Source organism: Pipistrellus hanaki, assembly GCF_964339955.1.
Source record: "Pipistrellus hanaki genome assembly, chromosome: 2".
Taxonomy (NCBI): Eukaryota; Metazoa; Chordata; class Mammalia; order Chiroptera; family Vespertilionidae; genus Pipistrellus; species Pipistrellus hanaki.
The window spans coordinates 49,738,330-49,881,604 of record NC_140504.1 but is presented as its reverse complement, the minus strand read 5'-3'; the positions used below and the strand labels follow the sequence as shown (position 1 = coordinate 49,881,604).

General features: G+C 47.0%; 2 protein-coding genes and 1 pseudogene across 3 annotated transcripts; 1 reads left to right on the top strand and 2 right to left on the bottom strand.

The window, feature by feature from the left end:
• Positions 1-13,218: 13,218 nt before the first annotated feature.
• On the bottom strand, positions 13,219-22,101 carry LOC311616356 (uncharacterized protein). Its single transcript, XM_084871662.1, has 4 exons — positions 22,032-22,101; positions 21,933-21,983; positions 17,318-17,411; positions 13,219-17,091 (listed from the first exon to the last, which is right to left on the bottom strand). Exon 4 carries the CDS (start codon positions 17,066-17,068, stop codon positions 15,194-15,196), a length of 1,875 nt encoding a protein of 624 aa, XP_084727788.1. The 5' UTR covers positions 17,069-17,091; positions 17,318-17,411; positions 21,933-21,983; positions 22,032-22,101; the 3' UTR covers positions 13,219-15,193.
• A 16,616-nt stretch (positions 22,102-38,717) lies between these two features.
• MUC4 (mucin 4, cell surface associated) lies at positions 38,718-95,001 on the bottom strand (the record flags this gene model as incomplete). Its single annotated transcript, XM_084870248.1, has 23 exons — positions 38,718-39,300; positions 40,666-40,828; positions 44,162-44,391; positions 44,484-44,548; positions 45,668-45,741; positions 46,133-46,303; positions 47,152-47,311; positions 48,790-48,971; positions 49,539-49,679; positions 50,945-51,175; positions 51,547-51,648; positions 52,217-52,384; positions 52,818-52,881; positions 53,444-53,652; positions 54,027-54,146; positions 54,968-55,093; positions 55,280-55,456; positions 57,693-57,781; positions 59,378-59,508; positions 60,575-60,733; positions 61,525-61,689; positions 62,543-62,676; positions 94,920-95,001. 23 exons carry the CDS (start codon positions 94,999-95,001, stop codon positions 39,108-39,110), a joined length of 3,336 nt encoding a protein of 1,111 aa, XP_084726374.1. The 3' UTR covers positions 38,718-39,107.
• Positions 95,002-131,179: 36,178 nt separating this feature from the next.
• Positions 131,180-132,215, top strand: LOC311616421 (eukaryotic translation initiation factor 4E-like; annotated as a pseudogene). Its single transcript has 2 exons — positions 131,180-131,582; positions 131,827-132,215. The product of its transcript is annotated as a eukaryotic translation initiation factor 4E-like (transcript).
• The last annotated feature ends 11,060 nt before the right edge of the window (positions 132,216-143,275 follow it).

Sequence of the window (143,275 nt, the reverse complement as noted above, 5' to 3'; positions counted from 1 at the left end):
GTTTCTCTCTTCATTTTAGTGTGCGGCCTTCTCCAGAAATCGGACCCTGAGTGGGCCCTGAACCACGCGGGTCGTGTTAAGGGATCCCACATCCTGGGATCCTCCAAAGTGCCTCTCTTGCTAGTCTAGCCCTTGCCTTTTCTAGGCTCTGAACCCTCAATCCCTGTCCCAGGACACAAAGGCAGAGGCAGAGAAAACCGTTCATGAAATCTGCTCACCCCAGGGCCCTCCGTCTCAGGGGTATCACGTGCTCTGTGAGGGGTTTCTGAGCATCTGAAGAGATGAAATGCAAAAGTGCTTTGCAAACAGTAACGCATCTTGCAAACACCAGAGGGATGGAAGGGGGAAATCCGGGATGCTCAGGTGTGCGGCCAGCTGATGGGGCCCTGAGTCCTCTCCCTCTGGGAAAGGCAGCACAGGGCTGGGAGAGTCTGGAGCCTGCCCCATCTGAAATGGCCATAGGCAGTTAGATAGACATGAGCAGAGCAAGGGCGGGGGGCCAGGGACAGAAGGTCACCAGGGTGGGAAGTCCTAGATGCTTAGCAAAACTGGGAAAACAAGAACCTTGTCCTCCCCAGGGTTACCTTTCCTCCCTGAGCGTATCACTGGCCATGAAGTCTGAACCCCTGTCTTTTCATATCACTAGTTATGGGGTTTAGACCCCCCACCCCGACCTTTTCTTCCCTAAAGATAACTTCTAGGCCTCAGTTGTATTTCAGCTCCAGGCTCAGGAAAGCAGCAAAACCAGACAAGCAACACCACGGCTGACCTCAGGACCAGCTGCATTGACTAGTGAGCCCTGTCCTGGTGCCAGCCAACCTGGGGAGACCCTGACCCTGAAAGGACACACGGGAAAGCTGCTGACTATTCTACTGAGATCTCCCCCTGAGACCTCCCCTAAGAACTCCACCCATAAAACTCTTAGGATGGAGGACCCGACATGCTCTCCCTCCTGGGAGCATACTCACACATTTCCCATCCCCCTCTCTGCTGCCCCCTCTCCCCAGGTGTATCACCTTTACCTTCCTCACTTCTTCTTTTATTTATTTATTTATTTATTTATTTATTTATTTTAAAAATAAATCTTTATTGTTCATATTATTACCAATGTTCCTCATCCCCCCCCCCCATTCCTCCACCAGGTTCCCACCCACAACTCTGCTCTTTCCCCACCCCCCATTGTCCTCATCCATAGGTGCACAGTTTATGTTCAGTCTCTTCCCACATCCCCCTCTCCCCTTTTCCCCGAGAATCATCAGTCCACTCCCCTTCCATACCTCTGATTCTATTATATCCACTAGTTAATATTGTTCATCAGGTTTTTTAATTCCCTTGGCTTTTGGTTTCACTTGTTGATAGTTATGTATTTGTTGTTCATGATTTTTATCTTTATTTACTTTCTCTTCCGAAAGATCCCCCTTCAGCAATTCATATAATTCTGGTTTGGCGGTGATGAACTCCTTTAGCTTTTTTTTTTTTTTTTTTTTTTTTTAAATCATTGCCTAATTCTTTGTTTTTTTTTTGTTGTTGTTGTTGTTTGTTTGTTTTTTATATTTTATTGATTTTGTACAGAGAGGAAGGGGAGAGAGATAGAGAGCCAGAAACATTGATGAGAGAGAGTCATCGGTCAGTTGCCTCTTGCACACCCACTACTGGGGATATGCCCACAACCAAGGTACATGCCCTTGACCGGAATCGAACCCGGGACCCTTCAGTCCCCAAGCCGACGCTCTATCCATTGAGCCAAACTGGTCCCGGATAGCTTTTTTTTTTATTGGTGAAACTCTTTATCTGGCCTTCGATTCTGAGTGATAGCTTTGCTGGGTAGAGTATTTTTGGCTGTAGGTTCTTGCTATTCATCACCTTGAATATTTCTTGGCATTCCCATCTGGCCTGCATGGTTTCTGTTGAGAAATCAGCTGACAATCGTATGGGTGCCCTCAAGTTACCTGCTTTGCTCTTGTTGCTTTTAATATTCTCTCTTTGTCTTTTGCTCTTGGAATTTTAATTATGATTTGTCTTGGTGTGTTCCTCTTTGGATTCCTTTTGTTTGGTGTTCTGTGCACTTCCTGGACTGGTAAGTCTAATTCTTTCACCAGGTGGGGGAAGTTTTCTGTCACTATTTCTTTCACTATGTTTTCGGTATCCTGCTCTCTCTCTTCTTCTGGGACCCCCATAATTCTGATGTTGGTTCACTTGAAGTTGTCCCAGAGGTTTCTTACATTATCTTCAACTTTCTGGATTCTCTTGTCTTCTTGCTTCTGCGGAGGAGTGTCTTCAAGCTCTTTATGTTCCAAATCTTTGACTTGATTCTTGCGACCTTCCATTCTGTTTTTAGGACTCTGTATAATATTTTTTATTTCAGACAATGTATTCTTTATATTTCTTGTTGATCCCTTATTATTTCTTGTTGATCCCTTATTATTCGTTGTTGATCCTTATTATTTCTAGTTGATCCCTTTTCATATCCTCATAGGTCTCATTTATTTTATCGGCCTTTTCTAGGAAATTCTTGAAAAACCTTATAAATGTGGTTTTGAACTTTATATCCAGTCGCTTTTTGTCCTCCATTTCTTTCGTTTGTGATCTGTTTCCTTGTCTCGGCATTTTCGCAGCTTCCCTGAGTTGGTAGCATTAAAAGTCTCTATGTTCAGCTTGGATGGGGCGGAGTTTAAGGGTGGAGGCACCTCTGAGAGAAAGGCGCCCTCGAGTTTCGCCTACCACCAAACAGTCTAGGCTCTCCCCCAATGAGCCCGGAACTGGAGTTCAGTTCAGTTGGAAGTGGGGTTCAGTGCAGTCTGGAGCCCCTGTCTCCCTCCCGCCAGGGCAATCCAGCAGCACAGCCAACCGTCCATTCTCTGTGCGCAATGTGCGTGCCTCCAGGACCTCCTTTTGCCGCTCTCCCGGGTTTCTGCCTTACAGTGCAGGCTCCCTCTATATGAGCCTGGGTCCCCAGGGTCTGGCCTAGAACTGGGGCTCAGTGCAGTTGGGTCTGGGGTTCAGCACAGTCCAGAGCTTTTATCTCCTTCCTGCTAGGGAACGCCAGCCAGGCACTCAGCCTCCCTCTCCTCTCCAGCTCCATCCTCTCCGCACGCAGCATGTCTCTGTACCTTAGGCTTTTACAGCTCCTCTGATTTTCCTTCTGGTTTTCTCTTTCCTTCTTGTAGAATTTCCAATCAGTCGACTTTCCTGTAGTTCTGGGTAATGTCCATTTTGTATTTTAGTTGAATTTTATTGAAATTGTTGTGTGAGGCTGCAGTTAGGTGTTTACCTGTGCAGCCATCTTGGATCCTCCTCATCATTTTCCTTCTTCTTTAAAAAAAATATATATTTTATTGATTTTTTTTTTTACAGAGAGGAAGAGAGCGGGATAGAGAGTTAGAAACATCGATGAGAGAGAAACATCGATCAGCTGCCTCTTGCACACCCCTTAATGGGGATGTGCCTGCAACCAAGGTACATGCCCTTGATCGGAATCGAACCTTTCAGTCCTCAGAGCCAAACCGGTTTTGGCACCTTCTTCACTTCTGAACAACAAGGGCTCTTTCTTTGCCTCTATAACTTGTTTCCTGAGCCCATTTCTTCTATGAATTACTTCTTCTACCTCTTGGTTTTCTAAATAAATGTTCTCTTATAGTTTGAGTCTTAACTCTGAATTCTTTTCTAGCCAGAACTCAAGCACCAAGGTTTCTAAACCCAGGTCCACTCTGATCCCACCTAACACTTGGTGCTGTTCTTGCCACCTCCAACAGAGGCAAACCTAGGTTTGCAAGAACTGAACTAGCCATTCTTTCCTGGTGGCTTACAGCAGTCTGCTGCCCAGGCCATGTCAACTGGATAGTGACAACTCTGGTCTTGCCTCTGCTCCTTTAGTGTGTCTGCCTGGCCTCAGGCCTGAAGGGGGCTTTGAGGTGTGAGTTCTCCCCCTGCAGGGGGACCCCCTTGTGCTGAACTGGACCTCCCCACGATGGTGACTTGTGGACTCTGGGAAGCATTCTTTTGGGAAGTGGCCTGATTCCTCCCATCACCCCTGCTCCTACTCAGGGACTGAGAGGAATTTTTCCTGGACAAACTGTTCTCCTCTACCTAGGAGAGGGGAATAGTGTCCTCATGGCCTAAGGTTAGCTGCCAAGAGGTCAAGAGGAAAGGCTCAGGCAGGCGCTGGTGTCCAGGCTGGGAGGAAGATGCTCATGTCCAGAGCACCCTTAGGAGGGTGATGGGAGCAGTGTGATAGGTGACGGCTCAGGGAGGAGGATGGATCATCAGGTACAATTCTTGGCCTAAAGACACGTCCTCTCCAGGGGATGGTGCTCTTCTAGGGCAGAATCCAGTCCTTCCCCACAAAGAGGTAACCTGAGAACCCACCTTTCTGACCCCTGGCAGCGTCTGTCTTCCTGAATCTGCCTTTGCTTGGCTTATTCCTGTCAGGATCGTCCTCATGTTGTAGCTGCTGTAGTCCCACAGCCACTGGTTGTCCCTTAGCACCAGCTTTTCTTCCCGTGCGTGTGGGGTTGGCGGGGCGGGGAAGTGGGGAGAGGTTTGGGGTAGGCCTGCACCCCATGGCTGTATGAGCCATGGATATCTCTAAGGAGGAGTGTTGGGCAGGTTAATGAAGTGACAGGGAGGTGTGGGACCTGAATTGGGGCATGGGGACACCATGCCATGATCTTGGCACAATGGAGTCTTGGCTGCTTCTGGATTTAAGGCCTCACTAGGAAGGTGAGAGCCAATCTTGGTAGAACTAGTGATTTCTCTGATGCCAATTATTATAGCTGGAAAGAGGAGTGTAATTAAAACTCTGCCTTCCCAGGACTTGATGTCTGTGCACAGCCTTTACTCTAGGCTTTAAATATACACTGAGTGGTCAGACTATTATCATCTCTGAACTAATCAGGCCACTCAAAAAAAATATATATATATATATATATATTATATATACATATATTTGAGGCCCGGTGCATGGATTCTGCAAGGGTAGGGTCCAGTCAGCCTGGCCAGGGGGAGGGGACATGGGCGGTTGGCCAGCCTGCCTGCTGGTCAAACTCCTGGTCGAGGGAACAATTTGCATATTAGCCTTTTATTATATAGGATATACAGTGAGTGGCCAGATTATTTTGTGTTCAAAGATCATAATGATCTGGTCACTCAGTGTATACACATATGTTGCATACAGTATATACATAATGAGTGTATATTTAAATATTTATATATTTACATACTTATATTGTGTACATACATGTGTGTATATTTATGTATCTATGTACCTATGCATTTAGCAAAACTATATATACACAAACACAATCACACACATCTATCATTATCTTATTCCTTTTCCTATTATCTCCCTATTTATCTATCTTAAAAACCAAGAAGTCATGTGATACCTTCAGGTCCAATCAAATACCTAAGGTTCATTTCAGCCTCCCCCTTTTTTTTTTAAAATATATTTTTATTGATTTCAGAGAGGAAGGGAGAGTGAGAGAGAGATAGAAACATTAATGATGAGACTCACTGATTAATTGCCTCGGCATGCCCCCAACTGAGGATTGAGCCCGCAACCCATGCAGTGCCCTTGATCAGAATTGAACCCGGGACCCTTCAGTCTGCAGGCCGACACTCTATCCACTGAGCCAAACCAGTTAGGGTTCAACCTCCTCCCTTTCAATATGTAATTTCCTTCTCCCAAAGTGAAAAATCAGCCTTCAATTATCTACAATATATCAATATTTACTTATTTGCTTAATTCTAGAATACATGAAGTATAGTTGCATAATTGCTAAGTCTGCTGTGGAAAACAAATCTACTACACAGAGTTTCATATTTGTTAGAACCTGAGAGTGTGGAGGCAAAATACTGGTTCAAAACTTACTCAACTCTTCACTATGTATGCCATTCATTTGAAATATATTCATGCTCATTTTATCCCATTTGTATTCTATGTTAGAGTTTATTCTTGATTTTATTCATTAAAAAGGTTGACTATGTGAAATGTTAACATGGTTCTAAAAGTTAGAACTGCACAAAACCATAAATTCTATCAAGTCTCACTCCCCCCACCTTTTCTACCCACCTTTTCTACTCTGTTTCCATCATCTCATTATTTTCATCCCATTTCCACACACTCTCTGGATATAACATATCTCATGGTTTCTGGGTCCTTTCCCAAGTACTTGGGTTTTTTTTGTTTTGTTTTGTTTTTCCCTACAAATGATATATTTCCTTATTCTTTGTTTCTTTCACAAAAGGTGGCATACTTTCTCAAATTTCTTTTTTTTTTTTTTTCCATTTAATAGTATATTTTGGAAGCCATTGCATATCAGTTTATAGTTCTCATTTTTGTAGCTTTATAGTATTCCCTTGGTAGATCTACTATTGTTCAGTCAGCCATTCTTCCATGTAAATTATTTAGGTTGTTTCTAGTATTTTGCAATTATAATGCTAAAGTGAATTACTTTGGCACACATATTCTTGTACAACTGGAGATGTCTGACCAGGGTAAACTGCAATTAAGTGGGAAAGCATGTGTCATTTTGTTAGATATTGCCCAATTCTCCCAAATTAGCATTATACTAATTTGTATTCTGACCATCTTTTTTTAAGAGCACCTATTTCCCCCCAGGATTACCAACAGAATGTGTTGGTGTAATTTTTAATTTTTGCTAATCTGATAGGGGAAAAATAATATCTCAGTGTTATTTTAATGTGCATTTTTCTTATTAAGTAGTTGAGTATTTTTTCATATACTTATGGAAACTTTTTTTTGGTTTGTTTTGTTAATCCTCACTGAAGGGTATTTTTCCATTGATTTTTAGAGAGAGTGGAAGAGAGAGGGAAAGACAGGCAGAAACAACAATGTGAGAGAAACACATCAACTGATTGCCTCCTGCACAAGCCCTGACCAGGGCCCAGGCCAGGGAGAAGCCTGCAACCTAAGTATGTGCCCTTGACTGGAATCAAACCTGGGACCCTTTGGTCCACAGGCCGATGTTCTATCCACTGAGCAAAACTGGCTAGGGCAAAGAACATTTTAAAAAATATATATATTTTATTGATTTTTTACAGAGAGGAAGGGAGAGGGATAGAGAGCTAGAAACATCCATCAGCTGCCTCTTGCACACCCCCCACTGGGGATGTGCCCACAACCAAGGTACATGCCCTTGACCGGAATCGAAACTGGGACCCTTCAGTCTGCAGGCCAACGCTCTATCCACTGAGCCAAACCAGTTATGGCGACAAAGAACATTTTTTCTTTCTTTCTTTTCTTTTTTTTTTTTTTTGTGTGTGTGTGTGTGTGTGTGTGTGAATTATCTGTTTATGTTTTTGACTTATCTATCACATTTTTGCAACTTTCATCCCTCAATTTTTAAAAGTTCTTGTGTTTTTTTGTTTTGTTTTTTTAAAATATATTTTATTGATTTTTTATAGGGAGGTGGAGACAGGGATAGAAAGCTAGAAACGCCGATGAGAGAGAAACATTGACCAGCTGCCTCTTGCACACCCCCTGCCGGGGATGTGCCCGCAACCAATGTACATGCCCTTGACCGGAATCGAACCCGGGACCTTTCAGTCCGCAGACCTACGCTCTACCACTGAGCCAAACCAGTTTCAGCAGTTCTTGTTTTAAAGATGTTATACATTTATGTATGTTACATGTTGCAAACAGTTTCTCTCATCATTTGTTTTAGACTTTTCCTGTTTTCTTACAATAATTTTATTTTCATATAAAGAAATTTATTTTTTATTGCTTCTGGATGAATTTGCTTTCATTAAACTCAGGAATGCTAAATTATAATAAACCTTTTTTGCTATAAATTGAGCTTAAAATAATGTAAGTTTTAATAACCTACTTTTTCCATTTTTAAATACTTTTCCACTTTTTGAATATGTCCTGGAAAAAGGTTACCATTCAACAAATACATAAAAACATGTACCTAAGGGCACAGGCTCCAATATGGCTCAGCACGGCCCTGACCAGAGGCCCATAATCCGTAACAGTAACAAGGCATGTCCGCTGCTCAAGAACTATTGCAGCAGCAGCAGCAAAGCTGGAGGAAACTTCAATGGACTTAGTTCTCAGGTCTCCTAAACTTCCTTGTGCTGTACAAACTTTTATAGACAGAAAATTCTCATTTTTCCCTAGCTGCCTAATGAAATTTGATTTCAGGTCACCTCCTGCTACCTTCCCCACACACACCAATATGAAAAGTATTTACTCCATAAATTGCATTGCTGCAATACTCTAAACTCAGCCACCCTCATTCCTTTATCTACCAAGGGAGAACACCAGGGTTGCTTTACCTGTTATAAAACTATCCATGCTCCTTATGAATTATTTATTTATTATTTCCCCATGAAGACAATTTTATTTTCTTCTTCACATATTTATTTTGGATATGTCTTACCTAGATTAAGAGAAAACAAGAATTTGAAAAGCAGAGTATACCTTTTATTATTCTAATTTCTTTTTACTTAACTTTTCTATTTTATTTTATTATTTTTTTTAATTTTTTTTAAAAAAAATATATTTTATTGATTTTGTACAGAGAGGAAGGGAGAGAGATAGAGAGTTAGAAACATCGATGAGAGTCATCGATCAGCTGCCTCTTGCACACCCCCTACTGGGGATATGCTCGCAACCAAGGTATATGCCCTTGACCGGAATCGAACCCGGTACCTTTCAGTCCCCAAGCCGATGCTCTATCCATTGAGCCAAACCGGTTTTGGCTCTTTTTACTTAACTTTTCAACCTATGTTCAGGTAACTACCTATCTCTCCCATAAAAAGGTCCTGCACGTTACAATAGGCAAAAAAGCTTTTAGGAAATAAAAATATTTTAAATTGATCCATTACAATTTTTCAATCTTCTTGAGTACATTGTAAAGTGTGTGTGTGTGTGTGTGTGTGTGTGTGTGTGTGTGTGTAGGGGGGAACGGACAGGAGAAAAGAATGGAATTGCAAACAACCAGACTGTAATAACCTTAGATTTAATACACTTAAAAAAAATAAATCTTTATTGTTTAGATTATTACGTTGTTCCTCTTTTTTCCCCTCGTAGCTCTCCTCCACCTGATTCCCCACCCCTCCCATACCTGCCTGACCAGAGCTGCAGTTTGTTAGGTTAAGCTGTGATAGGGCAGGCCATTTATATGCAAGAGCTGCTGCACAGAGCTTGGGTGGGTTTGTAAATTGTGCAGGGTGGGGTCTCAGGGAATCACTAGGCTAGGGCGTGGCAAACAGCGATGGCTGCCAGTCAGCTGTCTCTGCATCTTTGAGTTTCCATGTCCTGTGCCCCAGCACAGTAAATAATGATTCCTGTGCGCACCTCTGCAAGAAAGCCACCCTCATTTTCTGACCCGATGGCAGATAGTCCAGCTTCTCCCTGTAGGAGGCTGGGTCCCTAGAGTCTCGCTGGAAACTGGAGTTCAGAGTAATTGGAAGCTGTGTCTCCCTTCAGCTTGAAAAATACAGAGCACCCAGTCACCAGCTGCTAGCCCAATTCACGCGTCTGCGTACCTCAGCTTTTCCACGCTTGTGCATATCTTAATGCTCTTTTCTCTTTCCTTCTTGTTGTAGAACTTCTACTCATCCAGCTTTCCCGTGCTTCTGGGTGATAGACGTTTTGTCTTTTAGTTGTAGTTTTGGTGTGGTTGTGAGAGGTACCTCATACAGGTGTATACCTTATGCTGCCATCTTGGTTTCCCCCTTTAATACACTATATATTTTTTCTCCAAACAAGTACAAAGGAGGTTCAAGTGCTCTATATGGATGCCTTACCATACTTATCATATATATAATATATTTTTACTCCCAATAATCCTGGCCAGTGTTTATCTAAACTTTCTGAAGCATATTAGGTCTCAATGATGCAAAATAATCCTGGGCAATCAAACAAGGGGGAAGCACAGAAATAATGCTTATATCTCAACTACATTTTCAGAATCTAGAATTGCCAAGTCAAGATGGTGAATATGCAATGGAGGGAAAGGATAACAGAGTTTGACTAGAAGTAAGAAATGCAGAATTTCCAGATTGAAAAAGTTCCTTGGAAGGTCCTTGTGGAGTTTTTAGATACTCCTTTGGATATCCCTTATTTGTGGATGGTTCATACCTGAAAAGAAACGGTAAAAATTGCCAAGAAGTTATGCTACCACAGACTTGAATTTACCTTTAAGCTTTTCACAGAAAATTGAATCTGAACGGTGTGGGTCCACTTATACGTGGATAATTTTCAATAAGTACAGTCAGCCCTATGCCCCCATGTTTTACATTCATGGATTCAACCGAGGATCAAAAACACTATTTTCCACCTGAGGTTAAGGATCTGCAGATGTGGAGGGACGACTGTAGGCACTGTTCTATGCCATCTATACTAATAATATCCTAAGTGGCATTAAGCCCTCAGGTCATTATAAGATGGCTGTCAGAAGATGGCCACAAGCACAGTGAAGGCGGGGCACAGTGGCTGCTCCATGCACTGAGGCATAAGGGTTGTTTGTGATCTGTTTCCTTGTCTCTGCATTTTCATAGCTTCCCTGAGTTGGTAGGATGGCTTTGTGTGCTAAAGTGTCCTATATGGTTCAGTGGGTCAGCCTCCCAGTTACCTGAGGTTTGACAGTCTTGGTGTAGCCCTTTGTGGGTTGTGTGTGCAGTCTTGTTGTTAAGCTTTGCTTATTGTTGGTATCACTGGGAAGTGTTGATCTCCAAGCTAATTGGCTATGAGGACCAGAAGTGTCTCAGCCAGGATGGTTTCTGTATTCCGCTTGGATGGGGTGGAGTCTCGGGGTGGCACAGCCAAGTTTGGTGAATCCCTAAAATTGGTTGCAGGTGCATGCACCACTTTTGTATAGGCGCAGACAAACTTTAGATTCCTGTCTGCCCCTCCCTAGGAGAGTCCCATTCGCGGGAACGAGAAAGCTAGCCACTGGAAGGGCTTCTGTGCTCCGCTTGGATGGGGCGGAGTCCGGGTGGTGCAGACAAGCTTTATTCAGCCCTTCCCTACGAGGGTCTGGCTTCACACACCTCCTAGAGATCTCTGCCCACTGCTTGACAGTCTGGCCTCTCCCTCTCTGGGGCGTCTATCAGAGCAATAGGGTGGTTCTGTTTTCCTCCAGCACAAGAAAGCCAGCCTCACGTTAGCTGTCCGCCCTCTCAGTGCGCAGGGAGTAAGCCAGCAGCAACTCGGCCTGCCCTCTCCGAGCTCCGCAAGCAAGCCGGCAGCGAAGTCGGGCAACTGCCTTTTCGCGCGCACAGTTCTCCGTACCTTCACAGTTCCTGAGGTTCAGCGTGCCTTCTCTCTCCTTCCCAGATGGTAGAGCCTCCTCTCAGCCAGCCGTCCGGCGCTTCAGGGAGATGTTCCCCCCTGTTTTCCAGTTCCAAATTCAAATTTGTTGTGGTAGGCTGCATTCACGTGTCTACCCTATGCCGCCATCTTGGTTTCTCCTGGGCCTCTAGTTTTACATAAGGGTCTTGAACAACCATGGATTTTGGTATCCACTGAGGGTCCTGGAACCCATCCTCTGTGGATACTAAGGTATGATTGTAGTTAAGCTTTTGGGGAGTCAACAAATTTTTAGCTATGGAGAAATGGGGGGGAGGGGGACTGTTAGTGCCCTAACCCTTATGTTGCTCAAGGGTCAACTGTGCTGTTAATGTAAGCAAGCAGTCTATTACATGAATGTACTCAAACTAATTTATCCACTTTTGAAAACATTTTTGTATTTATGTGCTCCTCCCAATTTTTTTGGAGCACAAATTATGAACAATGCTATAATCATTTTTTTAATGTACACTTTACTATTTGTCTGGTTGAGAATAGTTGGATTTGATGGGTGAAATGGAAGCATAAGAGTTTAAGGTTTTTTTTCTGTGTGTTTGTTTTTAAAAAATTAAAAAACTAAACTGTCAGACAGTGTGGTTTTATTAGTTTATGATTCCAAGAACAACCATATGTCACCTGACTCACACCCACACCAACACGGAAAATTAGCATGCCTTTTCATCTTTGCTGGATCAGGAGTTGAGCCGAGTGAAAATGGTGTCAGTTTCTATCTTGTTAGAAATTCTGGGGTTATTGGTAACGGTGAACTTTCCTTTTGTATGTGCTGCTGGACTCATAATGCTGCTTTCTGGAGAGATGGTCTCTGCTGCAGGGGGTTCTGTCTGTGAGAAGATGGGCCTTACCATTGCCACCCTCTCCTGCTGCCCCACACCTCACACAGAGGTCCCCAGATGAGGAAGACAGAGGCTCCCTTTGTCCTTGCCATGTGGGGACAGTGCCAGGACAAATGGCTGCAGGAGAAGAGGAAAAGAGGAGCTTGGTCATCATACACAGCAAAGAATGGGATATTGTTCTAAAGGCAGAAAACTGTTAACAAAAGGTTGAGAAGGTATCCTATGAGAAATGGACAAGGACACAATTTTCACAGTACAGAGACAGGACAGGTTCAGAGACACAGAGTAGGATGGTGGCTGACAATGAGGCAGCAGAACTGAGAGGAGCAAAGCGTCTTTCACCCAGAACCTCGGAGCAGCACAGTCTATGGCTGTGTCACGTAATAGCTGTGATTTGGGACAGTTTAGCTCACCCTGCTTCGCCTCAGCTTCCTGTTCTAAAAAATGGGGATAACAGAACTAATACGTCATGGCAATGTGGAGGAAAATAAATGAGAAGTGTGTAAGCCATTCTTACTATATTTAAAGATTCAATAAACCTTACTTCTTAGAGTTTCTCATGGTGAAAGGAGCTCCTATTCTTTGACAGATCTAGATGGTACAAATTTCAACTCAGGGCTCTTTCCACATTGCAGTGCTTCCTCTCAACTGAATGGCAAGATCAGTTCCAAGCTGTTTCATTTTCCCCTTCCCCTTAGTGCCTCATCTTGATAACTTCTGCAGCTCCCTGAGATGTCCCAAAGAATGACCTGTTTCCAAATAGTCCTCTAGACCCATGCATGTACTGCCAATTCCTTTCTGACAAAGGAGCCAAAAACACATATTTGGGAAAGGACAGTTTCTCTTCGATAAACGGTGCTGGGCAAACTGGATATTCACATCCAAAGGAATGAAATAAGACCCTTATCTTGAATCAATTGTTGACTATTTGTTTTCCAATATGAAAACATTAATCTTATAAAACAAAAAAGACACAAAACGAGTGAAATTCTAACGTGCGTTTTTGTTGTTTCACTGATTGCCGGGCCCGCTGGCTTCAGTCGAACAGTACCTAAAAGGGGGGGGGGTGAGGATGGAGAAAAGGCGACATAGAGACAAACAAAAGATGGGATCGGGAGGGCAAACAGTTCAAGACTGCCGCCCCGAGTTTATTTCTCTCAGCATAGTGATGCAGTTATGATTACATAAGAATCAGGTGAGCAAAAGCAATTTTATTATTAGATCTGCACAGCTTTTTGTTTCTAGCTTTTACAGACTTATCAACTTCCCTCTGACCTGCCTCATGACTACAGCCAGCTTCCTTGTTTCCCCGCAATCCTACTTACTTCCCTTTACTCATACTCTGTCTCATAATACCTTGTTTTGTCTGCAAACTGGCAAGCCTCAGGGGGCCAAGGGAGCGGGTGCCAGACAGCCCACCTTGTGAAACACTTTGTCTCCTCCGGACTTTGTCAATCTGAGACTGCTCCCCACAACTGATCTTTTGCTAAAGAAAATTTCCAAAATTCATAGATTTGGCAGAACATATACTCAAACATTTTACCAAATACTTAGCAAATGCACATATGAAAAAAAGGCTCATCATAAACACTTACTTAGAAAAATGCTATCAAACAACAGTGAGATAGCATAAGTTATAAAAAAAAAAGCTTACATAAAGAATGACTGACCAAACCAAATCTTCTCTAGGCTGTGGAGGAACGGAATACTTCATACAATGCTGGGAGAATGCAAAAATGTACAATTGCTTTAAGTCACAACTTCCTAATTTCTTTAAGTTAATCATTCACCTATCCTGACTCAGACATTGCATTTTGAGTTATTGACATGGATAAAAGAAACATATCTCCATATAATTATGCATAATCACTATTAGGTGTGATTCTGTAGCAATTATGCTTTCTCTTAACTCCTATTGTCCTACCCCAAATGACCATCACATATGGAATTATAGACACTAGGACAGATAGCCCTTTGCAAGATCTTTGAAAGTGATTCCCTCCAAAAGTACTGGCATAACCTGTGAACAAAAGAAAAATCATGCTGCTCCCAGAAACACTTGAGGTTGTCATACCTGCCCCTCAAATATATTTTTATTGATTTCAGAGAGGTACCGATGATGAGAGAGAACCACTGATTGGCTGCCTCCTGCACAACCCCTACTGGGGATGGAGCCTGCAACCCTGGCATGTGCCCTGACTGGGAATCAAACCTTGACCAATGCTCAACCATGAACCACACAGATCTGGCTCACCTGCCCCCTCTTGAACCTGATTTCTGTCTCCTAAAACTCATAGCATCCAGGCTTCACATGAGTACCAGAGCCCTGCAGTCTTTCCTAGGAGGATGTGGAAAGCAATGCAAATTTGGCAAGAACTGGTGAGCTAATTTCAGCACTATACTGTCTCTTCAGAGGCAGAGAAAGTTTGAGACCCATAAAAGTTGTTCACCTCTTCATGCTTATAGAGCTCAAGCCTGCTTATAACCTACCCCACACAGTAAATAAAACATCCAAGGTTAAAGAGGACTTAAACAAAAGGGCCTACATTATTTTACAAACTAAAGGGACATGGACCTGGAAGTTCTTGCACTGCTGACTTTGACAATGGAAATATTCATCACAGGTATCTAGGGAAACATGGTCCCTGAAAAGGTAGTCCTTCTGCAAGCTGCCAGCTAACCTTAGATGATGTTCTCTGGGGTCAACACTGGGTCAGGCACATGCCCCAACTAATCAGAATGAAGGAAATACAGATCTCATTATGGGCTCAGGCTACTCCTAATTTCCTCCAACAAATCCGAGAACAAAGTTAAGTGACTGTTTCATTTCCCACATTCACTGCATTCATAAGGCCTTTCTCCAGTGTGAAATCTCTAATGATAATCGAGGCCACTGCTACAGATACAAGGTTTCCCACATTTGCTGCAATCATAAGGCCTTACTCATGTGAACTCTATGATGACAACACAAGTGATTGTTCGTGACAGAAGATTTCCCACATTCACTGCACTCATAAGGCCTTTATCCAGTGTGAACCCTCTGATGATAATGGAGGCCACTGATATAAGAAAAAGATTTCCCACATTCACTGCATTCATAAGGCCTTTCTCCAGTGTGAACCCTCTGATGACAACGCAAGTCACAGTTCGTGAAAAAAGATTTCCCACATTCACTGCACTTATAAGGCCTTTCTCCAGTGTGAAATCTCTGATGACGATAAAGGCCAGAGGTACTGGTAAAATATTTTCCACATTCACCACACTCATATGGCTTTTCTCCAGTATGAATTCTCTGGTGTTGAAAAAGATTTGAACTTTGGCTAAAGGATTTCCCACATTCGCCACACTTATATGGCTTTTCTCCAGTGTGACATCTCTGATGACGCCGGAGGCCAGAGTCATTGACAAAAGATTTCCCACACTCACTGCACCTATAAGGCCTTTCTCCAGTGTGAAATCTCTGCTGATGACAATGCAAGTGATAGTTCGTGAAAAAAGATTTCCCACATTCACTGCACTCATAAGGCCTTTCTCCAGTGTGAAGTCTCTGATGAAGATAAAGGCCAGAGGTACTGGTAAAATATTTTCCACATTCACCACACTCATATGGCTTTTCTCCAGTATGAATTCTCTGGTGTTGAACAAGATTTGCACTTTGGCTAAAGGATTTCCCACATTCGCCACACTTATATAGCTTTCCTCCAGTGTGACATCTCTGATGACAACGGAGGCCAGAGTCATTGATAAAAGATTTCCCACACTCACTGCACCTATAAGGCCTTTCTCCAGTGTGAAGTCTCTGATGACGATAAAGGCCAGAGATTCTGGTAAAATGTTTTCCACATTCACCACACTCATATGGCTTTTCTCCAGTATGAACTGTCTGGTGTTGAACGAGGCTTGCACTTTGGCTAAAGGATTTCCCACATTCGCCACACTCATATGGCTTTTCTCCAGTGTGAACTCTCTGGTGTTGAATGAGACTTGCATTTTGGCTAAAGGATTTTCCACATTCACCACACTCATATGGCTTTTCTCCACTGTGAACTCTCTGGTGTTGAATGAGACTTGCATTTTGGCTAAAGGATTTCCCACATTCGCCACACTCATATGGCTTTTCTCCAGTGTGAACTCTCTGGTGTTGAATGAGACTTGCATTTTGGCTAAAGGATTTCCCACATTCACCACACTCATGCGACTTTTTTGCAGAATGAACTCGACTGTGTACAATAAGGTTGGTGTGCTGTCGAAAACATTTTCCACATTCACTGCACTCATATGGCCTTTCTCCTGTATGAACTTTCTGGTGATTACGGAGATCAGAAATTTTTGTAAAATATTTTTTACATTCACAGCACGTAAAACACTGTACTCCAGTACAGGCACCACGGTCCTGAGCAATTGTTTGGTTGCAGCCAATGGCTTTCTTACGTTCTTTCCTGGCGTAATCACTTTTTCTCCTTTTCAAACTCACACCAAATGCTGACATTTCACTTGGCCAACCTGTGGTGTGAGTAGCCTGCTCTTGGATATGTCCTGAGCTGTTGAGAACGTCCTGTCCAACCTCCTCAGAGGTAAAAGGCTTTTGTGACACATTGAAACGGCAGCCCTTGGCATGTGGTGCCCTGTCCACACCTCTTATGAAATGCATCTCTCTCACGTGCTGCTCCTGGTGCTGGGGACACTTTGTGCTGAGATAAAACCGCTTTCCACATGCCCCACATCTCAATAGTTTCTGGCTGTGCTGTGTTTCCTGATTCTCAACCAAGTAGAAAATGTCTCTCAGGACTATTCCACAACTCTCACAGGGGTGGCTCTTCTGAGAGGACAAAGCTACATTGGGATTCTTTGCCTGTGACACTCTCATAGAAACATGCTGTTCAGTGGGTGCCTCCATATCTTCTGCTCCACAGCAGCAACCTAGAGAAGAGATGAGGTCATAGTTCTCCAGCATCACTTCAAGGTACAGGTGTCTCTGAGCCTCATCAAGGAGGCACCATTCCTTCTTGGAGAAGCAAATGGCGACATCCTCAAAGGTCACACCAACCTCAGCTGGGGGCCTTTGTGGGCGAACCAGAGTGCGAGTGGTGGGAGCAGAGGCAACCCTGGGCACAGAGGTCCCTGTCCTGGGCCTAGTGCGAGTCACCTGGGTGGTTGGTTGACGGGGACCAGGACTCTTGCGCCTTCTCATTCTGGCATCTCCAATAGTGCTCAGGATGCTCCAACCCATTTAGGTGATCCTGAGAGAAGAGGAAACATCCATCATCAGAAGAACACTGGAAGTCAACTGTTGAATTTAAAAGGCAAACTGCACTGCCAAGCTTTCTGTAATAGCCTCAAAGAATTCGTATGAACAAACGTAGCTTTAAAAAAGTTCAGGTTACCTATTTCCTAAAGCACACTTGTTGCCTGGATTTTGAAGTAATTTGGATGAAATAATCAAACTCACGTGTTTGGCATGTAAGAAAGAAATACAAGAAAGAATAGCTACTGATTTCAGATGAAAATGTTTCTGGAGAAGATGGACCTTCTCTCATAAGTAATTACAGAGAGACATAAAATAACTTTGATTGGTTGCAACATATTTTTTCTAGGATAAAATTTTTTTAAATGAAAAAAAGCATATGCTCCATACATTAATAAAACATTCTCAGTCAAAATGAAAATTAAGCACATCATGTTTAGCTAAAAGTGAAAAATCTCCTCCCAGTGATACCAACAACAATCAAGACTTAACTACAATAAGGCTGTACACACCCAGTCCACAAAGGGGTGCACCAAGAGTGTCCACCTCAGGTAACTGGGAGGCTGAACCATATAGGACACCTTAGCACACAAAGCCACCCTACCAACTCGGGGAAGCTGCGAAAATGCTGAAACAAGGAAACAGATCACAAACGAAAGAAATGGAGGACAAAAAGCGACTGGATAGAGTTCAAAACCAAGTTCATAAGGTTTTTCAAGAATTTCCTAGAAAAGGCCGATAAAATAAACAAGACCTATGAGGATATGAAAAGGGATCAACTAGAAATAAAAAGGGATCAACTAGAAATAAAGAATACACTGTCTGAAATAAAAAATATTATACAGAGTCCTAAAAACAGAATGGAAGGTCGCAAGAATCAAGTCAAAGATTTGGAACATAAAGAACCAGGAGACACTCCTCCACAGAAGCAAGAAGGCAAGAGAATCCAGAAAGTTGAAGACAATGTAAGAAACTTCTGGGACAACTTCAAGTGAAACAACATCAGAATTATGGGGGTCCCAGAAGAAGAGAGAGAGCAAGATACCGAAAACATATTGGAAGAAATAGTGACAGAAAACTTCCCCCACCTGGTGAAGGAATTAGACTTACCAGTCCAGGAAGCACACAGAACCCCAAACAAAAGGAATCCAAAGAGGAACACACCAAGACACATCATAATTAAAATTCCAAGAGCAAAAGACAAAGAGAGAATATTAAAAGCAACAAGAGCAAAGCAGGTAACTTGAGGGCACCCATACGATTGTCAGCACCCATATGATTGTCAGCTGATTTCTCAACAGAAACCATGCAGGCCAGACGGGAATGGCAAGAAATATTCAAGGTGATGAATAGCAAGAACCTACAGCCAAAAATACTCTACCCAGCAAAGCTATCACTCAGAATCGAAGGCCAGATAAAGAGCTTCACAAATAAAAAAAAGCTAAAGGAGTTCATCACCACCAAACCAGAATTATATGAATTGCTGAAGGGAGTTATTTCAGAAGAGAAAGAAAATAAAGATAAAAATTATGAACAATAAATACATAGCTATCAACAAGTGAATCTAAAAACCAAGGGAATTAAAAAACCTGATGAACAATATTAACTGGTGAATACAATAGAATCAGAGGTATAGAAGGGGAGTGGAATAACGATTCTCAGGGAAAAGAGGAGTGGGGGGTGCGGGAAGAGACTGAACATAAACTGTGCACCTATGGATGAGGACAATGGGGTGTGGGGAAAGGGCAGAGGGTGGGGTAGGAACCTGGTGGAGGGCGGAAAAAATGAGGAACTTTTGTAATAATATGAACAATAAACGTTTATTTAAAAAGAGAGAGAGAGAGAGAGAGAGAGAGAGAGAGAGAGAGAGAGAGAGAGAGAGAAATCCAAGGTGAGAAAATAAAAATAGAAGCAATTAAAAAAAAAATCTGCAGCTAAATAGCATGGGCCCCTCAGGTCCTCAGGACGCTCAGACGCCTGGGCTGAGTACATTAGAAGGAATGCATGAAGGGTGTTGTGGTGGTCTGGGCAGTGGCTGTGGGGTTACGCCATCTGCTCCGTAGGAGGGGCATTGGCAGCGGCTTTGCCCAGTCTTAAAAGATCCTATGTGTGCTCCTCACACAGTATTCTCAGTTCATCAACCCCATCTAGGAAGAACAAGAATTTCTCGACTGGGCCAGGATCTCTGGATGGAGGCCTGGCAGCCAGGCCAATCATGGCAATCCAATCAGCAAATCTTTATCAGCTGGCACAGTTCTCTGCAGCTCAGATAGAGGACTTCATGGAACCTATTATGATAGAGCATTCCTTCCACCCAGTCCAGTACCCCCTTCCTGGTCAGAGTGGTCTTCCCCATCCCAGAAGACCCCCGCAGCACAAGAGTCCAGGACTGGACTCCTGCCTCCTACCTAATTAGAATAAAATAAATAGGCATCTTTACATGAAGTCTCAGTCCTTTCCCCCCCCCCCGCCCCCCCTCGCTCTGCTAACAGACTCAGTACATTTTTGTAACAGCTAAAAAAAAAAAAAAAAAAAAAAAAAAAAAAAAAATACTATTTGCTAAAAAAATAAAAAAATAAATACGATCTAAACTATTTAACATAGAAAGGCCAAGAGTTTTGGGTTATTATTTTTTTTAAGTGTTACTTAAAAAAAAATATTTTATTGATTTTTTTAGAGAGAGGAAGAGAGAGGGACAGAGAGTTAGAAACTTGGATGAGAGAGAACCATAGATCAGCTGCCTCTTGCACACCCCCTACTGGGGTGTACTACAAGTCCTTGACCGAAATCGAACCTGGGACCTTTCAGTCGGCAGGCCGACGCTCTACCACTGAGCCAAACCGGTTCGGCCGGGTTAATTATTTTTTGAAATTCCAAGGGACTAAGGCATTCCTTTGAAAGCAGTGAAGGGGAGGACAGTAAGCATGCCTCGCCTCTATGACCTGTGTCTCCACAGCCAAATCTCAAACGTTTGAAGCTTCAGTATCCGTGGGACACGACATATCGGGTCTAGTAATAATTAATGTCGTTTTTAAACATTCGTTTAAAATCTTGCTTGGCGTTGACTTGTATTGACATAACCTTCAAACACGTGGTATCTACAGAACGTGTGAAGTGCAATTAACAAGTTTTGCTTGAAAAAGTTTGTGTTTGGTTTGGTTTTTGTTGCAAAACCAGGGCTAAGAAGATGGCGGATGAAGAGCATATTCGGCACTGCATGCTTTACGAGTTCCAGTGAGGAAGAAAAGCAAGTGAGGCTGCAAAAAACATCTGTAGTGCTCTTGGTCAAGATGCAGTTAGCGCCAGAAAATGCCAGCATTGGTTTGAGAAATTTCGCGAGGGAAATTTTTCGTTAGATGACAAGAGTGGTCGAGGCCGTGTGTCCAATTTTGATCAAGAAGCTCTTCAAGCTCTTTTGGTGCAAAATCCTCAAATTACCCAACAAGAGCTTGCGACAACTTTAAATTGTTCACAAAAAAACAATTTCCAATCAATTGCGTGCACTTGGCAAAGTCCAAAAGTTTGGGAAATGGGTTCCTCACGAGTTGACCGACTACAACCGTAATCAAAGAGTCACAATTTGCAGTTCGCTCCTCTCTCGTCAAAACCGTTTGCCGTTTTTAGAGCAAATTGTTACCGGAGATGAACCATGGGTGCTGTATGTTAATTTGAAAAGGCGGCCTCAATGGTTGGACAAAAATGAGGCTCCGCAGCCCACGCCAAAACCTGACTTGCATGAGAAAAAAGTGATGTTGTGTGTTGGTGGAATTTTAAAGGAATTCTTCATTATGAACTTTTACCATCTAACCAAACCATTACAAGTGCAGTGTATAGTGCCCAATTGGAAAGGTTAGCCCAAGCTTTAAGAGAAAAAGAACCCGCGCTGACTAATCGGAAGGGCGTAATTCTTCACCACGATAACGCACGACCGCATACTGCAAGAATCACTGCTGAAAAACTGCGCCAGTTGGAATGGGAAGTTCTCCCTCAACCTGCATATTCTCCTGATATTGCCCCTTCCGATTACCATTTGTTTCGTTCTTTGCAAAACTTTGTTCTTGGAAAAAAATTTAATAATGAAGAATGCCTCAAAAATGCATTGACCGAATTTTTTGCATCAAAATCACAAGAATTTTACAACAGAGGGATTAAAATGCTTCCTGAGCGTTGGGCACAAGTAGTAGAAAACAACGGCAACTATATTGTTGATTAAATTTTGTTGTATTGTTTAAATAAATTCGATTTAAAAAAAGTATTAGAAAACGACATTAATTATTACTAGACCTAATACCTACAAGCTGCTCTTGGCCAAATCCAATGCCCTCACTTGGCTCTTAGTGTCCCTCAAGGCATCTCAATGGCGTTTAACCCAGGGGAGCACTCGGCTCTGGCGGAGACTTGCTTCCCTCGTTCTTCAGAACCCTTCTTCCTCGGCCCTTCTCTTCATTCTTTCTCCTCCCCTTTCCCCTACCGTGCCCCTCCGGGGTGCTGCCTCCCTCAGCCCAGCCAGACTCACCTGCCACCCTTCACCTCGGCGTCTCCCTCTGCGTTCCGCGCGGAGCGGCCCGGCGCTCCCCGGCTCTCCCGGACCTGGCGCCAGGGGGACGGGCCGCCCCACGCCGAGCTTCCGAGGTGTCCGCGCCGCCTCACAGACGGACCAGGAGCACGCACTTCCTTCGCCCGGCGGGCTGGTTACCCGGAAACCGGAAGCTCCGTCCTGGTGGGCGGGGCTACCCCGTCCCGCTTAGATGCAGGCCCAGGCAGACCCAATAGTCTGCGCTGATTCAGGCGTTCAGCCGGAGCCTGGGTGGTGTTGAGACCGGAAGGGGCGGGCCGCCGTCGTGGGGTCACGCCCCCGCGGTCTGGGCGTGGCTGCCCCGTCCCACCTGGTCTGCGGTGGAGGTGAGCTGGGGGCTGCCTCCTCGGCTGGTGGCTCCACTCCTGCCCCCGGGGTTGCGCGGTGCGGGTCCCACTCCTGCGTCGCAGGAATCACAGGGTGAGGAAGGGAACCCCAGCCCCTGGCCACCCTTTAGGGAAACAGCCGGTATGCGTGTTTTAGAGGGGGACTGACTTAGGAGTTAGGTAAATAAATAGTTACTTCTGTCCCATACACTATAAAGGAGTTGTGAAATGGCAGTGCAGAGGGGAGGTTTTTGTTGTTGTTGTTGTTTTACCCATTAATATATATTTTTTAATATATTTTATTGATTTTTTTACAGAGAGGGAGAGAGAGAGAGAGAGAGAGAGAGAGAGAGAGAGAGACAGACATCAATCCTCTTGGGGGGATGTGCCTGCAACCAAGGTACATGCCCTTGACTGGAATCGAACCTGGGACTGTTATGGACCAGATTCCCAGGAAAAGCCACAGAGTCCAAATTGTTCCAAATATCAGCCTTTATTCACGAATTCCAATCCGGGCTCGAGCCTTAGCTGGCAGCAGCAGGCAAGAGCCCCGAACAAAGGTGTTAACCTGCTTTTTATTTTCTGTCTCTGGGGAGGATATTTGGTAAAAGATGATTTAGGGCATAAAAACCAACTTTATTCTTGGGGCTGCTGGCAGGATGTTGCTCGCGGGCTATTCTCCACTCTGACTGCTCATCTAGCTAAGAAGCAGGATGTGTGGTTTCTGTCGTTGAGCTAGCAAAATACTTGGCAGAAGTTGTAAGTAAGGTAGCAAGGTTTATACAGTTTTTTAAATTTTCCTCTATCTATATTATGTTATGATTATAGTTATTGTTCTTTCTGTCCTGAATTTCAAGTGCCCTAGCACAGGGACCAAGGCTGACGCTCTATCCACTCAGCCAAAAATTGAATTTATTGGAGTGACTTTTGTTAGAAAAACCATACAGGTTTCGAGTGTACAACTCCACAGAACATCTGCACACTGCATGTGCGCCTATCCCCAAAGCAAAGTCTCTTTCCATTCCCATTCCCACCCCACTTCGCCCACCTCCACCTACCCCCACTCCCCTTTCCTCTGGTTGTCGCCACACTGTTGTCTGTGTCTATGTGTTATGTCTTATGGATAATCCCTTAACCTTCTTTCAGCCAGTTCCTCCTCCTCCCCTCCCCTCTGACAGCTGTTGGTCTGTTCCATGTATCCATGCCTCTGTTTCTATTTTGTTCATCAATTTATTTTGTTCATTAGATTCCACATATGAGTGAGATCACGTGGTATTTGTCTTTCTCTGACTGGCTTATTGACCTTAATGTAATAATTTTCAGGTTCATCCATACTGTCGCAAAAGGTACATGCCCTTGACCAGAACTGAACCTTGGGCCCTTGAGTCCACAGACCGATGCCCTATCCATTGAGCCAAATCAGTAAGGGCAGTACTTCATTCTTTTGTTGTGGTTGTGTAGGATTCCATTGAATAAATATGCCACAATTTATTTATGCATTTTCCTTCAGATGGACAGTTGGATTGTTTCCAGTGTTTCACTATTCTAATTAAAGCTGCTATGAACATTCTGTACACATCTTGAGCATATATATCCAGGAGTAGAATTGTTGGGTCTGTGGGTGGACACGTGTTCTCCTTAATACACAGCATCAAACAGTTTTCCTAACTGATTGTGCCAGCTTATACCACACCAGCAAAGTAGGACAATTCCAGACGCTCCACACTCTAAACACTCACCTTCCAAAAATGCAGCTGCCATTATTCCCTCTCATGGAGATAGACAGCCAGCCAACAGAATCTCTCAAACTTCCCCGTGGAAGTCCCTTCCCCCACTCCCCTCCCCTTGTTGAATTTGGTAAATACACCTTTATTTAGTGAGTTACTCCTGAGCAACTTACTGGTGTACATGTAAATAAACTATCTTTGTTCCTGTTAATCTGTTCTCAGTTGCTTTGCAGGTCTCCAACCACTGGACCTATTTTTTTTTCCTTTTTCCATACTATTTGTCCCTGTATAATTCACTTAGTTATTGTGTTTACAGTTTGCCATTTCCTCATTAGGAAGGTAGTTCCGCATGGCAGGGATCTGTCTTACTAAGTGATAAATTCCAGAGAAGGCTAAAAGGCTAATTCCAATGTAACCCTGATATTTGGGGGGCTAGCAATCTGAATCTGTGCCAGCAATCTAATGTATATTCTTGATAAACTATAATTAAATTATTGCTCCTTTTTCCACAAACTGGGTCTTGCAAGACCTGTTACCTAAATGCTTACATTTTATAGAGGCTAGACCCTGGGTTTGCTAAATTTGTCTGGTCCATCTTCCTGTGTTTCTGGGGGAAATTCCAAGCCTGGGCAAATGACACTTAGCATCAAAACCATAATAATCAGACAGGTTCTGGACCCCCATTTCAGCCAAACTCAGCTCTTACCCAGAATCAACATAGGAGGCTATTTCATTGACTTAACAAACATATTTGGAGAACCTACTGTATGCCACACATTGTTCTAGACACTTGAAATGTTGCAGAAGACCAAAGAAACCCAAGAGACACTTAGGGAAAAGGAGTTACACAGATTTATTACACCAATGGTCTCAGTGGAGTCACCTCCAAAATGTGATGAAGCCAATATGGTGGAAGCTTTCCTCTATACCCCTTTTCTGTCTTTGTCCCCCAAATATGGATTATACTTCTAGATCTTTTTCGGGCTTTGCAAAAAGCCCCAGGTGTTCAGGGTCTTGAGACCATACCTAAGGGCCTGGCCTGGCGCCAGCACTAATAACCCCCCTCTGGGGGCTGTGTCATAACTGCAACTAGACACATATTCTTCCCTTCTCCCAGCTAGTGCCTTCTCCTCCCTGAGCCTCCAGGCCCGCAGCAGGGCATGGTCCTGGCTCTGGCTGGGATGTGGAGTCACAGGATGTAACAATGGAATGTTAGAATCAGAGTCCTGCCCGCCCACACGGGAGAGCTGTGTCCTCCAGACCTCAGGGCTGTCCCGTCTCTCTACTGCTTGAGGGTCAGGGCAGACATCAGGGCTCTTGCTCATTTATTGGGTACCCGAGAGACATGTTTTTGGTGAGCACCGAGTGTGTGGCAGCAGGCACTGTACAAGAGCTTACTCTCTTATGTAACCCTCACAAAGCAGTGCAGCGAGGTAGCAATTATGCCCATTTAACAGCCAGAAAGTTGAGCTTTAGAAAATTTCTCTAATTTTCCCTAGATTACTACTCTGTTTCTCCGAAAATAAGAGTGTCTTATATTAATTTTTTCTCCCAAAGTTGCGCTAGGTCTTATTTTCAGAGGATGTCTTATCTTTCCATGCGCTAGGTCTTATTTTCGGAGGATGTCTTATTTTCTGGGAAACACGGTAGTATACTAATGAAGTCTGGGGTTAGGAATGAGATCCAAGTCTAAGGAAAAACCCAAGCCCAAGGCATAAGGAGGGGAGAGGGGTGAAGGGTGGAGACAGAGGGAAAGTGTGTGAAGCACCATCTCCCATGATCTCCTGGGCTGCAGGACCCAAGGCTGAGTGTCACCGTGATAGAGATCCATGTTTTCAATGGAAACTCCAGAGAGGGGAGGTCTCTGGGCAAGGGGGCAGGAGAGTTATCTTGCGGCCAGTGCTCAGGCTGTGCATGGATGATCAGCTGGCCGAAGCCGGGAAACTACCAGGTGACACCTAGGCCGGTGGCCGGCCCCTCCTCTCTGGGTAGAGAAAGCAGGAACAGGTGGCTGTGAGAGGCAGTGGGGAGACCTGCTGAGCAGCGGTGGCTGGAGTCCCAGCTAGGATGGGCTCTCTGTGGGCCCTGGCTCTGCCCCTTCTCTGCTGCTGCTGGGAGGCTGGGGCCCCTGGGAGCTCTGCAGGTAAGAGGGCAGGAGGGTCCCGTGGCTTCTCTCCTGGCATCACCTTGGGGGTGTGTTTCTGTCCCAGCAGCCTTTGTGTGTGAGGGGAGCTCTCTTGGGCTCCTTAAAGTAAGCCATAAAGCTCAATGTGAGGTGTTACTTTTGTTATAGAAAGACTTGTCCATCCAGTGCTAGCCGAGCCAAACCCTAGAATGTCAGTGCAGACAGATATTATTGATGAATGGCGCCATCCAGGGGAACTGAAGCTATGCTCCAAGTCCGAACTCGCTGGTAGCAAGTAGGTTACAGAATATATGGGGCAAAATCTCAAGACACGGTGGGTTAGGGGTTTCCAGGCATGCTGTGAGCTGATTGGTCAAAGGTGAGGGTAATAAATTATTTCTTCAGGTCATGAAGACAGCTCTGCAGTCTTTTCTGGTGTCCCACTGTCTGGTCTCATGGGAAAACAGCCAGGGGGTGGTTCCTTCTTAGGGCTCATGAACTGAGACATAACTTAGATCAAGATGTTACCTTTAGGAGAAACCAAGATGGCAGCATAGGTAAACACCTGAACTTAACGCCTCACACAATGACTTCAAAACTACAACTAAAAGACAGAACTGACATCATCCAGAACCACAGGAAGGCTGGCTGAATGGAAATTCTACAACCAGAAGGAAGAGAAAAGCACAGAGGAGGTGCAGAAGTAAAGGCAGAGGTACAGGGTCACATGCTTGGAGAGAGCTGGCAACTGAGTGCATGGCTGGCTTTTTTAAGGCTCAAGCTCCCGACTGCTCTGAACTCCAGTTCCAGGCAAAACTCTGGGGACCCAGACTCATATGGGGAGAAACTGGACTGTCTGGCAGCGGGCAGAACTTGAGGGCAGCTTTCTCTCAGAGGTGCTTGCAGCAATTACTTCGGGACACTGAGACCAGGGGGCCTTTTAGGGCAGGGCTGAATGGAAGCCATTGCTGTTTGCACTACCCTGAGGCTCTGCCCCATCCAAGCTGTGCAGAGAGGCTTTTGAATATGAATGGCCCGGTCCTTTGATATCTAAACTTATCTATCAAACTACAGCTGAGTCAGAGAGATCCAGAACATCCAAAAGAAGGCCCAAGGCCCCACAGCAATTTGCATTGTTTCACAGCTGGGCTTCATCTGGGCACCTCCAAAACACAAACAAAGAAGAGGAATTTGCACATCTTTCTGTAGCTCCTGCTGGGTGGCCTTAGGCAGAGGCTAAATTAGCACCTCCTTGGAGATCCAAGAGCCAGTGTACCCAGGGTCAGAGTAGGACCATCCAGATTCCAACTTCTCAGATCCATAAGAGACACACTCAGGGGGCAGACTCAGCACCAAAGCCCCACTTGAAGCAAGTCTTGCCTCATAAATGTGTCTCCAGCACAGAAGTTCTCACATCGGTAGACACAGCTGATCCTCACATCCAATTGGCCTGGGGGTTAATTACTCCCAGTGATACCAACAACAATCAAGACTTAATGCTGAAACCGGTTTGGCTCAGTGGATAGAGTGTTGGCCTGCTGACTGAAAGGTCCCGGGTTCGATTCAGGTCAAGGGCATGTTTGATTCCGGTTAAGGGCACATCCCCAGTGGGGGTGTGTGCAAGAGGCAGCTAATCGATGATTCTCTCTCATTGATGTTTCTAACTCTCTATCCCTCTGCCTTCCTCTCTGTAGAAAAATCAATAAAATATATTTAAAAAAAAAAAACTTAACTACAACAAGACTGTCCACACAGCCCACAAAGAGGTGCACCAAGAATGTCCACCTCAGGTAACTGGGAAGGCTGAGCCACTGGGCCCGAAAGGACACCTAGTACACAAAGCCACTCTTATCAACTCAGGGAAGTAGCCAAAATGCAGAGACAAAGAAACAGGTCACAAATGAAAAATGGAGGAAAGCAAACAATTGGATATAGAGTTCAAAACTATGATTATAGAGACACCAAGATGGCGGCATATGGTAGACACCCGAATGCAGCCTACCACAACAAATTTGAAGTTAGAACTGAAAAACAGGGGAGGCATTGCCCTGAAGTGCCAGACGGCTAGCTGAGAGGAGGCTCTGCCATCTGGGAAGGAGAGAGAAGGCACGCTGAACCTCAGGAACTGTGAAGGTGTGGAGAACTGTGTGCGCGAAAAGGCGCTGGCTTACTACCGGCGCGCAGAGAGGGCGGGCCGGGCTGAGTTCGCTGCTGGCTTACTTCCAGTGCGCGGAGAGGGCGGACAGCTAACGTGCAACTGGCTTTCTTGTTCGAGAGGAAAACAGAATCAGCCTATTGCTCTGATAGATGGCCCCAGACAGGGAGAGGCCAGACTGTCGGGCAGTGGGCAGAGATCTCTCGGAGGTGTGTGAAGCCAGAAGCCATTACTGCGGGACTTGGGGAGGAGCCCTAGGGAAAATAGTTTGTCTGCACCAACCTGAGACTCCGCCCAATCTCTGGCTGAGCACAGAAGCTCTCCCAGAGGCTGGCTTTCTCTAAGGAGGGACTGGCAGGAACCCAAAGCTTGTCTGTGCCTTTACCAAAGTGGTGCGCGCGCCTGCAACCAATCTTCCGAAACTCTCCGAGAGCAGGTCTTTTCTAAGGCGAGACTGACAGGGAACCAAAGCTTGTCTGCGCCACCCCGAGACCCCGCCCCATCCAAGTGGAGTACAGAAACCCTCCTGAGACACTGCTGATCCTCACAGCCAATTGGCTTGGAGATCAAAGCTTCCCAGTGATACCAACAATAAGCAAGGCTTAACAACAAGACTGCACACACAGCCCACAAAGGGCTACACCAAGACTGTCCACCGCAGGTAACTGGGAAGGCTGTGCTACTGGGCTATACCAGAACACCTAGAACACAAAGCTATTCCATCAAATCAGGGAAACAACTAAAATGCAGACAAGAGGAAGGAGACAAAGGAAGATGGAGGAAAAGAAAAGATTGGACATTGAGTTCAAAACTACAGTTATAAGGTTATTCAACAATATCCTAAAAAAGGCCAATAAAATAAATAAGACCTATGAGGATATGAAAAGGGAGCAACTAGAAATAATAAGGGATCAACAAGAAATGAAGAAAACATTGTCTGAAATAAAAAATATTATACAAAGTCCTAAAAACAGACTGGAAGATCACAAGAATCAAGACAAGGATTTATTTATTTATTTTATTTTTTTTCATTTTTGCTTTTTTTTTTTTAATTTAAATTATTATCTGTGTACATATTTTAACATTGCCCCCCCCCCATACATACCCTCCCTCCCCAGAGTTTTGTGTCCATTGGTTGTACTTATATGCATGTATACAAGTCCTTTGGAACATGAAGAGCCAGAGGACACTCCTCTGCAGAAGGGAGAAGATAAGAGGATCCAGAAAGTTGAAGATAGTGTAAGAAACCTCTGGGACAATTTCAAGGGAAACAACATCAGAATTATGGGGATTCCAGAAGAAGAGAGAGAGCAAGATACAGAAAGAATACTGAAAGAAATAGTGACAGAAAACTTCCCCCACCTGGGGAAAGAAATAGACTTACAAGTCCAGGAAGCCCGCAGAACCCCAAACAAAAGGAATCCAAGGAGGAACACACCAAGACACATCATAATTAAAATTCCAAGAGCAAAAGACAAAGAGAGAATATTAAAAGCAGCAAGAGAAAAGCAGGTAGTTACCTATAAAGGAACACCCATACGATTGTCAGCTGATTTCTCAACAGAAACCATGCAGGCCAGATGGGAATGGCAAGAAATATTCAAGGTGATGAATAGCAAGAACCTACAGCCAAAAATAATCTACCCAGAAAAGCTATCACTCAGAATCAAAGGACAGTTAAAGAGCTTCGCAAATAAAAAAAAGCTAGAAGAGTTCATCACTGCCGAACCAGAATTATATGAATTGCTGAAGGGGGTTATTTAGGAAGGGGAAGAAGATAAAGATAAAAATTATGATCAACAAATACGTAACTATCAACAAGTGAATCTAAAAACCAAGGGAATTAAAAAAATCTGATGAAAAATATTAACTGGTGAATATAATAGAATCAGAGGTATGGAAGGGGAGTGGACTGACGATTCTTGGGGAAAAGGGGAGTGAGGGTGCGGGAAGAGACTGAACAAAAACTGTGCACCTATGGATGAGGACAATGGGGGATGGGGAAAGGGCAGAGGGTGGGGTGGGAACCTGGTGGAGGGGAGCAATTGAGGGGGGGAAGAGGATCACATTTGTAATAATCTGAACAATAAATATTTATTAAAAAAAACAAACTATGATTATAAGGTTTTTCAAGAATTTTCTAGAAAAGGCCGATAAACTTAGTGAGACCCTCAAGGATATGAAAAAAGACCAACTAGAAATTAAGCATACACTGACTGAAATAAAAAATAATGTACAGAGATCCAACAGCAGACTAGAGGATCTCAAGAATCAAGTCAAATATTTGAAATACAAAAGAAGCAAAAAATCAGAAAAGCAAAAAGCAAAAAGAATCCAAAAATATGAAGATAGTGTAAGGAGCCTCTGGGACAACTTCAAGCATACCAACATCTGAATTATGCGATGCCAGAAAAAGAGAGAGAGAGCAAGATACTGAAAACTTATTTGAAGAAATAATGACTGAAAACTTCTCCTTACCTGATGAAAGAAATAGACTTACAAGTCCAGGAAGTGCACAGAACCCTAAACAAAAGGAATCCAAAGAGGACCACACCAAGACACATCATAATTAAAATGCCAAGAGTAAAAGACAAAGAGAGCATAATAAAATCAGCAAGAGAAAAGACAGTTAGTCACCTACAAGGGAGTACCCATACAACTGTCAGCTGATTTCTCAACAGAAACTATGCAGGCCAGACTGGAGTGGCAAGAAATATTTAAAGTGATGAATAGCAAGAACCTACAACCAAGATTACTCTACCCAGCAAAACTATCATTCAGAATTGAAGATCAGATAAAGAGCTTCACAGATGAGAAAAAGCTAAAGGAGTTCATCACCACCAAACCAGCATTATATGAAATGCTGAAGGGTATTCTTTAAGAAGAGGAAGAAGAAAAAGGTAAAGATAAAAATTATGAACAACAAATATATATCTATCAACAACTGAATCTAAAAATCATGTGAATAAAAAATCTGATGAACAGAATAATCTGGTGAATATAACAGAATCAGGGGCATAGAAAGGGAATGGACTGACAATCATCGGGAGAGGGGAGGAAGGAGTGTGGGGGTGCAGGAAGAGACTGGACAAAATTAATACACCTATGGATGAGGATGGGGGGGTGTAAAGGCATGGGGTGGAGTGGGGTGGGAATGAGGTGGAGAAGATTTATGCAGGAAAAAAGAGGAACAGCTGTAATAATCTGAACAATAAAGACTATATATATATATATATATGTTATCTTTAGCCTGCCAGAGAGCTGATCTTGTAATTATTAATCAGGTCCAGGCAACTGGCTTCCTCTGCCTGGGGCTTGCTGCTTATGGATAAAGGCTAGGTCTTTGGGTTGTAGATAATAGTGAGAGATATGATTTCTAGAGCTAGGATTTAAAACAGAATTTGATCCAAGTCATTGGGACCCTGGGTTTCACTATCATTGATAAAGAGTATGCAGATGGCAGTGTGTCCCCTTAAGTTTGTATGACATTGCAGTGCATACAAATGAGCAATATCATTTGAGGTTCTCAGGAGTTTGTCTTCCTGTCCGTGGGAGTGTGAGCAAGTGCAGTGCAGGGAGGGCTGGTGATAAATATGACTGAAGCCTAAGAATGTGGCTGGACAAGATTCTAGTTCCTCCAAGTTTATCCTTAACCAAACACAGTTTTTGTGTGAAACATCTGGCTCTCACAGACTGCTTGGGGGGTTGGGGAGTGGGGAGAGGCATGGATTCTGAGAGAAATAGGACTTCTATGAAAGAAGAGAACTAATATTGATGCGTATCGGGAATTGTGCCAAGCTGGTCACATGCATTATACTAGAGGTCCAGTGCATGGAATTCATGCACGGGGGAAGGGAGGGCTCCTCAGTTCGACCTGCACCCTCTCCAATCTGGGACCCCGCAGGGAATGTCTGACTGCTGGTTTGTGCCCACACTTTTAACAGATGACAGCTCCATTGTTGTTTCTTTCTTTTCATGCCTAAACCTATTGGAATTAGTAGGAATTCAAAGTGTGTATACATTTTGGAGGGACACCCTGTATACCTCTAGTCAGCGGTGAAAGGAACCAATGGTGGATTTGGAACCCCCAGACAGGGAACCTCGCTCACATGTCTCCCCACTCCATTTCCCACCTTCGTGGGCAGCGGGAGAATCAATGTTTTCTCTCATTAACTCGGGAAAGCACATCCTACCACCCGCTGCCCTCGAAGCGAGCAAGGCTCTGTCAGGGCTCCCAAAGTGCACATTCCTCCTCTGCAGTCACCCTGATTATCCCACCGTTTTACTGAGAGGACGGAACTCCTCACTCCTCTGGGTTCCTGATCTTGAACGCTCATCGCTGGCACCAAGCAAGGAGGCCCCTGCGCCCACCAGGTGTGTCTGTCCCCAGCTGCTCCTGCCTCAGCACCTGCCTTGGCCCCACGGAGGTGATCTCGTTGCTGCACTGGCCTCCGTGGGAACAGGGTGTCACCACTCCGCCCTGTGGGGGACCTAGGCATGCTGGGGTTGATAGAAGTGCGGCAGAGGGGCGAAGGGGATGTCAGTCTGGCCCACCACGGTGGCTGTCCCTGCGATCACGCACTTCCTGGGCCAGGAGGTGGGACTTGCACAGCCACTCCCCGGCGCTGATGGCCTGCAGGTGCTACTTCAGCTTGGCCCCCAAGCCCCACTTGGCGTGCTCATGGCTGCTGCCGCTGCCACCACCATGTGGGGAGTACAGACCACCCTCTCCTGGCCCACTTCCCCCACCCAGAGGCTCTCCAAACACTGCCCACAGGCCTGGAGCATCTGTCTTGAGTTCTGGTAGGAAAAGGCTTGTGAGTCAACTACTGGGGTGCCTGCAAGATTTCCCTGGAAATCTATCCCCAGGGAGCCACTGAAACACAAATAGTGTTTCATCTCAAAAGTTCATCCTCCCCCCTTTCCATGTGCTGTCCACAGGCCCAGAGTGGCCGGGGAGGGGCAAGACACCTGCCTTTCTTGCCTTAGCCCACAGGCCCTCCTCAGGCTTTCTGCATGCTGCCCACAGGCCCGTGCAGGCAGGGTGGGGCAGAACGCCCCTGTTGTTGCCCTGGCGACATCCTGGCCCAGTTGTCGCCATCTTTGTCATGGAGTGATCTCAATTTGCACATTCCCTTCTTTTTTTTTTTTTTTAATAGATTTTATTGATTTTTTTACAGAGAGGAAGAGAGAGGGATAGAGAGTTAGAAACATCGATTAGAGAGAGTCATCGATCAGCTGCCTCTTGCACACCCCCTACTGGGTATATGCCCGCAACCAAGGTACATGCCCTTGACTGGAATCGAACCTGGGACCCTTCAGTCCCTAAGCCGACGATCTATCCATTGAACCAAACCGGTCTCAGCTGCATATTCCCTTTTTTTTCTTCTTTTTTTTTTTCTTCTTTTTTTTTCTTTCAAACCCTTGTGTCGAGGGCTATATTCCCTTCTTATTGGCCGTTGGTGTTGTCATCTTTGTTGTGGATTGACAGTTAATTTGCATATTCCCTGCGTTGGGCATATTCTGTTTTCCGCCTCCCGTATGGAAAACGACAGGTTCTTGAGTGGAGGAGCTGGGAAATAAGAAATTAGAGAAAGAAAGAAGAGACAAGAGGCAGAAATAGATTCATCAAGCTGGGCCCTAGGTAGGAGCTACCTCACTGATGGAGAGGCAGTCACCTCCACCACAGACAACACAGCACACTTATTGGTTTCCAAAGGGGAGTTTAAGGTCAAAAGGAGTTTCGGGTGTGCCCAGGTCCTATTCATCAAGATCTGGGTAAGCTCCTCATTTTTTTGGTACCAGATTTAGCATATCAAGATCTGGTAAGTTAAGGTCCTATTTGTTCCTCATTCCAAGCACATGGATAAAGATAAGAAATCAGTACTGATAACAGGATTCTGCCAGTGCCCTCGGGCTCAGCTGATAAGAATTAAAAGAATGTCCATGTGCCTTCTCAGGTGGCTCTCTACAATTCCCTCTTTATTACCTAGGATATTTTAAATGGGCTTTATTTTTTTGGAGCAGTTTTAGATTCACAGCAAAACTGAGCAGAAAGTACAGAGATTCCCCCATCCCCCATCCCCAAACACACACACAGTGTCTGCCATTAGCCACATCCTGCAACAGTGTGGTCCCTGTGTTATAATTAATAATTCTTCATTGACACATCCTTATCATGCATTATCTTTTTCTTTTCCAGCTTAAGTAATAAAAATAGAGCATCAGCCTGCAGGCTGAAGGGTCCCAGGTTCAATTCCAGTCAGGGGCACAATTCTGAGTTGCAGGCTCCATCCCCAGTAGGGGGCATTCAGGAGGCAGCCAATTAATGATTCTCTGTCATCACTGATGTTTGTAGCTCCCTCCCACATCCTTCCTCTCTGCAATCAATAAAAGCATATAAACATATTTTAAAAGAATAATTCTTTGTTTATCTGACATTTAAATTCAAATTTAACTGAGCATCTTGTATTTTTATTTGCCAACTCTGGCAACCCTCCCCAGGAGGCTCCTTGGTCCACCATCAGAGAGCCCCTCCCCTTTGGCAGACAGGAGAGGCCCCTTTGTCAACCTATGAAAGAGCCTGCTGAAGCCCCTCCTGGGCAATGAGCACCTGCTGGCCCTCCATTCCCACAACTTCAGAGGGCCGGTCAAGTGAACAGAGACATTGTGCCCTGTGTAGAAATGCTAGGAGCATCTCTATTCAAGCTGAAGTTTTGCCTCACCTGGCTCCATGTTGCCTGTAAAAATGCCTGGTACATCATTTCTGGAGTTCTGGGGTTCCATCCCCATCATCTCAGGTCCATGTTAAGAAGAGGTTTGAGCCGAAACCGGTTTGGCTCAGTGGATAGAGCTTTGGCCTGTGGACTCAAAGGTCCATGTTCGATTCTGGTCAAGGGCATGTGCTTCGGTTGCGGCCACATCCCCTGTAGGGGGGGTGCAGGAGGCAGCTGGTCGATGTTTCTCTCTCATCGATGTTTCTAACTCTCTATCCTTCTCCCTTCCTCTCTGTGAAAAATCAATAAAATACATTAAAAAAAGAAGAAGAAGCAGAAGAAGAAGAAGTAGAAGAAGAGGTTTGAGCAGGGATGGGAAGCTGGCCCCTTTTTCCTTGCTAGAGCCCCAAGGACTCTGCCTGCTCCCCTCCCCTTTGCAGTACCAATACCCACATTGTCTCTGGAGGTTCCTCTCTCTTAATCCCCCAACTACCTCTAAACACAAAGCCACAGGTGCTTCTTATGTTTGATGTGTTTTTACTTCCGTGGGGAAACATTTACTGAATGAGAAAAGTATTGATGGGAAAGTGACAAGGATTATTTTAGGAAGTTCTGAGAGTTGTGGTCCCTGCTCTGCAGTCCTTGGCTCGCATGGACTTCTGCCTTCTCGCTCCTCCTTGAGGCTGGATTCTGTCCCTACATGTTCCCTCTGAAGTCTTCAGACCAATAATCAACTAGCTTCTGGGGCTGGCTTGCCTCAAGTGGCCATCAGCAGACATCAGTCAGGGCCCTCCCAGTTTTGTGGCTGCCACAGGGGACTGGTCTTCCCATTACTATCTCCTTTCTTGTAGATGTAGATGGCAAATGGGGTAAAAGCACCTTCCCCTCTCGTCCTCCTCCCAGCAGTGCCCAGGGCATAAGCGTGAGAGCTCCTGCGAAGTCAGTCCACTTGGACTCATGGCTCACAAAGTTGTCTTACCCAACACAGGCGCCAGCACCCATGGACCAAACCCTTTACTAACAATGAATCACACTGAAGTGTGTGGGGGTGGGGATTGAACCTCCAACCCAGTTAGGTGCCCTTGACCGAATCAAACCCAGGACCCTTCGGTGCATGGGCCAATGCTCTAAGCACTTGGCATGCTGGCCAGGGCTATTATTTTAAAAATAAAATGAGATGATCATATCTGTGAAAAAATGGCAGTTTTATTTCTCCCTTCCCAATCTGCCAATCTGTATTTTTAACTTCCTTTCCCTTTTTCTTTTAGTATTTGAATTAGCTAGGGCTTCCAGTATGATGTTGGAAAGCAGTGGTGAGTGAGGACACCCTTACTTTGTTCCTGATCTTAGCTGAAAAGGTTTAAGTTTCTCACCATAGTTGTACATTTTTGTAGATTAAAACATTTAAAAAATGTTCAATTACAATTGATATACAATATATTAGCTTCAGGTGTATAGCATAATAATTAGACATTTGTATAATATGACTTACAAAGTGATCACCCCATCTAACACCATACAGATTTTTTTAATCAACCTGAGGAAGATCCTTTTGATTCCTAATTTGCTGAGAGTTTTGATCATAAATGGGTATTTGATTTTGTTAAATAATTTTTTGTTTGTTTGTTTTTCCTTTTGTTAATCCTCACATGAGGGTATTTTTCCGTTGATATTTAGGGAGAATGGAAGAGAGAGGGAAAGGCAGAGAGAGACAATGATGTGAGAGAGACACATCAACTGGTTGCCTCCTGGGTGAGCCTTGACCAGGGCCTGGGTCAGGGAGGAGCCTACAACCAAGGTACGTGCCCCTGACCAGATTCGAACCCAGAACCCTTTGGTCTACAGGCCGATGTTCTATCCACTCAGTCAAACCGGCTAGGGCTGTTAAATGTTTTTTTGTTTGTTTGTTTGTTTGTTTTTTTGCATCTACTAAAATGATCATATGAAAAGATTATATTTCTTCTTTAGACTGTTGATGTGATAGATTGCATTAGTTGATTTTGTATGTTGAACCAGGCTTGCATACATGAGATACATACTCCTTGGTTGTGATGTATAATTATTTCTATTCATTGTTGGATTTGATTTGCCAATATTTTGTTGAGGATTTTTTTGCACCTATCTTCATGAGAGCTATTGGTGAATAGTTTCCTTTTCTTATGATGTCTTGATATGGTTTAGTATGAGGATAATGTTGGCTTTATAAAATGAGTTAGGAAATATTCCCTGTGCTTCAATCTTCTAAAAGAGATTATAGAGAATTCTTAGAATTGATTCCTGAAATGTTTGATAGAAGTCACCAGGGAACCCATTTGAACTATGTGTTTAATTTTTTTCTTTTTTAATCCTCACCCGAGGATATTTTCCCATTGATTTTTAGAGAGAGCAAAAGAGAGAGGGAAAGATAGAGAGAAATATCAATCTGAAAGAAACATTGATTGGTTGCCTCTTGGACCAGGGCTTTGGCCAGGGAGGATCCTGCAATCAAGGTACATGCCCTTGACTGGAATCAAACCCGAGACCCTTGTGTCTGTAGGCCAATGCTCTACCCACTGAACAAAACTGGGTAGGGCTGTGCTTAATTCTTCTTCTTTTTTTTTAATGTTTTTAAAAATATATATATTTTATTGATTTTTTAGAGAGGAAGGGAGAGAGATAGAGAGCTAGAAACGTTGATGAGAGAGAAACATCGACCAGCTGCCTCTTGCACACCCCCTACCAGGGATGTGCCCGCAACCAACGTACATGCCCTTGACCAGAATCGAACCCGGGACCTTTCAGTCCCCAGACCGATGCTCTACCACTGAGCCAAACCGGTTTCGGCAATTCTTGATAAATGAAGACTGGAATGAAATGAATATGGCTTTATATGGACACATGATTACATTTTAGGGTATTTGGGGTATGTGAGTGTACATAGGAGAAGGTCTTCATCTGCTGCGAGATGTTTCTCTATGTAAAGCAGACAGTTCATCTGCTCAGATGAAAGTTCATGTTTCTATGGGAACTTCCTCTAATACCACTACTCATTCACTTACACGAATGAGCCTGAGCCCCTGGTTTGTATCATGTGAACTCCTTTCTCACCCTGTGGCCACACTTGATTGGACCAGAGATGAACAACTGGACCAATCATATTATCTTTTTAGGGACTTAGCGTTTAGGACCAAGAAGCCATTACCCAGTTTCTGCATAGAGCTGGGATCGAGGTTCCCAGGACACAGGAGCTGTGGACCAGTTGTGGGAGCTGTTACACAAGAGAGGCGCAAAGTCCTGTCTCCTAAGGGGGAAGGATGAGGTGGAAACTGATCTGGTTGCTGGGAACAAGGAGAGAGAGTGGGGCTGAAGGACGGTAGGCTGGAGAAGCTCAGAAGACGCTGCCTGGGGCCCAGGAAAGGACAGAGAAACTGTGGGAGGTATCTCTACCCTCTCCTAAGAGGGCCAGGCCTTGGCTTATGTTGGGGTGAGGGGAAGAAAGCGAAGTGGAGGCAGAAGCAAGGATCCAAGTCTGAGCTGGAGCAACTGAGCTTCCCAATGTGGAGTCCTGAGGGCTGAAACAGGACTGTGGCTAACGCACCTCTGCTCTTCCACCCTGTGCCCGGCCCTTTAGCCAACAGAGAAAAAATAGCAAATGGAACCCACGGCGTTGCACACACAAAAAGTCAGAGAAATTTTATCTAAATAGACTTTAATTAGAAGTAAACTGGAGAGTTTTAGGTACAAATGCATTTTTGGTTTTTAAGTTAGAATCATCACCCCATTATTAAATCTGTGTGTGTGTGTGTGTGTGTGTGTGTGTGTGTGTCCTCCTTGTGGGTGTGTCTGTGTGAGAACCCATCCTTTTATGTAGTAGATCTTTAGGGTCTCTTCCAGTACCTCTGTAAACGGATAAGTTGTGCTCTTTATCATTATTCATTTCTGTTAGTCATTCTCCCTGAAGAATCCCAAGTCACTGTCGGTCATCTTCCTTTTCCCAATCGTCCCAAAGGCACCTGGACGGAGGTGGGTGTGTCTGGGGTGGGTCTTGAGGTATCTTAGGCCACCGCTCCCACCTTGGGTGGAGGCTTCAGCTTTCTGAGTCCAGGGGGTAGGAGAACCGCGTCTTGGTGCACCAGAAGCGATGGGCCACAAACACCAGGGCCCCGAGCAGCAAGAGGGCGCCCAGGGCCCCAAAGAGAATCCCAAAGAAGGCGCCGAGTTTCATGCTCAGATGCTCACAGTGCTCGCCCCAGGGCGAGTAGATGGAGAAGGGCTTGCAGCTGGGGACAAAGAGAGGGAACACGTCAATAGAGAAGAGGCAAATGATAAGAATTCCTTCTTTTTTTATGGCAGCATAGTATTCCATTGTATAGATGTACCATAGTTTTTTGTTTTGTTTTTGATCCTAGATGGAATTGGAGAACATCATGCTGAGTGAAGTAAGCCAGTCAATGAAAGAGAAACACCATATGACCTCACTCATTTATGGATATTAAGGAACATTATAAACTGATGAACCAAAAGATAGATATAGAGACAGTAAAGCAACAAGCAGACTGTCAAATTACAGCGGGGAGGGGAGGAAGATCTGGGGGAGATAAGAGATCAACTGAAGGACTTGTATGCATACATGTAAGTACAACCAATGGACACAAAACTCTGGAGAGGGAGGGCATGTATGGGGGGGCATGATAAGATATGTACACAGATAATAATTTAATAAATAAAAAAAAGAAAAAAAAGGGGGGGAAAAATAGAGGGGAGGTGGGATGGAGAGGTGGGGTGAGGTGGTGGAGGCCGTGCTCAGCCTCTGCATTTTCATCCCCTCTTGTGGCAGGGCCAGAGGAGGTTTTCCAAGGCAGGTAGGGCTTCCCTTTAGGGAACGAGGTCGAGCCAGCCCTGCGGTGATTCTGGAGAGAGGCCATCCGGCAAACACAACCACGTGGTGTGTGAGGTCAGCTGCACCCGAGCAGCTGGGGGTGAGGGTGGAGGGAGGCGGGGTCTGGAACTGCACTGGGGAGGAGGGTAGTCAGAGGGCACTCAGGTGACAAGGGGGCCCAGAGGGCGTGGCCCTGCTCCTCCTTGGCAGGCAAGCAGCCTTAGTGTACTCCCCTCCAGGGGGCCCCTCGGACTGTTGATGAATCACGGGGACATAAGGTGCCAGTCTGAGAGGGCCTCCCCAGCCTGGTACTCTTAAGAAGGGCCAAGGCCCGGCCTAGACTCAAGACAAAGGGTCCCTTTTCCCCACAATGAGACAGCAGGGTGTCCACCCAAGAAGCAAAGGCATGTGTAAGAGTTTAACTTTGGAATCCATATACTACTTAACATGCTGGGTACCTTGGGCAGGGTCCTTATCATCTCTGAGCTGCAGTTTTCTCAAAAAACAAACAAACAAACAAACAAAAACCTACCTAGTAGCTAATTTGAGGTAATATAGCACCTTTATTCTCCACACGGAGTGGGCACTCCCTCGTTTTATTTTCCATCATCCATTTTTTTCTTTCTCTGATCCCAGTTCTCAATTACACAGGGAACTATCGCTTATCTGCAGACATCCATTCTGGACCCCCTTGCGGTATCTTTCCCCAGCTTGGATTTCCCAGCACCACCCTCCGCCCCCTGCCCCCTGTTCCCATCCCACTCACCTGCAGCGGGGCCCATCCGGCCAGTGCCGACACTGGCCTCCGTGCTCACAGTAGCCCTCACTGCATGGGGACACACACGTGAAGCCGCTCTGTGGGCTGTACACCAGTTTGTAGCCCTTGTAGCCATTGCATTTTAAGCAATTCTTCAGCGTATCCACTTCCGCTGTAAGGTGGGAGACAGGTGAACAGCAAGAACATTTAACACCAAATCTATTCCTTTTTGATCAAGAATTCAATTTTACACCATTCAGAACTGAAATATCATTGCTGACATGTACACATAAGGAACTGTTTGACATTGAAATTGGGTCTCAAAAGAACTGTTGGCCCAGAAAGAAACTCACTCCAGACTGATTCATATGCCTTTCAGCATAACCATTATTGCTTGTCTCACTTCCCAGTTCTCTGTCTCACTCCCCAAATAGGGTGTGCCATTCCTTTCCTTCTTATCGACCTATCTCATCCCTGTTCCAGGATAGTCTGGGGCTGTCAGAGCTGAAGGAGACCTCAGAAATCCCACCTCATTTTCTATTTGAGTCCTCTCTCTTTGCTTCTTGGTTAGCCTGGCTAGAGGTTCATCTATCTTGTTTATCCTTTCAAAGAACCAGCTCTTGGTTTTGTTGATCTTATGTATTATTTCTTTGGTCTCTATGTCATTTATCTCCGCTCTGATTTTTGTTATTTCCTTCCTTCTGCTTACACTGGGCTTTTCTTGTTGCTCCTTTTCTAACTCTTTGAGTTGTAGAGTTAGATAATTTGTTACCATTTTTTTCTTGTTTTTTGCAATAGGCTTGTAGGGATATGAACTTCCCTCTCAAAACTGCTTTTGCTGTGTCCCATAGATTTTGGATTGTTGTGCTTTCATTATCATTTGTTTCCAGGATGTTTTTAATTTCTTCCTTAATTTCTCTGGTAACCCAGTCCTTGTTTAATAACATGCTGTGTAGTCTCCATGTGTTTGATTTTTTGGGGTTATTTTTATTGTAGTTAATTTCCAGTTTTATGCCACTATGATCTGAGAAGATGCTTGATATGATTTCTATCTTCTTGAACTTGAAGAGACTTTGCCTATGTCCCAAAATGTGGTCTATCTTTGAGAATGTCCCATGTGCACTTGAGAAGAATGTGTATTCTGTGGCTTTGGGGTGAAATGTTCTGAAGATGTCGATTAATTCCATCTGGTCTAGTGAGTCATTTAGGATTGATATTTCTTTGCTGATTTTTTGTTTAGATGATTTGTCCAAGGGTGACAGTGGGGTATTAAAATCTCCTACTATGATTGTATTGCTATTAATCTCTCCCTTAATTTTCTCCAGCAGTTTTTTTTTTTAATGTATTTGGGTGCTCCCATATTGGGTGCATATATATTTACCAGGATTATTTCTTCTTGTTGGATTGCTCCCTTTAGTATTATGAAGTGGCCTTCATTATCTCTTGTTATGTCCTTCACTCTGAGATCTAATTTGTCAGATATAAGTGTTGCTACCCCAGCTTTTTTTCATTTCCATTCACCTGGAAAACCTTTTTCTATCCCTTCACCCTCAGTCTGTGTGCGTCTTTTTTCTGAAGTGGGTTTCTTGTAGACAACAGATATATGGGTCTTGTTTTCTTATCCAATCTGTTACCCTATGTCTTTTGATTGGAGCATTTAATCCATTTACATTTAAAGATATTATTGATAGGTACTCATTTGATGTCATTTTTATTCTATACCCCTGTGTTCCTTCTTCGCTTCCTATTTCTTTATTTTTACAGTAGACCCTTTAGCATTTCTTGCATTGCTGATTTGGTGGAGATAAATTCCTTTAGTCTTTTTTTTGTCTGTGAAGCTCCTGATTACACCTTCAATTTTGATTGATAGCCTTGCTGGGTACAGTATTCTTGGATTCAGACCCTTCCTTTGCATGACTTTGTATATTTCATCCCATTCTGGCCTGATGAGTTTATGTTGAGAAATCAGTTGCTAGTCTGATGGGGGTTTCTTTATATGTAACTTTCTGTCTCTCTCTGGCTGCTTTTAAGATTCTTACTTTGTAGTTGGTGTTTGCCAATTTAATTATAATGTGCCTTGGCGTAGGTCTTCTGGGATTAATTTTGCTTGGGACTCTGTGATCATCTTGGATTTGTGTGGGTTTTTTCTTCTCTATCTCAGGAAAGTTTTCTGTCATTATTTCTTGAAATACTTTTTCCATGTCTTCCTCAGTTTCCTTTCCTTCTGGAACCCCTATTATTCTAATATTGTTTTGTTTTGTATTGTCTCAAAGTTCCCTTGGGCTCTCCTTCAGCTTTTTAATTTTTTTTCCCCCCAGAAGCTGCTCTAATTGGGTATTTTTTTCCATCTTGTCTTCTAGCTCACTGATGTGGTCCTCTGCTTCTTCTAGTCTACTCTTGATGCTTTCTATTGAGTTCTTCATAGTAGCGATGTCATTTTTCATTTCTTCTTGGTTCATCTTCATTTTCTCTTGGTTATTCTTCAATTCCTCTTGATTCTTCTTCAATTCCTCTTGGTTCTTCTTCATTTCCTCTTGTTTCTTGATCATTTCATCAAATTTCTCTTCCATTCTTTTTAGCCATCCTATGATCATTACTCTGAATTCTTGCTCTGGTAGGTTGCTTGCCTCTAACTCATTTACTTCCTTTTTTGATGATGTCTGCTTTTCTTTCATGTGCGGGCTATTTCTTTGTCTCCACATGGTCTCTCTTTTCAGGATGTCTGGTTATGTGGTGCTCCTTCTCCTTTCCGTGGGTGATTGAAGAACTCCCTTGAATCCACGTGTTTGCGCCAATTGGGGCATCACAGCTGCTCGATGGTCTCCTCTGCTGTGGGTTTTCCAGGCCTCAGAGAAGATCCTCCTTTCCTGGTAAGATGGCGCAGCCTTCCCTCTGAGCCTGTAACTCCGGGAGAGGTCTCCGCCGCCGGAGTGCTGGCTGCTTGGTCAGGAAATCCTGTCCAGCGAACCCTTCCTTACCCTCCTTTAGAGTTCCACTGCCCCTTAGCTGCCAATCAATATTCCCTGAGCGACTCAGATGCTGCTTCTATCTGTTCAGTCGCCATCTTGTCCCCCCTCCTCCCATCTCGTTTTCTAGATGGAGGTGTTGGGGCCTGGGCTGGAAATGGCTTTTGCAAAGGATCACACCCTTTGGGGGAGAGGATATCTCTGCCCCCCGCACTGAATCTTCAGCCTTTCACATAAGGTCTCCAGCTGGAGGGCAAAAGCAAAGGATGTCTGTGTTTATGCATATCAAGCACAGTGGTATTTCAACAAAAATCAATAACAATTTTACGAAAAGAAAGTAAACTGTTAGCTGCAGTGGTTAAGGACGCAGAAGCTAGGATACTTGTCCTATGAACCTGAACAACGGACTTATCATGTTGGATCTGTTCTTGGATCCAGAAGGCTGGCTTTGTGTGGGCTACATTTCTGCAACAGGGGCTCCCCCCTGTGTACCTCCTCCCTCAGCTCTCCCCGGCACTGTCCCCAAGATGGTGACTCACAAGCTGTCCGATTGCGCACGTCTCTCCTGGAGACAGGGTAGAAGATCACGTCGTTCCTGGGCTCCTCACTTTTCCTCCCTCTCTCTGGCGGGGCCTGCAGTAAAAATGCCTCCACCACTGCGTCCAGCAGCTGGGTGTTCAGGAAGTGGATGACGGGACCCTGAGGGCGGTACTGGAACTCCGAGATGACGCTCCATTGTTGCAGGGAGTTCCTTCCTGCTGGACGGCTGCTGTGTGGGAGGGGAAGAGTGAGGGGGTGAGGGGTGAGTGGTGAGGGGTAAGAGGGAGGATTTGGGGACCAGGCAGGAACAATCCCACTTACATTTTTTGCACTCTGCTATTCCTGAGAAAGGCCCGCACATCCAGGTTCTCCAGCCTGTAGGCCACCTAGGGCAGAGGGTTGGGGGTAATAGGGGTGGGGGTGAGACCCAGTCCAGAGAGGAGATCTGCTTTAATGCACATATTCAACCCTGTATATCACCATCTTGAACCCCAAGGCCCCATCTCCTCCATTTCTGCATCCCCACACCCTAACCTAGCCCCACGACTGGCATGAGTCCCGGTTTAATAAGTGTGTTGGTGAGTGAAGGACTTAACATATCTCCCCCCACCCCAGCCTCCTATTACAAGGGGAGAACCTGAAATGAATGGCCCTCACTTCGCCTCTGATCCCTGACGCACCCACTCATTCTCTCCCCACATGTATACTCAATATGGATTATGTTTAGGCAGACCTAGGGGATGTCAAGGTGATTTAGGAACAGTCCATATTCAAAGGCCCATAGTCTGTGTAGTAGACAAATGCCCACAGATTTTACCAGAGCGAAGAGTGCTATGGTGGTGGTGGCAGTAGTTAAGTAATAGTAATTATTATTTTGATTTTGAGCACATGTTTCAGCTACCACGTTAAGTACTTTACCTACATTATTATTTAGACCTTGACACAACCCATTGCTATAGGTATGATTATTCTATTTTTATAGATGAGACATCAAATAATTTGTCTAATTATTATACCAGGTCCAATGGGTGGTAGAGCCTGGATTTGAACCCAGGTACGTCGGATTCTAGAGCTCCAATAACTCAACCACTGCGTTACTTTGCCTGTAATTGAGGAATGGACAGGGGATGGGAGCCAAAAAGAGGGAGCCCCCAGGTCCCTGTGGAAGTCAGAGAAGGCTGCCTGGAGGTGAGAGACCTTGTATTTCTTCCATATAATACCCAAGTGCAGGTTTCAAAGGATTCTCAGATGGAGAGGCAGGGGTGACTCAGTCACCCTAGACTGTTCATGTCAACTTGGCCATTTCAAACCCCCTCAGAGAACTCTGTCCTGCAGCTTCCTGCCTTCCTCACCCCAGGCCTTTTCTGAGGCAGAAGGCTTCCGTCTCCCCTGGCAACTGAATCTAGATGGATGAGGTAGATGCAGAACGCACAAGTAATGGCTAATACCCTGCCCTGAACCTGCCAGGATCCTCCTTCCCACTTGGAGCCACCTGCAGTACTAACCGAAGCGTTCACCTCTGCTTCAGTGGCGTTTTCTTCTTCCCTGAGAATGAGCTCGATTGTTCTTAAAGGGAACGCTGGAGATGGGAAAAACAGATTTATAGTCACTTCCTGGGTTTACCCAGACTTACCCACAGAGACCATTGGGCCAGTCTAGGGAGACTGCCCCATTCTACAGTGATAGAGCAGAGAAGTGGCTGAGTCTGCTGACCCTCACCTCAGAGCTCATTTGACTATGATCAGGGGTCCCCTGACTCTCTTCTAAGTGAGCCATAAGGCCACCTTTAGTCTTTTATCATAAGACCACTCAAGCCTGTTTTTCATGCTGCCCCACCAGCTCTCCTAGCCTACAACTTACCACCACCACCCCAAAAAAATGTGAAATTCTGTACTGTGAGTTTAAGAAACTTTCCCCTGGCCCCCAAGAGAGAGAATGGTGGTGAGGGTGGTGGGGGCATCTGGTGAGACCTCGATCGGTAGTTGGAGTGAAGTTGTTCCCAGCCAGGAAGCAACGGTCGTCTGTGAAGGCTGGGGGGCAGGTGCAGGTGGGCTGGCAGCCCAGAGTCTGGGAGATGTAGCAGTGGCCGCGGTTGTAGCAGTAATTCACGGGGCAAGACTTGTTCTGACACTGTTCCAGATCTGCAGAGAGAGCAGAGGTCAGCAACACCAGGGAGCCCCCAGCCCATGGAGAGCTGCTTCCAGGACAGCTTGGTTTCTTTCCCCCAAAGCCCACTCAATCAATGTTCTGCCTGTGGGCCACTCTGAACCCCAAACTATCCTTCTCCCTTCTCCAGGCACTTCTCTACTGAAAAGCCTTTTTCTCCCGCCAGGTAGATATTCGCCCACTTCTGCTGAGGGAAGAGGCGTGTGTCAGTCCCTCCACATCAGGAGAGGACCCAGAAGGCTTTCCACACATCTATCCCCTCTTCTGCCTTTATAAGGCTGCGGTTCTACCCACTCTGGCCTCTGCGCAGGTTTCATTTGAGCTTCGTGGAGGCCTCAGTGTGACTTCTTTCCCTCATCATGACTCCATTCGCTTAGAAGTCAAGGAACAGATAGCGGCAGCAGGACCCAAAGGGAAAACGAGGCACCCCTGCCACCAGATGCCCACGACAGCCCCTCCGAATGTCCCGATGGGGGATGTGAAGACTTACAGCTCTGAAACCCCACTTTGCCTTTGGCTCCCTGTCTCTGCCAGAAGGCCCCTCTCTTCTCCAGGCCACCTTCAGCCTTTTGCCCTGGGCTTTCCCAATCAGTGACTCAGGCCTGCTCTGCCCTGGCCTCTCCCCTGTGCCTCCATAATCTCTTCTCCTTCAGCCTCACGCCCCACCATGCAAACCTTACCCCCTTACTGCACCCACTATGTTGAACATTCTAAATACTCGCTAGAAAGGGGAGAGACATGGTTTGCTTCATGGCGATCCTAGACCGCCTCGGTATCACCTGTCCCCAAAACCTTTTCCTACCCGGGCCCGTTCCCAGCTCACCTGTGCAGTGACGCCCATCCCCAGTTAGGTGCGGGGGGCAGGGATCGCAGCCCTGCCCGGGAATACACTTCACACCCGGGAAGCACTGCTCGTCACAGGGGTCCTTGGAACGCTCGCAGTACTGGCCGAAGGTGGTGTTGTCGCACTGGCAGCTGGCCACCTGGAATGGGTTGCTGATCACTGGGTAGCCAGGAGGCTGAACCATTAAGGGCATCTGGGTGTTTCAGTACTGACCCCTTCAGTCTGCGCACCCATGGGACCTGAGACCTTGTCTTGTTTCTGCCCGTATTTATTTATTTGTTTGTTTGTTTGTTTGTTTATTTATTTATTTAAAGGTTCTACACAAGTCCCCACCATATATATATTATATATATATATATATAAAATTGATTTTTTACAGTGAAGAAGAGAGAGGGATAGAGAGTTAGAAACATTGATGGGAGAGAATCATCAATCAGCTGCCTCCTGCACACCCCCTACTGGAGATGTGCCCACAACCAAGGTACATGCCCTTGACCGGAATCGAACCTGGGACCTTTCAGTCCGCAGGCCAATGCTCTATCCACTGAGCCAAACCGGTTTTGGCATGCCAGTATTTATTGAGCACCTTCTTGACTAGGCCCTGGGCACTTGGTCTCTACCCCACTTACTTCCCTGCGTCTTTCTTTCCCTACTCCTCTGTCTGCCAGGCTTCTACCCCACATGCTCTGCCTCTTCCTTCTTACACCATGCCTCTTTGCCCGAAATCCTCTTTAGAGTAGGACAGAGCTAAATATTCTGCCATCCCTTGAAAATGGAACCCCCTGAAAGCTGCCGTTTCCTGCTCCTCATCCCCTTGCTGACTCCCAGACCAAGAAGACAGAGCCTCACGGTGCAGCGCTGGGAGAACACGGTAAGCAGAACAATGGCACAGGGAAGGGGTTGAGGTTCAGGAACCTCATCAAGCTCCCTGGTCTCTCTTTTCTGACCCATCTACTGAGGAGACTCTGGAAATCTTCCTGAAATTCGACTCCCCAACACCTTTACTTCTAAGACTGGGAATTCTGGGATCTCTAGAATAACATATTGACTTTAACCTCTGTTTTCCCACTCTATATTTTCCCCCTTTTCCATCCCCTGGACTCCCCACCTCTCTTCCCAGCACCATGGTGATGAGACCCCAGAGGGAAATGGCTGTGTGGGACCTAAGCCACCTTATTAAAGGCTGCCTGTGTGTGAGCCAGGCACAGAGCCCCAGAGCACTTCCTGTGTCTGAAGAGGGGAGAGTCTGGAGCTTGGGATCAGTGTAGACTCGGGGACCACACTCTCCCACCCCACCCCTCAGTGCCTAGTTTCAGAAACATGGAACCGGGGGCCAGGAGGGACGCTAGGAAAGCCCGAGCTGGAAGTTCCCTGCCAGCCTGACAGAATGGGAGCCGGGAGACAAAAATTCAATTGAGCTATAAGCAGCAAAGAAAATCCTATTTCTCACCCGACTCTGTTTGTGGCCTGAGATTGGTATCTGCTCTACTCACCTACCTCAGTTCTGCCCACCTCCCAACACACATTGCCACAGAGGGGCTTTGATATCCCTTCAAATTCCACTTCCTTCCCCCTCCAAAATGGAAACCTCCTTCTCACCCTCCTCCCAGCACTCACCTCCAGGGAGGAATTGCCCACCCGTCTGGTCTGGTTGTATAAACACTGTTCCTCTCCCTTGCAAGCACAGACCACGGTCTGTGGCTGGAGTACAGATGCTAAGTTGTCCTTGACGTTTCTTGCTAGAATCTCCAGAGTGAATGGTTCCAGCGAGTTTGGTGTCCAGAGCAGTGTCCCATTTTCTGCCCCAAGGAAGATGAGGTCATTGAGAGGTGGAAGCCTTGATTTCTCTGCCATCTAACACGTCTTGGCATCTAATACCCTAAGAGCTGAGGCTGGAATCCCCCACTTCCCTCAGACCACCCCTCAACCTCACCAGCCATTTCCTCAGGCAAGGCTGGTTTTCTGGGGTGGATATGCTCCAAGCTGGAGCCCAACTAACTGAGTGTAGGGTGGAACTCCAAAGAGGGGAAGGCAGTTGATCCTGAAGAAACCCTCAGAGCAACCTGCCTAGGCCTGCACCAGGACGGGGCATCCAGAGGGCATGGAGGGTGTAGGCCAGATCCTCCGGGCACATCCCCGCGCCACACTGCAGGTCATGCTGGCCTCACCTTCACAGCAGCCCCGCCCCTTACCCTGATGACTTGCCCACCCTCTCACTTCCCGGACCTTTGACCAGCCACCCCTTCAGACACCAGACTGCAATGAAACAGTGCTACATATTATAGGACTCCTCCGATCAAACCAGTCTTATGTTACTGAAGAAAACAGGAAAATCTCCTTAAGCATTCTTACCAAAGCATTCTTACCAAAAAGCTTGAAGTCCTTCCTGTAGTTGTTTTGCAGTGTGAATGTGACGTCCTCAGAGCTGCTGTTGTATTTAATCCGCTCGGTGTTCCCCCAGTAGGCACGCACCATTTGGGGACCCTCAATAGAAGGTGGGTACTGATCTGGAACACAAAGAGGAGGTTTGGAGCCCAAGGCAGGACACTCTCTTGCCCTGTGGGCCTCCTCTCTCTTTCTCCAGTCTCCTGGCTTGTGTGAGGACTGTGACCCACCTCTGGAAGTATCTGCTCTCAGACCTATGCAGAGCAGGCTGGGATTGTACTGCCCACCTGGCCAAATCTTTATTCTCTCTTTATCTTTTCCCCAAATGGGATTCATTTCAAGTTCTTTCCTACTAAGCTGAGCTTGGTACGAAGTGAATCCGAAAACAGATTGTTTAGACCACATGTGTCAAACACAAGGCCCGCAGGCCAAATCCAGCCCGCCAGGCCTTGCAATGTGGCCCGCACCGCGCTGTCATCACTGCACTCCGCTGTCAGTTTATGACATTGTCAGTTTATGACTGTTCAGTAAACCATTCGGCCCGCGATTTAGGCTGGATTTTAGATTTTGGCCCCTTCTCTGATTGAGTTCGACACCCCTAGTTTAGACCATCACAGAGTTTTACCTTGGGAAGAGGGCTGAGAACCGTGAGGGTATATCTAAGTGGGCATTGCATTTTTTTAGGAAATAGGGAGTTACATTTTTTCACTGGTATCTTTTTTTCTTTTCTTTTTCTTTTTTTTTTTTTTTTGAGCCTTGCTATTTCCATTTCATTTTTTTCTTCATTCATTTATTCATTCATTCAGTCACTTATGTATTTATTGAGCACCTACTGTACGGCTGGCACTATTCTAGGTAGTGAGGACACAATAGTGAACAAAAAGTACAAAAGATACCAATAAAAATTAGAAAATATGTTTGATGGTTATAAATGCTAAGGAGAAAACAATAAAGCAGGAAAGTGAGTAGGGAGCGTGGGTGAATGTGAGATTTTAGACAAGAAAGGTGGCATTTAATTAGAGACTTGAAGGAGGCGAGGGGCAAGCCTGTGGCTGTCTAGGGGAAGGGCACTCCCAGCAAAGAGAACAGCCTGTGTGGAGTCTCAGAGTTGAGAGTGAGCCTGGCGGACACAAAGAAGCCAGTGGCGCTGAAGTGAGGGAACCGAGAGGGAGTACCAGATTTCAAGAGGCAAATTAGATACGGCTTTGAAGGTCATCATAAGAACAGAGTGGGCTGGGGAATCATGGGAGGGTTTGAACAGTGGAATATATGAGTTGAAGAACCTGGTAAATGTATAAAAAATGTGTAGCTTAGGGGTGTTATGGAAGGGGGCTCATCATCTGCCCCCTAACTCTTAAAATGCCTCCTGGGGCCTCGTGCCACTTACTGAGGGTGTGGTTCATCTGCTGGTTTCTTCTAAAGAACGTAAGGGTGTCCCGTCCAGTCTTTGTGTTTCCTGTGGCCAGGGTGTCATAGATGCATTGTTTATCTCCATTACACTGAGAGGTTGAAATTCCCAAGGTGTTGTTTTTCGAAAGTTGGGAAAGGAAGACAGGGGTGAAGTTGGAAGGCAGAGGGTCCTCCCTCTTGCCAAGGAGGCTTGTTCCGTTGATTTCCCCTATAACACACGAGGTTCAATGGTGGTGGTATCAGGGGTGGGACTCCAGCTGTATTTCTTCAGTGTCCACCCCTTACTCCCACTTCATGTGGCTTGAGGTAGGTGGTGTATAAAAGGCTAGGTTTTCTTTTGAGTCTGAAAATCCCTGCTGTAGTGACTGAGAGCCACCTCCTTCCCTCATCCTCTCTTCCAAGTAGAGAGGCATGGGTAGGAGTGGGGTGGAGGGGACAAGTCTGGTGTGGCACCAGAATGCTCCTAAATTTTCCACTACCCCCTCCCCTCACAAAGGACAGAGGTCTGGTTCCCACAGGCCAGGGGGGAGACATCCCAGCCCTGTCCCATCTACCCCCAGCACTCTGAAGTCGACTCACAGGTCATTCCATAGTGAAAAAGCATCTCTTCATCGCTCTGTTGGGGTAAGGTGGTGCCATTGGGCATCTTGAAGTCATCTCCTGGATTATTGTTCCAGACCCCTGAGGGACAGAGTAGGAGGTTGGCCACCCTGAGACTGTGGTTCTCCCCACCCCCTGGGAAGCACCCAATGGGGCACACTCAAGATGTGAGGAGGAGCAGGGGCCCAGGAAGCCTCTCTCTGTTGATCTGTTCTTGGTTCAGGCCTCTAGGAGGAGGGTAAAGGATGGACCATCACCTCAGAGCCCACCTTTCTGCTTCAGGGAGAGAGGAGGGAGGAGAAAGAGGAGGGAATGAAGGTGATGGGGGGAGAGATGGGAAAGTGTGAGCTGTGGGAGGAGAAGGTGGCTGCTGACCCCACCCTCCTCAGAGTCCATGCTGGATGCTCCCTTGGCTGCCCTGGAAGTGGAGCTTTGGGAGGATGGGAAGTGAGACTCAAAGGCAGCTGAAGAGGTCCCTGTCCTTCCCTGCCCCTCTGTGGCCCCAGGGTTCTGTCCCACGGAGGCTGAGAAAGGGACATGCAGCCTGGGATGTCAAAGGCCAGTGGGCAGGGAACCACCTGGGGTGGGGGTAGGATCGGAGCTCCTGTGTGGCCACTTCCTCAGAGCCAGGATCCTGCCTGTGTCTTACCCAGGAGGCCCTCGGTGCGGTCTCGGTACTCCTCTGGGAGGCTGCAGGAAGCATGGAGGATGTTGGAGAGAGCTGTCACTGAGACGACCACTGTGTCATCTAAGCTGGCGGACACCAGGGAGCCATTGCGGGTCATTACGACTCCAGTGGTGTTGAGGGTTCCCTGGTCTAGAATGTTGGGAGACAAGGTGAGGAAGAAACCAGCATTAGTCCCCGCTGGCCCAAGCCTTGGCGGTAATGAACGTTCAAGAAGCAGAGGGACACTGGAAGCAGCTCTGGGATGTCCTGCAGGCGTCTTCTCCAGTGGCCCCCAAACCAAACTCACAGGATACCCCTCAAGGCCACAACACCCACTTCTACCAGGGGCCTGAAGACAGGGGCTGCCCCAGGAAGGCTGTCACAGCACTGGAGGAAGGAGGGAAGTGAGGAGGGGGCGTTCAATGCCCGGCTCCTGGGTGAAGGAGCTGCTGGGCAAAGACGCTGAAGGGACAGCAGGGGTGGCCACCACTCTCCTCTGCCCCAACGCCGCCACCACCATACCCCACCACACTGCTCCCAATCGCAGGGCACCCTCTGAACCCTCCCGGCTTCCCCAGCCTACCTTCTAATGTCTGGTTATTGAGCTTCACGTGGACTGTGTCATTGGGCCCAAGGAACCACTGAACCTGGAAGGAAATGGGAGAAGGACTCAGGCTGACCTGTAGGGAAGTCCGGGGACCGAGAAAGGAGGCTGTGAAGAGCTTAGAACCTGAGCCCTGGACAAAGATGAAGGTGATGGAGCGGGTGACAGTGAGGTTTTCCTACCTAACACCGGTGGAGTGCTTAGCATGAGCCAGGCTCAGAGCTAGGCACATTTCTTCGGTGACCTCATTAAAATATCACATTTCTTAGGTGGCCTCATTGAAATCTCACGTTAGGTAATATTACTAACGCCATTTTACTGTAAGGAAACGAAGGCACTGGAAGTTTGGTCATCTCTTCCAACATAACTGTTGAAGCCTGGATCCTAATCTTGTGTCTCTGGGGTTGACTCTCAGACCACACTGGCAGGAGGCATTCTCCCTCCTTCCTCCCCCTCCCCTTCCTTCTTCTCATTCTCCTCCTGGGGTGGCACCAGAATCCTCCTCAGAGTCCATGCTGGCCCCACCCTCCTCAGAGTCCATGCTGAAGGTCCCTGAGCGCTCTCTGTGACGGGGGCAGGGATGTCTAGCGCCCTGCTTCACTCACGAGGATGGGGTCCAGGCTGCTGGAGTTGTATTGAGCGGCAAACGCAATGAAGTTGGTGGCTTGGGCAGAGCCGGTCTGGGCCGTGCGGCCCTGCAGCAGGAAGGAGGAGTTTCCATCTGCGGCCCTGACCAGCAGGAAGTCCCCCAGCCCATTGAAGGTGTAGCTGGCATTATCTAAGGTGGTGATGTGGGGGTCCCCGAACATCCAGGCTGGAAAAGAGAGACGACACACATTGGCACAGCGGAGGAGGGAAAGGTCTGAGATTCCCCACGGCCCACACGTGGGCATTTATCCAGGTGGATGCAAGCCTGGGAGTCGTTCATGGCTTGTAGAATCCTCTGTGCCCCCACCACACCCATGCCTTCTCATTATCTCCCCCCCCCCCAAGTCCTACCCCTTCCCCAATGCCATGGACAAAGCTCCTCTGTTTGCCATCCACGGAACACCAGAACCATCTCCACCTTCCCTTAGGCCACATCCCGCCCACGAATCTAGTGCTGCCCTTGTCCAGGCCCCAAGAGGCTGCCCCCGTCCCAGACCCTTTGCTTTGGGTCTGCTCCAGGGCAGGCCCCAGCAGCCTCACCAGGCCTGGGGGGCCAGTATCCAGCACAGCTGATGGGGGGCCGCCTCTGTTGGTAGAGGGCGCAGAAGGAGGGCTGGTCATTCCAGCGGCAACACCAGTCCTGCGACTCCAGTTCTTGCTCTGTGGAGAAGAGCAGTGCTTGAGGCGGGGGTGTGGGGAGTGGGACATGGAAGACCTGCAGAACCAGCTGGAAGGTTTGTGGGGCAGGATGATACGTGTGGCAAGGGCATGTTTTGGGAATCGGGCATACCTCACTCAGTTCAGATCCCACCCTACCCAATGGACTCTTTGTTGTCTCCCTTGCAAGCTTATTGCAGCTGGGCTCCCAGATGGGTCAGTACAAGGTCAAATATAAAGAACCTCCTTTCTTGAAAGGTGGGATGCCGAGTCCCACTATTCTAAAAATAAAAATAAAAAATGCTGGGAGTGGGAGGGTGTGGCTGATGGTCTGGGACTATGGCAGCTGCTTGGATTACAGGGAAGAGGGAGAGAACACACGTTACCTGTTTTCCTCCCTCAAGCCCCCCACCACACCTGAGCTCTCTAGTTCCTTGGAAGAGTGATTGAGATGATGTCATGCCTCCCCCGAGACAGCTTGTTAATGTGGGTCCAGAGGAACAGGGTTAGACTAGGACTTCTCCCCTTCCCTAGAAAGATGTCTCGGTTCCGGGCTGGGGCTATGGAGCCAAGTGGAGGTGATCAAGAGGCCCTCAATCATACACCCCTGAGATGTCAGCTGGAAGTGATGTTGGGAGCTGCCTAAGGTTACAAGATGAGGAAATTGAGGGCCGGAGAGGGGAAGGAGCTGGAAGGGAATAGGGACAAAAAGCCTTCGATCTATGGGTCCCATTGCTTGGTACGGAGCCCAGGGCTGGTCTCTGATGGGGAAGAGCATAGAACCCCAGAGGAAGTGGGGTTGAGATCTCTGTGGACACACATACCAAACTGCCAAGGGCTCTGCACTCTCCAGCCTCGCAGAAGCTCTCCCCACATCCCGTAGCTGCAGCACACGCCCCCACGCCAGGAAGTGAAGCTGCACAGATGCCTGTTGCCGAGGCCCCACCAGCCTGCAAACAAGTCCAGGGACACTCAGGCCTGATGCCTGGGGCGGGGGCAGGATTGGGGTGCGGTGTTTTGGGGGGAGAGAGGGGCTGAGGATGCCTTGAAAGGGACAGGTTAGGGGTAACTGGAGAGATGGTGGGTGGGCTTGTGGGACAATGGAGATACCCCAAGAGACAGGAAGGAGGAGTCACCTATGTGGGTGGGCCGGAATCGTAAGTCCCATACTCCCTGCTGCCAGGAGCAAGGGCAGGAGATGTGGTTCCAGTCCCAGCTGGGCCACTGAGACTGTCTCAACCACTGCAGGCACCTGAGACGGTAGTTGGGTCTTTCTTCTTTATGCAGCCGATAGACCTGCAGCCCCCGGAGGCCTGGGGGAGCAAAGGAAGAAGGGGTTATCTGAGGGCCTGGGGCCACAGGTTCTGCTTTACTAGTAGCTTTAGGGAACATCAAGCCTCAGAAATGTACCCTCTGTATGCCACTTGTCCCCTCTGGGCAGCTCTTCTATGAATGAGACCCAACTCAGATTGGCAGCAATTCCATCCCACAAAGACCCCTTTGATGTGACCTCCAAAAGCCCTCAAAGTTTGGATCTTAGTGTGAAACCTTGGGACAAGGGCTAGGCAAGAAGGCCTCGCCTACACCCAACTCAGAGCCAAACCCTGACCCCGAGCTTCCGTTCACTCTACCCTTCTGTCTGTCACTCTAAGCTCCAGCACCTTCCAATCTCCTCAAACCCGAAATCAGTTCTTCTATATCCACCTTATATCTAAGTGCATGATGCTACCACCAACTAGCCATCTACTCAGACGCTTGCTTTCATCCTTCACCCCAGCTCTCCCACCAGACATGTCAGTGGCCCAAGCAGCCAGGTCAGAGGTCTATGCTCAGAAGCCAGCCGGGAAGCCACAGAGAAGTTGGCATGTGACGCTGGGCCCTGCTCCATTACCACAAGGCTGAAGAAGCATCCTCAGTGCCCAGACACCATCCGAGGAATGTTGAAGTGAGTGGAGTAGAGACCCTATTGGGGGGGGTTGAACTTTAAATAAACCTTCAATTAATTTTAAGTTACATATTGCCCATCCCAGCTGCCATGAGTGAGAAGGGGTGCACCAGAGTCCAATCCTATAGAATAAAAGGCTAATATGCAAATTAACTCAAAGGGGCAGTCGCTATGATGTGAGCTGATCACCAGGGGGCAGCTCCTGCTTTGAGAGTCTGCTCCCTGATGATCAGTGAGCTCCTATAGGGGGAGTGCCGCTCAGTCAGAAGCAGGGCTCACAGCTGGTGAGCACAGCAGTGATGGTGGTAGCCTCTTCTGCCTCTGTGGCAGTGCTAAGGAGATCTGACTGCCAGCTGAGACCCATTCCCTAGGGAGAGTGGGCCTAAGCTGGCATTCAGACATCCCCCGAGGACTCCCGGACTGCAAGAGGGCTCAGGTTTGGCTGAAGTACACCCCTCCATGCATGAATTTCATGCACCAGGCCTCTATTAAGATATAATAGGACATTTAATTTGACCCTGTTCCCCCATAAAAGAATTGTCAAGAAAACTACAATTTGTTAAGGTTTTGAGAAGGATAATCATTATTTATGATTATCTGTTTGTGTATCTTCTCCACAACGACCTGGTATCAAGGGAAACATATCAAATACTCTCCCTCCAAATTCTATCTATCTATCTATCTATCTATCTATCTATCTATCTATTTCTATTGTATTGCGCATACACACACACAGCCCCCCCCTTCCCCCCCCAGGTCCAAGTCGAAACATCTGGACAGAAGATCCTAATGACTGGGCAGAATTCTCCACAAGGTGGCACCCATGATTTGACTTAGCTTCTGTTTACCAAAAGTTCCTGCTACAGAGCAAATAGAACTGAATTCATGCTTCACAATTTACATGGGACTGATTTCAAATGCTGTAATGACCTTTGTTCGATCACATTTTGGAAAAGATCATTTCTTTGCCATTGGGGCTCCCCAACAGTACACTGACTCATGGAGGAGGCCCCATAGGCTTCTTCCTGACACTGAAGAACCCGCCTTCTTTCCAGAGTGACAGCTCTTTGAGAGCAAACTTAGTCAGGCTTTTCCCTTTTATTTCACATCCCTGCTTCTTAGCACAGTGTCCAGCATGTAGCAGGTGCTCAGTAAATAATGACCAAATGAATGTCAGACCTCTGGAACTCCCCTTGGTGGATTCCTTTAAGGGATCTTCTCTGGATTCACATTCCCTTTCTGGAACAGGACCCTTGGACTATTGCCCTAACTACCCATTCATATTCCTATACCTGGCCACACCCCTATTCTCAATTCCAGGATCTGGGCCCCCACTCAGAGAGCTCTTTGGTTTGGCTCATCCCAGGAGGAGACAGAGCCCCCAGGAAGACTGCCCTGTGTGAGAGCACAGAAGGTGCCGGCTGCTCCCTGGGCAGCATCAAGTCCCCATTGCATCTGTGGGAGGTCAGTTTGTGCTGGGACTTCCTTCAGGATGACGGAGATAGATGCTAGAGCACTGCCCCTCTACTACTGTCACGGCCCACAAAGTGGAGGACGAAAGAGGATTTAAGTCCAGCCCAAGTGTGATTGGGCAACGCTTTTACCTGAGTTGGAATTCAGGAATTGGTCCGGACGATACTTCTGCCACACTGGCTGAGATGTCAGCGGACTGTTTTCATGATACCCATCTCCACTGCGCGCAAAGGAAAGAATGGAAGGCCTCTGTCACACTCAGGGTCTTTCCTCTCAGCCAACAGGTTATTCATCCAGCCAGTCAGGCACTCACTCAATCCAGTTAGTCTTTACTTATCAGCCGGCCAGCCAGCCGGCCAGCCAGAATCAGTGACTCCCACCATTAAGCAGGAAAGGGGGAGAGGTGGGTGGGGAGACTAATCTATTCCTCATCTGATCCATAAGGGCCAGACACTGGTCATGAGGCTGGTGTGAAGACAACGGAGTCCAGGCCTCCTTCTGGAGTGAGGGATTGGTGGGGACAGCATGTTGGGATGGGTAAGAGCCAGTCTCTGAAGTTAGACAGGCATGAATTCAGCTCCTGACTCCAGCACTTAGCAGCTTGGTAACCAGGGGCAACTTTCTTAACCTATTTTATTCTGTTTTCACATCCGAGTAAAAGAGACTACATAGCAACTATCTCCTAGCATTGTGAGGATGAAATGTAGTAAACATTTGTAAAGCTCTCAGAACTGAGTGAGGACCTGACGTGATGGGTGAAACCCAGCCCCACCCCCATGATGGGGTTCAAAGCCCTGCTCCAGGAAGGAGAAAAACCCTGGACCAGTGCCTGCGGCCTCTCTGGGTGCATGCCTCAGAGCAGACTCCTGAGGTTTCCTCCTCTGACACAGGATGAGTCACACACACAGGTGTGACACCTGGGGTAGGGATGGGCAGGCAAACTCTGGATGGTGTGAAATTCCTAGGTAGTTAGATAATTCCAATCCTTTCTCCTTCACCACAAGTGAAAGCAGTGTAATTACAGGGGCACCCTATAAGACAAAATCATTTGCAGTGATTTCCAGTAATAAAAGGCAAGTGACCTTCGTGATGATGACACACACCAGGAAATACCAGGGTCCAGAACTGTTGTTCAGAGACTGAGCCATCTTCACACATAGGAACCAGCGTCACCCTCCTCAGCCCCATCCCTCTGCTCTCCCATAAGCTGCTGGTGGCCCTGGGTGAGGGGTGAGGTCCCAACCCAGGAGCACCAGAAGTCAGGAAGGCAGATTTCAACTTCAGATGTCTGAATTTAAATTCCTGCTTTGCCACTTCCCAGCTCTGTGACTTTGGGCAATTACTTATCTATTTGTATCGATACCTCAATTTCCTTATCTGGAAAATCGGAAATAAATAGTATCTCTTTCACGGGTTTGTTGTAATAATGAAATGAAATAACGCATATTAAGTAGTTAGTATAGTAAATATTGGCCATTATGATGATGCTATTTGAGAAGTCAAGAGGGGTCAGCTAATGTGAGTGGAAATCAGAGAAGTCAAAGCTCTGGGAATGATTACAGTACACAGGTTCTTGTGGAGAAAAGAGAATGGCAATGAATAGGGATCTCTGAAAGTGAGTCAGGAAGAAATAGCATCTTTTAATGGGACCTGGCACCAGTGTGAGTCAGAAGCATCGGTAAGGAGGACTCAGCGGGTCCTGGGGTGGGGAATGTGTGAAAACATCACTCTGTTAGATAATCCCAATCCTTTCGTCTTCACCGTTCTGCACCACTTCTTGTCACCTGCTCAGAGCTGACAACCCGTCCCGTCCTACCTGGAGAAGCCCATGAGGACCCAGTTGCCTGGGTGCTGGGTCACATCCCACTGCATCCCACCATTTTGGTAGAGAAACAGGGCGAAGGATCTGGTCCCATCTGTGGAGAGGATGGCCTGGTAGGTGTTGGTCTGGGGGTTGGATGGAGACAAACATGGAGATGCCTGTGAGAAATCTGGAGTGTCCTCCCTGATGTCCCATCTTTCATCCCACACCCCTGCCTCGATGCACATGGTCTCTTTTCCTGGCCTACCTGGAGAAAAGGCATGGGCTTAACACGCTGACAAGTTTGGCAGTGTGTAGGGCACCTTTCACCCGTGGTGTCAAGCACCTAGCATGGTAGATTTGCCTTCTTTCTTTTCAGGGAGGGTGATAAAAGGCTCTGGGTTAGGAACCAGTTGGAAGACAGTTTGTATAAGAAAGAATCAGAAACCTGAGAGGTTAGCCAAGACACCAGAGAGATGAAAGAAGCCTATTCTATGTTCCTTGGGGATATTTAAGGACATAGTCCACATGTCTCCTCAACCGTAACAGCGGGGACAACCACAGGTCAGATGGCAGGTTCTCTAAAGGCGAATGCCAAGCACTGTGCTTGTACAAAGTAGGTAACCAGTGAACTTGTTGAACCAACGAAGAGACACGTGACTTTAGACAGCCACAAGGGAGGACTTCTGACTGCGGAAGCTCTGAGACCCCAGAGGGAAGACCAGGGAGACTGTGTGGTGGGCCCATTTCCCTTGGAAGGCATTACAGTGAGAGCCAGCATTTGACGTTAGGAAAACCTCAGTTCCAGGCCTGAAATTGTCATTTGCTCGCGAGGTGACCTTGAGCAAGTGGCTTCACCTCTCTAACCATCATCTTTCTCATCTCTAAAATGTGAATAATATTACCAGGTTGAACCATATAAAATTGCCAATAGCCAGCCATTTGATTTACAGAAATTCCGTTTCCTAAACTTCAACCTCCTAATACCCAGTACTCTGGGCTGCTGAGGTCGTGAACGTAAGGGGTTGGGGCCGCCTGGTGCATGGTAAGTGCTCAGCATCGGGGTGGGGGCAGGAGTGCTGTCATCAGCAATCTGGCCTGGAGATTGGGTTTTAGAGGTCAGAGAGGGTATTAGAAGCTTGGCCCCTGCCTAGGATTCTAGGAAGTCCGACTTTGAGGTGGTTCGCAGAGAGCTGTTCATGGGTCACTCACCCCGGAGGTCCACTGGGCAGGATAGGCAGGGGCATTGACCCATGTGACTTTTAGGGTCCACTTGGCTTTGTAGTTCCAGGTGTTTGTAAATTTTTCAATCCAGGACTCCACCTGCTGGACTATCAGTGGTTTGTTGTCATCATAGAGAGTCTCGTATTCCTAGGAAAGGAAGGCAGTTAAGGACAAGGAAATGAGGGCCCCATCTCAACACCCTTGAGGGACCCTACTTTCTGCATGGTAATCCTGATCACTTTAGTCTACCCACGTCTGACATCCTTCCCTCTCCCAGGCCTACATTTTTCAGTCTGTTCCTTGGATCTGAAGATTAATTCAAATTCAGTAGCAGGGAGGCCTAGGGTGTGTGGAGTAGAGAGTCAAGGCCCCAAAACCCGTCTTCTGGACTTGAACTCATGCATCTCTTAGCACAAAATGGCTTTGCATGAATTCAAGTAAATGGCTTGGACAGCATAGCCACCTCTGCTCATTTGAACTTCCCCATGCCCCACCAAGACTTCTTGAGGACAGGCATGTGTTTCTTCATCTTTTGACCTTCTATAGCACCTTGTCCCCTAGCACAGTCCCCATTTGCCTGCAGGAGCTTTCATTATGCGCTCCCACTGACTGGAATCATTAACCCAATCCAGGAGCACACACAGAGGTCCAGCTTGACTCAGGCTTATTAGGAAAGACCCCCTACAACCTTATCCTGAACTAAAACTCTGAATTGCCAACCCCCGTCCCTGTCACCTGCAAGTCTTCTCATGGTTGTGTCAGGGTGTTCCTGAGTTTATGTAATAGTCCTAATGTGCCTCCTCCCATGCACATATTTAAGCCCCAATCATACTGAGCCTGGCTCTGGCAGCAGTAACACATGCACCTCCCCGCACTGCCCTTTGTCTCCCCTTCTTGGTTTCTGGAGGATCCCGAATGCCAGACTTTGAAAGGCCCACCTTGTAAAATATGGTCCCCTGGTGGCTGGAGAAATCAGCATCATCCCAGAATGGAGCCACCACAGCCAGATGGTCCCTGCCTGAGAAGCCTCCAGGAGGAGGGTGGGGGTAGGAGAAAATCTGGTACTCTGACTCCGGGAAAATGATCTGACCGTTATCTGTGAACTGAGCACAAAGGTTCTTTTGGTTAACATTCAGAGCAGCCTTGGGACCCCCAAATGCCTCTCTGGGTAGAGCTTTAGAGATGTCAATAACCTCTGGAAGGTCATGCCATCCATCTCTCTGCCTGCCTGAGAGAGAGCCCCTTTACTTAATTCTCACACAAATAGTCTACCCGCAGGACATTCTTCTAGTCCTAAATCCTTCCTAAGGTGGTAAGTTTTGTCCTGCTTAGCATCAGGCCCTGTCTATGGGCTAGCCTTTCACAGAGCAGACCCCTCTGGATAAATCCCCGAGGTTCCATCCTGAAGCTGGTACCACATCAGATGGGGCTAAAAGGACCGAAACCCTCACCCATCACTGAGTCGCACACTGTGTCCTGACTCAGCCCCCTCACTGAGAGCTCCAGGGGCCATGACTGTCTTTCCAACTCTCCTCCAGGATTCATGGGTACCTGGACCAGGGAACCGGGAAATATTTACAGAAAATGTAAAATGCCTCCGTTGTTTCCCAAGTAGAGCTTCCCGTTCATATAAATGGCCTTGTAGAAACAGAAGAAAGCTCACTGGGCCCCGGGATCTCGTTACTGAGATAGACACTTTTGTTTATGTGGGAAGGCGAGCCTTGTCTAGATTCATGTCTACCTTGGCTAACACTCTGATAGTAAAGATTGTGAACGCAAACTAAGCCAGAGGCAGGAATACAGTAGGAGCCCAACAGTGTTGCTTTCATTCTCCCTTCTTTTCCATCAGGATCGCAGTCACAGTCACTGGGCCATCTCGGAGCCCTGGAGAGGGAAGTGGGGCCTTGGGAACACAGGTCACAGAGCCTGCCATTTGGGCTGCAGCCTGGGACTCACGTAGAGGAAATTTCGGAGAGTGGAGCCAAAAGGGAAGCCAATCTGGGGCTTGAAGAGCGGCGAGGTGAAGTCCACCTTCCTCTTCACAAACTCCTGGTCTTGAGCATGTGGCCCATAGGGGAAGAGGGGAACACCTGGGCCAAAACAAAGAAGAGCAGGAAGTTCTCACGGACTGACTGGGATCCCCAGAGAATCCCTCCAGCTGATCCTACCCTGTTCTTGGTTCCCTAACTGGGAGCCATCAAATCCTCCCCTCTCCCACTTCCCACTTGCGTTTAACCCACCTCCTCATTTTACCACTTTAATTCGTACTGTTATCCTTCCCCAGTTTGGAAAAACCAGGTCCTGCTGTCAGCATACCAGCACATTATTCTGCATTTGTTATGGCACTTAAAATTCTTTTAAGGGTGAAAAGACAAAACTCCTCCGAGGCGGTGAAGAGGAGTAATTGAAAGACCATTTCATAGAATGAGACTTGTTTTCTAAGATGGCATTTCTCTAGATAAACTTGAAGACCCCCTAGAATTTATCCTAGAACTCCTTAGAGGTTCTTGGGTAGTTTGAGAAACTTTGTCCTAAACATTTCTCAAATGGGTCTCCTTCTTTCCATACTCACTCAGTCTTGCTTGGAATACACAGCAGTCGCTACACTGCTCTCCTGGCCTCCTGCAAATTCATCCCCCATCCCAGCCAACATCCATAAATGCAAATCTAGCCACCTCCTCCCTGGTTCCTGTTATATACAAGCTTCCCTTATATCAAAGCTTCACCTCTCAACACTCTTCGCCTTACTTCCAGCAATCCCAAATGTTTTGGGGATCTCTTCCCCTTGCTATATTGAGGCTACTTATCACGTCTACATCTTTATTCCAACATCTTCCTGCTGGCTTGGAGTGTTTCTTCTTCCCCAGTTCCTATTAATTCTTTCTAGAAACCGCCTCTTCACCTTGAAATGCCCCCCTAATCCCCTCCCCTTCACCCCCGACACATAAACATTCTTAGGGGCCTTTCATTGCATCTGCCTAATACCTGGGATTATTCCTCAATTGCACCTACTGAGACAGCATATTTGTCTCTTGTTGAACAGCACCTTGATCATTTTTGTCTTCACTACCTACCACAGTGCCATGTACAATGCCAACCCTCGGCATCCAACTCTAATGCTGTCTCATTGTCCCTCTTGAGGCCCTTCTGATGTGAAAGAGCAGTCTGTGAGCAAGCAGGCTGAGACTAAGCATTCAGTTACATCACCATTTAAAGGAGATGTGGAGAATAGCTCACCTTCCCATGGCCCAGAAGGGGCAGTGGAGATGTCCACAGAAATAACCACAAAGGCTCTTATTGGTGAATCCAGTCCATCTGCCACAACTACAAGCTCCACATCTAGCTCAATCCTCTGCATCCCAGGTGGAAAGGTTCCAGATCTACGGGGCATAACTCACCTTTCTCAGGCTTCACAGGGATTGGGGCAGTTGTTGGGTGTGTGCTGGGAGTTGAAGTTGTAAGGTTCTGGACAGTTGTTGAGAGTAGTGGCGTTGCTGTGCTTCTCTGACTGTCTGTCACCAGTGAAGTTGTGATTGCTCCTGGAATGAAGGAAGAGAAGACGGGAGTGGGTCTTACAGTTAGACAGTAGCAGAGACAAAAAAAAAAGACACAGACTTTAGGAGCTGGAAGAGACAACTAGAAACTATCTTATCTTTCTTCTGGTCATACCCAAACCTCTCTCTGCAGATAAGCAGTTGTCTGTTAGGGCAGAGGGGATTGTCACCCACCACACCCTCATTTACCTTACCCTTTGTGGATCTGACCTCAATCCTAGACTGGTAAGGTTAACTCACCATTCTCTCTCAAGTGCTCCTCTAGGCCACATTGAGCCAATGCAGCCACTGTAAGAGAGAGAGACACTTTAGTCTCCACCTACCTGATGTCTCAGTCTTCACAGTGGAACTTGAGAATGCTGTGGATGGTGGCAAAGTACTGGTACCAGGTGAAGGTGTGGGACGACCTGGGAATATTGTGGTGGAGCTCCAGGTGACTGCAGGGTCAGGAGCTGATTGAGAGAATGAAGAATTACTGGTTGAAGTATAGGAGCTCAATATGGTCTGAATTTTGTGCACATTACCAGAAGAAATAGAATCAGAGAAAGCAGAGCCTATAGATGGCTGTGGTGCAGGCAATGTACTCATAGAATACTTAGGTGCTGAAGAAGTATCAGGAGTGATCTTGATGGAAGGGTAGGTTATATAGGTGGAGATGAAAAAATGTGTATGGAAAAGAAAATATCAGTGTGGATCCAGCTACACTGTCACAACTATTTGTAGAACTCATATATGTTGGTCTTGTAGTAGGGTTGGTAGTAGAGGCTACCCTTTAATTATTGCAAGATGCTCAGTGGTGGGTGTGCCTGACTTGCTTACTGAGGCTGTTGGACGTGCATGATATTTCTCAGGGAGTTACTAACAGACACAACAGTGGGAATGACCTATGTAGTCGAGATTTCTTGAATGACTGAGCTTGAGAGTGTTGCCAGAACTTTTCCACTAGTGGACGCGATAGTGAAAGTAGAAAGAGAGGTGGCAGGAGTAGAAGGTGCAGTTATAGACAGTGACATAAACTCTGATTTTCCTACAGTGGTTTCTGCTAAGGGAGGTATTATCATAATTTCTGATGTCAGAAGAGTATGGCTGACACAGGAAGAAACAGAAGTGATGTTTCATTTAAAGGAGATCCTTCTCAAAAAGAAATACTGCATGGTTGTGCCCAATTGGTAAGAATAAGAAAAGTGATAATTGCTATAATGAGGCAGGTTGACGAGAGTCTGGTAAAGTCAGTGCTCTCTGTTTTCTGGTTCTGAAGAAGGTTGATGTTTCCTGGATAGAGGTGCTGGAATACAGTGCTGTTGTTTGTCTATTTAAGTTGAAACAAACACAAATGAGGTGAGTGAAATAGAAGCTGTAGAAATAAAGAGAAATGTTCTTTTTGTCAATACAGTGGAGTATGCGGAGATTGGTGCTGGCATCATTTTTTTCAAGATGAGAAAATGGGCATGATAATAGAATGAGTTTCACCGGTTGTCTCAAAAGAATGAGATGTATTTTGAGGTAAAGATGATGTAAGAATATTTCTACTAGGTGAAGGTAAAGAGGTTGAAATGCTCATTACGAGGAAGTGGTTGTTTTCGGGTTGTTTGGTGGTCTCACTGATCACAGAGAGGTAGCGTGTAGAGATGCTAATGTTTCCTAGGTTGGGGTGCTCCAAAAGGAGACTGTTAGTAGTCCACCAACTTCACTTGACTGTGGGGATTCTGAGGTGACATCAGTAGAAGCCACTGGAACTATCTATTGATAGTTCCAGTGGCTGCCATGTCCTAAGTTGTTCCCACAGTGCTTTCTGGCGAGCTTGGCGCTGGCACTATTCCTGAAGTTGTCAGAGGTGTGCTGCTGACACTAGAATGGGATGAAGTTGTTGTCTCACCTGAATGGGATGTTGTCTGAGGAACGGCTGACGTCAAAATATTGCCACTTGGAGAAGATGAAGGAGTTGATGTGCTCATTTCTGTGATGGTGCTGGCTGTTGGTTGTTTGGTGGAGACAGTGCTCTCAGTGTTGTCAGCCTGTGGAGATGCTGATGTTTCCTGAGTTGAGGTGCTCAAAGAGGGAGATGTCGTTGGCCCACCTTCAACAGTTGTCTGTGGAAATTGTGAGGTGACTTCAGTAGAAGTTGTAGTTCCAGTGGCTGCCATGTCCTCTGTTGTTCCCACAGTGGTTTCTGGCGAGCTTGGGGCTGTTGCGGTTCCTGAGGTTGTCAGAGGTGTGCTGCCGTCACTAGAATGGGATGAAGTTGTTGTCTCACCTGAATGGGATGTTGTCTGAGGAACAGCTGACGTCAAAATATTGCCACTTGGAGAAGATGAAGGAGTTGATGTGCTCATTTCTGTGATGGTGCTGGCTGTTGGTTGTTTGGTGGAGACAGTGCTCTCAGTGTTGTCAGCCTGTGGAGATGCTGATGTTTCCTGAGTTGAGGTGCTCAAAGAGGGAGATGTCGTTGGCCCACCTTCAACAGTTGTCTGTGGAAATTGTGAGGTGACTTCAGTAGAAGTTGTAGTTCCAGTGGCTGCCATGTCCTCTGTTGTTCCCACAGTGGTTTCTGGCGAGCTCGGGGCTGGCGCGGTTCCTGAGGTTGTCAGAGGTGTGCTGCCGACACTAGAATGGGATAAAGTTGTTGTCTCACCTGAATGGGATGTTGTCTGAGGAACAGTTGACGTCAAAATATTGCCACTTGGAGAAGATGAAGGAGTTGATGTGCTCATTTCTGTGATGGTGCTGGCTGTTGGTTGTTTGGTGGAGACAGTGCTCTCAGTGTTGTCACCCTGTGGAGATGCTGATGTTTCCTGAGTTGAGGTGCTCAAAGAGGGAGATGTCGTTGGCCCACCTTCAACAGTTGTCTTTGGAAATTGTGAGGTGACTCCAGTAGAAGTTGTAGTTCCAGTGGCTGCCATGTCCTCTGTTGTTCCCACAGTGGTTTCTGGCGAGCTTGGGGCTGTCGCGGTTCCTGAGGTTGACAGAGGTGTGCTGCTGACACTAGAATGGGATAAAGTTGTTGTCTCACCTGAATGGGATGTTGTCTGAGGAACAGTTGACGTCAAAATATTGCCACTTGGAGAAGATGAAGGAGTTGATGTGCTCATTTCTGTGATGGTGCTGGCTGTTGGTTGTTTGGTGGAGACAGTGCTCTCAGTGTTGTCAGCCTGTGGAGATGCTGATGTTTCCTGAGTTGAGGTGCTCAAAGAGGGAGATGTCGTTGGCCCACCTTCAACAGTTGTCTGTGGAAATTGTGAGGTGACTTCAGTAGAAGTTGTAGTTCCAGTGGCTGCCATGTCCTCTGTTGTTCCCACAGTGGTTTCTGGGGAGCTTGGGGCTGGCGCGGTTCCTGAGGTTGTCAGAGGTGTGCTGCCGACACTAGAATGGGATAAAGTTGTTGTCTCACCTGAATGGGATGTTGTCTGAGGAACAGCTGACGTCAAAATATTGCCACTTGGAGAAGATGAAGGAGTTGATGTGCTCATTTCTGTGATGGTGCTGGCTGTTGGTTGTTTGGTGGAGACAGTGCTCTCAGTGTTGTCACCCTGTGGAGATGCTGATGTTTCCTGAGTTGAGGTGCTCAAAGAGGGAGATGTCGTTGGCCCACCTTCAACAGTTGTCTTTGGAAATTGTGAGGTGACTCCAGTAGAAGTTGTAGTTCCAGTGGCTGCCATGTCCTCTGTTGTTCCCACAGTGGTTTCTGGCGAGCTTGGGGCTGGCGCGGTTCCTGAAGTTGTCAGAGGTGTGCTGCTGACACTAGAATGGGGTGAAGTTGTTGTCTCACCTGAATGGGATGTTGTCTGAGGAACAGTTGATGTCAAAATATTGCCACTTGGAGAAGATGAAGGAGTTGATGTGCTCATTTCTGTGATGGTGCTGGCTATTGGTTGTTTGGTGGAGACAGTGCTCTCAGTGTTGTCACCCTGTGGAGATGCTGATGTTTCCTGAGTTGAGGTGCTCAAAGAGGGAGATGTCGTTGGCCCACCTTCAACAGTTGTCTTTGGAAATTGTGAGGTGACTCCAGTAGAAGTTGTAGTTCCAGTGGCTGCCATGTCCTCTGTTGTTCCCACAGTGGTTTCTGGCGAGCTTGGGGCTGGCGCGGTTCCTGAAGTTGTCAGAGGTGTGCTGCTGACACTAGAATGGGGTGAAGTTGTTGTCTCACCTGAATGGGATGTTGTCTGAGGAACAGTTGATGTCAAAATATTGCCACTTGGAGAAGATGAAGGAGTTGATGTGCTCATTTCTGTGATGGTGCTGGCTGTTGGTTGTTTGGTGGAGACAGTGCTCTCAGTGTTGTCACCCTGTGGAGATGCTGATGTTTCCTGAGTTGAGGTGCTCAAAGAGGGAGATGTCGTTGGCCCACCTTCAACAGTTGTCTGTGGAAATTGTGAGGTGACTCCAGTAGAAGTTGTAGTTCCAGTGGCTGCCATGTCCTCTGTTGTTCCCACAGTGGTTTCTGGCGAGCTTGGGGCTGGCGCGGTTCCTGAGGTTGTCAGAGGTGTGCTGCCGTCACTAGAATGGGATGAAGTTTTTGTCTCACCTGAATGGGATGTTGTCTGAGGAACGGCTGACGTCAAAATATTGCCACTTGGAGAAGATGAAGGAGTTGATGTGCTCATTTCTGTGATGGTGCTGGCTGTTGGTTGTTTTGTGGAGACAGTGCTCTCAGTGTTGTCAGCCTGTGGAGATGCTGATGTTTCCTGAGTTGAGGTGCTCAAAGAGGGAGATGTCGTTGGCCCACCTTCAACAGTTGTCTGTGGAAATTGTGAGGTGACTTCAGTAGAAGTTGTAGTTCCAGTGGCTGCCATGTCCTCTGTTGTTCCCACAGTGGTTTCTGGCGAGCTTGGGGCTGTTGCGGTTCCTGAGGTTGTCAGAGGTGTGCTGCCGTCACTAGAATGGGATGAAGTTGTTGTCTCACCTGAATGGGATGTTGTCTGAGGAACAGCTGACGTCAAAATATTGCCACTTGGAGAAGATGAAGGAGTTGATGTGCTCATTTCTGTGATGGTGCTGGCTGTTGGTTGTTTGGTGGAGACAGTGCTCTCAGTGTTGTCAGCCTGTGGAGATGCTGATGTTTCCTGAGTTGAGGTGCTCAAAGAGGGAGATGTCGTTGGCCCACCTTCAACAGTTGTCTTTGGAAATTGTGAGGTGACTCCAGTAGAAGTTGTAGTTCCAGTGGCTGCCATGTCCTCTGTTGTTCCCACAGTGGTTCCTGGCGAGCTTGGGGCTGGCGCGGTTCCTGAAGTTGTCAGAGGTGTGCTGCTGACACTAGAATGGGGTGAAGTTGTTGTCTCACCTGAATGGGATGTTGTCTGAGGAACAGTTGACGTCAAAATATTGCCACTTGGAGAAGATGAAGGAGTTGATGTGCTCATATCTGTGATGGTGCTGGCTGTTGGTTGTTTGGTGGAGACAGTGCTCTCAGTGTTGTCAGCCTGTGGAGATGCTGATGTTTCCTGAGTTGAGGTGCTCAAAGAGGGAGATGTCGTTGGCCCACCTTCAACAGTTGTCTTTGGAAATTGTGAGGTGACTCCAGTAGAAGTTGTAGTTCCAGTGGCTGCCATGTCCTCTGTTGTTCCCACAGTGGTTCCTGGCGAGCTTGGGGCTGGCGCGGTTCCTGAAGTTGTCAGAGGTGTGCTGCTGACACTAGAATGGGGTGAAGTTGTTGTCTCACCTGAATGGGATGTTGTCTGAGGAACAGCTGACGTCAAAATATTGCCACTTGGAGAAGATGAAGGAGTTGATGTGCTCATTTCTGTGATGGTGCTGGCTGTTGGTTGTTTGGTGGAGACAGTGCTCTCAGTGTTGTCAGCCTGTGGAGATGCTGATGTTTCCTGAGTTGAGGTGCTCAAAGAGGGAGATGTCGTTGGCCCACCTTCAACAGTTGTCTGTGGAAATTGTGAGGTGACTTCAGTAGAAGTTGTAGTTCCAGTGGCTGCCATGTCCTCTGTTGTTCCCACAGTGGTTTCTGGCGAGCTCGGGGCTGGCGCGGTTCCTGAGGTTGTCAGAGGTGTGCTGCCGACACTAGAATGGGATAAAGTTGTTGTCTCACCTGAATGGGATGTTGTCTGAGGAACAGCTGACGTCAAAATATTGCCACTTGGAGAAGATGAAGGAGTTGATGTGCTCATTTCTGTGATGGTGCTGGCTGTTGGTTGTTTGGTGTAGACAGTGCTCTCAGTGTTGTCACCCTGTGGAGATGCTGATGTTTCCTGAGTTGAGGTGCTCAAAGAGGGAGATGTCGTTGGCCCACCTTCAACAGTTGTCTTTGGAAATTGTGAGGTGACTCCAGTAGAAGTTGTAGTTCCAGTGGCTGCCATGTCCTCTGTTGTTCCCACAGTGGTTTCTGGCGAGCTTGGGGCTGGCGCAGTTCCTGAAGTTGTCAGAGGTGTGCTGCTGACACTAGAATGGGATGAAGTTGTTGTCTCACCTGAATGGGATGTTGTCTGAGGAACAGTTGATGTCAAAATATTGCCACTTGGAGAAGATGAAGGAGTTGATGTGCTCATTTCTGTGATGGTGCTGGCTGTTGGTTGTTTGGTGGAGACAGTGCTCTCAGTGTTGTCAGCCTGTGGAGATGCTGATGTTTCTTGAGTTGAGGTGCTCAAAGAGGGAGATGTCGTTGGCCCACCTTCAACAGTTGTCTTTGGAAATTGTGAGGTGACTCCAGTAGAAGTTGTAGTTCCAGTGGCTGCCATGTCCTCTGTTGTTCCCACAGTGGTTTCTGGGGAGCTTGGGGCTGGCGCGGTTCCTGAGGTTGTCAGAGGTGTGCTGCCGACACTAGAATGGGATAAAGTTGTTGTCTCACCTGAATGGGATGTTGTCTGAGGAACAGCTGACGTCAAAATATTGCCACTTGGAGAAGATGAAGGAGTTGATGTGCTCATTTCTGTGATGGTGCTGGCTGTTGGTTGTTTGGTGGAGACAGTGCTCTCAGTGTTGTCAGCCTGTGGAGATGCTGATGTTTCTTGAGTTGAGGTGCTCAAAGAGGGAGATGTCGTTGGCCCACCTTCAACAGTTGTCTTTGGAAATTGTGAGGTGACTCCAGTAGAAGTTGTAATTCCAGTGGCTGCCATGTCCTGTGTTGTTCCCACAGTGGTTTCTGGCGAGCTCGGGGCTGGCGCAGTTCCTGAGGTTGTCAGAGGTGTGCTGCCGACACTAGAATGGGGTGAAGTTGTTGTCTCACCTGAATGGGATGTTGTCTGAGGAACAGCTGACGTCAAAATATTGCCACTTGGAGAAGATGAAGGAGTTGATGTGCTCATTTCTGTGATGGTGCTGGCTGTTGGTTGTTTGGTGGAGACAGTGCTCTCAGTGTTGTCAGCCTGTGGAGTTGCTGATGTTTCCTGAGTTGAGGTGCTCAAAGAGGGAGATGTCGTTGGCCCACCTTCAACAGTTGTCTTTGGAAATTGTGAGGTGACTCCAGTAGAAGTTGTAGTTCCAGTGGCTGCCATGTCCTCTGTTGTTCCCACAGTGGTTTCTGGGGAGCTTGGGGCTGGCGCGGTTCCTGAGGTTGTCAGAGGTGTGCTGCCGACACTAGAATGGGATAAAGTTGTTGTCTCACCTGAATGGGATGTTGTCTGAGGAACAGCTGACGTCAAAATATTGCCACTTGGAGAAGATGAAGGAGTTGATGTGCTCATTTCTGTGATGGTGCTGGCTGTTGGTTGTTTGGTGGAGACAGTGCTCTCAGTGTTGTCAGCCTGTGGAGATGCTGATGTTTCTTGAGTTGAGGTGCTCAAAGAGGGAGATGTCGTTGGCCCACCTTCAACAGTTGTCTTTGGAAATTGTGAGGTGACTCCAGTAGAAGTTGTAATTCCAGTGGCTGCCATGTCCTGTGTTGTTCCCACAGTGGTTTCTGGCGAGCTCGGGGCTGGCGCAGTTCCTGAGGTTGTCAGAGGTGTGCTGCCGACACTAGAATGGGGTGAAGTTGTTGTCTCACCTGAATGGGATGTTGTCTGAGGAACAGCTGACGTCAAAATATTGCCACTTGGAGAAGATGAAGGAGTTGATGTGCTCATTTCTGTGATGGTGCTGGCTGTTGGTTGTTTGGTGGAGACAGTGCTCTCAGTGTTGTCAGCCTGTGGAGTTGCTGATGTTTCCTGAGTTGAGGTGCTCAAAGAGGGAGATGTCGTTGGCCCACCTTCAACAGTTGTCTGTGGAAATTGTGAGGTGACTTCAGTAGAAGTTGTAGTTCCAGTGGCTGCCATGTCCTCTGTTGTTCCCACAGTGGTTTCTGGGGAGCTCGGGGCTGTCGCGGTTCCTGAGGTTGTCAGTGGTGTGCTGCTGACACTAGAATGGGATGAAGTTGTTGTCTCACCTGAATGGGATGTTGTCTGAGGAACAGTTGATGTCAAAATATTGCCACTTGGAGAAGATGAAGGAGTTGATGTGCTCATTTCTGTGATGGTGTTGGCTGTTGGTTTTTTTGTGGTGGCAGTGCTCTCAGTGTTGTTGCCCGGTTGAGATGCTGATATTTCCTGAGTTGAGGTGCTCAAAGAGAGCTCCGTTGCTGTTTTCTGTGGAGATTGTGAGGTGACTTCAGTCGAAGTTGTAGTTCCTAAGGTTGTGGGTCCATCGTTTTCTTTACCTTTGAGGGAGGAAAACAGTTGTGAACTGTATATTTGAATGCTCACCAGGCCTACATTCATCCACTATTGACAGTTCATTGAGACAATTTGCACTGTCTTATAAACCTTTCATATCAGTAGAAAGCATTTGGGAGTTTACCCAGCTATACAAGGGAATTTATCAAGACTGAAATTTAAAGTGTCTCAGTTTTCTATGAAACAATGTGGAGGGGGTCCAAGGTGGGATGGTCCTTGCCTAATATGAAAATATAGAGTCTTTTCCCCCATGGACCCTCTTTATGAATGGTCCCTTTATCTACAATTCAGATCATTCTCTTCCTACTACACTTTTTCCTGAGAATAGAATAAATTCTGTTTAAATCATATGAGGTCCTGATCTCAGGACAAACTCGTGTTTATAAATCTTAGCCAGCCTACAAATTTAAAAAAATATATATTTTATTGATTTTTTACAGAGAGGGATAGAGAGCTAGAAACATCGATGAGAGATAAATATTGACCAGCTGCCTCCTGCACATCCCCCACTGAGGATGTGTCCGCAACCAATGTACATGCCCTTGATTGTCTGCCGACAGATGCTGTATCCACTGAGCCAAACCGGTTTCCGCTAGCCTACAAATTTTCAAGGCACCACCACCTTATGATCACGGGGAATGCCATGAACAGGTGAGATGCAGAGCCCATAGAGGCGAGGGCCCAAGCTACTTTTAGCATCCCACAAACTGTTCTCATTTGAATTTTTCATAGAATAAGAAGAAATAATCAATACTCTTATATAATAAGGAGATAATATACAAACTGACCATCACTGCAACACACAAGATGGCTGCCCCTATGTGGACACAAGATGGCCACCACAAGATGGCTGGAAGAAGAGGAAGAAGTGGGCAATCAGACCAGCAGGGGAGTTCAGTTGGGAGGGACCAGGCTTGCAAAGGAGGGCAGTTGGGGGAGATCAGGCCTGCAGGGGTGGGCAGTTAGGGGTGAGTGGGCCTGGGCCTGCAGGGGAGGACAATTGGGGGCGACCCAGGCCTTCAGAGGAGGGCAGTTGAGGGGGGACCATGGCTGCAGGGGGGAAAGTTGCGGGGTGTGTGTGTGTGTGTGTGTGTGTGTGTGTGTGTGACTAGGCCTGCAGGGGAGGGCAATTAGAGGCAACCAGGGAGGTAGGGGAGGCCATTAGTGGTGACCAGGATGGCAGGGGAGGGCAATTAGGGGCAACCAGGCCTGCAGGGGAGGGCAGTTTTTTTGGAGGGACCAGGCCTGCAGGGGAGGGCAGTTGGGGGTGACCAGGCCTGCAGAGGAGCAGTTAGGTGGCAATCAGGATGGCAGGCAGAAGCTGTTAGGGCCAATCAGCCAGGCAGGCAGGCAAGTGGCTGCGAGCCAGCAGTACTAGATTGTATTGGATTGGGCCTAAACAGGCAGTCAGACATCCCTTTAGGGGTCCAGATTGGAGAGGGTGCAGCCTGGGCTGAGGAAACCCTCCTCCTCCCCCTCACCCCCCAATGCACAAATTTTGTGCACTGGGTCTCTAGTATAATAATAATGAACATGTAGTTATGAATCCAGCCTTGATTGCATTAATCTTTAGTTCAAAAGAATCTTAAAACATAGTTTACAAATGTTTCTTAATAGAGGAAGGGGCCCAGGAAAGCAAAAGTGCCTAGGTCTCATGAAAGTCATTGTGTGACCCTTTCGCCAAATGGCATAAACAACCTTGTAAGCACATTATTAAAGACATAGGGATACAGACATCCCATCACTATACTGTGCACCTGAAACTAAAATAACATTATATGTCAATTATATCTCAGTTTTTAAAAATATTTTTTTTTTTTTGAGTTCAAAGAGGAAGGGAGAGGAAGAGAGAGACACATCAATTCTGAGAGAGAATCACTGATTGGCGCCTCCTGCATGCCCCCTACTGAGGATAGAGACCTGAAACCCAGGCATGGGGCCTGACCAGAAATTGAACCACTGAATCACTGAACCACACCAGTTTTACAAAAAGATAGTCATGTTCACCAATGACAATCTAATTTCATTTTATATTTACATTAGTTCAGGCATTGTGTATTGATTTTCCAAAAACTACCTTTAGCTTCAAAAAAAGTTTATTCCAAAAACTACAGAGTCAACTATTTGAATCAACCTTTAGGTTGATGCTAAAAATTATTGAGATATTACAATGAATCCAGTTTTAACAAATTAAAAATAAATAATAGTAATTGGTTCTTTATTGAAAACCTTTTTCCACTTATCAAGAGATATTCTCTTAAGTAAAATGAATTCTAGGCTAAGACACTGATCCTTTTTTAAAGAGAGCTTTTTTTTTTTTCCCAGAGGTTTCAAAATACTTAACTAGAAGAAGGTGATTTTTTTCATGATTAGTCAAATTCAAGTTTCAGAACATTAATACATTTAATAATGAGAAGAAAGTGCTTCTCTGGTGATTAAGGTCTCTGACGGTTACATTCAAGACCTCAAAAGAAAATTTGTCAACTATGTACACTAATTTTTTAAAATAAATCTTTATTGTTCATATTATTACAAATGTTCCTCATCCCCCCCCTCCATTGCTCCCCTCCACCAGGTTCCCACCCCACCCTCTGCCCTTTCCCCGCCCCCATTGTCCTCATCCATAGGTGCACAGTTTATGTTCAGTCTCTTCACGCACCCCCCACTCCTCCTTTTCCCAAGAATCATCAGTTCACTCCCCTTCCATACCTCTGATTCTATTATATTCAACAGTTAATATTGTTCATCAGGTTTTTTAATTCCCTTGGTTTTTAGTTTCACTTGTTGATAGTTTCATATTTGTTGTTCATAATTTTTATATTTATCTTCTTCCTCTTCCTAAAGAACCCCCTTCAGCAATTCATATAATTCTGGTTTGGTGGTGATGAACTCCTTTAGCATTTTTTTATTAGTGAAGCTCTTTATCTGGCCTTCGATTCTGAGTGATAGCTTTGCTGGATAGATTATTTTTGGCTGTGGGTTCTTACTATTCATCACCTTGAATATTTCTTGCCATTCCTGTCTGGCCTGCATGGTTTCTGTTGAGAAATCAGCTGACAATCGTATGGGTGCTCCTTTATAGGTAACTACTTGCTTTTCTCTTGCTGCTTTTAATATTCTCTCTTTGTCTTTTGCTCTTGGAATTTTAATTATGATGTGTCTTGGTGTGTTCCTCTTTGGATTCCTTTTGTTTGGGGTTCTGTGTGCTTCCTGGACTGGTAAGTCTAATTCTTTCACCAGGTGGGGGAAGTTTTCTGTAACTATTTCTTCCAATATTTTTTTGGTATCCTGCTCTCTCTCATCTTCTGGGACCCCCATAATTCTGATGTTGGTTCTCTTGAACTTGTCCCAGAAGTTTCTTACACTATCTTCAACTTTCTGGATTCTCTTGTCTTCTTGCTTCTGTGGAGGAGTGTCCTCTGGGTCTTTGTGTTCCAAATCTTTGACTTTATTCTTGCGATATTCCATTCTGTTTTTAGGACTCTGTATAATATTTTTTATTTCAGACAATGTATTCTTTATTTCTAGTTGATCCCCTTTCATATCCTCATAGGTCTCGTTTATTTTATTGGCCTTTTTTAGGAAATTCTTGAAAAATCTTATAAACGTGGTTTTGAACTCCACATTACTTTTTGTCCTCCATTTCTTTCGTTTGTGATCTGTTTCCTTGTCTCTACATTTTCGTAGCTTCCCTGAGTTGGTAGGGTGGCTTTGTGTGTTAGGGTGTCCTATATGGTTCAGTGGGTCAGCCTCCCAGTTACCTGAGGTGGACAGTCTTGGTGTAGCCCTTTGTGGGTTGTGTGTGCAGTCTTGTTGTTAAGCCTTGCTTGTTGTTGGTATCACTGGGAGGAACTGACCTCCCAGTTGGTTCTGAGGATCAGCTGTGTCTATGCCGGTAGACAGCCTTATTTGACTAGACTTAGAAAATTGCAAAAGCCTCTGTGCTTAGCTTAGATGGGGCAGAGTTTCAGGGTGGAGCCTATAGCCTTGGATTTCAGTCAGCCCTGCCCTATGAGGTTCCTGAGTCTCAGTGTTCCTCAGTGTCCTTCAGTACTTGCTGCAAGCACCTCTGAGAGAGAGGTGCCCTCAAATTTCGCCCCCTACCGGACAGTCTAGTCTCTCCCCCAATGAGCCCGGAACTGGGGTTCAGTGCAGTTGGAAGTGGTGCTATGAGCAGTCTGGAGCTTATGTCTCCTTCCCACTAGGACAATCCAGCAGTATAGTCAATAGTCCGTCCTCTGTGTGCAATGTGCAAGCCTCCAGGACTCTGCCTTTCGCCTCTCCCCTGAGTTTTCGCCTTACAGCCCAGATTCCCTCCATATGAGCCTGGGTCCCCAGGGTCTGGCAAGAACTGGGGTTCAATGCAGTTGGAATTAGGACTCAACACAGTCCGGAGCTTCTGTCTCCTTCCTGCTAGGGCAATCTAGCAGTTCAGTCAACAGTCCGTCCTCTGTGAGCCATGTGCACGCCTCTGGGGCTCTGCCTTTCGCCGCTCCCCCGGGTTTCCATCTTACAGCCCAGATTCCAGCTGTATGAGCCTGGGACTCCAGGGTCTCACCCAGAAGTGGGGTTCAGTGCTGTCGGAACTGGGGTTTAGCACAGTCTGGAGCTTTTATCTCCTTCCCGCTAGGGAACGCCAGCCAGGCACTCAGCTGCCCCTCCTCTCTGGCTCCGTCCTCTCCCCACATGTGCACCGTGTCTCCATACCTTAGGCTTTTACAGCTCCTCTGATTTTCCTTCTGGTTTTCTCTTTCCTTCTAGTTGTAGAAGTTCCAGTCAGTCAACTTTCCTTTAGTTCTGGATAATGTTCACTTTATATCTTAGTTGCATTTTTTTGAAATTGTTGTGTGAGGCTGCAATTAGGTGTTTACCTATGCTGCTATCTTGGTTTCTCCCCTACACTAATTTTTTTAATTCTATAATAGAAATTTATTTCCCAAATGAAAAAAGCATCATCTTTTTTCCCAAGAAATTTAGAATGAAATTAAATTTTCATTTGATTTAAAGTGCTCAGTCTTTCTTGCTAAATTACCAAATACTCCATTCCTTAAGACAGCCCTGTGAAATACGAAGATAAAGATAAGTTTCTTCATTATGGAAATAAGTAGCACCCATGTAGAAGCAATGCCTTCAGTCCCATGGCATGATGTGCAGCCTGGGCAGCCAGGCAGCACCAGGGTTAAGTGAGCCAGATGTTTGTATACCTAGATCTTTGTTAATGTGCCTAAACTTCTCTGGGTCAAAAGTTTAGACATGCCTGGAAGGAAGCTTAAAGAAAAAATTCTTCAATAAAGACTAAGGGGTGGAGAATTAAAAAAGATATATACATCCCTATGTTCACTGAAGCATTATTTACAACTAGAGGCCTGATGCATGAAATTCATGCAGGGGTTCAGCCCTCGCAGCCCCGGCTTCATCCGGAAAGTCTTCCAGAAAGATTGTTTGGGTGTCCAGTCTAATTAGCATATTATGCTTTTATTATTATAACCAAGATATGGAAACAACCTAAATGTCCATCAACAGATGATTAGACAAAAAAAAAAATGGTTCATATATATAATGAAATATTACTCAGCCATAAAAAGAATAAAATCTCACTATTTGTGATAATATGGATAGACCTAAAGGGTACTATGTCAAATGAAGTAAGTCAGGCAAAGACAAATACCATATAATTTCATATATATATGGGATCTAAGAAACAAAATAAATGAACAAACAAAACAGAAACAGACTCATGATACAGAGAACAAACTGATGGCTGTCAGGTGAGAGGGGGTTGGGATGGCGTGTGAAAAGGTAAAGAGATTAAGAAATACAAATTGGCCCGGCTGGCATGGCTCAGGGGTTGAAACACCTATGAACCTGGAGGTCATGGTTCGATTCATGGTCGGGGCGCATACTCAGGTTGCGGGCTCGATCCCCAGTGTGGGGCATGCGAGAAGCCATGATCAATAATTCTCTCTCACCGTTTGTGCTTCAATCTCTCTCTCCCTCTCCCTTCCTCTTGAAATCAATAAAAATATTTTTTTTAAGTAAAATACAAATTGGCGGTTACAAAATAGTCACAGTGATGTAAAGTACATGGTAGGGAATCCTATATAATAAAAGCCTAATATACAAATTGTTTGGTAGTTTGACTGGGAGTTTGACCCCTCATTATGATGTGTACTGACCACCAGGGGGCAGCGCGGAACATGGTGGGTGTTTGCGATGCAGCACTGGCAGTGGGTGCAATGGAGGTGCTGCAGGTCTCGATGGGCCCCAAGGAGAGTGGGACCATGGTGGGATGGTGGAGCAGGTGAGTGGGTGGTGCCAGACCAAGGCTGGTGCGAGCAGGGGACCAGTGGCCCCGCTGATAGCCCTGCAGATGGTGACCAGTGGCAGCGACAGAGGACAGGGCCACTACCTGGCTCCCAGGTGCTGAGGGAGCAGGGGGAGGGAGCAGAGGGAGGGGTCTGCCTCCAGCCTGACCAATCGCCCTGTAGATGGCGACCAACAGCCGGCAGGCCCCAGGCTGGGACCCGGAACTGGGTGGCTGCAACCAACCTCCTGTGGTGCCTGGGCTGGGGGCTGTGACCTCTCGCTGGGTACCTGGGGGCAGGGATGACAGGGCCGGAGGTGTAGTGAGAATGCAAGGTGTCTGCTGAGCTCGCTCTCACTCCCCCTGCTACCCTCCCCTGGGACACCAGATCTTGTGCTCTGGGGAAGCCTGCACTTAGGTGCCGGTGGCCATGAGGAGCCTGCCCTGCACCCACATGGCCTCTTTCGGGTGAGCCAGGCTGCAGCCACCAGGAGTGAAAAGGCTGGTCAGGCTCCCCATGGGTTTGTGCAGGAGCTGGTCTGTGAGACTAGCCGAGAGAGAGCACGCTGCCCACCCAGCTTCCCTGCAGCTCCACTGGGCAGCCACGCTGCACCCCAGCCTGTGGTGTCCTACCATGCTCACACATCTCTGTGTGGGGACTCAGCGCCAAGACTCAGGAGGAAGAGGGCACGCAGGAGCCCTGGTCAGCTGGGACTCAGAGGTCAGCTGGGACCCAGAGGTCAGCTGGGACCTGCCCTTCCACACCAGATGTTTGCACTTGATCACCAGCCAGGCCTAGGGACTGTACCTTTACACGAATTTCATGCACTGGGCCTCTAGTATAGTCAATAATACTGTAATAACTGTATGATGTCAAGCAGATACTAGAATTATCAGGAGGGATCACTTTTGTAAGTTATATAAATGTCTAAAACCACTATGCTGTACACTTGAAACTAATATAATATTGAATGTCAACTGTAATTGATTTTTTAAAAATTTTAAATACTATGGGGTGCCTCATAGAGTAGGGCAATTGATTAGGGTTGCTTCAAGTAAAAAAATAAATAAATAAATAAATAAATAAACACCTCAGGAATATAACAACTCATGCTGTCTTGCTTTTGAGGAAGAAGACAATGTTAGACTACACGGGTAATCAGACCATTTAAAACCCCATGGCTGGAGAGAATGTTAACTCTTTCAATGTGAATTATAGCAATTTTTAAAAAGCAAATTAGGTTTCTACTCCTTTTTTTTTTTTTCTTAATCCTCTCCCCGGGATATTTTTCCATTGATTTTTAGAGAGAGTGGAAGAGAGAGGAAAAGACAGAGAGAAATATTTACGTGAGAGAAACACATCCATTGGTTGCCTCCTGCATGTGCCTGACCAGGGCCCAGGAGCCTGCACCTGAGGTACGTGCCCTTGATTGGAATAGAACCCGAGAACCTTCAGTCCGCAGGCTGATGCTCTATCCATTGAGCTAAACCAGCTAGGGCTCCTTTTTTTTCTTTTCATTTTTAACATTTGTCCCAATCTAGCAAAAACTTAAGTAAGTGCACATACCCTAGCCCTGGTCACATCATAGCATGATGTTAATTTATTTGATCATGTCCAGTGTTGTTGTTTTCAATTTATTTGCTATGCATAATATTTAAATACCAAGTTGTTTTGTTTAAAATATTTTATTGCATTCATACTAGCTACAGACAAAGCCTCAGCCAGCTCTAATTTATTAAAAATAAGTGGCTCACTTGCAAACATCTATACTTAATAGTTACTAATTACAGATGATACACTTCTCAGCGCATGTGTATGGATTGAGCTTCAGAAGTGGTTAGAGAAACTTGGGCCCCCACTTAATTCGAAATGACTGTGCTTCAACTTTAAAAGGCACTTCCTTTATTCAAAATTATGAGTAGATTTGTTTACAGGACAGCAAATCTTATGCCTTCTCTCTTCTCAATAAAGTCCCAAAACTTGGTCTCTCCAGATAAAGTTTGGATTGGAAAACGTTCACTCTGCAATTGTTATCAACCTTATTTCATCTTCCTCAAACATAAACAAGAGCATTCATCCTTCATCTACCTTTTAGTCACCAGACAGAAGCTATGGACAAGTCAAACTTACTAAACTTATTATAGATTCTTGGCGGTTAGCATCTTTCAAAGCCTGTAACATCTCTGTAAAAATCAATATCAGTAGCAAAAGTTTCTTGAGAGCTCAGTCCAATTTTGTAAATAAGATTTTGTTTGTTTGTTGTTTATAAAAGTAATATAGCTCCATTTCCAGCAATGTGGCAGGAGAGATAAGCTTTAACTACGAAACCTACAAATGCCAGATAATGTGCAATACATGTTTTCTAAATGCAGAGCTGAGATCAGAAGAAGGGAAGGGGAACACGCTGGGCTGACGGAATTGAAAACTAAGATGGTAAGTTAGTGTGCTTGTGGGCAGATTTCTGAGATTTAGTGTTTGGAGTTTTAACCCTGCATGGGGAAAGGAGACAGTGATCTTAAATCAGGACACTGTAAATTGAATATTTTCTGCATAAAGCTGGAACCCTCAGTGAAAAGGTGAACTAGAAACATCAATGGAGAATCTATCTATCTATCTATCTATCTATCTATCTATCTATGACTAATATGCAAATTGTCCCCTCCGGAGTTCAACCAGGAGACCAGGAATTCAATTGCTTGCTATAATATGTGCTGACCACCAGGGGGTGGTGTGAAATGAAGGGAGGCCCCGGCCAGCAGCCAGAAGGCCTTGATCAGCCCTGATTGCTGGCCAAGCCTAGGGACTCTACCTGTGCACAAATTTCGTGCACCAGGCCTCTAGTATAATTAAGAAAAGGAAATAATTTAATGATATAGAAACAACTGAAAATAAAGTTTAAAAAGTCAAAAGTTGGTTTTTTTAAGATAAAATAGACAACTCCCTGGCAAGGTTAATTAAGAAAGAAGAAGAAGAAGAGAAAAGAAAAGAAAGGAAGGAAGACCCTGGCCAGTGTGACTTGGTTAGAGTATAGTCCTGTACACTGAAAGATCATGGGTTCCATTCCTGGTCAGGGCACATGCCTAGGTTACAGGTTCAATCACCAGTTGGGGTGTATAATGGGAAGTAACCAATCCAAGTCTCTCTCTTTCTCTCTCTTTCTCTCTCTCTCTCTCTCCTTACCCCTCTCTTTTAAAAAATATCAATAAAACATATCCTCAAGTGAAGATTAAAAAAAGAAGATGAAGGAGGGAAACATTAACAATTAACCTAACTTTACAACTTAAGGAACTAGAAAAAGAACAAACTAAACTTAAAGCAAGCAGAAGGAAGGAAATAATAAAGATTAGAGCAGAGATAAATGAATAGAGAATAGAAAAGCAATAGAGAAAAATCAATGAAACCAAAAGTTATTTTTCAAAAATATATTTTTATTGAGTTCAGAGAGGAAGGAAGAAGGAGAGAGAGAAACATCAATGATGAGAGAGAATCATTGATCAGCTGCCTCCTGCACGCCTCCCACTGGGGATTGAGCCTGAAACCTGGGCATGTGCCCTTGACCAGAATCAAACCTGGGACCTTTCAGTTCACAGGCTAACGCTCTATCCACTGAGCCAAACCAGCTAGTGCTATATTTTTTTTAAAAAGATCAATAAAACTGACAAAATTTTAGCTAGATGAAATAAGAAAAGAAAAAAAAAAAAGGGAGAGAGAGAAGACTCAAATAACTAAAATCAGAAATGAAAGGAAACACTAATAATTCTACAGAAATATAAAGAATTATAAGTGAGTACTCTGAACAATTATACACCAGCAAATTGGGTAATCTAGATAAAATGGTCAATGTCTTTTACATACACAAAACCTATCAAGACGAAATCAAGAAGAAATAGAAAGTTTGAATAAACCTATAACTTGTAAAGAGTTTGAATCGGCAATCAAAATATTCCCAACGAAGGAAAGCCCTAAACCTAATAGATTCACTGCTGGATTCTACCAAACATTTGAAGAAGAGCTAACACCATTCTTCTCATACTTTCCCAATAACCTGAAGTGGAAGGAACACCTCCCAACTCATTTTCTTAGGCCAGCTTTATCCTGATAGCAAATCCAGACAAAGACACTATTAAAAAACAAACACAAAACCACTATCTCCACTATGACCAACATTCCTTATGAATTAATACAAAAATCCTCAATAAAATAGCAACAAATCAGTCCGCAGCATATTAAAAGGATTATACTAGTAGGCCATCAAATATGTTAAAGAAGACATACTCATTAAATACAAATTGCAAAATAGATAATTGAGAGCCCAAACCTGTAATCTCCCTATCCAGACAACTACATTGTTTTTATGTCTTTCTAGGATTTTTTTTTCTATGCTTTAAAATATATATATAGTTTAATTTACCCAGTATTTATAACTTGATATCCTATTTTTACCTGATATCTTGAGCATGTCTTCATGTTTTTATTTTTTGTAAACATAGCCTGAGGATAGACAAATCTTTTATGTCTTGGAATGGTGCACATGGTAGGTCTCTGTCCTAGAGCACTGCCCAGAGTATGTCCAGCTGTAACCACCTCTCCGTGGCCTAATAAGAGTTGGGGCTTGTGTACTCTACTGCTTCTTTGCTTGTCTTTCTTTAATAAAATTTACTTTATGCTTGTTCTATTGTGTTGCTAGTATGTTTGTGATAGTGTGTGTGTGTGTGTGTGTGTGTGTGTGTGTCCCTTCTGGAACATTGGACATTGCCTTTATACATTAAACTAGAGGTCCGATGCACAAAATTTGTGCAAGGGGCTCCACCTTCGCAGCTGTGACAGCTGCCTTGGCCCTTGCAGCCCCAACTTCATCCAGAAGGTTATCCAGAAGGTCTGGTCTAATTAGCATATTATGCTTTTATTATTATACATGCCCTTGACCGGAATCGAACTTGGGACCTTCTGGTCCGCAGGCTGACGCTCTATCCACTGAGCCAAACTGGTTTCAGCTGCTTTTATTATTATAGATAATAGTCATCATAAGAATAGCCCATAATTAACTTACTATTTTCAATGTGTCTCTATTATACGAGAAGTTTTGATGACTACCTTTGTGTATATTTTGTTGTTGTTGTTATTTCAGCTCATTTTCTTAACATAAGTAGAATCACTGGTTAGTGCTGTTATAAAAGTTTGCATGTCATTAATACACATTGATAAATTTCTTTGCAGAAATGTCATGCCAATCTACAGTCCCATTAGCAGTCTATGAGAGTGTACCTGTTCCCAAAGATCCTCCCCCTTTGAAAAGAAAAATATTTGCTTGCTAATACAAATTTTAAATCTCATCAAACAGGACTGTGTTTGTCTTTTGAACCTTTACTTAAAGAACTCGCTAGTCCTGGGCTGAGTTGATTAGAAGCTTCCCCAGGGAATAGCAAGGTGGGCCACTTCCTGTCTCTGAGAGTTTTATTGCATAAGAAGAGGAGTAGGTGCAGTTTTAACAAGTCTCTAAATCTGTTGGGCTTGTTGCTAGAAGGAAGAGATTAGCATTAGTTACCGCAAAACTACAGTGTTGTATTTGTCTTTCATCGCTATTTAAATAATACTTCTCAAGCCACTCCTTCAACCCATTGTTCAGCAATTTATGGAAACAGTTTGCAGCTAACCCAATGTGCTAAGCTTGACTAGGTTATTCTTAGGCTTGTAAACTATGGAGGTGACGGGCAGGGGCGTTCCAGCTAGAACGCCAGGCTATCCAGTTTCCATCCCTGTTGGCCAACCGAAGCTTGCTGATCTCACCTTGGCCAAATACACAACATATGTGCAGAACAGAGAGCTAGGCCTTTGACTGTGAAGAATCAATACCTGAGAGAAACAGGCTCTCTTCTCTTTTCTCTCCCTTCTGTATGACACTTCACCTTCACCAAAAAGGCCTACGCCACCTTACTTCATCTCCTTTGATGTCCTAGAATCTTCTCCATCAGGAAATGTCTCTGCCCTCACCGGGCCCCCTATCCCACACCAAAGAGAGGCTCAGTCTCCACTGAAAGGCTGAACACACACACACACACACACACATGCACACACGCACGCACGCACGCGCACGCACACACACACACACGCACACGCACACGCACACACATGCACACACACACACATTGTTCTGTCTGCTTCCCTCCCCCGTCCTTGGATGGTGTAGTCCATCACTTCTCTCTGTCCATGAGTCTCTTTCTGCATGGTTCCTTCTCTTCCACTGAAAATCACGTTTAGGTCTCTCTTAACCTAAAATAAAACCCTTTTCATTTGTTTTATGTCCTCCTTATCCCCATCTTTGTTTCACTCATGAGCATTTCTTTTTTCATCTTCTACTTCTCAAAATGTACCCTCCACTTGAATGACCTTACTGAAAACACTTGCCTGAAAAGTTACCAAAAAAATTTCTTCCTAATCACCAAGGATAATTTTCTTCTAAGTTCCCATTAGTATCTCTGAAACTTGCACCATTCATTCATCCATTGAACAAATATTTATTGAGCAGTTACCCCAATATTCTCTCCTTGAATAGTGTCCCTTGATATTTGCACAGCCTTGCCTCCACTAAAATTGGACAATTCTCCACCCAACACCTTCCCTTTTCCTTCTGTTCCTTTGATATTTTTCTTTTCGTTTCATCCCACAGATGAAGTTAGTCTTCGGGGTATCATCTCCAGTCCTTTCCATCTCCTTCTACACCTTTTTTTTTTTTCTGGCTAAATTACATCTGCTTTCATGCCTTACAAATCTGTAATACTACCCTGACTTTGTATCCATTTTCCAGACTCACCTTTCCACTGATTTCCTGGTTGATAACATCGGTCCCCCAGTATTAGGGCCAGAAACCCCTGAGTCATCATTGATTCCTTCCTCTTCCTTATCCCCAACATCATACCCAAATTATTTCTCCCATCATGGTCTCTTGTGTTTACACCTCATTACTCTTTTTGTTGACATGCTTATTCATTTGAGAGAGAAAGGAAGGGAGAGAAATAGAGAAAGAGAAACATTGAATGGTTGCCTCCTGTATGCACCTTGACCAGGGATTGAACCCCAGGTATGTGTCCTAACCAGGGACTGAACCCACAACCTTTCAGTATATGGGACAATGCTCCAACCCACTGAGCCACACTGGGCAGGACTCACTACTCCATTGCCACAGCCTCTAAACTGCTCCTTCTGACTCCCCCATTCTCTACTTTGATTCTTAGTTTCCGTCACACCACTGCTGAATTGATCTTTAGCTATGGAACCAGGGAAAAGAGTTTCTTATATCACCTCCTTAGCAGAGATTGCTGTAGAAAATGCCTAATTGCCTGCCCTGGAACTCAGAGGCTTGGATCCTTAGGGCGTGGGTCTAGTTGTCTTATTAGAACCATAGAGAATGATGACTGCAACTGTTCTGTAATCCTCTCACAACTGTGATAAGAAAACCAGAGTCCTGAGGCATGTGTCATCAGAGGGAGGCCATATGGAGCTGACCAACCTTCCTCTGGTTGTGGCTGAGAAGTGTTTAAGAGTCTCATCAGCCAAAACCGGTTTGGCTCAGTGGATAGAGCGTCGGTCTGTAGACTGAGGGGTCCCAGGTTCGATTCCGGTCAAGGGCATGTACATTGGTTGCGGACACATCCCCAGTAGGGGGTGTGCAAGAGGCAGCTGGTCGATGTTTCTCTCTCATCGACGTTTCTGGCTCTCCATCTCTCTCCCTTCCTCTCTGTAGAAAATCAATAATATATATATATATATATATATATATATATATATATATATATATATATATATATATATTTTTTAAGAGTCTCATCAATAGGTCTGTTTGCACTGTAGAATGTTTCTGTAATGAGGAATACTCTTTACCAAGGCGTTTCTACCCCATAGGCAGTTTCTGTGGAAGACATAGTCTTCACTTTGAGTTCTTGTGTATCAATTGACTTGTAATTAATGACTCATACAGTTGAGAATACGGATTTCTTTGTACTCTTCTCACTAGGTACATAGAAACATTGATACTGCATATTTGTATAGTTTGTTATAGTTTCTCTTAGTTAATAGTACCCCCATTTAACAAGTGTGGAAAACTGAGATTTGAAGAGATTAAGTGACTTGTCCAACATTACTTAGCTTGTAAATGACAAAACTGGGGCTCAAAGGTAAGAGTAAAGACGGAAGCTGTGAGCTGTGGCTAAGCTGTGGGACTGCCATTGAGTGCATGGTCTTCTAACCCCACCTCAAAAGAGCTGATGTAAGAAATGGAGGAACAGTGACCATCCTGCCCGAGTTCTTGGCCTGCTGCAGGCACAGTGGTCTGAGTCTGGGGACACATTTTCAGGAGCAAATGATGTGACACCAGGCTATTTCTGCCAATTTTCCTAGTGTCTCCTTTTCTGTGATGATATCAGAGTGAGTTGTGATGGGTGTTGACCCCTTGGAGTGACAATACTATTGTCAGAAGACATGTGTGGCATCACCCAAGATGGGTAGTTTTTAAGAAGTCCTCTCAGGGACAGTGAGGGCCCTGGAGCTGGCACTGAGATGTGGCATTCCTCACTCTGAGCCCTGGGGTCCTCCATGGATTTCTCTGCTACCACTGCAGCCACACAGCACTATTTCTTATCCCTTGAACTGTGTCTGGTGGGAGATGTCCAGCAGTTGCCCTAATGCTCTCACGGCTGCATGGATGACAAGGGTGATGGTGCCAATAGGCAGCATTTCTCCTGTGTGGCCCTCTGGTGACTCCACAGGTATGAGGAGACAGTGGGTGTGTTGTTGACTCAGGGAAAGGAAGGAGTGGTGGCAGAAATGGTGATGATGGCGGGAGATAACATCGCCAGAGAGCAGTGAGGTCACTCCCTGCAGAGAAAACAAAGCCTGTGCCATGCATGCATATGTTGTGGGCACAGGCCGGTGCTTAGTGCCTGGTCTGTTTGTTTTGAGCTATTCCTGCTCCTGGGAGTCAGGAACCCATTAGCCACATCACCGACAAAGTTTCACTTTTCTGCTGTTATTTCCTGGTTGGGGATACTCTTTGCCAGGCTGTGCCTAGGGCGGTAGAGAGCCAAGGAAAGCGCCTAACTGCAAGGATAGCTTTGAAGAGAACATGGACTCCCAGATGGGCAGCAGGTGTCCTGAAAGGGGTGGCGTTGGAGGGGGGAGGAGGGCAGTATCACCAGCCTCGCTTCCCTGTGTAGAAACCCCAGAGCCATCTGTGTGGCTCAGTTTTGGGATTGGCCACAGCCAACAGCCCCCCTAACCCCCATCATGTGGGCATGCAACCTCAGCCCCCTCACGGAGGAGGAAGCAGGTTGTGCAAATTGTTGCTCACACACAATCTTTACTTCCCAGGATCAAGGATAAAGACTCTGTTATTCCCTCAGAAACTCTTGGTGTCCTAAGACGGAAATTTCTGAGAGGTTCCTGGGCTGTGGGTGGTTTCAGGAGTCTGCCCCTCTGTGGTCAGGGTTTGTGCTGCTATCTTCGAGGAAACAGAAACTGTGACCAGCGCTGTGACCGCTGGGTATTTTCCCTCCATTGTTCTGAGAACTCAAGAAGAGGAAAAATGCACCTCGAAATGCCCTCAGGATAACTGATCTCATGATATCTCCAGCACCTGGAACGGTGGCTGGCGCACAGGAATCACTTCACAGACCTCTGTTGAATAAATGAAGTCTTGTGTCCCCATCTCGTGGTCATTGGTTCCTTCAGCTGAGATTGGAGAACAGTTTGAGGTGACCCCTGTTTCTCCTTTGACTGTCACAGTGGTCCTGGAGCTAGGAGGAAACCAATGTGATGGTTGTAGCCTGGGAGGTGTGACCAGCACTGCTGCAGAAGGCAGCCACACCCCTGGGGCAGCTCTAGCTAGGAGGGCGTGCCTGCCTTAGATGGAGCCAAGGAGAGAGGAGCTCCAAAACCAAGATGGTAGAGGCTAGAGATTGAACTTTTGAGGAGAGGAAGGCATTGGGGGAAAAGAAAGTTGGATCTGTGCTGGTGAGCATATAACCAAAGCTGGGTTTTGATGCTTTGGTTATATGCTTGCTTCTGGAGCTTCTAGGATTATCACCAGGGGCAACCTTGGGGCTTGTCACACCAGAAGCTGGGAGAAATGAGGTCAAATGACCTGTGGTGATATGAAAGGTAAAGAAATATGTCTGGTCAGTAGGCATTGTTTGAGGTGCGAGTGCAGTGGTATAGTTGGCAAAAAGAGATAAGGTTCTCGCCTTGGAGCCAGTTGTGCAGGGTGGATTCTAAATTGTTTTCCTCGGTGTTATTGACCTACATTTTTAAAAAAATATATGTATATTTTATTGATTTTTTTTTTTTTTTTTTTTTTTTCAGAGAGGAAGAGAGAGGGACAGAGAGTTAGAAACATCAATCAGCTGTCTCTTGCACACCCCCTACTGGGGATGTGCCCACAACCAAGGTACATGCCTTTGACCGGAATCGAACCTGGGACCTTTCAGTTTGCAGGCTGACGCTCTATCTACTGAGCCAAACCAGTTTCGGCTGACCTAAATTTTTGAGGGCAGCTCAAAGGAGATGGCTCCATTTACTAATAAGGAAGAGGAAGGAGATACGTGAGAAAGCTGTGAGGTTGTCAGTGACTCTTCTGATACCACAGTTTCCTCAGAACACAGGTCAGCTGGACTTAGACTTGGGGAGAAGGGAATGAAGCAGGAAAGCGATGTTGTAGTAACTGTTGTGATTTGGTGATTCCCAACACACATGGTTTTTCTGATACCCCCTACTGAGGCCCTTTCTGAGCTTGAGATGGACAATTAACAGACCATGGAATGGTTAAGAGCATGGGTTTTAGAATCAAACTGACCAACATTCGCTGTGTGATGGGTGTTATGTGATCTCTCTGAGCTTGGGGTCTTTATCTATAAAAAGTGGGATGATGGTAGATAATGCTGATACCAATTGGGTAATGTATGCAAAGTGCTTAGCTAGGTACCTAAGCTCAATAAATGGCACTCCATGCTGCCTATTATCTTGGTTTCTGCAGATTTCTGGGACCCTGACAAAGGCAGCAATCCTGTGACTGTGTTCTTATTAGGGCAGAATTCCGTCTACTGTGGTTTTCACACTTGTCCCTTCCCTTTCCAGATCCCCACTGCTACCACCAGGCCAAACCACAGCCTCTTCTGCCTGGATTGCTGCAGCCATCTCCTATCTGGTCTCCCATATCACCCTTGCCCTCTTCCCACCTGTTTTCACACACGGTATCCAAAGCGATTATTCCAAGGTTCGGATCCAATCATGAGACTCCTTCACCTAAAGCTCACCACTGCCCGTTTTAGTTCCTTACAATCCATGGCTTGCAAGGCCCTGCATGACCTAGCAGCTGCCTACTTCTTCCAAGTCCTCTAAAGGGTCAGCTTCCTTTCTGACTCAGCCTTTCATCCCCTGACTGGCTCATCCAGCCCCCAATGCCCACCCCTCCATCTGGCTTCCTACTCAGCCTTTAGGACTCAGCTCACAGGTACCACACTTCCTCAGAGAGGCCTTCCTAGATGTGCTAATCTAAACAAAGTCTCCTTTATCTTACACTCACCATAACATTTATCCAATACTTATAACACTATCATAAGACTTATCACACTACGTTTGTAGGTGGGAATTTTTCTGTGTTTTATGTCTCACTGTATGCTAGATCTTAGCTACAAGAGGCCGGGCCCTGTCCCATTCCTCACGGTATACACACAGTGCTGCCCTAGAACAATGCCAGCTACACGGTAGGCACTGCTTCCATAGTAGTTTAATCATAGAATGCACGGATGAATGAATGACGGATGACTATCTCGGTAGGGGTGTGAATGCTCCTGTTCATGGATGGGCTGGGCTGCTGTGGAAGTAAGTGTGTTTGCCAAGGGCTGTGAGCTGCAGTGCAAACGCAGGGAATGAGGAATTAGAACACTGGGTTGTCGTCCCAGGTGCCCTTTTTATGGGCCGTGTGGCCTTAAACAAGCTTGGGAGGTGGGAACCATGGCTTACTCATCTTTGTGTCCAAAACACTCGGCACAAGTAGAAGTTCGGCAAGTAAAATCACTCCAGACTCTTTCCTCTCCTCAATTCCTCCAAACCCACTTTCAACGGGACTTTTACAACTCAAACTGCAACTCGAGTTGGGGTATCTACAGAGAGAGCCAAAGTCTGTGTAGACCTTAACAATGCTCATGTGAAGAAGTGAGACCTTAACAATGCTCACGTGAAGAAGTGAGACCTTAACAATGCTCACGTGAAGAAGTGAGCTGCCTGCAGCACAAGCCAGTGCTCTCTCTGCGCAAGCCAGGCCAAGACACCCACACAGATGCCCAGCTCCTGCGGCCTGGTTAGAGCCTCACAGAAAACCTTTGGTATTTCAACCTCTACGAAGAGCCCGCAACTTGAGTTCACGTCAGGTCAAGTCCTCAGCGCTGTGCTGGGGGATGGGGCATATAATAATGACCAAGTATCTGCTTTCCACGAATCCAGCTTAGTAGGAAGGACGAGGAACAGCAGAGGCAAAAGTCTGGAACTAGGAAGAGAGACAGCCTACAGCGTCTTCAGTCCTGGTCTGCGGGGAAGCGGCTCTAAGAGCTACATCGTGTGCCTGTCTGGAATGGTCAGCAGTTCCACGAAACCAGACAACACGGTGGCAAGCCACTGGTTTGAGCACAAAAAAGGCTAACTGCCCTCTGGGGAGGGAGGGCAGGTATGGGAGGGGGGGAGCAATGGTATATGTACAAAGATAATAATTTAATAAATAAATAAATAAAATAAAATAAAAGGCTAACTGCCTCTTGGCCTCTCCTGGCAACGAAGGCAGATATGGCTCGCCTGCCAGACACTGCCCGCACAGCATCTGCCTCCGGAACTGTGCCCAGAAACCAAGGGCGTGGATGAGATTGCCGGCCAAGGAACCGTGAAGCACCCGTGTCAGCCAGAGCGGGGCCTCTGACGGATGGCAGGGCTGGCATTCAGTCCGTGCACAAGATAAGCCACCTTCTGAATACACCACGCTGGCCCTCGCAACCCCACAGGCAGGACGGGGTTTGTTTGCAGAGGTTCAAGGAGTCTTGGACGAAAGGAAATGCCTCTGAGCCAACAGGGTGCCCGTTCGGTTCCTGGCTCCATCACCCGCCTCACCCCCAATCTCCCAACCCTAGAACGGGATGGTTCCTGTCTCAAACAAGATTTCAGGGCTCTTCCGTTTTACACCAAATACTACCTCGTTTTATCCCCTCCATGAGCCAGCGAAACAGCCGCTTCCCATGTGACTCATCTTGCCAAGGCAAACACTGAACCCGAAGGGACTTTTTCTCATGTTCCCTGGGCTGCGAAGTGGCAACCTGACGTGGGGTCTTCAGATTTGAAAAACCTGCTCCTCACTGTCCATTTTGCTGAACACTTGCCCTAAATTGGATTGATTTTCCTGTCAGGACCCCTTGTTCAGAAACTCCCTCCTTTTGGGTGTCCCCGAGACCAGTGAGAGTCTCTGGAGGGGAGGGAGCGGATGAAGGGGAAGATGGCCTGTGGAGGGGTTTGGTTCCCTTGCAGGCAAGTTGGGTAGGTCTCTCGCAGACCAACAAACAGATTGGAGGTCCTCTGATTGGGAGAGGGAGAGCAGGAGACCCTTCCCTCTGGGGCCCTCTTGATCAGGGATGTCCCCTGTCCTGCACTGGCTACAGTTCCATCACGTCCCTGTGACCCCACAGGGTGGTGGCCCCTCGGTTACAGGCCACTGAGAGCCTGACACTGAGGCTTCTTTTGACCCAGTTTTTTTTTACTGCAGGGCACGGAATCAGGGTTGCCAGGCTTCTTTCTGAGTCGTTCCTGCCAGGAGCCACCAGGAGCCACCGAGTTCCTGTTGGCCCCCTGCCCAGCCCACTTTTTTCACCTCCTTTCCTCCTTCCCATTCAAGAGCCAGAGCTTTTCCTTAAGGAAGCCCTCATCACTGTGACGCTTTTGTGGTGCCTCCCTCCTGCCTGAGCAGAGGCTCTGCTGCCTGTTCCCGGGCTGGCTGGACGAGGGTGTTGGCAGCAAGCAAGTGCAGAAACAGACCCTCGTTTCACACACAGGCAGGTCACCCGAGAGCCTCCTCAGGCATCCAAGGGCACGGTACCAACCAGTTTCCACTCTCCCAGACGCTCCCCCGAGAAGATGTGGGAGGCTAACTCCCCATTCTGCGGAGACTGCTTTCTCCTCCCAGGCCCTCCTGATGCTCAAGCAGGTGCTTGGGATGCCACCTCCCATCCCACAGCCACCACCTCTCCTGGCCCTTCTTCATTCTGTCCCCTCAACAAAGCACAGGACCAGGGCTCCAGGGCATGCCTGCCCTTCTCCAGGACTGTCGCAGGGACTCCCTGTCACCTTCATGGTCCTTCCACCCCTCACAGCCCATCGCTGCCCACCTCGCTTTCCCAGTCCACTCCACCCCAGTTCTCGCCCGGTTAGGCTCCTCTCCACGGACTTCCTGGCTCGTCCTGAGCTTGAGGACGCTAACTCAGGGCCACGCACGAAGCTGGTACCAAACACTTTTTGTACTGACTTTCAGTCACGGAAAATCAAAAGTTAAGAGCTTTGGAATCTGGAGGCCATGCCATTCACCACCCCACTTTTCATACAGAGAAACTGAGGCCTGGAGAGAGACACAATAGGACCTCGTCACAGGGACCCGGTCAGTTAGTGGCGAAGCCAAGTCTGGGCCCCCAAATGCCTCACTCCAAGCCAACTTCTCCCCATTGCCCATGGTCAGGACTCCCACGGACATGCCTTCTTTACATCCCTCTGTTTTATTCCCAGGACAGGACCCGGGACAAGCCAAGTGGCCTGGCTCTAAAGGTTCCTTCCTGTGTGATGAGTTGGGGGAAGGGAGCCGTGGTGGGGAAGGGTTCGGGAGGTGGTGGTTATTTCATTTGCCTTTAAACATTTCAAAGAAGGCAGACTATTCCTTCACCAGCACTGTGTCTCTTATTTTCTGTGAGAGAGCCTGTTCCCTCCAACCCACTACCCACGAGATGACTCCTTGGTGAGAGCCTCCCCAGGCTTGTTGAGCAGGGAAAGGAGCGGTGATCCTCTCTTTGGTGTGGGTTCCTGGCCCCTCACAATCTCCTGGGCTCCAGGTTCTCTCAGAAGACTCAGACATCCAGAAATACAGAATAAAACCCGGTCCTAGGGCCAGGGGGCGAGGAGAGGTCAGGGGAACATCATCAATAAGCCTTGCTTCCATCAGACTCCAGCTCCGTATACAGAGGGGCCGTGGGGGAGATCAAGGCCAGCACCCGGGCTAAAAGCCCTCCCCTAAGGACATTAGCCCAAGAAGAGGCTTTGAAAGCCAAGGTCAGAGGCAAAAGGCTGACTGCCCTCATGTCAGCTCCCTCTCATGCCCGCTTGTTTCTCCCGCCAGCCTGCCTCTGCCTTTCAGTTCTGCCCATCTCCTCTGATTTCTCTCCCCTCTGTATGTCTGTTTTGATTCATCTGCTTCTCATCTGTCTTTTCATCTGTCTCTGCATAATTACAGAAATGTTTCTTCTGATTCTGTCACCTAGCTCTCTTGTGGGTTTGTTGTTGTTGTTTTCTGTCAGTCTCTCTCTTCATCTTTCTATAGTTCTGCCTACCTGTCTTTTTCTCTCCACAAAATAAGTGCCAGTTGTCCCAGTGGGTTTCCCCAAACCAGGGGACTCCTGACCCCCCAGATAGCTCTCTTCTCTGTGTCTATCTTTTCTTTTCTCTGTCTCTCTAGCCTTTTCTTCTCTCTGTGCCTATCTTCTCTGTTCTCTCCTCTCTAGCATTTACACCTCTCTCTCTCTTCCCCACCCCATGACATGCCCCGGCCTCCCTGGTGATCCCTCAGTCCCCAGAGTGCTGCCCTAGGTGCATCACTTACCCAGGACCACTGGCCAAAGGAGGCAGGAACATAAGCAGCTCAGGAATACCCAGGGGACCTTCCTCCGATGAGTCCCCCTCATGGCTCCAGAAGAAGTCCTTCAGGCTCCCCGGGGACTGCGCGTGGAGCAAGGCTGATGAGCCTGTCCCCACTGGCTGCTGGCCTGGAACAGGTGTATTTCCCGGAGGGGCCGGAGCACCAGGGGAAGAGGACAAAAGCAGGTGGGGCCCCACGCCAATCATCCTTGCCCTGTCTTTTCTTTCCTCAATCTCCGCCCCCTTCCCACACGAGGAAAAAAAAAAACACCCTATACAGTCATTGCTCTGCTCCTTGTCAGCCTGAGCCAGTAGGAGGAGGGATGGGAGGGGATGTGAGGGAATAGAAACCAGGGAACCCTGGAAATGAATGGGCCACCCTCTGGCCGGAGACTCTTGGCCCTCTCCTGCCTCCCCAGGAGCTGCCCCTGCACTGCTGGAGCTGTGGACTGCTGCAGTGGAAGGCAGCTGGGTCATCCCGGGAGAAGGCAGGGGAGAATGAGAAAGAAAGGGACCAAACAGGGGTAAGTTCAGGACTGCGTGAGTAAAAGAAAGAGTGAGATTTGAACAAAACAACAAGAAAGCACGCTGCAGGGGAGAACGTATTTGCCAATGTTATCTCTGATAAGGGTTTAATCTCCAATATTTACAGGGAACTTATACAACTTAACAAAAGCAAGATAAACAACCCAATCAAACAATGGGCAACTGACCTAAATAATACTTTTCAAAAGAAGAAAGAAGGAAGGCCAAGAGGCATATGAAAACATGCTCAAAGTCACAAAGCATCCAAGAGATGCAAATCAAAATGAAAATGAGGTACCATCTCACACCTGTCAGAGTGGCTATCATCACCAAATCAACAAACGACTAGTGCTGACAAGGATGCAGAGAAAAAGGAACCCTTGTGCACTGCTGGTGGGAATGCAGACTGGTGCAGCCACTGTGGAAAATATGGAGTTTTCTCAAAAAACTAAAAATGTAACTCTCATTTAACCCAGTGATCCCACTTCTAGGAATATATCCCAAGAAAACTAGAAATACGAATTAGAAAGAATATATGCAACCCTATGTTCATAGCAGCACAATTTACCATAGCTAAGATTTGGAAACAGCCTAAGGGCCCATCAGCAGATGAGTGGATAAAAAACTGTGGTACATCTACACAATGGAAGACTATGCTGCAGTAAAAAAGGAGTTCTTACCATTTGCAACAGCATGGATGGAACTGGAGAGCATTATGCTAAGCGAAATAAACCAGGCAGAGAAAGATAAATATCACATGATCTCACTCATTTATGGAATCCAATGAACCACATAAACTGATGGACAAAAATACCGTATTTTTCGGACCATAAGACGCACCGGACCATAAGACGCACCAGTTTTTAGAGAAGGGAAATGAAGAAAAAAAGATTCTGAAACAAATAGTGTCCTAAAATATTTTATGTGCATTAAAACCCAACATCACAGTCATAAACACATGTAATCAACCCTGTAAAGAAAACAGCAGCATTTAGAACCATTTTAGAGCCGGGCAAGCACACAGAGACCATACAGAGCCGGGCAAGTAAAAAAACTTTTTTTTTTTTACAGTATATGTGTAGGCTATATTTGGACCATAAGACGCAGGGACTTTTCCCCCCCACTTCTGGGGGGAAAAAAGTGCGTCTTATGGTCCGAAAAATACGGTAGATCCAGAGACAGAGAAACATAAATCAGGACATTAAACCTCAGAGGGAAGGTAGGGGAGGATGGGGGTAGGGGAAGAGATCAACCAAAGGACTTATATGCATGCACATAAGCCTAACCAATGGACACAGACCACAGGGGGTTGAGGGCAGGAGTGGGGGTTTGAGGGCAGTGGGGGAATAAGGACACATATGTAACACTGTAGTCAATAAAGAAATTAAAAATAAAAAGAGTGAGCCCTAAGGAGCATGGGGAGGCGGGGAACAAGGTGAGGTGAGAGGTGGGAATCAGAAATACCCTGTATGAGACTTTGGGGAAGGAGTGTTGGGTTTAGAATATCTGCTCAGCACCAGGCACGTGGTAGGCCCTGGCCAGATGGTGGATTTGTTGAGATAACAAGAGTCAGGGTCTGGGGAAGGAGCTTGAGGCCTCTGGGATGGGTAGTGGGGTGGAGGGTAGAACTAGGGAGAAGGAATTGTGACCCCATGAGGAAGTGAAGGTGCTAATGGAGATGTTGAAGCTCAGGTCACCTCATTTTGACCTTTTGGGATTCACAGGCCCCCAGAAGGGAGAGGAACCCCGGACAGGGTGTGCCAAACCAAGTTCTGGGGGTGGGAGAAGGCAGGTGGCGTAGCTCTGAAAAGGAAAACAACGAAGGCCTTCCCCCACGCTTTGCCCGTGAGAAGCTCTGGCTCCGGACGTGATTCTGAGCGTGGGTCTGTGAGTGAGCGGTCCCGGAGCAGGAGCTCAGGCTCTCAGACACCACACAGACCAGGAAGAGGAATCGATGTTTCCATAATCCCGTCAACACCGGCCGTGCCCAAGGAGAGGGAGATGCCTGGCCCTGTGGTGCCGACTCAAAGGACCCATGAAGGCCCCACCCTGCTGGCTACTTGCTTTCTGATGCCAGAAGTCCAATGATAGGCGGGACCTTCCAGCTACAGCGCAGACACTACAGAGAAGGAGCATGGTGTCCCCCTCCTCCCCCCAGCAGTCCTCTGCCTCTGCTTGGACGAGTTGCTCTTTTCTTTCCTGGGAACAGGAAACTCACAAGGTTAAGAGGGCCTTTAGGCACCTGGACAACAGAGGAGGATATCACTGAGGAGAACTTTCAGACATGCCAAGGCCCAACTTGGCCTTCTTAATCTTTTTTTTTTTTTTTTTTTTTTTTTTTTGTCAGTTCTTGCTCACGAGTTCTCCCTATGAAGTTGCTGTGTGTTTTGCTTGGTGGCACTCTCTGCACTAGAGTTGCCTGTCTACAGGAGAGGAGGACGAAGGCATTTCTCAGGTGAGACCAAAGTAAGAGCCGGACATCTTGCTGACCCAGCACAGACAACCTCCCACTTTTCAATACCAGGAAGGCCAGAGGGCCAGAGCGTTCTCCAGAGGCTATTGTGGTGGCCAAGACTCCAACCCAGGGTACATGGGCTCCATCACTCAAGGCAAGTCACAACTTCTTTTTTAAAAAATGTATTTGTATTGGTTTCAGAGAAGAAGGGCGAGGGAGAGAGAGCTAGAAGCATCAGTGGTGAGCGAGAATCATTGGTTGGCTGTCTCCTTGCACGCCCCACACCGGGGATTGAGCCCACAACCCAGGCATGTTCCCCGTCCAGGACTTGAACCATGACCTCCTGGTTTATAGGTCAACACTCAACCACTGAGCCACACCAGCCATGCAAGTCGCAGCCTTTTTGAGACTTATTTTCCTTATTTATAAAATAGGGGTAATATATCAAAGAAAAGCCAGTGCTGGACAGTCCCCGATGTGGTAAAAACTATTCAGGACTACTATCATGGGGAAATTATATTCAGGACTATTGCAGTGGGAGAAAGGGGACCTCAGTATAGAACCGGGCTCTACTCCGAATACAGCACGGGCAAGCCGGCATTTATGGCCAAGGAGCACGGTAGGGGCCAGGGAATAAAAAATTACTAAGAGGAAGCATCCGCGGGAAGGGGATTCTGGCTAAACCACCCTAACAGGATTTTTTTGCTAATGACAGGTCAGAGTGCTCAGACTTTGTCTGGGGGGTGGGGAGGATGAGGAACCTGATCAGATGTCGTGGGTGATCAATTATTGAGGAGAGGACACTCCTGCTAAACTGACTTGGCAGGGTTCTTGCTGAAACTGGATTTTACAAATAAGTGCACAGATGGGCCTCAGAGAAGGTGCTGGAGCCTGTCTAACGTGTGGTCAAGCAAAGAGTCTGTGTCAAATAGCACCTACCCAAAGGTTGTGAGGCTGGACAGAGCTCATAGACGGTAAAGTGCTAAGTGATAAAATGTTAAGGCACATGCAGAGGGCGCCTGGCTCCTCATTTCTTCCTGACAGGCAGAAACCAAGGAGGGAAGCCAGGAAGCAGCAGGAGGCGGAGTCTGGAAAAGAATGTCCTGAACTTTCTGCATACCAAGGTCTTTCCTGTGTCCCCTTTGGGTTTTATAACATTGGCATGTGCAAATCTAATTCAGCTTCTCCTACCTCCGGCCCCTCCATTTCCCTTCTTAGAGCCCCCCCCCCCTTTCTTTTTAACTGAATGTAACACAGCAGTGTTTTTAAATACTATATATATATATATATATATATATATATATATTATACGTATATATATATTTTTTAATTTTTTACAGAGAGGAAGGGAGAGGGAGAATTAGAAACATCGATGAGAGAGGAACATCAATCAGCTGCCTCCTGCACACCTCCTACTGGGGACGTGTCCACAACCAAGGTGCATGCCCTTGACTGGAATCGAACCTGGAACCCTTGAGTCTACAGGCCGACGCTCTATCCACTGAGCCAAACCGGTCAGGGCTTAAATATATTTTTATTGGTTTCCGAGAGGAAGGGAGAAGGAGAGAGAGAAAAACATCAATGATAAGAGATCAACCGAAGGACTTGTATACATGCATATAAGTACAACCAATGGACACAAAACTCTGGGGAGGGAGGGTATGTATGTGGGGGGGCAATGTTAAAATATGTACACAGATAATTAAAAAAGAGAGAGAGAGAGAGAGAATCATTGATTGACTGTCTCCTGTACACTGCCTACGGGGATCGAGCCCAAAACCTGGGCATGTGCCCTCGCCCAGAATCAAACCTGGGACCCTTCAGTCCATCAGCCAACACTCTAGCCATTGAGCCCAGCTTGGTCTCAACTGGAAAATTTTCCAGAGTTCAGATGCTTTTAGGTCTCTGAGTTGAATGCCTCTCTCTTTATCTATTTGTTCTTCCTTCTCCCCTCCCAATGCAAATGATGGAGACAGAGAAGAGAGAGGAAGAGGGAAGGAAACAAGGAGAGTCTCTGAGTTCCATCTGGGGGAGACCTCCTAGGGCTGCAGCTGACTTGGTTCACCCAGGTTTAAATAGATATTTCTTAGGTGGGGGGCAAGAGAACTCAGTCTAGACTTGGAGTATAAATAAATTGGAGCAAGGATAAGATTGTAACTTTTGCCGAAACCGGTTTGGCTCAATGGATAGATCGTGGGCCTGCAGACTGAAAGGTCCCAGGTTTGATTCCTGTCAAGGGCATGTAGCTTGGTTGCAGGCACATCCCCAGTAGGGGGTGTGCAGGAGGCAGCTGGTCGATGTTTCTAACTCTCTATCCCTCTCCCTTCCTCTCTGTAAAAAATCAATAAAATTTAAAAAATAAAAAAATAAAAAGATTGTAACTTTTTCACATGGAAGGAAGACACAGGCTTGGCTTGAACAGATACAGTCAGGATCTTAAAGGGATATTTCTTTCCTAAGCTAACCTAAGTGGGAGGCCCTCATTTTGGGAAGAACCCCTAAAATTGCTTACCTCCAGATAATATCTGTTCTGGCAGACCCTCAAGATGCTAATAAAGTTACTTCTGGTCACACTTAAGCACTTAGACTGACACGGGGCAGGAAGTCAGACGTTTGTTCGGGCTGATTTAGTAAGTCTTGAATAGAAAGACTTGTAACTAGAGTATCAGGCCCTGTGTTTGTCCCCACGACCCTGTGAGGAGACTGGAGTCCGGGGAGATGAACACGTACTCTCGTCATCACTGAGTCACGGTCCGGGTTGGGTGAGCAAGTGAGACTGGAGGGTGCTCACTTCCTCGCTCACACTCGCCCAGGTCACAGTAGTCACAAAGCTGGGATTTGAAACTAGGTCTGTCGGGCTCCAAAGCAAAAGAAGGAACTTAGCCTGTACAAAGTGCTTACTCTACCCCGGACTGTGTTATTTCCCCAAGGCAAACATGGAGACGCGCCTTTAAGAAAGGATTCGGCATCCAGTTGCAAGGAGAGTGGTTAGCTGACAGCCTCTAGCTCTTAGCTCCTTCAGAGTGGCCTCAGCTATCCAGCCAACACACACCAGCCATCAAGGGTCAGCTCTTCTCCGGGGGACCCTTGGCCAATGACTGAGCAAGGCAGTGGTGCAAGGCGCTGGCTATGTCCACCCTCACCGGGCTCCTCTGACGGGCAGTCTTCCCTCCAGAGCACCCCTTAAGGCTGACAGAGACACTGTGACTTTGTCAGCTCCCACCTCCCCACCCCCTATGCCCATCCCTGCCTCCTCCCTTTTCCTTTCATAAGTATTACTCCCCAGGAAGCCTCTTCATTTGACTCCATCTCAGCGTCTGCTTCCAGAAGGACACAACCTGAAACACTCACTTAAAAGAGGATGCCTGGGAGATATGTGGGAGATAAGAGAGCAACGGAAGGACTTGTATGCGTGCATATAAGCATAACCAATGGACGCAAAACTCTGGGGAGGGAGGGCATGTATGGGAGTGGGGTGGGGGGCAATGGTAAGATATGTACACATATAATACCTTAATAAAAACAAAACAAAATAAAATAAAAGAGGATGCCCACTGGGGTCTGGTGCAGGGAGCCCTTCGTCCTGGGAAACGGGTCTGGCCGGAAGGGGGCCCATCTCCTCGCCCTTTCACAGCGCATGCTCGTGGGGAACCTGGTGCTAAACCATTGGTAGACGACCTGCTTGTGGGTGGGGCTTCTTCCGTAGCAGAGCAGCTCCCTCGCTGCGATCTATTGAAAGCCAGCCCTCCACACAAGGGTTTGAAGAAGAGAGAAAAAATAAAATATTTTACTTTAAAAATGATTAGTTTTCTTTAAAAAAATTTTTTAAATAAAAATTAAAAAAAGAGGATGCCCATTTTACAGATACAGAAACTGGCCCTCCGAGCTGGGATTCAAACCCAGATCTGCACACCTCTTTCCAATGCTCCGTACTCAGCTTTTGGGCAGCAGGGTGTGCCAGGGCCTGGCGGGCCTGGTGGGGTGATGCCCGGCCTCACACAGTCCCTGCCCTTGAGAAGTATGTGGTCTGCTTGGCAAGACAAGCTTCTCGCACTGCAGAAGGTAAAGGCCAATGGGATTGATGCCAGGCCGGCGGCTTGACCCCGATCAGGAGGGTGCTGGGTGCTGCTGGCAGAGCTACTGCAGACAGGACACCAGGATGGTAAAAGGGAAGCCCGGCTCCTGAGGGCTTGGCTCCCAGGCCCTGGTGAAAGCAAGGGCCATGGCGTTTGGGCCTCCCAAAGGCCCCCACCCTTCTCCCAGGATTGTGTTTCTCTAAAAGTACAGAGCATTTTCACACCAATAGCTCATTTCCCGGTCATTTTACCTTGGAGGCAGATGGAGGTGTAATGCCTAAACCAGCCACGTCTTCTGAGCATGGGTCCCTCCTGAAGGAGGGCCATCCTGAGGCAGGGGCAGTACTGACTTGAGGCCAGGAATCCAAATGTCTCCATTCACTCAACTTGAAGAAGAAGAAAACTGAGGCCACGAAGTGAACAACATTGCTAAGTCAAAAGCCCAGAACCCTGATGCCCAGATTTGCTGTCTGTGCTATACGGTGAGGCTTCCCTCTTTAAATTCTGAAAGAAAAAAGGAATCTCAGCACACTTTTAGGACCGGAAGAGACCTTGGCAATCACACTCTTCATTCCACCAAGGTAGGGTTCAAGTTTGCGCAGTTGGTAAGTGGCAGCTGCGGGCCTCGAACCATGTTTCCAGTGCTTTTCCTGCTTTGCCGCTCTGCCTCCCAAGCTTAGTAAGTTGCCTTTGAGTGCTGCTGGCACCCCAGCAGAACCACTGCCCTAGGCTAAACCTCTCTCCAGGCAACACCTCGTAAATGTTGTCATGATGGGGACTGAACGATGATAGATTATCCTCTCAGACATGGCAGCTGGCAGAGATCCCCAACACAGGGTTCTGACAGAGAGCCCAGCCCAGGCCTAAAATAGCCTTTTACAATAAAGTTTCTTTGTTTGTTTTTCCCTATTATAAAAGCAATAATGCTCATTTTAGCAGGTATGGAGAATACTTAAAAGTAGAGAGAGGCCCGGCCGGCGTGGCTAGGTGGTTGAGCATCGGCCTACGAACCAGGAGGTCATGGTTCGATTCCCAGTCAGGGCGCATGCCCGGTTGCAGGCTCGATCCCCAGTAGAGGCGGTGCAGGAGGCAGCCAATCAATGATTATCCCTCATCATTGATGTTTCTATATCTGTCTTCCTCTCTGAAATCAATAAAAATTATAATAATTTTTTAAGAAAGTAGAGAGAAGAAAAACACCATCAATGTTTTGGATACATTGATAGATTTCTAGTCTCTTCCCCATAAATAGCTCATGCACATAATTTTAATCTATCATATCACAGATAAAATTTGAATTTCTACTTTATTATGTAACTTCGAACCTATCTATATATGTCCTTCTGTTGGTACAAACATTTTATTCACATATTTTTTAAAGACTGCATAATATTCCTTTGAGTGGACTGCCACCATAACTTATTTAATTACATTGGTCACTGGGGTTATTTACAGCTGCCCCTATTATAAGTAACTCAGAGGTGAAAGTCCTTGTGCCTGAAGCTGCCTGTGTGTTTAGGCTTATTTCCTTAAGCTAGAATCAGGCCTGGTGTGGTGTGTCAAACTGCTCTGACCTTCCTTCTCCTACAGCAGGAAGTCAGTTGGCATGATTTAGCTAAGTCTACAGGATGTGGGTGTATTCTTGGACACTTAAGACGCATTAAAATCTCAAATGCTGCCCAGCAGGTGTGGCTCAGTGGTTGAGCGTTGACCTATGAACCAGGAGGTCATGGTTCGATTCCCCACCTGGGTTTCAGACACAACCCCCAGTAGGCAGCGGATCAACGATTCTGTCTCATCATTGATGTTTCTATCCCTCCCTCTCCTTCCTCTCTGAAATCAATTAAAAAAAATTTTTTTTAAGCTCAAATGCTGATGGTCTAGCAGGGGTCCTCAAACTTTTTAAAGTGGGGGCCAGATCACGGTCCCTCAGAGAGCTGGAGGGCTGGACTATATGAACTACTAATTCCTACTGTAACACCTTGGCTGCGCTCACTGCCCAAAAAACCTGGCGGGCCGGATCAGACTCCTCTGCGGGCCGCATGTGGCCCGCAGGCCGTAGTTTGAAGACCCCTGAATGGTAGAGGGAAAACCAACAGTAAAATTAGATGATTACTTGGTTAAAATGATGGGTAGATTAAGGACTCAACTGCAGGTGAGTTGGGAAACAGGTGAATTCCCTCAAGGACGCCTTCCTGGGTGGGCTCCAGCCATGATCCCAGACGAACTGCCAGGCCTTCCATTTGAAAGCTGAGCTTCGATCCATAGCCCAGGTGAATATTCTAGAGAAAATGACCCAGAAGGAATTTGAAAGAGACCGGGGGTTTGGGGGAGGCACTTATGCAGAGGATTGGAACAGAAAAGAATGTAAACGCTGGGGAGTGAGGCCTCCCCACCCCCACCCCCCGCAGTTCTCTGGGGAGAGGAACCAGCTGAAGCTGGAGGGGAGGCCCAGGGGTGCAGAGCCAGGCATCCCAGCAAGCCCCAGTCCGCAGAGCGTGGGGGAGGCCCGGAACTCAGAGGGACGGTCACCGTGGCACTGCATAGCTCTTCCTCCATGAACCTGTGTGTCTGGCACAGTGCTGTATCATAGATCAACGACTGAGATACAAGGCGCCTTAATGAGAGATTAATTAGGAGATGTTTACTTGAGATACCCAGAGGGAGGTGTCTTCTAAATCTCTGAGCAACACATACAGGAAGTTTCCCGTATTTATACTTTTCAAGCTTCTTTGTTTGCGGATATTACAAAGAGTGCGGTGTGAGTTATTGTCACAGACAGTTTGTAATCTTGGATACATAAAGAACAAACATTTGGCATAAGAATATGGGAATTATTATCAGTATTAGTCCATTATATTATACTAGAGGCCCAGTGCACGAAATCCCAGACTGCTGGCTCCCAATTGCTCGCCTGCCTGCCTTCCTGATTGCCCCTAACTGCTTCTGCCTGCCAGTCTGATCACTCCCTAACTACTCCCATGCCAGCCTGATCGATGTCTAACTGCTCCCCTGCCAGCCTGTTTGCCCCCAACTTCCCTCCTCTGCCGGCCTGGCCACCCCTAACTGCCCTCCTTGCAGGGTTGATCACCTTGAACTGCCCTTCCTTGCAGACTTGGTCCCTCTCAGCTGCCTTCCCTTGCAGGCCTGGTGCCTCCCAACTGCCCTCCCCTGCTGGCCATCTTGTGTCCACATGGGGGCAGGATCTTTGACCACATGGGGGCAGCCAGCTTGTGTGTTGGAGTGATGGTCAATTTGTATATTACTCTTTTATTATTTAGGATAGAAGCCTGGTGAATGGTGGGGGCCAGCTGGTTTGCCCTGAAGGGTGTCCCAGATCAGGGTGGGGTCCCCTTGGAGCATGGGGTGGCCTGAGCAAGGGGCCTGTGGTGGTTAGCAGGCCAGCCACGCCCCCTGGCCACCCAAGTGGAGGCCCTGGTATCTGGAATTTATTTACCTTCTACAATTGAAACTTTGTAGCCTGCAGTGGAGCCAAGTCCCCTTCTCACTCAGTGGCTGCCACCATTTCTATTGGGGTTCATGTATCTTCTATAATTGAAACTTCATAGCCTTGAATGGAGGTCTAGGCTGGCCTGGGTGTGTGGAAAGCTTGGCTTCCTCTATTGCCGGGAAACCCAAACCTCTCAACTGCTCTCTGTGGCTGCAGCCATCTTAGCTTGGGTTAATTTACATACTCGCTCTGATTGGCTGGTGGGCATGGCTGGTGGGCGTGGCTTGTGCAGAGTGATGGCTGATTTGCATATTACTCTTTTATAAGGTAGGATGGCTAGCTTGCAAGGTCAGACAGTTAAGTTTTTATCTTTTTCTATTATTCAAACTAAAACAGTTGTTTTATAGAATAAGAGATGGTCTAAAAATAGAGAGTTAACAGAACAAGGGACTAGTTGACAATAGCAGATAATTCAAACAGCAGTTTCATACAAGATGGAGGTTACTATGCTTCAACATGCTGAGAGGATGGAGACACATTCTTTGCCCTCATAGCGTGACAATCTAGAGCCGTGGTCGGCTCACAAGCCACATGTGGCTCTGTGGCCCCTTGAGTGTGGCTCTTTCACAAAATATCATGGCCTGGGCGAGTCTATTTTGAAGAAGTGGCATTAGAAGAAGTTTAAGTTTAAACTATTTGGCTCTCCAAAGAAATTTCAATCGTTGTCCTATTGATATTTGGCTCTGCTGACTAATAAGTTTGCCGACCACTGGTCTAGAGGGATCTAGACATGAGGAAAAGGGCATTCAGTGACAGGCCCTCCGGGTCTGTGGCCTCGAAGCCTGGGTGTGTCCTGGGCAAGGGAGGAAGCTCATGGAGGGTCCTCCAGGAGAACGTCTGAATCCATTTCCGAGGGCTGCCGTAACACAGTACCACAGACTCGGTGGCTTCAAACCACAGACATGCTCCTCCTCTCACAGTTCTGGAAACCTGGAAGCCGGTGTTGTTAGGAACGTGTGCTCTGAAGGCTCCAGGGGAGAATCCCTCCTGGCCTCCTCAATAGCTGGTGGCTGCTGGCATCCGTGGCTTGCAGCTGCACAAGCCCAGTCTCTGCCTCTGTCATCACATGAGTCATGGGAGCTGTGCCCATGCTAATCCAGTAACTGATACATTTAGTGCAAAGACTCTATTTTGAATAAGGTCACATTCTGAGGTTCTGGGTGACATGAATGTTGAGGGGACGCCTCTAAAGAAAGTCTGAGAAAGGTAAATACGTGAGTCATTACAGTGACGATGACCTCTGCAGGAAAGCCCACTCCATCTTATCTTGGGCTGGCCTTGGTCCCAAAAGAGGCCTCCCCCCGTCACCGCTGTGTCACAAGCCAGGCCGGGTGACCGAAGGAAACGTGCTGGACTAATCCCTTGATCAAACAAACTTCACACGCCAGAAGCTGGGCAGGCAGCAAACTCTCATGTCTGCGCTGAGACCACCCCTCCGCTGCTCAGGAGGGCTGGAGAGAAGTGGAGAAAAGCGGGGAGCAGGGCCCACCTGGAGCTGACCACATCCCTGCCGGCCCCTCTTCCCCCTCCCCCCTCCCCACTCCAGATTTCAGCCCTGCTCTCTCAAAAGTAAACTTGCTACATCTGAGTGAAGATAAATGGCATACTTCCTGGTTTCCTTCTGAACCCAGAGAACAATAGGGTGGGCGAGGAGAGAGGGGCAGGCCGTAGGTTTAAAAATAAACGGACCCACCCTGTCCTTGGGCATTCCACAGAGGGGCGTGTCTCTGACTCCCCGCCCCCACACGGACACCCCCTGCTCTCCCAGGGTGGGAAAGAATACGACATTTTCTCCCAGGCTCTCCCTTTAGAGGAAAAAAGCTACTTCTGGCCCCGCCCCGCCCCTCTGACCGCTTCAGGAGCGTTTGGAATGTTCTCTCTCAGCCCTGGGCTCATGCACACACTCTCTGGGGCCAGAGCGTGACGCTAAGTGAGCCTGTGCCCCACAAAGGAGCAATCTCTGCAAGTTCGCTGAAATGGAAGCTCAGCTTCCGGGGTCCTGAGACTGCTCTCGCCATGAGGCACCAGGTCCAGAATGAACTAACTGCCCAGGACCGGGCCCCAGGTCCAGGAGGCGAGCCTGGGGAGAATCACCACCTGTTGTCTTCGGGAAGGAGGGTGTGAGAGGGGCTGCTGTTGAGCCCCAGAAGGCAGAGTGTGTCCAGGGAAAGAGCCAGGGCTTTGGAGTCACCAAGGGCAAGCTGACTCCTCGCTGAACCTCAGCCTCCCTGTGGGCACAGTGGCATAGTGACCAGAGTTCCTGTTAGCTTAGCCCATAGAAGGGTCTCCACAAAGATTAGTCTGCTCCCTACTCCACCCCCCCAGGGAAAGCGGACGTGGAAACAGAGCCAAAGAGTTGCGTGGAGCCCGAGTCTGGGTTGCTCTGGGCGGAGGGGCTTGTTCAAGGAAGTGAGGGGGTTACAGCGTGACGCTTGCTGAGTGAATCGCTGTGGATGGGCGATGGGGGCCCAGGCCTACCTATAGGGCGTAGGAGGCTACTGTCCCCACCAGAGTCCTGTAAACTGGGAGACGGTCACTTGGCTAGATCAAGTGTTAATTATCCTATACAATAAAACCCTGATATGCAAATGGAGCAAACGGCAGAATGACAGGTCACTATGATGTGCACTGACCACCAGGGGCAGATGCTCAATGCAGGAGCTGCCCCCCGTTGAATGTCTGCCCCCACCCCACAGACAGTGGGGCGTTGAGGCAATCAGGGGGCGGGGCTGGTCTGCGGGTGCACCAGGCTGCCAGCCAAGGTGGGTGCCAGCGGGGTGGGAGGGAGGGTGGGGAGGGAGGGCGCCCACCCACCCATGACCCACCAGTCACCCCACAGATCAGCCCTGATCGCCAGCCAGACCTAGGGACCCTCCCTATATGTTGGGAACAGTCACTTAGATTCAAAAATTAAAACCTGGCAAGGCCTCTCTAACACTGAAATACAGGGTGATGCAGAGATGACATGCATGGACTCTGGCTTGCACATTTTGTGGTCAGCCCTGATTCTGACACTTACAACTGTGTGACAAAGCCAATTACTTAGCTTCTCTCTGCTTTAGCTTTTCTACCCATAAGGTGGGGAAAATGGTGCTACTGCCTCAGAAGGATCATGTTATGAACTACTTTTTATAATCAGGGGGAAAAAATGTAGCTGCCCGTACAACAGCAAGATGCCTTTCACCTGTATGAAAAGTATGGTCACTGGTGCATGCAGCGTCCTGGATTGCAAGAGGATGTCCGACTGCCAGTTTAGGCCTGTAAACTGGCAGTCGGACATCCTCTGAGTGGTCCTGGATTGGGAGAGGATGCAGGCCAGGCTTAGCCCCCACCCTCCACTGTGCACAAATTTTGTGCACCGTGCTTCTAGATAAATTCTTGATGCATTTTTAAAGTCCTCCCCTGAAAACATGTTTCATTGATTCTAGAAGGAGAGAGAAAGAGAGAGAGAAGGGAAAGAAACATCATCAATTGAACTGGCAACCTAGGTATGTGCCCTGATGAGGAATCAAACCACAACCTTTTGGTGCACAGGATGATGCTCCAACCTACTGAGCCATACTGGCCAGGGCCCAGATATGATAATTTTATGCAGTAATCATAAAAGTTAGTAAGTTCTTCAAGAACTATAATCTAGAGGCTGGGGGAGAGGAGCATGTTTGAGAAAATAAGATTTCAAGAATCAAAAGTAATAGTATTGAGTCAACCTACTAAAAAGCATAACATGCAAGGGCAAGGATGAGGTGTGTCCCGGGAGGACTTGATTTGATTTGAGGGCTTTTTAAAAATTTTAACACCAGACTCTGTCACAAAGCAGTGAAAGCCTGCAGGGCCTAGATGCAACCTGACTGCACAATGGGAGTCCAAATGTAGGCTTCACTATCTTACTATAGTCACGATGATAATGTGTAATGGTTAATGTACTGTGATATGGAACACAATAGTTTATATTACATATCATTGTCATATTCACCTAATTTAAGTGTGAATTGTTTTTGTTTTTGTTTTTAATGTTTTAATGGCTGTTATTGCCTGGGGAGTCTTTGGATGTCTGATTCCCTGAGCGATCTAACCCCTGGCAACTCGGAGACATTAGGCCCCTGTCCTTGGTTAGCTTGCCCCTCTGGCACGAGGCAGGCCCACACATGTAAGGACCTGACTTTCAGGGGACCCTGACTGTGGCAAGAATGACCCCATCCCCACCCCATTCCATCAGAGTAAAGGTCACTGTACTTTGCCTGAAGCATTAAAAATGTGAAACCCAAACTCTTGTTCTTTATTAGAGCCTCCCCAATCCCCATACACACACACACATACACACGCGCGCGCGCACACACACACACACACGCACACACACACACACTAGCATGGGCAGGAGTGAGAGGCAGAATTAAAATTCACTGGTGTTCTGCCAGGCCTGTGGGTTCAGTGGTTGAGCATCAGCCTATGAACCAGGAAACCAGAGTTCAATTCCCAATCAGGGCACATGCCTGGGTTTTAGGCTTGATTCCAAGTAGGGGCGTGCAGGAGGCAACTGATCAATGATTCTCTCTCATCACTGATGTTTCTATCTCCCTCTCCCTTCCCCTCTCTGAATAAACAAACAAACAAACAAACAAACAAATATAAATAAATAAAAATTCACTTGTTGCTACCCATGTCTGTGAGTCTGCATTTCCATATAAATGACTAAAGGGTTTAAAAAAAACAACAACAACATACAGTGACTTCTACTCTTCCCAGGACCTAAAGAATGACATTTCGTCAGATGAATACAGAGGGTGAAGAAGGAAGGAGAAAATGGGGAGTCCAGGAGCAGTGCTGAGTGAACGTTCCTTCTGACATCCAGACCAGACCTTGAGCTACTGAGTCACAGGAAAAGGCCGCTGTGGGCCGAGTCCCTGGGACAGGGAGGGCAGTCGTTTTGACAGAGGTGAAATCTGGGGTCCAGCCCTTGTGAATGCAGCCCGGGTATGGGGGTCGGGGGAGTGTTAAAAAAAAAAAAAAATAACAAAGGCGGCTGAAACCGGTTTGGCTCAGTGGGTAGAGCGTCAGCCTGCGGACTAAAAGGTCCTGGGTTCGATTCCGGTCAAGGGTATGTACCTTGGTTGCGGGCACATCCCCTGTAGGGGGTGTGCAAGAGGCAGCTGATCAATGATTCTCTCTCATCGATGTTTCTAACTCTCTATCCCTCTCTCTTTCTCTCTGTGAAAAATCAATAAAATATATTTGTTTAAAAAATAAAAATAAAAAAATAAATGGGGCCATGAAACCAGAGCCCCTTCGCCGGGGTGCTAATTGTTTAATGTTGCCACCCTGGGTGGCACCATGAGAAATGTGAGAAGTTTCGGTTGACTTGCCCAATTCCCTAGAATGTGGATGAAATCCCTTGGGTACCTGGTTGGAATCCAGAATGTCTGCCTGGGGTGGAGGGTGTTTCCAGAAAGGGGACCTGGCCCCGAGCGGGTCTGCCTGGGGCCGGCCGGCTGTGTGGGTTCTTGTCTTCATGCAGGAAAATTTTCACAACTCGAGTCCCAGTGACTGTGAGGGAGCATTTATGAAAGCTGGGGAGAGTGAATCAAGAAAGGGCTTAGCACAGAAGCATCAGGAGAGCCCAGACAGGGCTCAGCTCTCTGGGAAGTCAGAGAAAAGGGAGCCTTGGGAGCAGGTTCAGGGGATTAGCCTGGGATGAGCTGCCGCTGCCCATTGCTCCCCTGGTTGCAAGTCCTGTGGGGCCCTGTAGGGATTAGGAGATGCATGCCTGTGGGGGCAGATGTGGGGGAAGACAACCAGAGAGTAAGAGGGAGAGTGAGCCCTGGGTACTTTGTCTTGAGGGTTTATCTCTTTCTCGAAGGCGGGAATCTTAGGGGAGGTCTCAGGGGAGGGTTTCAGCAGAATATTCATCAATTTTTTAGGTGTGCTCCTTCAAGGTCGTGGTCTCCATCGATTGGTCGGTGTCTGGGCCGGAGGTCGTTAGTCTTTGCAGCTGGTCCTGGTCTCTCTGACCTGGTTTTGCTGCTTTTCTGGGTCTGGACCTGAAGTACAGCTGAGGCCTAGGTGCTCTCTCTAGGGAGGTGGCCTCCTGCATCTGCTGTAAGTGGCTCTGCCAGTTTGTTCAGCTGTCTGTCTCCGTTTCCCTGGCTCCCTGGCCTGTCTCAGGGGCGCCTCAGAAGGAGGAGAAGTGCAGAGAAGAGCCCGCTGGGCCGGCTTCATAAGAAGCAACATCTCTCATCTCCCTGCTGGCCAGTGTGTGTGTGTGGGGGGGGGGGGGGGAGGGGGGGGCAGAGAGTGCTTGTGTTTGGGGCCTTTCTGGGCGTGGGTGTCTGCTTTCTATCTGGAATGTAGGACTTTGAGTTCACGGAGGGAAGTGTGAGAGACAGAAGGCGGGTGGGAACCAGAAGGTGAACATGGTCATTTCAACGAAAAGGAGCAGTCATGGCCAGTCGCCCCCAACTTCCTCCTCCCCGGCAGCACTCAGAGGTTAAGCTCAGAGCATACGTCACTTGTCCGGGATTATGCAGATCCTTAACCACTCTCCACTCCCAGATTTCCAGACCCTTGCTTTCCACTGCCTCTTCTGCAGTCTTCCTCTCTCCAGCCCCCTGACACACACACAAACACACCCACACCATCCATGCCAAACCATTTTGCTCGTTGATTAATCCGTAGATCCATTCAACATTGCATGCCTAGCTCTGTCCTGGATGCAGGGAAGACAACCAGAGAGGGAGAGAGAACTAGCCTCCTGCCTTGGGGAGCCCCTGGTTTGGGGGGGTCACCTTTGCCATGACTGAGCTAAGTTGCCCACGAAGGCTGGCTGAGAATCAGCTGGAATCACACGTACCCAGGCTCCCAGGGCAGCCTGCAGTCATCCTGCTGTTTAAGCAGAGAGAAGCCAGCCTCTGGGCACTGCGCATTGCCAGCCACGTGCCCTCCAGCTCCTCTGGGCCTCAACCAGCTCCTGGACCGGCATATCCCTCCAGCAGGCAGCCGCAGGCCACACCAACCTCTGCCCTTCACCCACACCAACTGGAGGCCGCCAAAAGCCACTGCCCAATGCCACCACATGCCCAGGTAAGAAAACAGAGCACACCATGCCTGGCCGAGAGTTTACTTGCTACTAACAATAAAGCTCTTTGCCAGCTCTTTCACGATGTTATCTCGTTTGACTTTTGAAGCCGCCATGTGTTGAGCATTCACTGTGTTTGGCATTTTGATGTATTTGCTCTAATTGTTCATTGAACTTCTTTGTAATTGTTGACACTATTACAGATGTCCTCCATTCCCCCGCCCCTGTACCCTCCTCCGCCTGGCCTCTGATGATTAGTGATGTTGAGTCTACCCCAGGCCCATGTCCATGGGCTATATGTTTATGCACATATGCTCTTTGGTTAGTCTCTTCCCTCCTCCCCTGCCCCCTTCCTTCTGAGTTCTGTCCGTCTGTTCTATGCATCCACGTCTCTCGTCCTATTTTGTTCGCCCGTTTATTTTGTTCATCAGATTCCACATAGAAGTGAGATCATGTGATATTTGTCTTTTGCTGACTGGCTTATTTTGCTTAGCACAATAATCTCCAGCTCCCTCCATGCTGTCCCAAAGAATAAGAGTTCCTTTTTGTTTGTTTGTTCACAGCTGCCTTGTATTCCATCGTGTAATTAGGGGTGTCAAACTCAATCAGAGAAGGGGCCAAAATCTAAAATCCAGCCTAAATCGCGGGCCGAATGGTTTACTGAACAGTCATAAACTGACAATGTCATAAAATGACAGCGGAGTGCAGTGATGACAGCGTGGTGCGGGCCACATTGCAAGGCCTGGCGGGCTGGATTTGGCCCGCAAGCCTTGTGTTTGACACATGTGTATGTACCACAGCTTTCTTATCCACTCATCTTAGTGGGCACCTAGGCTGTTTCCAGATCTTAGGTATTTTAAATAACATTGCTATGAACATAGGGGTGTATATATATATATATATATATATATATATATATATATATATATATATATTTCTGATTGGTGTTTCAGGATTCTTAGGATATATTCCCAGAAGTGGGATTGCTGGGTCAAAAGGCAGTTCCATTTTTAATTTTTATTTTTTACTTTTTTATTTTTAGGAAACTCCATACTGTTTTCTATAGTTGCTACATCAGTCTGCATTCCCACCAGCAGTGTATCCAGGTTCCCGTTTTTCCACATCCGCACCAGCACTTGTTGATTGTTGATTTTTTTTTATGATAGTCATTCTGGCAGGTGTGAGGTGATGCCTAATTGTGGGATTTTTTTGTTGTTGTTGGTGTGTTTGTTTTAATATGTTTTTATTGATTTCAGAGAAAGGAAGGAAAAGGGAGAGATAGGAGCATCAATGATGAGAGAGCACCATCGCTGGCCACCTCCTGCACGCCCCCTTCTGCGGTGTTAGCTTGCCTTTTCCTGAGGACGAGTGGCGCTGAGCATTTTTTCCTGTGTATTGGCTCTCCGTATGTTCTCCCTGGAGAGGTGGTGACTCAGGCTATTTGCCCATTTTTAAGTGGATTGTTTGTCTTCCTGGTGTTGAGTTATATAAGTTCTTTATATATATATCGGGACTTTTTGAAGTAGGTGTTATCCTGTTTTACAGATGAGAAAAATAAACACAGAGGCTGTTTCATTGTGTAAATACTGTTTATTGAGCGCCCACCTGTGCCAGGTATGGGGCTAGAACAGCAGTGGGGAGAGCAAGACTATCGTGCTCAGTAGTATGATAGGAAGCACGTATTAAACAGAAAGGCAAGCAAGTAACTATGACTGTGGTAAATGCTGTGACCTCAGCAGTATGATAGGAAGCAGGTATTAAACAGAAAGGCAAGCAAGTAACTATGACTGTGGTAAATGCTGTGAAGGAGGGTGCGGCGTGTTCTAGGGAAACGCAGCTGAGCATTTACATTAGTTGGGGTAGAGGAGGCAGGGAGCAGCCTAGGCTGGGCTGGAGGAGGAGCACTAGTGAGCCGGGTGGGGGTGGGCCAGACGGCTGTGAGCAGAAGGACAGCATGTGCCACGGCCCTGGGGCGGATAGAGACTTTGTCTGGTCAGGAACATGAAGAAGGCCAGAGGGAGTGGGGGTGAGGGGAGGGATGATAAAACGGGGCTGGAAAGCTGGGTAGGAGTCAGATCCTTCAGGTTTTCAAACTCTAAGGGCATAAGACCCTCCTGCAGGGAGCCGATTTCAATGTCTGCTCTAGCATCCGCCCTCCACCAAGGCTCAGCTAGAGAACCTGCACTTCTACCTCTTTCCCCGAGGGATGCTGAGGCAGAGGCAGGTGGCTGGAGGCAGACACTTTAAGGAATACAGATGTAGGTCTTTTTTTAAAAAATATATTTTTATTGATTTTTTACAGAGAGGAAGAGAGAGGGATAGAGAGTTAGAAACATCGATGAGAGAGAAACGTCGATCAGCTGCCTCCTGCACACCCCCTACTGGGGATGTGCCCGCAACCAAGGTACATGCCCTTGACCGGAATCAAACGTAGGTCCATTCAGTCCACAGGCTGACGCTCTACCACTGAGCTAAACCGGTTTCAACCGAATGTAGGTCTTTATCACCATTTCAAGGACCTGGGCTTTTCCTAAGAGGAGGGGAAGCTGTTGAGACCACAGATGCACATCTGAACCCAGCTCCCGCAGATTCCCAAACCAGAAGGACAGTGTCTCTTCCCCAAAGGATGCAAAGAGGATTCACCCCTTTTCCAGATGACACCGAGGCTCAGCGAGGCGAAGCCGTCTGCTCAATGCCCTGCGTTCAGGCAGGGAATGGAAACATGTGGGAGGGAGCCAGGCGAGACTGGTCAGTGGGCAGCCAGGGTGGTCCTTACACCCACCCGAGGTTAGGAGGTAGCTGTGGCTGCTGCTGTCATGGACCCCGTGGAGGCAGGAGGCTGGACAGAGTGACCTCTGCACTTTGACCCTGGGGGCTCTCAGTGAGGGCACTGCTTCAGTTCAGGGAGGTCCTGGAGACCCCACAACACCCTCACCGCTGCGTGACCTTGGGCAGCTACTCCCCGCTCCGTGCCTCGGTTTCCTCTTCTGTGAAATGAGGTTGGACCAGTCGGTCCCTGCAGCCCGGAAGTCCTTCCAGCTCTGATGCTATCAGCCTCTGAGTTCGGCCTGGGTGGGTCCCTGATTCAGGAGGGTGCAGGCACAATGAGTGTTTTGGGCCAGAATGAGAGTGCCAAGAGGAACAAGGAAGTCAGGCAGCGTTTCAAATTCAGTTTCAATCTGAGCTTCTCTGAGAACTGGGAGGGAAGCGGGGTTCAGGGAGGGGGCTGCCCCAACTCCGGTCTGCTGGGCAGAGAGGAGGTGGCTGTGAGTGGCGGGGGGCCAGGAAGAGGAAATGGTGCCAGCTGCCATGGTACCTGGCAGAGAGGGGTCGCACCACTCTCCACAGGCCCACCAGGAGCCCCCTCTCCTCTCACCACCAGGATGGGTCCGAGGGCCAGGACCACGGCAGTGGCTGGCGAAAGGGAGGTCGGATGGGAAGGGGCGGGGGCAGAGGAAGCTTTGAGTCCTCCACTCCCAGAGCGTTCTTGCCATCACCCAGACCCCAGTCAGGGCCACCCCATCTGTGGCCCCTTCTTTCCAGAGAGGTCAAGCTGGTGCCTCCCCCAGGGGTGCCCACGGTGCTCTGTCGCCCCTGCAGAACCCCACCAGGGCGCAGACCCACAGCCAGCTCGGTCTTGCAGGCGAGGGCACGTGTCTCCTCCTGGCTGGTTCTTCTGGGTTCAGCCTGAAACTGGGTTCCGTTCCGCACTGAAGCCCAGCCCATAGCAGCCTGGCTCCTCTGCCTTCCTGTTTCCCACCCCTTTCCTGTCCCCGCTGCCCTCGGCCTGGGCACCCACCAAATCCCCTGTCCACGTCCGACCTCCCACCTCTCTGACTCACGGTGCCTCTTCCTGGTTGCACTTCCCCTGGCTCTCACCTCTCTCCTTCCTCATCACACAGGCAGCTACCTGGTATTTTGCCCTCTGCTATGATGGCTGACCCGGGACGACCCCTTTGGCCCTCAGAAAATGGAACATTTATGAAAGATCCACAGCAAGGGCGAATGAAAAGTGAAGGGACTAAGAAGGAAAGATCGGTATTTGCAAAATAGTTGCAGGGATATAAAGAACAGCATAGGAAATAGAGTCGATCATCCTATATAATAAAAAGCTAATATGCAAATTATCCCCTCAATTGGGAGTTTAGCCAGGAGGTCAATTGGGAGTTTGGCCAGGGGGCGGGGCCGGCTGGCCAACTGCTCTCAGCCCCAAGCCCTGACCAGTCTGGCCCGATTGGCCCTGATGGGGTGGGCCAGCCAGACCCCACCTGTGCACAAATTCGTGCACTGGGCCCCCAGTTTATAATAACTATGTATGGTGCCACGTGGGTCCTTGAATTATCAGGGGCACCTTGTAAAGTGTATAATTATCTAACCCACACATGTCAAACACAAGGCCCGAGGGCCAAATCCGGCCCACCAGGCCTTGCAATGTGGCCCACACCGCGCTGTCATCACTGCACTCCGCTGCGTTCCATCACAATGACGCGCGGTGACATAGGAGGCTTGTGATCTCGCCGGCCGCCTCGCTGCCGCCGTACTTGCTATCTATTACGCATGCGCATAGATAACAAGTCACGCGAGATTCAGGAGGCGTGACCTATAGTCCGGCATCCGATGTGGTTGTGCGGGTGGCAGAGCAGAGGAGAGAGTGAGTGTGTGGGCATAAAAAATACACAGCAGAAGCTGCCAGTTCCTGGCATAAAGTGCAGGCATAAAAATCGCAACAGAATCTGCTATCTCTACCCAGCCAGGCATTTATTGACTGACTTTTTTTTTCTCCACTCCATCTGCCAAATCAAGCTATCCCTGTGCAGTTTTCAACTTTTTCCTTCTAACGCAGATTTCCAATAAACTACATCTTTTACTGCCAATATTGATCCCAAAATGTCCAGGAAAAGAAAAGTTGACGGTGAAGGCAGACAATTTAATGACAAATGGGAAAATGAATACATGTTTGTGCTTAGAGAGGGCAAACCAGTGTGTATATTGTGTTATGAGACAGTGTCGGTGATGAAAGAGTACAATATACGTCGTCATTTTGACACCAAACGTAATGTTAAGTATGGCAAATATACTTTGGAAGAAAAGCATAAAATTGTTAAAGAACTAAAAGGCAAACTACAATCACAGCAGCAAATGTTTACAAAAGCTACAGCGAAAAATGATGCTGCAGTGAAAGCAAGCTTTATAGTGGCTGAAGAAATTGCCCGTACTTCAAGGTGTTTTTCAGAGGGTGCCTTTTTGAAGCAATGCATGCTAAAAGTGTGTGAGCAAGTATGCCCAGAACAGATACAGAGTTTTCAAAATGTCAGTTTGTCAAGAAACACCATTGCAGATAGAGTTCAAGAATTCTCAGGAAATCTATCATCACAGCTGGCCAAACAGGCATGCAGTTATCTCACTTTTTCACTTGCTATCGATGAAAGCACAGACAACACTGATACAGCGCAGCTGTCCATCTTTATACGTGCTACGAAGACCGACCTCTCTGTCACTGAGGAACTTTTGGATGTAGCTGCCATGCATGGGACGACGACTGGTAGAGATATATTTGAGGCTGTGGAGAAATCTATAAATAATTTTAAATTACCCTGGGAAAAGTTGGTGGGGCTAACTACCGATGGCGCACCTTCAATGTGCGGAGAAAAGAAAGGCTTGGTTGGACTAATGAAGGAAAGAATGCAAAAAAGTCACTGCCACACACCCTTGATTACTTATCATTGCATTATCCACCAAGAGGCTATGTGTGGAAAAGTTCTGGACATGAATGACATAATGACCACAGTCATTAAAACTATTAACTTTATACGGGCACGTGGCCTGAATCATCGCCAGTTCCAGCAGTTTTTACAGGAGGTGGGTGCAGAGCATGGAGACGTGCCATACCACACAGAAGTAAGATGGCTGAGCAAGAGCGCAGTCCTCAAAAGATTTTTTGAGCTCAGAGAACAAATTGCTCTTTTCATGGAAAGTAAAGGAAAGCCCTTGCCTGAACTGTCGGATCCCGCCTGGCTATGTGATTTTGCTATGATGTGTGACATATGCGAGCATCTCGCCCAACTGAATCTGAAGCTGCAGGGACGCAAACAAGTCATCACGAAGATGTCTGACATGATCACAGCATTCCAGCATAAACTTCAACTATGGAAGTCCCAACTGGAACAGGACAATCTTGCCCACTTTCCCGTTTGTTTGAGTATCTCAACCACTATTTCTGGTACTTTTCCTTGCAGTCGGCTGGCTACCAAAGTTAGCCGTTTACTAAGTGAATTTGAGCGGCGCTTCTCTGACTTTAGAACACAGCACTCAGGCTTTGACATCTTTGCCAATCCTTTTACAGTTGATGTCAACAATGTGCCCCATCACCTTCAGATGGAGATAATCGAGCTTCAGTCTGACAGTGGCCTGAAATCAAGGTTTCAGGATGTTGAAATTGAGGACTTCTACCCTCTACTGCCCCCTGACTCAATGCCAGAGCTCCGACTTCATGCTGCCCGTATTCTATCCATGTTCGGGAGCACCTATCTTTGTGAACAGATGTTTTCAATAATGAATCTGAACAAAAACAAGCACAGATCACACATTACCGATGACAACCTCCATGCTGTTTTGCGGGTTGCTACAGCCCAAGAAATAAAACCGAACATTGACTCATTGATCCGGGGAAAATGGTGTCAGACATCTAGCCAGAAAACAAAACAATGAGCATTTTAGGTACATTCCAATATTACTGTTTTGCTTGATACCAATATTACTGTTTTGCTTGATAGCATGTGAGTTGGTTAACAGCACTGTTAAGGAAAAGATTGTTCCACTCATTTTAAATTCACATTTCTGGTTAACATTGTCAGTTTATGACTGTTCAGTAAACCATTCGGCCCGCGATTTAGGCTGGATTTTAGATTTTGGCCCCTTCTCTGATTGAGTTCGACACCCCTAATCTAACCACTGTGCTGTACACCTGAAACTAATATAAAATAACTAGCAGCCCAGTGCAAGAAATCTGTGCATGGGTAGGATCCCTAGTGGCTGCCAGCTGCCTGCTGCTGGCTGGGGCCTCCCTTCCCAGGATTGGCTGGCTGGCCATGCTTTCTCATTGAACTCCCAGTCAAAACTCCCAGTTGAGGGAACAATTTGCTTATTAGGCTTTTATTATATAGGATATGGAATGTCAACTGTAATTGAAAACTAAAATGAGCCCTAGCTGGTTTGGCTCAGTGGATAGAGCGTCAGCCTGCAGACTGAAGGGTCCCAGGCTCAAATGTGGTCAAGGGCACATGCTTGGGTTATAAGCTAGATCCCCAGTGGGGGATGTGCAGGAGGCAGCCAATCAATGATTCTCTCTCATCATTGATCTTTCCATCTCTCGCTCCCTCTCTGAAATCAATAAAAAAATATTTTAAAAAAGAAAGAAAAATGAGATGGGGATTAAAAGGCCCACCTTTCCAAAAGCCCATCATTCTAGAGCTGGGAGAGGCTCTGCGGGAGGAAACAGTGGCCTCCTGGTCACTCTGGCCGGGCCTATCCTTCCAGCCCAGCCTAGAGCCGGTCTGGTCACTGTCCAGCCCCCGGGGAAGTGGTTCCTGCTGACTGAACCCCTGAGGACACCTGATACAGAAACCAGAAGGCAGTTTATTAACCAAACATGTGGGCTGGAACTCCCCACCGGCTGAATGAGTGACACCTCCTGATTTATTCCTCCCTGCTCCAGCCCATTAGTCCTCCCTGGAGGCTGCCCCTTCCCGGAGATCAGACGCAGGGTGTCCCGTTCCCAGCCTCTGGGCAGCTGACGGCTAAAGGGGGCGGCATGGTGAGCCGGAACCAGAGTTGGGGGGGGGGAGACAAGGCCACCTTCCCCAGCAAGGGAAACTCCCGCGTGAACACAGCAAGGGATCGAAAAGCCTCTGCGGTGTGCAGAAGGCCGTGCCCTTCGCCTCCTCCTGGACACAGCATGTGTTGGCCTATTCAGGGCTCTGCAGTGAACACTGCTTTACCCGGAAATTTTCACACCCATCTGGCATCGAAACCATCCCCCTGTTCCCTCACACTAGGGGATGGCTCACACCAGGATGGATTCTGGGAAGTGGGGAGCTGTGTGCCTGTCCCCACCCAGTTCAGCCTCCCGGGCCCGGCTCTTGTTTTCCTTAGTGACTGCCGGCGAATTATATATATATATTCACTCTAGAATGATGGGTTTTAGGAAAGGTGGATCTTTTTTTCTTTTCCATCTTACTTTTCTTTCTTTATTTTTAAAAATATATTTTTATTAATTTCAGAGAGGGAGCGAGAGATAGAAACATCAATGATGAGAGAGGATCATTGATTTGCTGCCTCCTGCACATTCCCCACTGGGGATCAAGCCTATATAATCCAGGCATGTGCCCTTGACTAGGTTTGAACCTGGGACCCTCCAGTCCGCAGGCTGACGCTCTATCAGTGGAGCCAGGAAGGGAGAGGGAGAGAGAATAGAAACATCAATGATGAATGAGAATCATTGATTGGCTGCCTCCTACATGCCCCCTACTGGGGATCAAGCCTGCAATCCGGGCATGTGTCCTTGAACAGAATGGAACATGGGACCTTTCAGTTTGCAGGCCAATGCTCTATCCACTGAGCCAAACTAGCCAGGGCTGCCATGTTCCATTCACTAAAATAAGAGGTGTTTAGAAGTGTCTGCCGCTGCGACGTGTCGGAGAGGCGTGGCTGTTTTGATTGCCGTCTGCTGATCCCGGTGTTGTTCCAGTCCTTCGAGAAGTGATGCCAGGACAAGATGGGGCACGAAAAAGATGGGAGGAAATGGCTCGGAGAGGAAAAAGCCGTAGATTAATTATCTGTTGCTGCAAAACAAATTACTCCAAAACTTACATTTATTATTTCACCCAGTTTCTGAGGATTTGGTCAGGAGAGGTTTAGCTGGGCTGACTTAGGGCCTCTGAGAAGGCTGCAGCAGCGGCTGCCCCAAGTTCAGGGATCCCGAGCTCACTCATGTGGCTGTTGGCCGGAGGCTATGGGGGGGTGGGGGAGGGGGGAGAGAGAGAGAGAGAGAGAGAGAGGGAGAGAGAGAGAGAGAGAGAGAGGGAGAGAAAGAAAGAAAGAGGTGTCAGTCTGTGGACTGGGAGGTCCCGGGTTCGATTCCGGTCAAGGGCATGTATGTTGGTTGCAGGCACATCCCCAGTACGGGGTGTGCAAGAGGCAGCTGATCGATGTTTCTCTCTCATTGATGTTTCTAACTCTATACTTCTCTCTTCCTCTCTGTGAAAAATCAATTAAAAAAAAAAAAAAGAAGTGACATACTATCCCTTGTGCCATATTCTGCTCGTCACACAAACCAAGCCTGGTGCAATGGGAGGGGGCCACATAAGAACATGAACACGGGAGGCGGGTCACTAAGCGCCATCTTGGAGACCGGCTACCGCAGGGGAGAAGCCAGAGAGGAGGAGCAGAGCCTTCAGACCTCAGTGCAGGCCTGACCTCTGGGCGGCAAGGAGGGAGGACCCGGTAGGAAGAGTCCTGGCCTGCGGCCCAGTCTAAGCAGGTTTCCAGCAGGCCAATAGCATGTCCTCAAGCCCGTGTCACCCAGCGTAGGAGGCCCATGTTTGCTGGGACGTGCCTGCATCAGACCCTCTGTGCTCAGCATCGCCCGGGAGCAGCCCGGGGAAGCAAGGCCTCTGGGCAAAGGTGGTGGTGGATGCGGGGTGGGGGTGGGGGTGGGGTGCCTGGGTGTTATGCTCCCTGCAGCTGGAGAGCTGAGCAGGGTATTTTGTCTGTCACAATACGAAAGTGTCTCCTTGATCTCTATGGAACCTACAAGTAATCAAGAGAGCTGCTCTTCAAAAAGATAGCACGTGGAGGGAATTTTGGGCCCAGGGAGATGTGAGGGCCAATCAATCACAAGCAAGTAATTTTTTCAGTTGACAAATATTTCCTACGTTTCAGCTCTGCCCATTCCCAGCCTGAGCCGGCCTGGCAGGGAGCTGTGAATCCGGGAAGGCTTCCTGCAGGAGGTGATGCCTCAGCTGTCTTCCAAGGCGGTAGAAATTAACTGGGCAAAGTAAGGAGAGGCTCCCGGGCTGAGGGAGAAGCATCTGGAAACATCCAGCAGTTTCCCTGCTCCCCCACCTTTGAGTGGGAGAGATCTGGGCCTCCAGGTGGCCCCAGGCCAGCACTGGGTGAAGTTACCGCTAGCCACCAGTCAGTTGGCTAAAGTTCTAGACAAGTTTCTGGCCCCGGCTTTATTGGATTCCCATTGGGAGAACAGGAGAGACCAGCTAATCAATCAAAGCCTCCGGTGTGAGCAGGTAGGACTGGAGTCGTGGAGGAGGAATCCAGGTGTGGAAGGAAAGGCGGCTGGCACAGGGAGGGCCAGACCACACTCTTCCTCCCTGCGGGAGCTGCTGCATGTTCACTTCCTTCCTGGCGGGAGGTGAGGGGGGGTCAGGACAGGGCCCATACTCCGAAAACAGGATTGCAAGGGGCGAGGTGGGGTGCTTACCATCAAAACAGTGTCCCAAATACCTGCAACTGGGAAGTGTCCTCTCACTCTCTCCCTTCCTCCCTCCTGCCCTCCTTCCCTTCTTCTCTCCTTTCCTTCCTTTATTCCTTTTTAAAAAAAAAATACAATATTCAAATGTTATAAAAAGCCTAGCATGAATGGGTAGAAAATCACATATAACCCATCTTCTTCATAAATAGCCCTAATAATTGTTTTGCTCCCAATTTTCTCACCCACATATATATTTGAACATGGCTGGAACAACACTATATATATATATATATAATTTTGCATTCAGTTGTTTTATTTAATTATTAAATGCCTTTATTTAACTATTCTCCTATTATTGAATATTTAGATTTTTGTTGTTGGTGGTTGTTTGGTTTAACTATTATAAATAATTCTATGAGATAAATATGCCAATAGCTTTTGCTTCTAGTTATCCTTTCCTTAGAATAGATTTCAAGATATGACATTACTGGGTCAAGGTGTATCAGTTCTTTGACTTCAATACATATTTACCAAATTACTTTTCAAAAGTAATTTTGAAAATATATATATATACACTTTAGAGGCCCGATGCACAAAATCTGTGCAAGAGCAAGGCCTTCCTTCCACCAGCTTCCCTCTGGCACCTGGCACCTGGGCTTCCCTTGTAGCCCCAGCTTCGTCCGGAAGGACGTCCAGTCTAATTAGCATATTTTGCTTTTATTATTGTAGGTATGCATATATCTGAGAGAGAGAACAAGGCAGGCAGAGACAGAGATTTGAAGGAACTGGCTCACACAATTGTGGAGCTCGGTGAGTCCAGAATCTGATGAAGGTGGCTGGGTGGCTGGAGACTTGGAAGATTTGCAGTTCAGTTCAAAGGGCGTCTCCTGGAAAACCAGGAAGAGTCCGGGTTCAGATGAAGTCCAAAGGCAGCCGCTGGGGAATCCCCTCTTGCTCAAGGAGGTCAGACTTTTGTTCCAATTAGGCCTTCAACTGATTGAATGAGGCCCACCACGCTATGAAGAGCAATCTACTTTACTCAAAGTCCACAAATTTAAATATAAATCTTACTCAAAAACACTCTCAAAGAAATGTGCAGAATAATGTCTGACCAAATAGCCCTGTGGTCCAACCAAGTTGATGCATAAAATTAACCAGCTCAGTGCAACTTTCAACAAACCTTTGCAAGCACTAGGGAGTATTTGAAAAATCACTTTTATAGTTTAATCGTTTAAAAAGTATACTATTAGTTTAACTTACATTTTTACCACTTCTGAAAATTTAACAGCTTTTCCCCTGATATATACATATGTGCAGGTATAGGTATGTGAATATATTCTCATAGTAAATTATTTCTTTCAAATCCTTTATCTAGTTAAGGAATAGGTAATTTATCTAGTTAATCTTAGTATTTTTATTTTTAAAATATATTTTATTGATTTTTTTACAGAGAGAAAGGGAGAGGGATAGAAAGCTAGAAACATTGATGAGAGAGAAACATTGATCAGCTGCCTCCTGCACACCCACTATTGGGTATGTGCCCTCAACCAAGATACATGCCCTTGACCGGAATCAAACCTGGGACCCTTGAGTCTGCAGGCCGATGCTCTATCCACTGGGCCAAACCAGTTAGGGCAGTATCTTTCTTAGTAATCTATGCATTTTATTTAATATTATGAGGGATGCTTTGCAGATTAGTTGCAAATATTTTTCCCATAATTTTTGTTTCTCCTTATCTTCTTTTTTCAAAATGTTAAAATTGTGTGGAGCCTGAAAAAAAAAAAAAAAAAGATTTTGAAAGAAATTCCAAGGAAAAGAAGTAAGATAAGAGCAACTAAAAATGTGAAGAGTTGGCAAACTATGACCCATAAACCAAATCCAGCTGCTGCCTACTTTTGTAAATAAAGTTTTATTGAAATACAGCCATGCTCATTCATTTTGGACTGTTTATGATGGCTACAATGGAGAGTTAAGTAGTTGTGACAGAGACCATATGGCCCTTGGTAGAAAAATTTTGCCAATCTCTGCTCTATATAGTTGAACTAAAATAAATTAAAAGTTAGATGAAGGATATCTAATTGTGTTATAATTTATTTTTGGTCAGAAAAAAATGTTCTATTTAATTAATCATTGTGTATTTATAATCACAAAATAGATGCAATTATATCTTATAATTTGATAAATAAAAGGTAAAAATTAACATTTTTATGTAAAGTGTTGGGATTAATATTTTACATATCTTTGCTTTTTATAAATTTTCTTTTTATCATAATTCATTTTTTAAAAAGTTTACTTGACTCTGACCGATTTGGCTCAGTGGATATAGCATCAGCCTGTAGACTGAAGGGTCCCAGGTTCGATTCCGGTCAAGGGCATGTGCCTTGGTTTTGGGCACATCCCCAGTACAGGGTGAGCTGGAGGCAGCTGATCGATGTTTCTCTCTCAATTGATGTTTCTAACTCTCTATCTCTCTTCCTTCCTCTCTGTAAAAAAATCAATAAAATATATTTTTAAAAAGTTTATTTGAGCCAAATTGAGGATATATACTGGGGAGTAAGATTTCAAATGTTCTCTCATAATTCATTTTTAATAACCTTTAAAAAAGAATGATTTTAGATTTACATAAAAATTGCAAGGGTAACATAAAGAGTACCTATCTACTCCACACACATTTTCTCCTTTTATGAATCTATTATAGTAGTGGCTACACTTGTCACAAATAATGAGTTATTATTAACTAAAGTTTCTATTTAATTAATTTATTTATGTCATTTATTCATACTTTGTTCAGGTTTCTTTACTTGAGGTCCTTCTTCTGTTCCAGGAGCCCATCCCGGTTACCACATTACATTTAGTTGTCAAGCTTCCTTAGGCTCCTCTTGGCTGTGACAGGTTCTCAGACTTGTTTTTGATGATCTCGACAGTTATGAGGAGTACAGTCAGGAGTTTTGTGTTATGTTCCTCAACTGGAACTGTCTGATGTTTTTCTCATGAATAGACTGGGGTTGTGAGTTTTGGGGAGGAGAGTCACAGAAGTAAGGTAACATTCTTTACTTCAAGGGCACATGCTCCCAACATGACCTATCTCTGTTGATGTTGACCTTGATGTTGATTGCCTGGCTGAGGTGGTGTTTGTCAGGTTTCTCTCCGGCGAAGTTACTCTTTTCCCACCCTTTCCATATGGACTCATTAGAAAGAAGCCATTGCAGCCCACAATGCAGTGCTGGGGGCTCTGTTTCACCACCTTGAGGGGCAGTATCTCCTGAATTAACCTTCTTCTGCAGAGGAGGTTTGTCTTTTCTCTCTTATTTGTTCATCTATTCAGTACTTTATTTCTATCAGTATGGACTCCTCGATATTTACTTTATACTTGGGGTTATAATTCAGTACTATTTTATTCATTTTGTTGTTCAAATTGTTCCAACTTTGCCATTGGGAACTCCTTCCGTTGGCTCTTGTGTCCCCTTGACATTCCTCATCATTGTGTTGTGGTTTTTTTAAGCACTTCCTTACTCTCTGCACTTGTACAAGATGCTCCAGTTCATCTTGTGTATTTCTTTCTTTTAAATACATTTTTATTGATTTCAGAGAGGGAGGAAGAAGGGGAGAGAGGTAGAAACATCAATGATGAGAGAGAATCATTGATCAGCTGCCTCCTGAACACCTCACACTGGGATCCAGCCCGCAACCCGGGCTTGTGCCCTAACCTGGAATCCAACCATGACCTCCTGGTTCATAGGTCAATGCTCAACCACTGAGCCACACCAACTGGTTCTATTGTCATGGACCATCAACCTTCTATTGTCATGGACCCTCCCCTAGTTCAGGACACCTTCCTCTCTATATTTCTTGCCTCAGTCATAGAATTAGTCCTTTCTCCAAGGAACTCAGACTCCTTTTTATTGGAGAATAGCATTAGAAATTAAGATCTTGCCTAGCAGGTGGTTGAGCGTTGGCCTCTGAACCAGGAGGTCCATGGTTTGATTCCTGGTCAAGGCATATGCCTGGGTTTTGAGCTTAATCCCCAGTATGGGGTCTGCAGGAGGCAGCCAATCAATGCTTCTCTCTCATCATTGATGTTTCTCTCTCTCTCCCTCTCTTCCTTCCTCTCTTAAATCAATAAAAACATATTCAAAAAAAAAGATGAAAGAGAGATGAAAAGAGCAAATGTTAGCATTTATTGTGCTTTCAAATACATGGAAAATAATTGAATGACAATAAACCTTTTGCTTCATTTGGTGAGGGAGGAGAATTATAAATGGAGTTGTGAAATGTGGAAAAGAAGCTCAGTGCTACGTTACAAAAGTAGCCAAAAGTCCCTTTTAGTGATTACAGTGGAGGTGGAATGACTTTCAGGTGGACTTTGGGTTCAGTTTGACCCAGAAGAAACCAGCCAGTGAGTGACTGTGAGCGCTGACACCAGGGAAAGCTGGATTCTATTCCCAGAGAGAGGCCAGCTTAGTGTACACACAGTATGATAAAAAGGGATACCAAGCAGACCCAGCCCACCGGGACTTTCACTGTTTGGTACAGAGCATGTTCTATGGAAACTTGAGTCAGCTCTCTGGGAATAGCAACCTGGGCTTAAATCCTGACCCAGAATCGAACCATCAACCCACTGATGCTCAATCCACTGAGCCTTGCCAACTGGGCAGGACAGGAGCACCTGGAGGCTGCAGTGGAGTCTGTGTGGTTCTCCGTACGGATATTTGAGGCCTCTTCCCTGAATCAAATGCCACACATACCCACTGGGCAGTTCCACTTGGATGCCTGAGGCACTCCAAGTTCACGTCTCCCCCAAAAAGCTTATCATTGCGTAACAAACTAGCTCTTTTTTAAAATTAAAATTTGTATTAAGATAAAATTCACATAACATAAAATCTATCAGTTTAACATTCACTCCTCATTCCTTTCTCCCCCTAACTCTACTTTCTATTTCTATGGATTTGATATTCTGGGAATTTCCTATAAATGGAACCATATAATAGTTTGTCTTTTTTATCTGATGTCTTTCACTTAGCATACATTTTCAAGCTCATCCATGTTGCAGAATGTACAGTACTTTATTTCTTTTTATCCTCAAATAATATTTCATTGTGAGATATGGCAGCAATCATACTTGGGTAAAAACTGCTGTTTGAATTTTAACCTTGCTATCTGACTTTGACCTTCGATTACTTGTTAAACAATAGGGTAGTTACAGGAGATTGATTCCCACTGACTCAGTAGCTTCAGGGGTAGAAACTATAGATAACCTTTAGAGATTAACCTCTGAGTTCTGCTTTTGTATTATGGGCAAGATAGGGCCACATTCCAATGTTCCCAGCCTTTAGAATTTAGAACAAAGGGAAATTCCTGTGGTTTGAAGCTTTAAAAAGGATTGCCTACACCTGGATCAGTGGGTCCTGTGGGACCCACCTGCGCATGGTGCTCCCACGGCCGTCCTGGCCAGTTTTTCAATAAATCCTTGCCTGCTTACGTCGAAACCGGTTTGGCTCAGTGGATAGAGCGTCAGCCTGTGGACTGAAAGGTCCTGGGTTTGATTCCGGTCAAGGCCATGTACCTTGGTTGTGGGCACATCCCCATTAGGGGGTGTGCAAGAGGCAGCTGATCGATGATTCTCTCTCATCAGTGTTTCTAACTCTCTATCTCTCTCTCTTCCTCTCTGTAAAAAATCAATAAAATATATATATTTTTTAAAATCCTTGCCTGCTTTTTTTAATTAATCATCAGCCTCCAGTGGTCTTATTTTGAACCCAGGTTTCCACCCCACAGCGCATTGTAGGGATAGACACTGTTTGTTTATCCCAAACCTGCTCTTGCATCTGTTTTCTATATCTCCTAAGTAGCATCCTTCATCTAGTGTTCCAAACCAAAACTTGGGATGTCTTCCTTGATCTTTTTCTCTCATTCACCCTCAAAATCCACTCAGACAAGATAGAAATCTTGTCAATTTTATCCTCCTCTCCATCTCTCCTCCCCATCCCTTCCCTGACCCTCTATTGTCATGGACCCTCCCCTAGTTCAGGACACCCTCCTCTCTCACCCAGATGACGACCCAACTCCCTGTCACTGCCTCCAGCTCTGTCCCCTCCATCCATTCTCTGCCTCATGGTGGGAGTGCTCTTCCTTATTCTCAGAGCTGATCCCGTCTCTGTCCTGCTTACCCTCCAATGTCTGCCCGGTGCCCTCCGAATAAAGTCCACATTTCTCACCACGGCTTATAAACACACACACCACACACACACACACACACACCCTGGACATGTGCCCGGCCTGGCTCTCAGCCTCATCTTGCATTCCACACGTCAGCTTACTGAACACTTTGTCTTTTTTTTTTTTTTTTTTTTTTTTTTAATATATTTTATTGATTTTTTTAAAATATATTTTATTGATTTTTTTTTTTTTTTTTTTTTTTAACAGAGAGGAAGGGACAAGGATAGAGAGTTAGAAACATCGATGAGAGAGAATTATCGATCAGCTGCCTCTTGCACATCCCCTACTGGGGATGTGCCCTCAACCAAGGTACATGCCCTTGACCGGAATCGAACCTGGGACCTTTTAGTCCACAGGCCGACGCTCTATCCACTGAGCCAAGCCGGTTAGGGCTGAACACTTCGTCTTGAACCAGCCAGGCGGTCCCCCCACCCAGACTCACCACTTTCTCTCTGAAGCTCTTTTCCAGCTGCCGCCCACCCTGCACACTGGACGAGACCTCGCCCAGGCCTCCCCATGGCGTCATGTTTAGCTCTGACCCCTTCTCCTGGTTCAAATCTCCACTCGGTGTCACCATGTCAACTCCACTGAGCGGCTTCCTCGTGGATACCAGGTCATCGTCAGCATTTCATCTTTAGCACTGGCAGCTGTGTGAAATCTTGCTAACTTGGTTGCTTGCTTATTATCCATCTCCTCGCCCTACAATATACGCTTCCTGAGAGCAGGAACCTTGCCTGCCTTATTTATCTCTGAACCTCCACATGAGAGCAGGGCCGGGCACACAGACGGGACTCAGTAACTACACATTCAGTGACTAATAGATGTTCAATGTGAAAATTGTTTTGTTTTTTTTAAATCACCTAATGTCGTTTTTAAGTAACACATCGGACAACCCCTTGTCACTAGGATGCACACCTCTCCTTGACTTCATCCTCCTTTACAAAAGGTCACTCTCTGACCTCCGTAGCTCCGGGGCCATCCTGGTTCTCTCTCTGGTCCTTTGTCTGCTTGTTTCCTGTTTCCTCTTCCTCTTTCTTCCCCTCCCAATGGTGAGCTCTCCCCACGCACCTGAGTCTTAGTTCTTTCCTTCGGCGTATCACGCACCCCTGGTTGGCGTCTGGCTCACTGCGGGGACAGTTCACCAGCCCTCCCACCCCCTGCAAACCACAGGGCCCCACTTGGAACTCCCTTTGTGCCTTTATTTATTTTTTTAATATATTTTTATTGATTTCAGAGAGGAAGGGAGAGGGAGAGAGAGAAAGAAACATCAATGATGAGAGGAGAATCATTGATCAGCTGCCTCCTGCACGCCCCACAATGAGGATGGAGACTGCACCTGGATTATGCCCTAATTGGGAATGGAACCGTGACCTCCTGGTTCAGAGGTCGACACTCAGCCACGGAGCCACGCCAGCTAGGCCCTTTGTGCCTTTAAACTGTGTCATGGGAGACTGCCAGCTCCCGGCAATGGACTCTTGGGGACTTTGTAATTCCTTATGAAGTTACCCTGTCAAAACCTCATTATGGAATCTTCACACCATGGGATACTGTGTGACCAGTGAAAAGAATGAGACGGCTGCACACATGTTGATTTGGAACAATTTCCACAATGTGTTAGGTAAACAAAAGCAAGATGTGGAGCAGTGTGCAGGGCAGTGCTGCCCGGTAGAAATACAATGCAAATCATGCATATAATTTTATTTTATTTTTATTTTTTGCCATTGTATATTTCAATGTAAAGCTTTAAAGTTTAGCTTGGAGAGAGGAAGGCACGAGGGGGCTCCTGAGGAAGCATTTACAGAGTCTGATGCACTGTCAAAGCCGGTTTGCAATCCTCACCCCCGCACACCCTGGTGAGGAGCGGTTGTGCAATCACATCGATCTAAGATGGCGACTGTGGAACCGGAAACACCCCTGCTCCTAATCCCCCGCCTGCAGAAGAGGAGAAAACAGAATCTAACCTGGAGGCTGCTGATCCAGAACACTGTATTAAACATCCTTTACAGAACAGATGGGCACTCTGGTTTTTTAAAAATGATAAAAGCAAAACTTGGCAAGCAAACCTTCGACTGATCTCTGAGTTTGATACTGTTGAAGACTTTTGGGCTCTGTACAACCATATCCAGTTATCTAGTAATTTAATGCCTGGCTGTGACTACTCACTCTTTAAGGATGGTATTAAACCTATGTGGGAAGGTGAGAAAAACAGACGAGGAGGACGATGGCTAATCACATCGAACAAACAGCAGAGACGAAGTGACCTCGACCGCTTTTGGCCAGAGACACTGCTGTGCCTTATGGGAGAATCTTCTTCTTTTTTTTTTTTTTTTTTTTTTTAAATATATTTTATTGATTTTTGTACAGAGAGGAAGGGAGAGAGATAGAGAGCTAGAAACATCAATGAGAGAGAGTCATCGATCAGCTGCCTCTTGCACACCCCCTACCGGGGATATGCCCGCAACCAAGGTACATGCCCTTGACTGGAATCGAACCCGGGGCCCTTCAGTCCCCAAGCCGGCGCTCTATCCATTGAGCCAAACCGGTCCTGGCCTTATGGGAGAATCTTCTGATGGCTACAGTGATGATGTATGTGGAGCCGTTGTTAATGTTAGAGCTAAGGGTGATAAGATAGCAATATGGACTACTGAATGTGAAAGCAGAGATGTTGTTACACATATAGGGAGGGTATACAGGAAAGGTTAGGACTTCCTCCAAAGATGGTGATTTGTTATCAGTCCCATGCAGACACAGCTACTAAGAGCGGCTCCACCACTAAAAATAGGTTTGTTGTTTAAGAATACACCTTCTGAGTGTTCTCATAGGAGACTGCGTCAAGCAATCGAGATTTGGGAGCTGAACCAAAGCCTCTTCAAAAGCAGAGTGGACTGCATTTAAATTTGATTGCCATCTAAATGTTGCAAAGATAAAAATAATAATTTAATTTTAAAAATATATTAAAAAAATAATAAATAAATAAATAAATGTTGCAAAGATGTAAGAGAAGTCTTATTCACCTTTGTCTTGTACTTCTGTGTAAATCTTTTTTTTTTTTTTTGCTAGAATGTCCACTTACCCAATCAAAGAATTACAGTACACATCATCCCCAGAATCCATTAATGTGTTTCTGGCCCACTCTGTAATAGCTTAGAAGAATTATTATTATAAACATATTTTACCCATCCACAATGTTAAAAAAGAACTCGCATTTCTACACCTTTCAGGAAAAGAATTCTGTTTATGTTCCATTGTATGCAGGAACATATTTTGCTGGTTTGAAAGAGTATGATGCATACAGTTTTCTAGCAATTTTCTTTGTTTCTTTTTTTACAGCATTGTCTTTGCTGTACTCTTGCTGGTGGCTGCTAGATTTTAATTTATTTGTTTCCCTACTTGATGACATTAGTGATTCTGATTTTACTTTTTCATTTGTTTTGCTTTTGTTTTTTCCCCTCATGTAATATTGGTGAAGGATCCAGGAATATGACACAAAGGTGGAATAAACATTAATTTTGGGCATTCTTTGGTAATTTTTTGTTTGTTTTTTTTGTAACTACAAAGCTTTGTTACAAATTTATGCATTTCATTCAAATCAGTGATCTATGTTTGTGTGATTTCCTAAACATAATTGTGGATTATAAAAAATGTAACATCATAATTACATTCCTAATTAGAATTAGTATGTCTGTTTTTGTATCTTTATGCTGTATTTTAACAATTTGTATTACTTAGGTTATTTTGCTTTGGTTAAAAAATGGCTCAAGTAGAAAAGCGGTCCCATTCATATTAAGACAGTGTACAAAACTGTAAAATTTAGCTTGGAGAGAAAAGAGGTGAAAAATGATAAATTAACTCCTGGTACATTATTGGCCATAGTTAACCAAAATGTTATAAATAGACAGTAAATGCAGCAATTTTCAACTGGTGTGCTGCAAGAATTTTTGAAACATGCAATGCCAGACTATTTGGTCAGGGGCACTCATCTCTTTTTCACTTAGATTGTCAAACAAAAAAATGATAACAACCAACACAACAATAGCCATACAGTGTGAACATGCATGTAATTTTGAATTTTCTAGTAGCCACATTAAAAGTAAAAAGAAAGAAAGAAAGAAAGAAAGAAAGAAAGAAAGAAAGAAAGAAAGAAGATGGGTGAAATTAATTTTAACAATATAGTTTATTTAACCCAATATATCCAAAACAGTATCATTTCAACATATCAATATGAAAAAGTATTAATGAGATAGTTAATATTTTCTTCTACCAAGTCTTAGAAGTCCAGGTTATTTTGTATTTCCCATACAACTCATATTGGCCTGCCCATATTTCAAGTGCTCAAAGCCACATCTGGCCAGTGGCCGCCATATTGGACCATACAGGTGTCCCCCTGGAAGACAATGTGAATAACAAGCACACGACAGGAGCAACTACACAGCACACCCCGAGCACATCCTCCGGCCTCAGCCATCTTTCCCCCTGAATGCTCTGTGGGACCATGGGCCACAGGATCAATTGGCGGTCCCGCCCCATGGTCCTGCTTAGATATTTCAAAAGTATTGCCAGTCTGAATTTTCACCCAGAGGCTGTGTCTCTCCTAAAAAGCAAGATCGCTCCTCTGGTTGAATTTCTTTAATATCAACCAGTCAGTCAGTCAGTCAACAGTGTTCGTTGAGTGCTTACTATGTGCCAATTGCTTGCCAGGCTGTGGGGGCATGATCCAAGCCTGGTTCCTGTCCTCACGGAGCTCCCCATTTTTCGGGGAATTTCTCCCCATCCTCCTAACCCACTCTCTCCACCTGCCCCTCTTTCCCCCCTTGGTCCCCCCCCTTTCTCTCCCCGGGCCTCGGATCTCTCTCTCCCGGCACCCCTGGGTTGTCAACCACATCCCGTTTGGGCTTGGTTTCCACCGCCTTGGCCAGTGTGGTCTCTGCTCTTCCTGGGAGATTTCTGTGCATTAGTCACTTTGCTCGGACACGTGAGATGACAGAAATAATGTGGTCACCAGGAGGACACGGAGGAAGTCTGGCCTGCAGAGCAGGGACTCAGCTTGGGGTTCCATAGCCTCTGGGCTGCTCTGAAATGACGGAGGCCAAGAACTTAATATTTAAGAAATTCAACCAGAAATGTCCCGGAGAGGCAGGAAAGCATGTGTGTGACTCTGTGTGAGTCTAGTGGAGCTGGTCCTGGTGTAGGGGTCCAGCAGGGATGTGCCTGCCCTGTCCACACCCCCAGTGGAGACAAGTGCTAGCTGCTCGGGTGTCCAGTCCTGCACTGACTCTTCTCTCCCCTTCAGGTCTGTCACAAATCAACTTCCTGCTTGTCCCTCAGTCCCCCTCCCTGAAACCATGCAGCAGCCTCTTCCCAAGAACCCCTCGGTGGTGTCCCCTCCTGCTGAACAGCCCTGCACAGCTCTTTGCCTCGGGGTTGCCTGAGACCATTCCATCTCCGGTGTTTCTCCTACAATCTGGGACCAATGTAACAGGCCACCACGCTCACCTCACCCCCCACGCTTCCGGGGTGGGTTCTTCAGGAAAGAGAAGGGGGAAATAGAGATGCTCTGAGCATAAGAGTGCACCAAAGTTGTGGCGCTGTCCATGCTGACCAAAGAAAGGTTTGCTGGCCCTCACCGGTTTGGCTCAGTGGATAGGGTGTTGGCCCGCAGACTGAAAGGTCTCGGGTTCAATTCTGGTCAAGGCGTGTATCTGAGTTGCAGGCTGGATCCATGGCCCTGTGTCTCTCTCACATCGATGTTTATCTCTCTCTCCTCCCTTCCACTCTCTCTAAAAATCAATGCAAAAATATCCTCAGGTGAGGAGTAACCAAAAAAAAAAAAAAAAAAAAAATAGAAGAAGAAGAAGAAAGGAAAGAAAGGTTTGTTGGTTTTGTGACTGTGCTTCTCTGAGGCTCGACATGGAAGGCCATCTTCCTACGTCCTTTCCCTCCCAAAGTTTCCTCACCGGCTCCAGGAGTTGTAAAGGTTGACAGAGCCAAGAGCCTGGGCTGATGGAAAGGCCTGTGTGTGTGTCTGTGTGTCTATGTGTGCCTGTGTACCTGTGTGTATCTGTGTGTACCTGTGTATGTCTGTGTATCTGTGTGTGTGCTTATGTGGGCATCTGTGTGTGTGTCTCTGTATGTATCTGTGTGTGCCTCTGTATGTGTTTGTGTGTGTCCCTGTGTGTGCCTGTGTGTCTCTGTGTGTGCCTCTGTGTGTCTATGTGTGCCTATGCATGTGTGTGTCTTGTGGGTGTCTCTGTGTGTGCCTGTATGTCTCTGTGTGTGTACCTGTGTGTGTGTATGTGTGCCTGTGTATGTGTGTGTCTTTGTGTATGTCTGTGTGTGTCTCTGTATCTGTGTATGTCTCTGTAGTCTGTGTGTGTGTGAGTGTGTATGTCTGTGTGTGTGTGTCTCTGTGTGTGTCTCTGTAGTGTGTGTGTGTGTGTGTGTGTGTGTGTGTGTGTGTGTGTAGGCGGTCTTTGGGGTCAGTGCAGAAGACCCCAGTGCCCCCAGCTCCCAGGCAATGGCTGACTGTGGCAGGGATATTGCCCGTTCCCAAGAGACACAGGCTCCAGGACCCCGACGGCCTTGTTGAACCTCCTGTAGGTGACCAGGGTCCATCACACGCCCCTCCCGCCCTCCCTCTCCTTCAGTGGGCTCAGACTTGGTGGCAGCAGAAGGCTCTCCCAGTGTCTCTGGATCCCTCCTTATCTCCTCTCACACAGTCACTTCCCCAAATAAAACCCTTGATGCTTGGTCATAAGTTGGTGACTGCTTCTCGGAGGATCTGGACTGACACAGTTGGTCCGTGTATATTCCCTCCACACACCCTCAGCCAACCAAACGCAGCTCTCTGGAGGGGCGCAGCAGGGGGTGTGGGAGCACAGAGGGAGAGCTCTCCGTGCTCCTCCTGCGGGCTGGTGAGGGGCCTCGCCGCCCATCTTCACCCCTACCTCCCTGTCTGTGGGCTCCCACTTACACCTGCCACACCCCTCACTCAAGGTCAAGTCAGTTCCCGGTGAAGCCCCAGGGCCTCTTCCCTCCATCTGCGGCCCAGGTGTGGAGGGGTGAGGGCGGGGAGAGGGGCTGGCAGGGGCGGACTGGCGCCTCCTGGATCCTGGCCTGCGGGGCTCTCTGGGGGTCTGTGATGTGTGGAGTGGGCAGATACGTGGGTGTCACCAGAGGAAGGAGGCCCGGGCTGTGGTCCCATCTGCCCACAGGCTCTCGGGCACAGGCGGCTAAGGTGGGAGTTCTCCAGGGAGGCCAATGGCTTCAGCCTCAAGTTGCTATAGTTGCCCTGTTGTCCCCAAACAGAGTGGGTTTTAAAGGCTTATTCTCTTCTGTGTAAACAAACCTGACCACACCCTGGTGACCATGAAACTCTTGATAAGCTACAAACACTTGCAAAACAGCCCATAGGGGGAAACTGGGGCTTTGGCGAGGGGCAGAGTGGGGTTCAAATCTTTGTTGCTCCCCGAATTACTAGCACTATGAGCTTCTCTAAACTTGATTTTCTCCGTCAAGGAGAGGGAGTCATAACACCTACCTCCAAACACTGGGAGAATTCCATGAATAACTTGCCCAAGTTCCTGGCACAGGGCTTTCTGTAGGGACCAGCGGTTTTCAGGAGGACAGTAGCGACCCCTAGTGGACAGTGCTGGGTGGTGTTTTTTTTAGCGGTCACTGACAGGCCACAGCTGTAAAAGGCAGGAACCAGGGATCCGCCTGCACTGCACAGAGCAATTGTGCAATGAGGACCAGCCCTCCGTTCTACGTGGCAAAGTAGGTGGCAGGGTTTTTTGTCGTTGTTGTTATCGTTGTTGTTTTCCACAATTTTAAGGCCCTGAATTTTCCAGGAACACAGCTGCGGGTAGATGGAGGGGATTTCATAACGTCTTTTGTTTGGCACTTTTCCAAGAGCTGTTCGCTGGTTTGGAAAATCTCATCACGGACAGGATTCCAGTTAGCGGCCAGGTGATGCCTGTGCGTGAGCCCACATTCGTAACGTCACGTCTGACCCATGCGGCCTCTCCCCAGAGGCTCTTCTCACGCTCCCTCTGCGCTCACACCCCCGGGGACCTTCCTACCGGACAGACGGACTCAGATTCCTGCAGGTCTGAGGCGGGGCCTGAGGCCCAGCGAGGCCGGGCTGCCAGCCCTCGCGCAGTCACAGCCGAGCAGCGCGTGGACAGAACGCGTGCTACTGTGAGCTACACTGGTGATCCCCGTCCTCTGTGTGACCGTGAGGGCATTGTCTTAGGCCGAGTTCTCCAGGAACCAGGCTCGGGGAGATTTCTGTGCAGGCGGTGAACCGGGTGTGCTCCTGTAAACACCCGAGAGGGCTGGCACACGCAGCACTGGGCCGAGGAAGAGGTTGGGCTGGAAGCAGAGGCCTCAGCTTACCCCGTGGGGAGCTCAGGACCCGGGGTGGCCCTTCAGGGCGGGCTCCGATTTAAGCAGGGGACCGGGCTTCTGCTCTGACTCCAGAGGATTCTGGTCGGGTTTTTGTTGTGGGGGATTATTTTTTTCACCCATCCTTTAATTCATTCATTCACTCACTTGTTAATTTATTAAACTAGTGGCCCGGTGCACAAAATTCATGCACACTTAAAAGGGGATTAGAGAAAATAATTTAATATTGCTATTTGCCCTTTCTCTGTAATAGAAGTGTCAGAGATTAAAGAAAATTAGTAAAATGTATATGAAAACCTTCCTCCTGTCAGAGTCTGGGGCACACCACTGGACCCAGAGTCAAGTCCCCCGCCCCACTCACATGCACCTCAAAATTACATGAGACCCAGACCCGGCCGGCCCCCGCCCCCATTGGGCTAGATCCAGACCCATCCAGTCCCACCCTTGTCAAGCCCTGCCGGGCAGGGGGTGTAGCCTCAGGCCCCCTAGCCAGGTGCCTGGATGGGGCGTGGCCTGAGGTCCCCCAGGCCAGGCCCCGGAGAGGGGCACAGCATCAGGTCCACCGTCAACCCCCGTCTCCTGTCAAGCCCAGCCAGGCAGGGGGGTGCAACCTCAGATCCCCTGGCCTGGTGCTGGGGTGGGGGGCATGGCCTAAGGTCCCCTGTCAGCCCCAGGTCCTGGGGGGCAAGGCCTGAGGCCCACCAGCCTTGTGCTGGGGCAGGGGGAGCAGCCTGAAGTCCCCTATCAAGCCCTGCCAGGTGGGAGACATGGCCTGAGGTCCCCCGGCCTGGTGCCCCTAGCCCAGCACTCCTTGAGGTCCCCTGTCAAACTCTGCCAGGTGGGGGGTGCAGCCTGAGGTACCCCAGCCAAGTCCTACCAGGTGGAGGTGGGGGGATGTAGCCTGAATCCCCTGTAAAGCCCCATGGGGGTGGGGGAGGGCATAGCCTCAGGTCCCTGCTGATTGCTCGTTAAGGCTCCTTAAGGGAACTTGGCCTCAGCTGTGGGGGCAGCCATCTTTGTGATGGAGTGATGGTCAATTAGCATATTCCCTCTTTACTAGATAGGATTCTTACTGAGGGCCTGAACCCACTCCGGGCCTCCTTCCCTCTGCGGCTGCCCCTCCACCCGGTCAGCTCGTACCCCGCCCTCACTGCTCACGTCTGGGAGCGTGCGGAGCCGGGGGCTCAGTCCAGGGGAGCAGGGGTGGCCCCGTGCAGGAGGCCCTGGTGCTCCCTCCACAGCAGCTGTGTCCTCCCCTGGTTCACGGCCCCTCCCTGGGGCAATTCCATCTCTGCCCGGAGTCGGGGTCTCCTCATGCCTCAGATCCAGCCCCAGGCCCCAAGGAGAGCTGGCAAGGGCCCAGTCGGGGGAACAGAGTGGCCATTTTCTGTGCAAACGGACACACACGCGTTTTTCTGCACGTTCTTGGGTGTCCATCCCGGCAGTCAGGACCCAGTAACACAGATTAACTTTCTAACGCACCACAAGCCAAGTTATTACAACAGCCTATTTCTATAATAATTTATTTCCTCTGGTCATAGAACACCCAGCCACACACACACATAGTTTAGAAAGTTGAAAAACCTTTATACAAACAAAAGAACTGAAAATTACCCACCATTTCACCATCACAGCCAGGCACTGTTATGCGTATTTTACCACAATAAAAAAGTTGAAAATAAAAAATATGACAGAAGCCATTTTGTAATAGAACAGAATACAGAAATTAAAAAAAAAAAAAAAAAATAGCCACAATCTCATCACTCAAATTAGTTAAATATCAACAAACTCGCTTAAGGACAAATGGATTGCTGTGTTCTTTCCCCTTCTGTGGATAAAATAAAGTCTATTTAACCAGACCCCTATTACTGAACTTTCCCCCTCACCAGATGATATATTTTTATTGATTTCAGAGAGAGGGGAAGAGAGAGGGAGAGAGAGAAACATCCATGTGAGAGAGAAATATCACGAGTTGCCTCCTCCACACGCCCCGACTGGGGATCAAACGCAAAACTGGGTATGTGCCCTGACCATGAATCAAACCCACAGCCCTTCAGTGCACTGGACGATGCTCCAACCCACTGAGCCACATGGGCCAGGGCCGGTGACTGAACATTTTGATGGTTTTCAATTGTTTACTGTTACAAACACTGTTGTGATTAAATTCCATGTATATTTTAAAGTTTTTCTATTCAGAATGGGGGGCGGGGGAGTAAGGAGGGGTGATAGGTCATCGAGAAGTGGGCAGGGAGCACAGCCCCTGCGCGGGGAGGACCGGCGGCTCCCGGGAGCCAAGGCCCCAGCGTTTTAGGACAGAGCAGCGCTGCCTTCGCGCAGGGTTCCACGCCCTCGACTGCACCCACGGATCCGGGGCAGTCCCCGGAGAAGGACGGTTCCAGCCAGCGGGTCCAGGAAGGGGCCTGGGATCGGCATTCCTAACAGGCTCGCGGGGGTTGCTGATGCCGCCGGACCTCAGACCATCGCCCAGGAAGGCGCACGGCCCTGGAGGCTGTGGCGACGGGAACGCCGGTGTTTCCCTCAGAATCCGGCCCAGTGGTCTGCCCAGCTCACCTGTCTCCGCCTCACACAGGCCAGCAGGGAAAGGGGTTCTGTCCATCGCGGGCAGGAGCCGAGAAGGGAGATGCAGGGAGAAGCCGTGCATCCCGGGGTCACCCCGGTGGTGGCAGCAGGAACCTCCGGAGAAACCTCCGAAGGGTCAGCCTCAGAGACGGCGGCTGGGCCGGCGGGGGGTCCCCATCTGGAGAGGGTGTGCGTCTCCGTTTAACTTCTCACTGTGCGAAGGTTCATTCACCCTCTCCAGTTGGGGAGTACAATGACCAGCCTCAACCATCATCAGCTCCCGGCCATTTCCTCCAACTGTGTGGACTCTTCTCAGCAGACCACTTCCTTCAGAAATATTTTACAACACGTCTGCAAAACAGACGTCCTCTCTTTAAAAACATACGTGTTTGGTTTTAATAAGGGAGACAGATCTTTCTGGAAAGCCACGTAGGGATTTTTGCTAAGATAATTTGTTACCAAATAAGAAGGTTAATAAGAGAATGTGGTAAATAACAGAACTATATTTCATTTCCATCAAATGGAAAATATGCAGTGTCTAAATATTTTTTTTCAAAAGATGAATTTTAAGATATAGAAAACTGCCGAAACCGGTTTGGCTCAGTGAAAGGTCCCAGGTTTGATTCTGGTCAAGGGCATGTACCTTGGTTGCGGGCACATCCCCAGTAAGGGGTGTGCAAGAGGCAGCTGATCAATGATTCTCTCATTGATATTTCTAGCTCTCTATCGCTCTCCCTTCCTCTCTGTAAAAAATTAATAAAATATATTTTAAAATATATAAATATATAGAAAACTGTGATATAAAATACTAAGTAAAAAAAGTCAGGTTACTAAAGAGTACAAGTTCCATGACTTTATTTTTTATAAAACCATAACACTTACAGGATATATGTTCATAGGAACCAAGCTGGAATAAAATATTTCAAAATTCCAAGTGGCTTTCTGCGTAGTTTATTTTCTCGTTGTGCTTTTCCAAATAGTCCAATTCAACCACGAGCAGGTGGGACCATAATGAAAACACCAAAAGGCAATAGTGGTGCTGCTTCACGAAGGGCTTTCCATCGGCAGCGGATGTGTGGGCTTCCATAGCCTGCAGCGTCTCCCAGAGAGCCCGGGGCTTCTCTCCGGGTTTAGGGGTTGCCTGCCTCAGAGTCCCCAACCTCGTCCCTTTTCTTGGCCTGACGAGTTGGCCTTGGCTTGCCTCCAGATGGTGTTCCTTTCCCTCCCGGCTTCCCTGGGATAGATCCCTTTATGTGCCCATGAGCCTGGGCCAGCAGCTTTTGGACTTAACTGATTGATTGACTTGACACAATCTTACCCCTCCTGAGACTGCAAAGTCACATGGTGCCAACAGGTGGCGCTGCCTCACACAAAAGAACTCTGCCCAAGGGATCGGAAGATCCACTTGAGGGATCATTAAACGTGTAATTGCTGGAGCGGGCATGCTGACGGCATAGCACTGCCACCTAAAGGCATGGGGGCAAATTTCCACCGACCACTACCGTGACCATCCCAAGAATAGCCATTTCAATACCCAAAACCGTAGGAAGACAAAAATCTTCGCGTACAGACAGTCCTTGAAATGTAATATGTTCCATTTTCAGAAAAACTCAACTGTGTGGCTCTTATTCTTTTTCTGTCACCTCAGGCCTGTGAAAACTTGAACCTAGATCAGCACTGGCCCTGGTCTAGACTCCAGGAACCCTGCTCTGGGCAAGGATCCCCCAAGTTCAAATTTCTGTGAAAATGAATTTGCTTCAAATGACGAGTACCTTTGTGTTCTCAGGCTGAGTGGAGCAGCGAGCCTCTTTTAAGTGGAGTCATCTCTCTTAAAAGCACATCGTTGCTCTTATTCTCCTTTTCTGTCTCCTTTTGTCTATCAAGTCAGAAAACTCACCATTTCTTTTCTTTTTTTCTTCTTTTGTTAAATATATTTTATTGATTTTTTACAGAGAGGAAGGAAGAGAGATAGAGTTAGAAACATTTATGAGAGAGAAACATCAATCAGCTGCCTCCTGCACACCTGTCCCTACTGAGGATGTGCCCGCAACCAAGGTACATGCCCTTGACCGGAATCGAACCCGGGACCTTTCAGTCTGCAGACCGATGCTCTAAAAACTCACCATTTCACACCATGGCTTCACGGTCCAGGCCTGCCCCACTCGCCAGGACCACATGACAAACCACCTCTAACCCACAAGCAAAGCACAAAAGGATGGGTGCTGGCTTTGCTAACCATCAGCACGGAGCCAGTTTGCACCGGCAAGCTTTGCACTTGCAACTCCCTCCACCTGCCATGTTCTCCTGCCCTCACCTGCCTGGCGAAAGCCCGTTCCCCATCCAGTCAGCACAGCGTCACCCCCTCCGGGAGCCACCTCCTCTGCTCTCAAGGCGCCTGGCACGCAATGGCCTGGGGGCACTCATCTTCTCTCTGTGATGCCAGGCTGCTGGGGCACACACGGCTCCACTCCTATCCCCCCTTCAGGGCCTGACACAGAGGGGTCCGGTGCCTCCTTGCTGATTGGATTCTCCACATTGGCAAACCAACCCGGCAGCTTTTTTGACCTCCTTCCTTAAGATCTTTTCAAAAACCCAGGAAATTCTGGCCAAAGCTAGCAGGCTGATTTTTTATTTATTTATTTATTTATTTATTTATTTATTTATTTTAAGATTTCAACTTTTACTTCTTTTGTTAATGTTCAGCCAAGGGTATTCTTTCCTATTAATTTTTAGAGTGGAAGGGAGGGGTAAAGACAGAGAAACATCCATTGGTCGCCTCCTGCAAGTGCCCTGACCTGGGGCCAGGGGTCAAACCCGCCACCCAAGGCACGTGCCCTTGACTGGAATCGAACCTGGGCCCCTTCAGTCCTGGGGCTGAGCTCTAACAACTGAGCAGCCAGCTAAGGCTAAGTGAGAAAACAGGAGACCCTGGGGTCTGGAGAGCTGTGTCTGACAAGGAAAGTGCATTGGGTTTCCTGATGCCCTGAAGGACCAGATGCT

Coding starts and splice junctions, on each gene's coding strand:
- LOC311616356 (XM_084871662.1), bottom strand. CDS start 17,068: ATGGAGGCACCCACTGAACAGCATGTTTCTATGAGAGTGTCACAGGCA.